This window comes from Embiotoca jacksoni, unplaced genomic scaffold, assembly GCF_022577435.1.
Source record: "Embiotoca jacksoni isolate LCO1_2020_lvr unplaced genomic scaffold, fEmbJac1.0.p SCAF_16, whole genome shotgun sequence".
In the NCBI taxonomy this organism is placed as follows: Eukaryota; Metazoa; Chordata; class Actinopteri; family Embiotocidae; genus Embiotoca; species Embiotoca jacksoni.
In genome coordinates, this window is record NW_027185296.1 from 11709238 (window position 1) to 11852682 (window position 143445).

At 40.0% G+C, this 143445-nt stretch overlaps 8 protein-coding genes across 12 annotated transcripts; 5 read left to right on the plus strand and 3 right to left on the minus strand.

Moving 5' to 3' along the window:
* Nucleotides 1-5494: 5494 nt before the first annotated feature.
* Nucleotides 5495-11961, minus strand: gfi1ab (growth factor independent 1A transcription repressor b). Its single transcript, XM_069150950.1, has 7 exons — nt 11752-11961; nt 9025-9351; nt 8214-8402; nt 7230-7606; nt 6791-6928; nt 6499-6664; nt 5495-6340 (listed from the first exon to the last, which is right to left on the minus strand). Exons 2-7 carry the CDS (start codon nt 9272-9274, stop codon nt 6162-6164), a joined length of 1299 nt encoding a protein of 432 aa, XP_069007051.1. The 5' UTR covers nt 9275-9351; nt 11752-11961; the 3' UTR covers nt 5495-6161.
* A 32-nt stretch (nt 11962-11993) lies between these two features.
* evi5b (ecotropic viral integration site 5b) lies at nt 11994-45693 on the minus strand. Of its 4 annotated transcripts, XM_069150945.1 has the most exons (20): nt 45433-45693; nt 38495-38724; nt 34158-34347; nt 31691-31915; nt 31419-31493; nt 31169-31294; nt 29784-29927; nt 28255-28344; nt 27917-28014; nt 26983-27043; nt 26844-26897; nt 25730-25762; nt 25161-25319; nt 24169-24300; nt 23898-24038; nt 23505-23663; nt 23011-23157; nt 22733-22828; nt 17060-17155; nt 11994-13981 (listed from the first exon to the last, which is right to left on the minus strand). In XM_069150945.1, exons 2-20 carry the CDS (start codon nt 38641-38643, stop codon nt 13715-13717), a joined length of 2442 nt encoding a protein of 813 aa, XP_069007046.1. In that variant the 5' UTR covers nt 38644-38724; nt 45433-45693; the 3' UTR covers nt 11994-13714. The 4 variants fall into 4 exon arrangements, with proteins under 4 accessions (XP_069007046.1, XP_069007047.1, XP_069007049.1 ...); XM_069150946.1 differs by lacking the exon at nt 38495-38724; XM_069150948.1 differs by lacking the exon at nt 25161-25319.
* A 2957-nt stretch (nt 45694-48650) lies between these two features.
* On the plus strand, nt 48651-53316 carry LOC138199047 (large ribosomal subunit protein uL18). Its single transcript, XM_069150953.1, has 8 exons — nt 48651-48735; nt 49229-49298; nt 49391-49506; nt 50062-50196; nt 50394-50596; nt 51971-52148; nt 52674-52762; nt 53158-53316. The coding sequence occupies exons 1-8, from the start codon at nt 48733-48735 to the stop codon at nt 53255-53257; spliced, it is 894 nt and encodes a 297-aa protein (XP_069007054.1). The 5' UTR covers nt 48651-48732; the 3' UTR covers nt 53258-53316.
* Nucleotides 53317-53415: 99 nt separating this feature from the next.
* Nucleotides 53416-70093, minus strand: LOC138199046 (divergent protein kinase domain 1A-like). 2 transcript variants are annotated; one of them, XM_069150951.1, is made up of 5 exons: nt 69825-70093; nt 56241-56375; nt 56034-56141; nt 55781-55957; nt 53416-55685 (listed from the first exon to the last, which is right to left on the minus strand). In XM_069150951.1, exons 1-5 carry the CDS (start codon nt 69876-69878, stop codon nt 54873-54875), a joined length of 1287 nt encoding a protein of 428 aa, XP_069007052.1. In that variant the 5' UTR covers nt 69879-70093; the 3' UTR covers nt 53416-54872. The 2 variants fall into 2 exon arrangements, with proteins under 2 accessions (XP_069007052.1, XP_069007053.1); XM_069150952.1 differs by lacking the exon at nt 69825-70093 and adding an exon at nt 66804-69810.
* Nucleotides 70094-85097: 15004 nt separating this feature from the next.
* Nucleotides 85098-94959, plus strand: scinla (scinderin like a). Its single transcript, XM_069150954.1, has 17 exons — nt 85098-85126; nt 86270-86459; nt 86589-86743; nt 88995-89156; nt 89258-89407; nt 89550-89636; nt 90984-91116; nt 91324-91412; nt 91521-91733; nt 91814-91947; nt 92830-92920; nt 93348-93518; nt 93619-93793; nt 93883-93998; nt 94140-94217; nt 94313-94373; nt 94455-94959. The coding sequence occupies exons 2-17, from the start codon at nt 86282-86284 to the stop codon at nt 94580-94582; spliced, it is 2121 nt and encodes a 706-aa protein (XP_069007055.1). The 5' UTR covers nt 85098-85126; nt 86270-86281; the 3' UTR covers nt 94583-94959.
* A 12274-nt stretch (nt 94960-107233) lies between these two features.
* LOC138198531 (retinol dehydrogenase 8) lies at nt 107234-109267 on the plus strand. Its single transcript, XM_069149973.1, has 6 exons — nt 107234-107330; nt 107597-107758; nt 107908-108087; nt 108168-108261; nt 108692-108875; nt 109031-109267. The coding sequence occupies exons 1-6, from the start codon at nt 107234-107236 to the stop codon at nt 109265-109267; spliced, it is 954 nt and encodes a 317-aa protein (XP_069006074.1).
* Nucleotides 109268-115126: 5859 nt separating this feature from the next.
* Nucleotides 115127-122136, plus strand: dr1 (down-regulator of transcription 1). The gene is made up of 3 exons (XM_069150955.1): nt 115127-115964; nt 116095-116258; nt 120905-122136. Exons 1-3 carry the CDS (start codon nt 115745-115747, stop codon nt 121049-121051), a joined length of 531 nt encoding a protein of 176 aa, XP_069007056.1. The 5' UTR covers nt 115127-115744; the 3' UTR covers nt 121052-122136.
* A 247-nt stretch (nt 122137-122383) lies between these two features.
* Nucleotides 122384-125846, plus strand: LOC138199137 (protein wntless homolog). Its single transcript, XM_069151085.1, has 12 exons — nt 122384-122489; nt 122667-122930; nt 123031-123155; nt 123242-123397; nt 123488-123624; nt 124383-124551; nt 124640-124737; nt 124822-124889; nt 124983-125122; nt 125262-125345; nt 125469-125634; nt 125746-125846. The coding sequence occupies exons 1-12, from the start codon at nt 122384-122386 to the stop codon at nt 125844-125846; spliced, it is 1614 nt and encodes a 537-aa protein (XP_069007186.1).
* Nucleotides 125847-143445: the final 17599 nt, after the last annotated feature.

A 143445-nucleotide genomic window follows, 5' to 3' on the forward strand; every position in this document is an offset into this window, starting at 1 on the left:
GTGACTGCCCCTGCCATGTTGTACATGCCTGCTATGACGTGGACTCTACAGAACCTCTGAAGGTACCTGTGCTATCTGGTGACTAGATGTTAGCCGCAGATCCATTAATTCCTGTAAGTTAAGAGTTAGAGCTTAGACCTGTACGAGCACACCCTCACACTCTGTCACTGGTGCATGTTTTGGCCCTTCGCTGCTGACAGCAAGCACCCCGCAACGCCTTGCTGTTTCAGAAATGCTTCAACTGAGTGGTCTGACTATAATAATGTGCCCTTTATCAAAGTCTCACAGGTCTTTACACCTGTTTATCTTTCCCACATTCAGCATGTTCACTACAACAATCCATCTAACGCATCCCAGACCCTGACGTGTGCCGCTGAAAGGGGAACTTTTTATTCAGGCATTCACATATTTGACACAAACACCACTGTTGAGCTCTATATTCAGAGCGCTTTGAAATATTAGGGCTTAGAAACATGTGTTTTAATATACGTGCAGATACTCATTAGGTACTTTCAGTATCAATAGAACAATAATTCTTCTCTATTTATTTCCTCTGATTTAAATGAACATGTCCAAAAATCTAAAGAATTCAAAAGATGTCAAATGAATCAAATGTCTAATAAATTTTCTGAACGCCAGAGTTTGTAGTTTTCTTAACTGTAATGTAGTCTAAAATGGAAATATCATGCTTTTAATTGAAGCCTCTCAGATCAAAAATCAAGAAAACAAGAGTAAAAATCAGAGCTAGAATTTCTAGGTATTTGACAGGTTAGTGTGTGAAATGCATTTCCATCAGTATAAAAAAAAGTGTTGAGTTTAATTTTGCAGACCTCGGAGTATTTTACTGCAGAATTAAAAGCATTGTGTTATTTTCACCTAAATTGTGTAGCATGGAAGGATTTGTGCTTGTATCTCAGCTTTACATCCTGCACTTCATATCATCTCACATTCTTAACCATGTTGAACCTTTTTCAGTGAACATGAATATCATCTATAAAAGGTTGCACCATTTGTTATCAAGCCTTTTAACCAGACTGAATCCTTTTAATGTCACCTTTAGCATTCATATGTTATTAGATGGGGCTTCAGATAAGAGACAAAACCAGGCCTACAAGGTAAAAGCATGGTGTCGCAGCAGATACAGTTATTTTTGTTACAGGTACAGAATATAAAAAATCAGATGTGTGAAACTGCTCCGAGAGGAGGGGGCTTGTGCCTGAGTGGCAGCAGAGCAGCTTTTTTGTTCCTGAGTGACAGCTCACATCTGAAGAGTCTAGTGATATGTAATGCTAAATGAACCGGATAAACATGTCTTTAAATGAGCAGACAGCTTTGCCAACCCTCTTGCCCTTTCATCAAACCTGTGGGTTCCCATTCCAGCTTGCCCCCCCCCCCCCCCCCCCCCCCCCCCCCCCCCCAATGGAGTCACGCTGTTCAGGGCCCCCGACCCTACAACAGAGTCCGGCTAATGGAAAGCTTTCAAGGCGGCCGCAGAAAAAAAAGTCAGCTCTCATTTGGCCTCCATCATTTTCTGATGTCTCCATGTGTGTGTGTGTGTGTGTGTGTGTGCAAACACCTTGGGACAAGCCATTATTAACTGGCCTGAAAACAACAACACTGTCCACACCCTCCAACCGCCTCCACACACACACGCACACACACCTGCATTCGCCTACATGAATCGTTGGGCATAAAATCAATTTGTAAAAATACTGTATCATAAGATGATTAATTTACATCACTAATATTGTTTTAGCAGTGGTGGTAGTAAAAGTAGTAACTCAATTTATCCAAAAATTAATACAATGGGTAACATAAAAGGAAGCTGGATTGACAGGATCAAAGTGGGATTTGAGCAGTGATTTTAACGGGGTTCCCTGATGATTGAGCTATTAAATATATAATATTATAGTAATGTTATTATTAGCTATATATTTATAAAACAAACAGTTAACCATGTGAAGATAAGCTGAAACAGCTATTATATGATCATATGTGTGAGTAGTTTTGTACAACCTGTAGTCTGTCTCAGGCAGGTGAGATGTGCATTGCAGTGGTTAAGACAATAAAAAAAAAATGAAGGAATATGTTTGTTTCGGTATCTTCAAATCTAAATTTAAGTCAAATATTTGCTTTGTTTCTAAATTGATGAGAACACGACTGGAGTAATTACATTAAATTAGATTAAATGTTGCACAATAGGAGTCCTGCAGTAGTACCTGATTAGAAATATACAATAAGAATTAGCTGTTTTATCCAGATTTGACTTCAGCATATCATCGGAAATTAAGATGTGAGTCGTCAGCACTCACATTCATGGGGGCTGGGACCTTCACAAGGATGCTATAGAGCAACTTGTGATAATTTTTAAAAAAACTGTATTGTGGTGTAAAACTCCCTTTAAAAAAATAAGAAAACCATAACCAAAGATGTCTTTGTGTTCAGTGCCACAGTTTAAAACTCTTCATGGTGAGTAGACGCGGTGGTCTGGTGGTGCAGCTCCGGGAGGAAGAGGGCAGCTCTCCCCACACGTGTTCGGCCTGTCAGCTGCCTAGCTGATGTCTCTTGTTATTATTTTCCTCTCATTCTGCTGCCTTTTCTTTGCACAGTCATGAATAATTTGTGTCTACGCCTTGTTGCTCGATGACAGCTGTGCAGTTGGTTTGCAGTCTGTTTTTCAGATCAGGTGAATAATGAATAAGCCTGTGCAACAAAAGAGCTGTGTCCTATATGAGCCCTCGGCTCTCTTCGTCTGTCGCAGCTTGGCTGGCGTGTCAACCACCGGGGAGGAGACAGGTGAGGAGGAAAAGTCTCTGTGATGCACGAACTTTCCTAAAAATTAAAAGTGTAAACAGAAGAAAGCACTTTAGTTTCAAATCGTTTCATCCGCTGAGAACTTCCCGACATTTCCAGTGCATCCAAACATTTTAATCACTGCTTTTTCTCCTGCTTCTCTATCAGGTATCTCGCTTTGTAACTCGTCAGACCTGTGTGAAATCTGCTGACCACAGCATGAGAGCAAATACCACATTGTTATTATAGTATACACAACAGGTTTGCTCACCCTCAGGGAAATAATCACATTTGCTCTCTCTGTCTTCTCATGAAAAGCACAACACCATGCAGATGTGTTCCAGATATTGACGCTGGTGTTATCTTGATCTTTACTTTTTTAATCTATGAGGTAACTGCACGTGATCATTCTTTCCTTTGTGTCAAGCCACGTATCAGAGTTGTAAATCAGGAGATGGAGTCTGGTTTAAAAGCCGTTGCAGCTTGCTGACCTGTGTGAAAATGTGTTAATTTTTTTTCAAGAGTTTTAGGTCTTTAGAAAGAAATTTTAATAGACTTTATAGAGCTATGTCTACATTCACTTATTAAAAACAATCTGCCTCGTCACAAGGATCTGGCAGTAAACCCCATACTAAATATCTTTGTTTGAATCCAGTTTGCATTTCATGCAGCTCATTTTGATGGAGAAAAACAAATCGACATCAAACTCATAAGTGTGCCTCTAAAATCTCTCTTTTATTATTCATGTTTAATTTTCAATTAATAATAGATCATCCAAAACCACCAAACCCAGACCCTGAACTTTCTAATTGCACAACTGTGTCTGTCAGGAAAAATGAATCCAGTCATACTTCTGCATGCTGTATGTGCTTGTGTGTGTTTCCCGACCGTGTGCACTTATGGGCCATGGATGCAGGCCTAGATTTGAGCCTCAGACTGCAATGCTCTGATTACTCGCCCACTCGAATTGATCGAGCCATATTCTATTCATATTTGATATGCCTCGGGGCAGTGGGGTAATGCTTTAAAAAAATCCACCCGTGCCCTTGGAGGAAATCTGGTCAGCCTAATGGCTCGTTAGAAGATTTTTTTTTGTATGAAAAGCTTGTTTCTGAGATTGAAGGAGCTCCTCTCAGTGGAAATCATTCCGTTCCTTGTGAGATAAAAAAAAAAATTAGTCACAAATGATTCACTTTGTAAACAGCAAACCACCGTTCAGCTGCGTAGACAAAGTTATGAGAGGAGTTTGATGTCAGCAGTTCAGCTGAAGTCACCTGCTCATCATCGGGCTGCTGACTTGAGGCTGCCTCAGAGTATTAAAGGTACTTAATTGGAAACTCAGCTTCATTCCAACAGGAAGAAATTCCCCTGAGACCAGATTCAACATCATTCAGTCTGAACAGAGAGTGTGCCATCAGCACTGCAGCATCAGTCTCAGTAGTCTGACACTTTGTAATTCCCTTAAAATGACCCATACTTAAGTATTTTTCTTAAAAATTAAAACTAGATTTAAATTCGGACTGTGGGGTTGCTGCTCCACGTTTATTCCCCTTTAAAGTGATGCGAGTCATTCTGTGTGACGTACAGCACCAAGGTGCACAGCTCCAGTAAGGCCTGCTTTAAATGAGCATGCCTTTTTCCTGTTCTCTTGTAGTCTGTTCATCTTGGGGTTTAAAATATTCAGTATTTTCGCAGGCCTGGATGTTGTACGATTTTGGGGGGAGTGAGGCATAGAAAATCCTTGTGAGTCAGTGATTTCAATCAATGTTGAGGGAAGACACAAAGTGATTGCCCCCCCACCCTCCCCTTCTCCTTTTGTTGAAATTGGAAGGACAAAAGTGAAAGAATCAGGTCATTTATAAGAGAGTTGTTTCATTCTGTAGATGCAGACTACACTCACCTAGGCAGTTATATCTACATTATTAAAGTATTATTTCTATAGAGTGGAAACATCTAATATGAATATGCCGTGATATTTTTTTTTAATGCGACTGAGTTGGGGATAATGTCAGATTAAATAATTTCTTCTTGTCATTTACTGAGTAATTCAGAAAGTTAAATGTTGCATCTCAGCACCGATCTGTCGCAGGATCACAGCTGCCACATGTGAAAGCCTTTTTCTGCCAAAACTCGTTTTCTTTTCCACAAATAACAGCCATGGGGGTAAAAGGTATTTGGTTAACGGTTAAATCTGCTCCGATTGTTTAAGGTCCAAACATATGAGTGCAGTGGTCAAAACAAACAGCCGCCTCCGGGCAGTCACAATCACAGCAGCAGGATGGTTAATCGCCCTTTTTAGTTGCGTGCGGGTCGGGCGCTTTAATGAAGCTTCGTTAACACTGAAAACCGAAGCTCTTATCAGATTCTAGTCTTGTTTTTGGCGGAGTATCGAAGCAATAATTGACTGCCCAGGAGAAATAACCGATGATAACAATGACATTAAATCTACCACTACTCGGCTTACGTTAATATTATCATTATTAACAATAATAGTCAAAATAGGCAGATTTTTGCTGTATATTTGGATGATGAAACATGACTTAAATCATCGGGAGACACTTTTAAATGCAGGCTACATATCGATCATTCGTTATTTATTATTATTTGTAGATTTCTTTGGGGAAAAAAGTCACCAAAGATCAGTTAACTTTTAGATATTTATTGTATTTTCAATTCAAATAAAATCCACCAGAAACACAAATACAATGAAAAAAGTTCCATTTATTTTGTAAACGACAAAATGATGAAATGTGCAAAATGGAAAAAGAATAGCTTCGTGAGAGATTCAGAACACCTGCTTCTTAAACCCCACAGTGTTGGAGGCTGCTGTGATCCGCTGCCACCTGAAAACAAAACATCGTTCTTTGGAGAAGCGCAGATTTTTCAGCCATTTCTTAGTGGCGTTATTGTCTATCTGGCTTTTGAAATGCAAGTACAAATATTTTGGGTTTAAGACAATCATAAATGTATTTTTGCCGTGCTTCATTATATCGGACTTGCATTTCCGTTCACAGCTTATCTCTGGTTTTCTGGGCTTCTAACAATCTAAAGCGGTGGAATTCGTGCTGCTTGGTGTCCTCACACTGCAAAATAATTGTTTAGTCTCATCCGTAAAATGTATACTTTTTCCATAATAAAATAAATCTGCCGTTGTTAGATATATTTTCAATTTTACAAAAGTAAAAGTGGATCAGAGTGGACTGTGATCCAGGAAACGTTCCACATTGGGACGATCGGGAGGACGCAGATCAGGAGGACGCAGATGCCTCTCGTATTCGTCAGATTTTTCTCACTTGTTTCAAGAATGATCACTTCAAAACTCTGAAGTCAGATTACAGATGAGTAATTGTTCAGTTATTAATTCTGCTTCATTTCAGTCCGTGCTGCGTCTCTTTGTGTCTCCTCAGATCCACCTTTCTCTGGAATCCTTTCCCGCAGAGGTCACAGCCGAAAGGTTTATATCCGGTGTGTTTCCTGCTGTGTGTGATGAGGTTGGAGCTCTGACTGAACGCTTTCCCACACACCTGGCATTTGTGCGGCTTCTCACCTGAAAAATAAATTGTGGATATTTTTTTATTATTATTATTGCACATGAAATAAATTCTGTATAAGAGAAAATTCGGACTTTTACGCACAGGTGACGCAGAGGAGCAACGATAATTTAACTTGTACCATTTATGTTTTTCTGCCTTTTTTCCCACTTGCCTGTGTGGATGAAGGTGTGTTTCTTCATGTCTGACTTCTGGTGGAACCTTTTACCGCAGTACTGGCAGGGGTACGGCCTCGTGTCGGAGTGAATTAGCAAGTGAGTCGACAGAGTTGACGACCGCTTGAAACTTTTACCGCATATTTTGCAGTCGAAACTTCTTTCCTGAAACGTGAGCAGAGGCTTTCGAATCAGCATAACCACCCCGACAAAGTTCAGGTCGTCAAGAAAACGCAAATTTAAAAGAAGGTGTGAAGTGCAGGATGTGGTTTGGAGTGTGTGTAAGGTTACCTGAGAGTGCACAGCTTTATGTTGTTCCAGGCTGACAGCGTGTCCGAAGGTTTTGCCGCAGATTTCGCACGCAAACGGCCTGGTGCCGCTGTGCGATCTGCGGACGTGGACTTCCAAACCGTGAGGGGTGGAAAACACCTGATGAACACAGCAGAAAATTAATGTAAAGAAATATTTGGATTTAGCAATGAACTTTTGCAGAACAAATGAATTAGATTGGGTGACTGGAGTTAATTGACTCTCTAATTTGTGGCCCTTTGGGAGGTCAGAGGTGAGGCATCAGCAGTCTGTTTTTGCTGAGGGCCATTTGAGCTGTTGCTTGTCAATCAAATTATGCCAAATCAGGAATTTATTGGTGTTCTCCTTAAATGTTAAAGACTGCAACCTAAACCTTCTATTTATCCCTACAAAGCTGAAGTTGTGTCATTTTCATCCTCACCTTACTGCACTTGACACACTTGTAAGCACCGTTAAGGATGAGACTGGAGCACAGCAGGTCAGACGTGGCCTTCACATCTTGGGTTTTTTCGTGCAGACCTGCCTCAGAAAAGAGCAGAGCTGCAGCGTGTCTCCTGTATTCCCCATAAGTCTCCTCTCCCAGAGCCCGGTCTGCATACAGGGCCGAATGGGCGCTCCTGTCACCATAGAAAGCCATGGCTGCTGGGCATCTGTCTACCTCAATGGTGGGATGGAGGCTCTGCTGCATCAGGGGCCTCAGCCCCGGCCCTGGGTAGCTGCTCCAGGCGTACGGCCGAAAGGGAACGGTGAAGGGCTGCGTTTCATCCACAATTGGAGACAGCGATTTCTCAGAATCAACTGGAGAGGATAACAGATCAAATTTTAATGAAACCAGTGACATGGCTGAAGGGAAGTATTTCCAGGGCCTGGGGGTGGGGAGGCGATTCTTCTATTCTATCAAATTCTTTCAGAGAATTCCCAGATGATGATTGTTGGGGAAAGCAGGAATATCAGATGAAAAAAGAGGAGATATGCTTTATGATCAATCAATGGTGGAAAACTTCCCTTAAAATTTGTCAAGCCTCAAAACACCTTTATACATAAACAAGTCATCTCCTATAAGAATGAAGTGGTGATGAAATGATACAATGTGACAAAAGTTGTAGAATCAGATAAAAAACAATAGATGTACACAGTAATTAAAGGCCCCATGTTTGTGTAATTATTTGGATTTACCAAGCAAGTGTTGTATTTATGGTTTCCAAAATATGCTGAAAAAGTATTTCCTAATATGTCAAGTAGACAAAGCCTCTTATTGATCTACATGGAGACTTGAATGTTTTAGTGTTTCATACATTTTTATCATGACCTCCTTGTGGCCTTCTGAAGCATTAACTGTTTCCTTGGACCTTTCGTGTGTGTGTAAAATGCACAACAGGATCAAAAGTGGTGGATGTGTCTGTACCTGGCGACGCAGAGGGCGACGGAGGTCTCCAGAAGTCCTCGTAGTCCGGGGAGTGGTCACACAAACTGTCGGCGCAGCTCAGCGGAGACTTGGGGGAGTAATCAGAAGCGTTGCCCAGGTGGGAGTCCGGAGAGAGGCCGTACCTGTCCACCGACACGTCGGTGTCTTCTTCTGGGAGCTTATCTGCTTCTGAGAGGACACACAGTTGACAGTCAGCATCTGAAGGAGATAATACTAATGCAATATGCAAATATAATACTAATGATTCTGAAGATCGCTCTTTTGTACCTTGGCTAAATTGTCCAAAAAAAATTAAAAAGAAACGATTTTTAGGTGTACATAATTTCTGAAGGGTAAAGAAAATACCTCGCTAAAATTAATAATCTGTAATGCATTTAATGGTCAAAAAATAGTGTTGCAATAGGGAATTAAAAGTAAAATGTGCCCTACATGATGATATTTACATTTTATAAGTGTGACTTTGCTGAAGCATTTTTGAAGAAAAATGTTTTCAGGCCTTTTTAAACAAACAGTTTTACAGTTTAATTGACTGGAAATACTCGTTGTAACTCTTTCCAGTCATTTAAACTGCAAAATCACGTAACTACAGTTTACTTTAGTGTTTTATAATTTATTAAACCATCAACATCACATTGTCCTATAAAATGTGGACTTTTATTGCGATCAAAAAGGTATTTTACTCCTCGAAAAATAGGCTACTTCTAATAACGTCAAATGGAATGCAATAACATTTGAAAACGCATTTTACACAGAAAAATATAATTTAAAATAAAAAGATGATTTTGCGTACCCGAGCATATGTATGCCAGTATCGTGTCCAGCCTACTGTAGTCATCCTCAAAAGTTCTCGGCTGGTGGTAACTGTGAGCCTTTTTACTCTTCACCAGGAAGGAGCGGGGCATCTCTGAGATGAGAGCGGACAAATCACTGAGAATAATCCAGCTGCAGAGAGAAGTCCTTCCGTGCGCTGCTGCTCGTGGAAAACTGATCTCCAATGATGGGGCGATATGGCTCCCAAGTGTTTTAAGAGATTTCAACATGACCACGGAGCATGCGCGGTATCGTCCGTCCCGCCTGCCAGGTGCCGCGCGGACAGGTGTCCGAGCCGCACACTGCGCTGCAAAAAAAACACACACACACAAAAAAAAAAAAAAATCGGCCTGCGGTGTTTTAGTCAGCGGTGACAGGTAGGGGAACCGTGTGCAGCGGGGGCGGCTTCTTGTCAAGGCTGTTTGGAGCAAATTCACTCATTTCAAGACTTTACTTGACAACATGATGGAGTGTTTTAATCTCCGTCTTACTTTGGTTACGAGAATCACCCACGGAATTAGCAGCCAATAACTGTAGCTGTTTTTGATTCAAAATTAAAACGTAGCCAATAGGACTGGAAGCTTTTAACCCAAGCGGCTATTTATGAATCGACATTTTTTTATGTATTCTTTTCTTTTCTTTTTTAGTGTTTCGCCCACCGCCTGGAGCTGCTGGTCCCGCTCAGATCAGACTGCAGCTCGTGTCTCTTGGTAATCAGTAGAAGTGATACACACTTTATCGGCGTCTCACTGAATGAAAGGGGAGGGGGGGGGGGACGTGGAGACACACCCCAGGGTGTCCTGCTGGGAGCTAAATGTAGCAAGGTTTGTAGTAAAAAAAAAAAAAATTATATATATGTATATATAGGTTGGGTAAACTCGTAACCAAGTAGGTTCTCCTATTTTAGATCACTTCTGAAACCAAACCCTACAGGTTTGTCAGGAGTGTGTTTGGTCTAATTTCGCCTAAATCATGAGAACAAAATTAGATGAAATTTAGTACAAATTCTCCCCTACGATGCACCTCAGTTTCCTTTGTAGCTCGTTGTGGGCTAGGGGCCCCACACAGGACCGTGTTTTGAAGCTTTGTCCCCAGTCCGGGGGTCTGGTGGTCAGTTGAGACCACAGACTGCTATTATGTGACAGACACTCGCCGTCCTCACCCCTCCGGGGACAGTATCACATTACCCTGGGTACTATTCTCTGTAGGAAGAAGCACATAGCAGAGACAATTTGTTTTCTGTTCGCAGGATGCAGATTAAGCGCCTGTTAAGCGTCATTACGCACAGAACAAAAACAGAGTCGCGCGTCCTGGTGCCTTTAATCCACTGCAGGTGCGATAAATCAATGCCGAAACTACATTACAGTGACAGAGAGGGGGCACTTTGATTGTCCACAATTAGTATAAAATCATAAATATTTGCAAGTATGTGTGGATATCAGGCGATTAGTTTGCTTTAAACATGTTATAATAAAATGTACCCACAGACTGGGGTGAGTGAATAATTTTACACTCACATTTATTGAGAGAAATAGCTCTTAATCTGTCAAATCATCTACCGCTGAAAAGATTCCATTAAACAGAAAACCTCAGATTGTTTCAGAAACCGTTTCAAACTGCTCACACGGTTTTAGAAGAAGGACCGTCCGCATGGAAGCAGTATAATGTCATTGAATACATTTGTACTGTCAGCTGCAGGCACACCGTTATCAGTAAATTAAGAAAAGGATATCAAACGGCCACATGTCCCGTGTAGATTAGACGCATCACGGCTGTGGCATCCGGACACCGTTTTTGGTAAAGATATGAAGCTTGAACCGATAAAAGCAGCAGCAGCAGGACGGGCTGCCCGCAGTGGACCGATAGGCTCACAGTTTCCTAACGCTGCCAACTGTAGCATCCTGCCGTCAGAGCTAAATACACAGGCCCAATATCCGGACAGTAACAGGAATAATAGCGAATAACGAATCAATAATGTATTTATGCTACCTGCAGATTTGCAGAGTTAAAAATTTGAAAGCAGGTTACATTTAATTTCTGCAGTGTCACTTGGGTGATTTCTTTAATTTCTGTTGAATTATTTAAGATATTTTTTGCTCACAGGAGAAATTTTACCTTAAAAACTCCTCGTGAAAACCACAAATGATTCATGCACGGCACGGCACCACCGTCTCTGATTTGAATGTACTCTTTTTATAGTTAACATTTCAGGTCACACCTTTAATCTGGTGAAAATGAGCAGTTAAAAAAAATCTACATGCAATTTGTACACCCCGTGTTTTCGACCCCTTTCTATACTGGGTAATTTTTTTTTAATAATAATAAAAAAAATAAAATAAAAAAAAATTTACACGATTTTGTGTCAAATTTGACTGATGTTTATTATAAATCCAAACCATCCTAATTCTAAAATTATCAAAATCGGGTTTATGTGCCAAAATATTTGGGCGCGCCCGCAGCGGCGACACAAATAACTTCAAAATTTCTTCTCTTCTCGTAGTTTAGTCTTACAAGCAGTACATAAAATGTGAATAAACTAACTCTTTCACAGCGACAGGACATGCATGTTGAAAATATCCCTAAGTATCACCAGTCACTACAATAAAAAAAATAAATAAAAAAAAAAACTCAACTTTGGCCATCAATAGATTGCACTTAATGTCTAATAAACATTATTCTTTATCAGCATTTCAAAATAACAACAAACCTGGTTAATCTTTCCAGTGCCCGAAGCGAGATGCTCCTTTAAAATGTGATTTTTTTTTGTGTGTGTGTGTGCACGAAATGATTAACTGAGGCTCAGCTATGAAAACCGCGAGAAATCACTTCCTGAAAGCAATCTTTGCAAGAATCTTCAGCTTGGAGACTGAGCAGCCCACGTGTGAACACACTTCAGTCTCGGAGACTGCGCTTAGAGTTCTGCTGCAACCATTAAAAGAGACATTAGCACACGATTTATCAAACACTTTATTGTGAACTCCTCCTCACACACACGCACGCATAACAATCTCATTTTCGTTTTTTGAGCGTGCTTGACTGCTCCATAGTGTTGCCATGAGTGTCCTTGCTGCACTGCAGACTCAAAAAGTGCCTCTTCCTGGAAGGGACATCATCATCATCATCATCATCAGATCATAGTCAGAATCTTTTCCGTTCCTGAACATGACAGCTGCATTCACTCCCACTTTGTTTTTGCTCTGAATACAGGAGTTAGTGTTCAATTCAGACATTCAGACATATATTGTTTTCCACATCCCATCCTTGCACATGAAATTAAGTGGGATTGGCTTGAGGATGAGCACAATACAAAATATAGTGCTAGCTTTGGTAACAACCTGGCAGCTCCTGATTGGTCTCCAGATGGTGTTGTTAAGGGTACCACATCATGTTATCTCAGCTTTATCTCCATATTCTAATTCCCTCTGACTGTCACCCATTTGCATACAAATTTGTAATACATTATACATATGATAGACATGTTTGACTCATCAGCAAACGTAGTATGTGCTCAATAGACTTTCTGCTTTTTCTCATCGTGAAAGTAAAGTCAGGATGCTTTCAGAGAACTCAGTACTACAGCAACAGTAACTAAGAAATAAATCTGCCCCCCTCTGCACTTATTACTCATGTTTACTGCTCTGGAAACAGCAAACTGAAGGCTTGAACGGAGACTAGTTACATCTTCTAACAGGAACTCTCTTCTTGTCTCTCAAAAGCAGGATTTGTCATGTTTTGACATATTAAACTAACTAATATGTCCCTTTTTTCTCTATATTGTACAATATATTCTAAAACAGATATGCAAAGATACATATTTTCAAGTTCAAAGGGAATTGGAAAAAAAAACACCAACATAATACACATTTACATATCTACATGTATGCAGATGTCACATTGACCTTGTGGTACACCAACCCTGGTGAAAGGCATGCGTCAAATGCTTTAAGGCCGAGAAGTCATCGCTGGCTAATAGAAGTGGCTTTGATACCAGGCTCTGATCAAACTCATCAAGGAAGAAAAAAAGGTTTCATATATAAATATATATATATATATATATATATATATATATATATATTTAGACACACAGCACTCATACAATTCTGCCTCTGCGTGATGGACACTTAGTAACGGCATCAATACATTTCTGATGTTCTTTTATAAAATACCTTAAAAATATAAAAACATTAGCTGATGTGTGTTATGTAGCATGTGTGATGTTTTATTGCACAGTCTCTTTCTCTTTGTTGGATCTACACGAGGGTTCATAGGAGTGACAGACAGACCCCGTCCCCCTCTCCTCTTTAAATCCCTGACACCTCCTCCTCCTCCTCTTCCTCCTTCCTCCTCCTCCTCCTCCCTCCTCTGGACTCTGTGGCCCAGTAGTTTGATAATTCTCAGCTCAGGTCTCGACTGACCTCTGCTCCTGTGAGTGGTGCTCAGACAGACAACTGCTTGAGGCAATACAAAAATTACAAAAAGGGAGGTAAACAAAGAAAACTAAATCCGTAAGTGTGATTTTCACAATATGAAATGATGATGCATTTCCTGTCTGTAGTTTAGAACTCCAGGTTCAGACCTCTCCTCTGAAACGGCTGCTGGAAACACCCCCCTCTCCTCCTCCATTCATGCTGACAGCCTCTGTCTCGACTCTGGCAGCCAGCAAGTGACGGTCACACGGTGGTGGACTTGTGGCTGCTGCTCTGCGGCACAGAGAGTCGCAGCGCCTCCCCGTCCTCCTCCTCCTCCTCACTGCTGCTGTCCCTGAGGTTGGGGTGCAGTTTTATACGGCCACCGCTCCTCTGCCGGGTGTCCCGGAGGGTGGGGTCCTTGCCTCCATCGTCATCTGAAGACTGGTACGACTCATAGTGATTGACGATGTGGATCCCATCAAAAGTGGGCTGACTGGCCAAACCCCTCTGACCTTTTAAACAGCAAATCTGTCAAAAGTAAGCACGGAAAGTTGTTAGCGCTGACACCAACTGTTTCATCCTGCATGCCAAAACAAACCATGTATGTTACGTTTCTACTTAGCTTTATTTAGCTTATTTTCTCTTTCTCCATAAAAAAAAAAAAAAAAAAAAAAAAAAAAAAAAAAAAAAACTGCGATAATGATCACTTTTAATCAGCAACAGTGACTTAATTGAAAGAAACATCCTTTCTATCTGCCAATCCAAAGGTGCAGTTATACAATCTGACAAACCAGCAGCTCCAAAGCTCTGTGCACACATGCCATAGCAGAGAGCAAAAGATGATCTGCTGCCATTCTATCTGATATGAGTGTGAGTGAGTGTGAATGTGTGTGTGTGTGTGTGTGTGTGTGTGTGTGTGTGTGTGTGTGTGTCCACTGGGTCTGCCAGATCTTCATCCCTGTCTGACATCTTTATGCATCAGGTCTACTTTTGCATCACAGGCTTGTGTCTCTGAAGCATGAAGTTTAATACTGACAGGATATAGATGTCTGTAGAAACTGTATTTTGATGCAACTGCATTCACAACATTAGTGTTGTTATTTACGCATATTCAGTTTCTGTTGCAGGATGTCAGGAGGAGTAATCGTAGTAATAGTAGTAAGAGTAGAGTTACTCATGAATACAACCTTAACCAGCAGCATTGCTAAGCTGTAACCTGCAAGTGGAATTATTATATGATGACGATATTGTAAAACTGAACAAAAATGAAAGTTATTGGGAGCAGCTGTTCTGTGAGATTGGCTATGGTGACATTTAAAATGAGCAATGACGGAGAAAGTCAGAAGCTCGATTGGCTCTCGCCCCCCGTATCATTTATCTGTGATTTGGGATGATGACAACGAGACTCTGAAAATACAGACAACTGGTCAAAGCACGGAGAACACAAAGATAGACAAATATGATATGACCAAACTTGTCTGTGGCAATCTGTGATATTTTAGCAACATCACTGGCACAAATATGATGAGATGTCTTTCACAGTTCTAACATGCAGGGAGCAATTCAAGCAAAAAAAAAAAATAAAAAAATAAAAAAAAAAAAAAAATAAAAAAAAAAAAAGGGAACAATGCAATCAGACGTGAACCCATTCCATACAGCACTCCGACAGTATACAGCTGATGAGTATTTTGGATGTACAGTTGGTACACAGAGTCAATATAATTCACCATTCTGTTCAGTACAAACAAGCTTTGACTTTCGAATGAAACCAAAAGAGAAAACAAAATAGCTTTGCCAAGTTTCAATACTATTTTGTTTTCAGAGAGTTATATGAAGTCGTTCCACCACAGTTAGTTCATATTTACATAACTTAGTAGTAGCTCTTCCATCTCAACTGTGGATTCTAAATGAGCTATTTTTGTTTGGTTTACTTTGTGTGAATTTAAACTCAACACTTAAGAGCGAATGTGTAGTATGGATTTGGTACGATGCTACTGTATAACTCTCTCCATGTGTGATGAGTAGCTCCAATTAAATAGACAGTCGCAGTTGCAAAGTTTAGGGGAGTGCCAATTTAACAGAGGTTAATAGAGTAGAATGTTTTTAATGCCACTGCACAATACTGCAACAACAACATTGAAACTGCCACTCTGGGGCAGTGCAATGATAAAAACGAGGTGGGGAATTATTTAATATTTTCTTGACACACATTTAAATCGTCAACTTTTTTTTCCCTTGACCAAAACTCACACCCGGCTTGTCCCCAAAGGTTGACAAGTACTTTGTAGATGAAAACACACCGTAGGAAGTGAGAATCACAGTATGTAAGGGGTGTTTTGTTTCTCCATCTTCCACAAGGGGGAGCAGTGACAGCAATCTGAACTCAAAAATCAAAAACAAATAAGATTTACACTTAATCTAAAGTATTTTCTGACCATATGTTTTAGTTTTACAGATGAAAAAAAAAACACAAAAAACCCCGAAATGGACGAAGACTATGGTTGGTTTGATCAGATAATGTCAGGACAACTTCCCCACCTCTGATTTGGAGCAGAACACAGCTGCTTCCCTAAACTGTCCTACGGTAGCAATCCGGACTGTCATTAATTAAACAGACCCAAATAGGACTTGGATGAGGGCTACAAACATAATGAGATTGGGGTCAACACAAAGTCAGGTTTTACACACTTGAGGTTTACATCTGAAACAACTCACCTGGGTTGGCCTGCCATGCATAAGACAGACATGTAGGAAGAAACGCATTCAGACGGCAGTTCACATCACAGTACGCAATTAACATTATCACAAAAATAGTCTCTGTTTACCAACACCTTTCTAAACTTGGCAGTCTGCCTTCCTGTTGTTGCCATGCAAAAAGGAAATTGTGACCAAATAAAAACATCTGACTGGCTGCAGTCAAAATTTCCAGCATGGTGATGATGCAGGTTTTAATTCAAATTGTGAGGGAGGGGGATGGTGGGACTTGTTATCGAGCCACTCATACTTTCAGGTTTGCTCACTGCAGATATTTAAATTCATGTTAGTAATAGCGGGCCACTCTTAAGGCTTGAAGATGACCACCAAACAAAGAGTGGAAGTGACTGTGACTTGTTACCTGTTTTTTTTTTCCATCACATCACATGACAGGACAGGACAGAACAAAGAACAAAGGTGAAAGTCTGATTGTAGTTAAACTAAGGTCAAATGCTTTCAGTTCCCTCATGTAACTTGAATTCATCACTAGTGGCATTATACTAGTTCTAAACTATCAAATGTTGCTATAACGTTTGGCCCAACACGGTGATACGCTTGGTAAATACCTGGTTTGAACATCTGTAGGCCATGTTTGTGAATGTATCTACAAGAGGTGCAAACCATGTCAACGCCACACAGGAAGTCTCTGGGTGGAGTTAACACTTCAACTAATCTGTTCGCCTCAAAGTAAAACCATATCGGAGGGTACAGAGTGAAATCTTGCGAAAGGCAAGCTCAAAGAGTTGACAACAACAAAATCTGAAACCTCGATAGAACTTTAAAAAAAAAAGGAAAAAAAAGAAGGTAACATGATTAGAAGAAGACCTGGTGCTTGTTTAGAACGGGTCTCACCTCATGTTTTAACTCCGCTATCTGGTCTTTAAGGTCGCGGATGTACTGGCTCGAGTCTGTGTGGTTCAGCTGGCCTTGGACCTTTCCTTCTTCTTTCTGTTGGGAGAAAAGACAACCTTCAAATGGGTACAACACTCAGAGGCACAAGTGGCTTTTCTAAATACTGAGAAAGATTAAGAAGTATTTACCATCACGTAAAGTGCTTAAATCTAAATAAATGGCATAGCATACTCTTAAATGCCAAGAGTGTGTGCAAATAGCAACAACATACATGTCTTCTGTTAATGGTTGTGGACCGACTGTACAGGGCAGGACAAACGGCCGCAGACATGAGAGCACCGCTGCTAAAAAAGCAGCATCACAAAGTGCCCCTGCATGCGTGGCGGGCGACCAAAGTGACAGATGTTTAGTGAAACATAAAACACAGTCATTTGTGCTTGATTTCCTCCTGGGGGCCCTGGGGATGGAGCTGGTTGTTGTCTCTAACAGTTAAAACAGCCAATGTGATGTTTATCTCCCTCAGTGCATCTGCAGCCATCGAAAATAAACACGTACCCTATTTCAAACCTCGATCACACCCTTAAACCTGCCAGTTCTGCAGTGAGTCCGTGAAGGGCGCTGTTCACAACACATGGGGTTGAGGTGAAGAGGTGAGACTGAGGATTTTTTTGATTTCTGTGGTATGGTGGGGTTGAATTTGGAGAGTCCCAGAAGGCTTCTTTTTTTTTTTTTTCAAATGTAGAGGTCTGAACACGAGATTATTGCAAGAATCGTTTATTTTTGAGGTTTTGCTGCTCCAAAACACTGCAACAACAACGGCAGACAGTTAATAAGACTTCCTGGTGTTCAGCTGTGTGAATCACCAGGTGTCAGGCTGTGGCTGTGGCTGGGGACGTCAAACGTCTCGCGGAAATGCCTTCCTGGTGCCCCTTTACTCTCACTCTGCTTTATATAGTTGTAAAAGTGGAGCGATTGAAAAAAAGTAGCCAGGTGTTTTAAAAAGTCGACTAATTCTAAATTAATATACCTGTATGTTAAATATCTTTAGAGTACTGGACGCAGAGAACGTGATAATCTGGCAAAACAATCTTTCATCAGAACAATTGTAATCAACATCATCACATCCTAAGCAAGTGAGAGAAATCACAGCCTAGAAAATAAGCTCATTTGAAATGCATACAAATGTCATTCAACAGTATTTGTCATCTCAGTCAGCATGTTTACAGATTTTTTTTTACACTTTATGTGCATCCCCATTATTGTGGCAATGACGCATAAGTTATTTAGAATCTGAAAAGACATCTGTGAAGGATGTGTGAAACCACACAGCATGAAAATGTCTGATTAAAGTTAAATTTTTAATATGACCTAACTTTCAACTGACTATATATTTTAGCTTCCTAGATATTAGTGTAAAGCGATTCCTCCAAACAGCATGATCACATTTTAAACTGTAATACACATGTTTGTTATAAGAGTTTGCTCTTTTTTTGGGCCAACTGCTCATACAGATTTTTTAATTTTTTTTAAATTAACATGACACGATAGGGAGAATTAGGGAGGATTGTCTTTTTAAAAAAACATTTAGTATAAATCTCTGAGCATGTCATAGAAACCTCAAAACAAACCATGCATATCACCTTTGGTAGAGTCTCTGCTTCAAGATGAGAAACCACTTCCCTTCAGGCTGAGACAGAGCACTGTGGCATTGAACATGACTGACAGTGAAAGAGTCCTACACAGAAACCTTTCTACACATGTTGGTATCAAAGGCCAAGTTTGCCATTATTACTCAGTGATTGTTATCTTTTTTTTCTTTAGATCTGTTCATTAAATCTCTGCAGGATTATCTAGGTTGTTTCATAGCTATATGCTACATGTGACTGGATCTACGACAACATCTGCTACTGCTCTACATGTTGAAAGTCATACTGTTAATCTGATCACACTCTTACCTGAGCAGCAAAGTGTCATCAACATGTGTCACCAACTCTGATCAAAAAGCCACGATTCCTCTGATTGAAACCATTTTCACCAACAAGTTATTGAGGGGTAACCAAACCACAGACCAAGTAGTCAAAACTGGCACAGTGATTTTATACCTTCCGTCTGACAAGACGAAACAAATATTTAAAAAAAACACACAAACCTGCAAATTCTGGAAATTTTTTATACATAAAAAAGGGAAAGGTCGTTGTAATAAAGTGCAAGGTTGCTTTATGTTATTGAGATATTCAACTCATGAGTTCATTACGCAGATTCTAAAAAGCATGAGAGCGGTAGTGGTAAATTTTTGGTGTTGCATGTTTTTGCTCTATCGCTAAGTAACCAAACCTCAGACCACACTGAGCGATTGTCTGTGCCTGCGGAGGGGAAGAGGAGGAGGGGTTTTAGTAGGTGGCATACTTATAAATAGTCTCCAGCTTAGACTATCTGAAACATCCTCAACGAATTAGGAGAATATGTACAACCGTAAATACTAAAAGTACACCAAGCTATAACTGTTTCCAACAGGACTTCCCATATAACCGAAGTTTTAGTTTGACACCGTTAAAGAAACCAATACTTATAATAAATCAACAAAACCTCCCTCTCCAGTTTAGCATTTAGAGGAAATATATAAACAGTAACTAAAAGACTTATAACACAGTATATTACAGTATATAGTATATACTCTGGTTCCTATACAGCAGGGAAAGAAAGAAAATGTTGCTCCCATCTTAAAATTTTCACTGTCTGAAACACAATTAAACTTCTTTGGTTCTGTTTGATCTTTTGAAGGGACTTAACCCTTTTTATGCCAGTCAACAGGGACTTTGTAAACGATAACACAAAGATAGCGGAAAGGCAGAGAATGCAAACCGAACTAGACGGTCAACGGCAGATTTTTAGAAACATTTGACATCTCATGAGCCAGACTACAAGTTCTTAAAGCAATAATCTCAATGATTATCATATAAATATGTCTATTAAATCACTACTGATTGCCAAATGAGGTACGACCATGGAGACTGAGTCTGTGGCCCACTGATGAAATACTTTGCATTTGCAGTGTAATAAACTCAATGAGCTGGGTATCTGTGGCAACAATCCTGGGATACATCCCAAGCAGGACAGCGTTACCGACGCGTTTCCCATCGGTTGTTCTGTCAGAGAGGGTAGGCGGAGCTAACACAACAGGCTCACACTTCCCCTCGCTCTTCAAATGTCAAATTACCGATGTCACACAAGGCAACTCTGTTTGGATCTCTGGGAAGTGAAGTCCAAAAAACACTGCTGCCACTACAGCTTATCACCAAAGAAAAATAAATGGAGAGCTTAGGTGCAAATGTAAATAGAAATGTACAGTCAGAGGTCCAATCACAAGTGGACGGCTCTGATAAGAACCTTTCCATGCGTCTCCACGTGTGCCTTCGAGTGACCACTTGTGATGGGATCACATTTCCCTCCCCTTGATTAAAATGATTATATACACCACATAAATATATACAAGTAAATAAGCACGTGAACATCACGCATTTAACACAATAAGACATCCTCTCTCGCTGTAGCCTTTTTGTTTTTCTTAATACACTAACTTTTATAAATGTATTAGGCATTTTATGTATATAAATGTCTGACCACAGTTAGTGAGTTTGTAATTCACGACCTAAATCTCTGCTTGATGCAATCAGTCCAGCACCAGAGTCGGTCTCTGCAATGCGGTTGATAAATGAACTGTGGAAGGAGGTGGCAGCTCTTCCACACCTGTAGGTCTGATGTGTTCAGAAACTAGACGAGGAAAACTCAAAGAAAAAACTAAGCCCAGAGGAAGCTCTGGTGAAACAAATCGGGGTCGGCATTGAAGCGTCTGATGTGGGGCTCGTGTTATGTATTCTCTATAGATATTGTGTAAGGCAGCAATCTTGCTAGACTCTGGGTGCCTCAAGAAAATCTGCTTAAAGAGCACCTCAAAGTGAAAATAGTTAGACTTCAGCAAATCAAGAAATGAACAAGGCTGAGACATCAACACAACCCTGATGTGACAGCAGCGGATCACTCACTACGATTAAAGAATGGGGGAGGGGGGGGAAACGCAGCACCCAGTCGTGCAAAGCAGATGCAGACTGTTGAAACAGACTCACAACATATAACTCAGGGATGTGCTACTGACTGAAAGGTAGGTACTACTACTGTACACGCAACTTCTGGAAGTTCTATTTATGGATAATCAGTTTGCAGCGATTTTTTTTTTTTTCCCCACTGATTAGTGCTGATGAGTCAATAAGCTTTCTGAGTTTTCTGTGTTACAAGTAATAACAAATCATGAACAATTTCCAAAAAGATTTATACATTATAAGAATATGTGTGGGCTCAATACAGAGTAAGACTGTGTGTAACTACTACAAAATCAATGATTAACCTTATATCCAGTTTATGATCATGATTTTACCACAATTTACAACCAACAAATAAAAATACCACGACTGCAAAATTTCAAATAAACCACAACAGACTTGTATCTTTGAAATACATAAATGGATGTCTGTGCATACAAGTCATGTGTTTAAAATTATAATCCTGAGTTCATCATGACTGAAAGCATCTTCAGACCCATTCCACTGCATTTAAAGCGTATAAAAAAAAAAATCCCCATCCTTCCTCTATGGCAACAGGCAACATTACCTGCCTGTTTCCACACTCACTATTCATCAAGTAGCTTGCGTTTACAAAAAAGTGTGCTGTGAAAAGGTTGAGCCCACAAACAAGCCTTAACTGAGTTTTAGATCACTGTCTCCATTCAGTACTATGACTGTTGACTTTTTAAGAAAAGGCCTGTATTTGATTTGGTCACCCTTGTTGTTGTAGCGTTACATTTGTTTGGGGATAAACACTGGTCCCTTCACTCCTGCTTGTTGAAACTAATTCATACAGGGAGTACACATTCAGATTCAGGTTTGTCCAGCTTCATTAAGCTGCTTTTATATTTAGTGTTTGCACAAAAATACAAGTGTCATACATTATTTCCAGCTTTCAAATGAAATAATCAAATGAAAATTATAAAAATGTTGGGTTTTTTTTAGGACATCGCAGAATTACATTTACTTTTGGCTCATGTGCTGAAAACAATTTGACATATCCATGATTTAAAAGGCAAACTTCAGACAAAAATAAACACGTCAGCTCATGTGCTTCATCAGGACAAAAGGAGGACGTGTCCAGATTTGATTGACATTGGAGTGTCCTTGGCAACGGAAGTAAACAACACATCAACTATGATCAGATCAGATTATTATACTTGTGAAATACAGATTGGTGGATAGAAATTCATGACATCATCTTGTCCAATCAGAGCCCTGCCCATTTCCAGCAATAAAAAGAGCGGACAGCAAAAAAACACAAATACAGAAATCTGCCATGTCAATGAACAACCATTGGTCTAACTCTGGCAGATAATAATGTGTCCATATAGGAGCCCGTAGCTCATAGTAAGTACATACTAGCCGACTAGATCCTCCGATCAATGGAAATAAGAATATTACTCAGCTTTGTCACAACTATATGATACATTCCTGTGTGGGACGCCTACCGCTATGGCTGAAAGAAGTTTAAATAACTATAATGTGGTTTGTGAGGGAGTTGAGGAAACCAAACAGCTTGATGCAGAGGAAGTAAAGTGAGATGGGACTTCACCTGAATCTCAAGCTCTGATATCTGTTGCTGGAGTTCAGCCATAGCAGCAATGTTGTCAGCTTCCCTCAGCCTCACTGCCATCACCTGTTCTTTACTCTGCAGAAAACAAACCAGAGAACAACTCTCAGGTGGCAGCAAACGTAGTTCAACTCTACAACTTTATATATTCTTTTTTTCATTTTTAAGTTCATGGGTTGTACTTCACAGCTTGTGCCACAACAGAGCTGTGGTGGTTTGCCCCAGCAGTCGCAGTGCTGTAGATCGACGGCAGTTTGTACCTTGCATTCAATCTCAGCTTGTCTCCGCTTGATCTCTTGCAGTTGCACATGCAGATCTCTATTTTGCACCATCACTGTTTGCATGCGCTCATTGAGACAGCGACTCTCCTGCTCCGCCCGTCGCAGCTGGTTACTGTGGATCTGATTCTGAAAGAGCATGAGATACATTAGCAACAGTAATTATTTTGGTTTTAATGAATGATCGAGTCAATCTGGATAAAAAGCTGACAAAAGCCCAGTGGTGAGGCTGCCGACATAACTTCCCACAAGTTTTTGAATTATACAGAACAGACGACTACTGCCCTCTGAAGGCCACTGTTTGACAATACAGGTGGAGAATTCCCTTCTTTTTAAGCCAATATACTTATTTGTTCTAGATCCAACTCACTTCCAGATGTGTCTACAATTCAGTTTGTATGATTAACTGCATTTGAAAATACATGACAAAAAAGCAAAAGAATGAATTGGCAGGTTAGAATGATGTGACCTCTGACCTGCGTCTCCAGCTCCAGCATTCTTTGTCGTGTCTCTCGGAGCTCTGCCTGGGCCTCGGCCTCACGCAGCCTCACGCTCATCAGCTCGTCTTGTAGCTCACTCAAGGCGTTCTTCTTTGGGCTGTCCTTCCAGCGACCAGCGGTGCGTGCCAAGTGACGCTGGGGGAGAAGGGTTGCAGGCAGTCGGTAACAAACTCTAGACTTTATCCATTTATCTGTCATAAATGTTTGCACTGTAACCAACATGGTATAAGATGTGCAGCTTAGTGTCCACAAGCAGCACCTGCATTTTGAGTCAGAATTTGTATTTTTATTTTGGTTGTTTGATCAATAATTTGATCTCTGTATGATATTTTCTTGCACTGTCCTGTGTGCTGAAATGTTGATGCTCACCTGCCAGTGCTCCTCCAGATCTCTGACCTGCTGTCTCAGCTCTTTCAGTCCAGTCAGAGCCTCTGCTTCCCTCAGCTTCACTCCGATCAGCTCCTCTTGTAGTCGTGCCACATTGGTGTCATCTGGTAATGACGTGTTTCTCTAAATAAGTTACGTAACAAATATATGTTTTTTTAAAGCTGGTTTAGAGGAATGAGAGTGTAGTTAGCTCACATAATGATATACTGTGCTAGCTAAGATTAAGGCAGTGCAGTGCAGTGAGGCAACTCGCCTTCTCTATATCGAGGATCTTGTCTTGCATTTCTTTGAGAGCACACTGGGACTCTGCCTCCTTCAGTCGGGCCTGCACCAGCTCTCTCTCCAGCTGCAGGACGGACTCCTCAGAGAACCGAGGGGCTCCCTTCTACAACCAATCGGATGTGTGAGTGAGCAGAGACAGAAAACCATGGCAGCACATATACCTGCGTGTACCACTGCAAACAAAATATTCAACCTCCAGTAAGCCATATTCCTTAAAATGATTATTGTCTGCTAAAAAAGTCGAAGATAATGCTACAGATAGTCTGGTGAAAATAGACCTCAGTGCCTTTTCACACTCCAGCAAAGAATTTAATTTTAGCTGACATCAGCTATTTTTCCCTTTCACTTCCACATAAATAATGAATGGGAACTCATTGTGAAACAAGACAGCAAAATATGTAAAACATGGTAATGCCTGCACATTATCATCCTGAATCCAACCATCAATAATTAAGAATGTTAGGTCACCAGATATGCGAGAAGAGGATTTGGTGGGCCATATGTTCAATCTACCAGCCTGCAAGACAACTGCTTACGAATTCATGAATACATTTCTGAGATAGCACAAGACTCTAAATGGTGGCAGAAATATGTAGTAATCCATGTCTCAATTTGAATTCATGCATGCCAAAACAGATCATTACCCAAAGGTGATGTGCAAAGTGAGAAAAGTCTTTCATCTGCCACTGCTTGAATTTGTTGCTCGGCAATAATATGCCGACTGAGCATAAGGAGACAGATGACACATTCAAACACCAGTGAAAACACATTTCTTCCTGGACAAAGTTGACAATTGTAGCAAACCACAACATCTTAAAATGTTCAGCCTGAGGTTTTAAGCACTGCACATCACAAACAGATCTGGAAAATATTCCAGTCTCAAGTGTCACAGCTCGTGTCGCAGGCTCGGCAGGATGTGAGCCGGTGCAACCTGCCAGCTGGGGACTCTGCGGCCCTCCTTACCGCTTGTGGCTGCTGCTGCTGCTGGAGCTGGAGCTGCCTGATGGTTTTCGTGGCCTGCTCCAGCTGAGCACTGGCCTCCTCGCTTTGCTGTTTGACTGTGGCCAGCTCCCGCTTGACCAGGTAGTTTTCCTCTGCCTCTTGAGCGCGAGTCACTTGTCCCTTTGGACATAACCAACCGAGGAGGGGTGGAGTGAGCACGACAAGAAAATAAACGAAAGGGGCGAAATGGGATGGCAAAGCCGAGAGAATGAGGGGATTGGGTTTTCTAAGGACATGCTTGTTTTTTTTTTACTGTAGTTAGATGAGATTTGTATTTGAATTTTTTCCTCAGCATTATTGGTAATTCTCTTACTTTGTCTAAGATACCAGAATGTGCATGCACTTATTAAACAACATGATCAGTTGATTATCTGGTTTATTTCTTCATTCATTGGAGTTCTTTAGATTCTGCATTATTACTGTCCTTCACAGTGCTAATCACAAGCATGCAATGCTAAAGAGAGACAAAGAGTAGGAAGAAGGATGGTGCCACAGAAGTCATAAGGATAAAGAGAAAATGAGGAATATACCTGGATCAATCTATCTGCCAAGGAAGCACTTTCCTACAAAACAGAAATATCAACAAGAGACAGCGGAGAGAGAGAGAGAGACAATCCAGAGGACAGTTTAAAGCACACAAGAGAACAATTGATTGATTTAAAGAAGAAATGCAATGTTCATTTTCCCCTCCAGAAATAGTCATTTGTGGCATGTACGATGATGTTCACGTTCAGAGACAGAAAAGGAACATTGCATGCAGCTATGGTGAAAAAGGTGCAAAAATTGTAAGCTGGTGACAAAGTGAAGAATTAGGTGATACTGATAACGCAGACAGGTTTCAAACAGGGGAAAAAAGCACAGGACAGCCCTGGTTAATGCCGAGAGTGAACTACAAGAACAGCACATTAACAGTGTAAAGGAGGACGTGTTTAACTGAGCAGAAGCTCTGGGCTGATGTGGTTTAGGTATTTCAATGGTTTCAGTTAGTGAAAAGTTAAAAAGGCCATGGGAGTGAAGTGATAGAGACGTGTCAGAGAGCAGCAGCCTCGAGCTGGTTTTAAATAACGGACTTGTGATGACTACAGTCTTCCTCCCTGCAGGCAAACGCAGCGTAGCGGACACCCTTACTATGAACAGCAGACCCCATGCATGGCGCTTTTTACCTGGCAACAGGAGTGCCCGTTCAGAGACACATGGTGCAAAGTGATACAAACAGTGTGACCTGGCATGCAGAGCTTTGTATCAACTTCAAGCATCAAGCAGCCTCGTTCACATTCAACACAGGCTTGTCCCAGTCTCTGCTTCAGTTAGTCGTGTCTTGTGATTGTCATTTCTTGACATCAAAGCATTGGAGCCACAGAGACAGCCCCAATGACAACCTGAAGTCTAAATCCAGCAGCTTCAGACTTCATCTACATTCAGAACAGTCACTGTATCAGTCAGTAATGGTTTCTCATGTAAAAATGGCGACTTTCAATTAATACAGTCCAGTTAGTGAAAGACAAGGCCCCCATCATTAGTTAGATGTATGATGTATGGATATACACAGCTGGATGGGTTAAAGTAAAGTTGATGAGCAAGGGGGCAGTAACTGATTGGTCGACCTGGTGACAGACCACCTGTAACAAACACTTATGCACTCACTTTCTCTAGTGTGTCTATCCTCTGCTTCAGGAGTCTGTTCTCTGTCCGCAACCTCTGCAGAAAAACAAATGAGAAAATCATGAGACAAAATATGTATATTGGAGTCTTTGGGACATTTCTTTAAGCTATGTCTACGCACCTTTATCTCCACTTGCTCCTCCATCTCTTTTGTTTTGATCGTAGTATATTCTTTCTCCAACCTGAAATGTTACAGAGAATCCGTGAAGACAAAAATATTAGTGACCCTCACTAAATGCAGATGCAACAAAAATTTGTCAGCGGGGCTGATGTACAAAATAAAAAAATAAAAAAATAAAGAAATACAAAGGACAAAATGCCATACCTGCCAATATTTTGGAGATGTTTTAAAATGTGTGCATATTGCATTGTAATTTACAAAAGATTCCCAAGGAATTTCTTTAAAAATAAAACTCATTCCCCTTTGTACTAATCATAGGAAAATAAAAACTGTTAATGCGATATTCTCTAAATGAATTTATTTGTTCAATTTAAGCTTAAAAAAAACAAAATCTGAAATTTGGTCAACAGGCAGTCAAAAAAATTTAACACAAGAAAAATAAAGTTTAAAATAATGTTTACTTCAGTTTAAATGAAGTTTTATTTTCCTCATAATTAAAATCAAACTACAGTCTTTCTGGTGAACCCTAGAGGAAATTACAGATCCAGAAAATAAAGCCTTATGACAAAAATATTATGCACATTACAAGTCAAAAATAATAACGGTAAGATAACAATAGAAGGCTGAATTAAAAATTTCTGTCCCTGAAAATCTGCTAAAATCTTATGCGTAGCAAATTCATTTCAAGTCATAAATTATCAGCAATATACAATCAGTAAAAGCTGCCATACAATGAATTGCAGTAGCAGCTGAATAATAATAATAAGTACTGAAAGGTTTGGTAGTTCAATAGTAAACTAGGGAAGCTGAATAACAAATAATATAGAATCGGAATGAGATGTCCATTTCTACTGTCTCGTTTGAAAAAAAAGAAGAAAAAAAAGCATAACCAAAGAAGGAGGTCGGAAGTTTATGATTTAACCGTTGTGCTTACTTTTTCATCTTCTTGGCGTTGTATTTAACTTGATAAGCAGCCTGGATGACCTTATCTGGTCCACTGTCAAACTGGTGTGGGATGACCTTCTGAAAGTGCTGAGGCACGGTGAAGAACAGAGGCAGGGATAAGTGCCACACAACTATGCACCCTGCTATTTTAGTCAGCTGTTGCTGTGACCTCAAAGCACTACATCCAACATGAGCATGTCCACAGGTATGAGCTGGGAGGACATATGCAACAATTAACAGGGTGTGGCGGAAAATCCTCTCTTCACGACGCTGCAGAAATCTGATCTGCCTGAAAGACAAGTTATGTGGAGGTTATGGGTGATATACCTGTAACATTCCCTCCATGTCGAGCTGGATGAGTTCAGTCTGGTTCATCTGGAGGATGGCCAGCCCCACGCGGAACACAATCTCCAGACCCTGAAGAGATTATCAGACGGAAGGTTTAGTGTGCTGTGACATGTGTTTTTAAGTGTTAGCAATATTCGCAAATTAGCTGGGGTCTTAAGAGAGTGATGAACCCACTCACAGTCAGTATTAAATATGGATTAGAGTGCTTGTTTTCTCCAACAAGTGGCACCAATGGATAACCTTTCCTTGACAGTCACCTTTATTTAGCAGTTGGGGAAATGTTTACCCTAAATCTTAAGTACTCTACTATTTTTATTTCACATTGACATTTAAAGATACTTTGCCAAATATTAGCAAGGGTGACATTCAGTAAATGCAATGGCAGGATAAGGTTTAACCCATGTCACAGTAGGGAAAGCATGGGTGGAATCAATGATTACGTGTCTAGAATGCAGAAATAATCGCCTGCGCACACGACTGTGCGTTTGTGAAACAGGTTCATTACATCACAAGCATTAGAAACAAGCAAATGTTTTATAGCTGTATACATGTCTATTTATGTCTTATATGTCTGTTTTTTGTGTTTGTACATTGAGAGAGCACATTACAACCGGAGTCAAATTCCTTGTATGTATAAATAAAGCAGATTCTGATTCTGAAGAGTCAAAGCCAGAGCTTGGACTTGCACCAATTGTTTACTATTTCCTAGAGGCGGGCCTTGCTATGCTTGAAAGCTGTCCATTTCAAAAACAACTGACAGATTCCCTCACAGAGATGTTGGCGTTATTATTTGGACAGGATGCCCCCACAGAAATATTGTAAATATAAATGATCTCGTCAGTGAATATTTCTTTACACTTATGTAAAATGACACTGTTTGATAATTCAATGGTGTGGCGATCCAAGATAATTCTGGAAAAAAGAATGAAGGAGGAATGAAAAGAATAAAGAACTGAATGAAGGTTGCTGCTAGCTAACACCACGTGGATGTAAACGGTTACCACAGTGATAAAGGTCAAACAGAAAACAAATTAATTGTTTGCTAAATCACATGCTGGAATTTTCAGATGAGTCAAAAAGACTGGCTGATCAAAAACAGAATGAAAAGTGTTGCCTGGGGTAGTATTTGTAGTTGTAGTATTTCTTATGCAATTTAAGGTCTATGGTTGTTGATAAAATAATATTTTTTGCTCAATAAATGTCAATAATTGTTGTAAAGATTATACTTTTATTATGTTCAATAAAAGTGTATTTTCCTAAATCTTGAGACACCTCCTATGTAGGCTAGATAGACATTTCTCCTGCTCAACATTGCCCATAATGTACAGTATGCACTGAGGCCTCTGGTGTTGGCAAATAGACAGAAACTTCCCTGAAGGGCGAGCTTTGCTATTTTTGTGAACGACATGCTACAACTCCATCCATGGGGAAACACTGGGTTGATACATATAAGTTGATAAAGTTTCTCATTTAAAGCAGGTGATAGCTTCCAATTCCTTTTAACTGACCTCACACATGAAGATATCGAAGATCCTTGTGGCGACAGGCAAAGGGTAAGAGGTGAGGAAGATGGTGAGGAACCAAGAAGAGGCATACATGGAGGTATGAAAGCTCTGAGCTTGGAAATGCATATGCAGCTCCGGGAGGTGCTCCTGGGAGGGAAGAAGATCGTACAGATTCACACCATTACTACTGTACAAGACCAGGGGCCTCATTTATAAAACAGGATCCATGCTAAAAGTGTATGTGTGCTGAAAAGTTGAAAATCCCGTTCGACAAAAGAAATTCCGATTTATAAAACTGCACGCGATGTTCCTTTTATAGATTGCAGTCTAGCTAGACATGATCAGCATCATATCCTGTCTTCAACACGCCCACATTGAACCATAAATAGTTAATGCAAGGCACGTCTAAATTAAGCCAGAGGATCAGTAGTTCTTTATGGTTAATTGTAGGAAAAACAGAGAGGAATACCAGGAAAAGCACATTTTTCTGACGCAGAAAGTGCTTGTGGGTGAGGTGGAGGATAGAGAGCACATATTGTTTTCTGGCTACAGTCGTGAGGGTCACAAACAAAAGGAAATGCAACAAGTGGCAACATGTTGCTGCTGCAGTAAAAGCAGAGAGTTCATATAACAGGACAGCACATGAAAAAGGGGTCCGATTGAAACAAAGGTGCAAAAAAAGGAATTGCATGCCACCATTAGAGCGTGTCTGCCACTGGTGGGGGCAAAAGCACACTGGAAACCCGAATGGCTTCCACACTCAGGGAAACGAGTGCGTGTGGAGCCACCGTGGCGTCTCCAGTGTGCTTCACTCTGCGTGCCTGTCAGCACAGTCGTGCTCACTGCAGCACTTTTATACACAAAAGCGATATGAGAAGTGTAATAAGTGACATATGGACAGCGATATTATCAAAAACTATTGATGCTCTGTTCTGCAATTCTTTAATAGTATTTGCTTGGATTTCTCCAACCGGTGATGATAATTCATTCAGTTAGTCGAGTCAGTGTGGTTGAGGTCATCGTAATTGATGTGAAATTGATGTGTAAGAGGTTGGCTGTGGCTCAGATGGTAGCGCTGGCTGTCCACTAATTGTAAGGGTTGGCTATTCGATCCCCACATCTTCCTGTCCACAAACCAAAGTGTTCTTGTGGAAGACACTGAACCCAAGTTGCTCCCCATGACAGGGACATGACACCTTGCATGACAGGTCTGTTGCCACTACTGTGTGAGTGTCTGTGTGAATGAGTGCGTGACAGGCAAAAATTTTAACGCACTTTCAATTTTTGCGAGCACATGTGCTCCTTGGAAAGAAAAAAAAAAGAACAGTGTAGAACCCTTTTAGACTAGATTTTGAGAAACATTTTGTATGTTTGGAAGAGGTTTCTACCTGGATCATGGACTCAAACTGGTACATGCAGAGTCCCAGCTCAGCCATACTAGGTTTGAAGAGCTCTCGTAATCTGTAGTCTTGCATCAGCTTTACAAACACGCAGAATGCTTCCTCTTCTGGCATCTGGAAACATAACAGAATGCATCAAACCTCAAGATCTGTGTGTTCAATCATGCGTGTCAAACTATTCCCTGGAAGCTGCTGAATTACAGTGTTTGTGTGCATGTGTTGTGAACACCATTATTACCTGCATGAGTAAAAGTCCTACAATGAATGCACTTCCCTGACAATAGCCAACTTCCCGGTCCACCAGAGAATATGCCTGAGGTAACACAAATCAGCTTTAGATGGGTCTCGCTGACATTCAAGAGAAAAAGTATTCGTTGTGGATTTACTCAACTTCCATTTTTTACCTTGAAACTACTGTGAAAGCCAAAATATCAGTTGTGTTATTTGCACACATGACTATCAGTTTATCTGCACACTTTACAGGTTCGTCAGACACAAAAGGAGACATACCTTCATGACATTGAAGAGCACCTCCTGGCCCAAGCTGTCCTTCTCCTTAAAGAACTCGTGTTCAGGATAAGTGCGAGCGATATCTCTGCGAATCAGCTTCTCGCAGGGTGATGTCATCTTCAGGAGTTCTGAGTACTGATCCTTGATAGGTATATTTTGGGCATTACACAACAGCTGCCACACTATTGCCCGAAAGTGGTGAGGAATCCCTTTTCTAACAAGATCCTGTGAGAAAACAAAAAAAAGAAAAGATCATTTTAAGGTTGTCCCAAGATCTCTGGTGGGCTTTAACCGTGTGTAGGATTTAGTGGCATCTAGAGGTCAGGCGGCACATTGCAACCAATTGAACATTCCTCACCTCCCTTCCAAGCATGTAAAACAATCTACGATGGCTGCGAAATTCGTGAAAGACACCCTCGAGTCAGTGTTTGGTTTGTCACTTATGGGCTACTGTAGAAACATGGCAATGCAACATGGCACATGCAAGAGGACATATGTAGTAGGCATGTGCATTTTAAGCAACAATACTATTCATTATTTGCTAGGAACTATTATACTATTATTTGAAGATCCACACCGACTTTGTAAAACTTATTTTAATCTAGCTTGATCTAAAGACATTAATAACGAATATAAATGCACATTTGATAGCCAATTTTTGTCCCCTTTAAATGTGGACAATAGAAAGTGTAAAAGTGTAAGAAAACACAAAGGCCTGGCTAAACAGGATGAAGCTGTGGGTACACTTCTTGCTCTAATATTTATTGTGCCATTTCAGCACACGGTGCTTCTCATAATATTAGAGTTTTCCACTGCCCAAATATAAGCTTGTCAGTGGGGCACTTATAGAGTGATTTGTTTCCATATATTTCTGCTGATGCAATTTAATTAGGCAATTTCCTGTGCTGACAGGGAACACTGGTCTTTCCTGCCGTGATGAGTGTGTGTGCGACCGTGTGTGTCTGCATGCATCTGGTCAGTGCAGGGTGCATCTGGAGCAGAAGTCCACCCACACAGGCTTTCAGCAGGGGATCCCCCTCCTCTCTAAGAGCTTAGACAAGACAAACTGTGCTTTGTTCTGTAGTGGAACAATGCAAAACATCTCATATCTTGGGAATGAAAGCTGCTCTCTGAGCTCCACCACTAAACCCTTATTTTCTGTTCCCAGCCACATTTAAAAGGCTTCAACACAGATAAAGTGAGCATCTTAAATAGATTTATCTTCATCAGCAGATCTCTTTCAATATTTCATTAGAAATATGAGGTATTGAAAACATGTTTTGCTGACAAGCACAGAAAAATCAACGTTATTTATTTCATGCAAAAGAAGCTGGGTTTCTCTGTAAGGCAACGGGGAAGAAAACATCAATTTTGTGGAAGCCTCAGCAGTTATGATCCCAGGCTGGTTGCACCCATCTAGTCTTTACTACTTCTGTTAAATTACATAATACCACCGTGCATCGTCACAGGTCCTTCGCAACACTTCACCATTTACACACAGTGACAAGAACAACAGAAACCCCAACGCTTCAGAAGAGGCTGGTCTTTCGGTCCCATGTGTTTTAAAAATGTGCTATCATAACTGTACAGCAGGTTGGTCAGTGCTTGAAGATGAATAGCTCAAAAGAATGCTTCTTGTTATAGTGCTATGTCTGAGGAGCATTCAACTGGCATGCCAGTAATGACTTAGTCACAGCAATCATCTGATATGAATCCCACTGAACGTCTTTTCAATAAAGGGAAATGCACCAGCAGAAGAAAGAAAATCCAACCTTCTAATTGTTGCAGATGCACCAACAACATTAGAAAACTGCAAGCTCCCTGCCGAGTCACTGCCATGACTTGTAGCTGTCAAACAGAGTGCTGACACGGTATGAGACTGGTCACTGTGTTTACGTAAAGTTCCATTGCGTGTTCAGTTTAATTTAGACTACCACTGACGGTGACTGGGCATAGGGTTGCCACAAGACTTCAGAGAGTAACAGTAGAAACAAGTAACCTAAAATTAGCTTCAAATGTCAAGAACTAAAATAAAAAGTTCAAGCACAACACCACAGGGTCACCTGGGACAAAGATAGCTAAGTAAATTATTACTGGAGGAAGTAAACATCCAAACAGATAGAGCCATTGTAGCATTCGGGTTAGAATGCCTGTGAAATATATACGTATCAAAATAGAGATCATGTGCATAGACAGCATCACGGGCGCTCCTGTCACTTTCTTTGGGACCCAGAATAATGTGCACACTATTCGTATTGAATTTGTAATTAACAAAAACGGAGACAACAATATATTTCACAACTTCAAATAAAATTAAAGCTTCACAAATGCATTCACCTTGTCTTCTGAAGACAGGTCAAATGGGTCTCTCTAAGCCTGTAATGCAGTCGTGTTTGAGTAAGCTCTTAAGCAGGTCTGCACGAGACCTGACCGTCACTTCACAAGTAGCCATGTGCACTAGTCTCACCTTGACATGCTTCTCCTTCTTCTTGCGAACCTCCTCCCACTCATTGACAATTCGTCCCCACATGATCCATGTGTCCTCCTCCAGGTGGGAGAGGTTGGAGGAGGCCGAGGAGCTGGACACAAGAGAGGAGCCGCTGTTTCGCCGGGAGCCATTCATGGAGCGCAACGACTTGCTGTCTGTCTCCAGAAGCCTGTAGTGATCATAAGAGGTACAATGTACTATTAACATCGCATAAACTTGAAATAAACAATGTTTAAACAACACCAGTTGTTTTGGTCTTTAACTATCATTGTCGCCGTTAGTGTTTTGAAATGTCAGTATGAACATTGGGTAAATTTATCCAGTGCTACGACACGCAGAACGCATATTCTAAAGATCAGCATGTCAAATTAACAGTGGCCATAACGGGCAGGATTTCCCAAAGTACTTTGCAATTTTTATTTTGAGTTAAAGTACCAACAATTTCACTTTTGAAGTCTGAAAGAAAGCCATGCTTATGGATTACTAGTACTTTCAACTTAACAGGTGCAGTGAGCTATATGAGCTGTTTATCTAAAAGTTAAAATTGTTATATGTATATACTTAGGCTACATACAAGGAGTCCAAACAGGTCCGGACTGAAGTCTACAGGAAGACAATGAGTCTTATCGAGCATCAAGGTTGTGTCAGAGATATTTGGCATCCAAAGAAGTGAAAGGATTGGTGCCTTGCATAGCTTTCCCCAAAACAACCATCGCACCTCAACCACACAAAGTAAAAACATACTGCAACATCACCAGACGCTGCACTGGTAAAATTGTTAAACAGTTGGACTAATTATGGAGCATTTGCTGGTCAGTTTTACCAATGCGAGTATAAACAGCCCAGATGTTTTAGCTACGATGTCAATAAGGTTACAACAACCTTAAAATTCCTCTTGTTCAAATTCTTATAAAAGCTATCAGATGAATAGCAATCAGAGCAAACTTTCACAAATGTCTGAAAACAGCCAATCCATTAAAGACCAATAAAATATTTTGTGACTCATTATGTGTCTTTCATCCATGTTCAGCATCCGAAGTGGCACGCCGGGGACAAAAAGCTCGAGCGATGGGTTTTCCAGCGAGTTAATTTTGCATCACTTTTATCAGTTTGTCACTCGAGTTACTGGCAGTGACCTGATTGAGGATCAGCACGCAGAGAAATGAAGCCATGATTCCCGACCTGCGTGTCACCGAGGAGCTCACAGCACACAAACAAAAGGCTCTGACACCTGATCTCGGAAAAAGGCCAGGGCCTCTACTCTGGAGCCTGTGACGTCAGTGAGCATGCTCCCAGAATGGCTAGAGTTACGGCCAAATTTGGGCTGTGTGTGAGGGAGTGAAATGGAAGGCTCGAAAGAACGGTGAGCTTCTTCTCTGGTATTCAGTTTGAAATAAAAATGTGCATCTTGTAAGAACAGAAAACATCTGTTTTTCAGCCCGTCACAAATTGTCAAGTACATTTCAGTAAAAGGCTGTTACACATGTACCTGAACACACTTACAGCTTTGCTAATGATTCACCATTAGTCAAACACAGGTCTGAAGCTTTATGAATACAACATATAAAAGCGCTAAACAACATTAGCTTTGATCAAGCTATATTTACAATGATTGAACTAAAGCAAAACCATTAAAGTGTTCATTTTCTTTAAAGTGTGTCATGACTAAAATTTTCAGTTCTTACAGTACTATAGCAATGAAATACTACCCCCTTACCGAGATAAACTCATGATGTACTCCACATGTGTCCGGTTTCTATGATTTCTGCAGCGTTGGCATGTCTGATTTACAGACTGTAGTGGTCAATGCACGACTTCCTCATCTGTGTGACAACTGAGTGCTCGGGGCTTTTCATTGCTCTTTAGGGTACAAAGGTCTCACCAACACACTTGGTAAGCAACAGCAGGATGTATCTGTAACATGCTGTACACATAAATACCAAAGTCCGTCATCTTGTCGTTTCACCTGTCTGATTATAAAATGATAAGATTTGTTTGTTAGGTGGCTGTCAGTATGTTGCTATGAGGTCGTTTAGAAAGAAGAGGGTCCAGCTGTGTGTCGGGGTAAAGATATGGTCAAAAGGTAGAAAAACATTTGTTGACCAGATGCAGGTGTGGTTGGAGCTTCATAAAAAGACATTTTCAAGAACACTTCTATATATTTTTGGTATATTTAATTGGGAAATGCATCACAACAAGTGTCTCTTAACATTCAGGAGCAGAAGCTGGAGTGGGCGTACCGATGAGTCAATGACCTCCACATTCAACACAGCTTTGCTGTCTTCTTAGCAGGAGTTAAACTGTGACACAATCTCCAACTCTGAACTGCATGCTTGTTTTCTATGCTGACACAGAATCTACTAGCCATGGGTGAGAGTCACAACAGAGAAAGAATTCACAAAGTTGGCAAGAGCCCTTTAATCTGAGGTGAACAATGAGCAGCCCGGGGTCAGCACACTGAATTCTTCTCCATTTACGGCAGACTCTCACTGATCCAATACTCAGATAAATGGAGCCTACAACAACTTCTGGGTCTTGTTGGTTTTCTAAGTTATCTGACCATCTTTGATAATGATCCAGCTTAAGAAAAAGAAAAAGAAAATAAAATAAATAAAACTCCCACCACAAATCCAGTGCTTACTTTAATGTTTAATTGACAACAGTTCAGACATGTGTGCAATGCTGTTCAGCGCTGGATAAGTCAGTCCCAAACAGGGTTATAGTTTATGTGCTGACCATCACACACACAGAGGTGCTTCCACACTTGGAACTCTATATGTGCTTGAGTACATTTGAGCCCAAAGTCTGGTACATTCGGTAAGTGTGAATAGTATGATGTTCTGTGCCGACTCAGGTCGAGATCAGTGTGCTCTTCTACGATACGAATCGTGTGAAAGCTGGCTCTACCAAAAATCTGGAAATGTATTATTGTTTACATCATCAACATTACTTTACTATCTGTCTCGTTTCCAAGCATTGAAAATTCTGGTCCTCTTGTCTCCTAAGAAATCTGTGTAAGAAGGCAGATCTCAACACTTTCAGCTGCTTCTTTGCATGACAGATGAGGTCTGAAGACAGGCGAGTGTGTCGAGTGTCCTTATCTGTATACCCAGAACAGAGCAGGAGTAAAGTAATACTCCATTGTAAAGTCAGCCTTAAGAACATTATGAATTGGACCGCCAAGTGGAGGACAACTCAACCTGACTCTGGTACGTAAAAGTAAATGCAGGGCAAGCTGACTGATTTGGTCATTGGCCATATAAAGTATAAATGTTATTTTCAAGATACGTGACTGATGAAATTCATGGAGATTCTCTGAAATACCAGTGGGGAAGATGAATGCATTACGAGATCATTCTCAGCATCCAAAAAATATGTCTGCTAAAAACAACTGTGAGGCTGCGGAAAGAAAAAAAAGAGCTTTCCTGGTTGGAAAACAGTGATATGTTTTGTAGAGCTGACTCGCAATTCCCTGTGAACATGGGCTCCACTGCTATGAAATGTACCAACACCTTATTACACTTACAACCCAGCTACTTTCTGGCCACACACCAGTCTGAGTTGCACTTCAGTGGTGATGAGATGCCTCTCATCCTTCATGTGAGGTGTTTAGAGAGCATCAGGGAATTGTAGGAACTTGTTGAACATATTGTGTATAATAACTTACCACAACTGTGAAAAATAAGCGTTGTTTGTATTATTTGGCTGCTGGGCCAGTGAAAATAAACAAGGGGCTACTAAAACTGTGGCCATGATTATTGCACAGTTGTGCCTTGGACTGGTCACAATAAAAAGTATAATTCATCCACTAATATGGAACGTGAGATTGGTTTAGACCGCCATAAGAAAGATGAGTTTTACCTTTCGGAACCGTAAATCCGTAGTTCAGTTAAATATGAATTTACATGATTTGCAAAACATTGCATTCTGTTTTTATTCACATTTTACACAAGGTCTCAACTTTATTTGGAAACGGGGTTGTACATTGTGTTTCATTTACAGATTTTGTATGATGGCATTTTAATATCTGCAAGAAGAATTACCCTTAAGGAGCAATTACACAAATATTTAGGAAAAAACATGGCAGTAGAAATGAGGACATATTCTACATTGTCCACATAGTGTGAACTGATTGTACTTGTGTAAGGTTTAAAAAAAACCAGCTCTTCCGATTGTCTGCCAACCAGTCAGACTATGTTCTCAACCCATAACGTATAGCACTGAACCATCCTTGGAGGAAAGTCTTCGCTGTACCTTTCAGCCTTAAATCAAATACTGTTGACTGCAAAGAGAAGCTTCAAGACAAGACCGCTTACCTGTTCTGTTCCTCGAGTTTGGCAAGCAGCTGCACATCATCCGGACTGAGCTGTGCTGGCGTGGAGGGTGAGAGAGGCGAGGACAGAGATGTGGAGGAGGAGGTAGCAGTGGTCTGCAGAGATGTGGGCGTGGCCACCTGACTAGCCATCTGACTGACCGTGTGGGACACGGAGTTCTTCACCCATGAGAAAGTAGAACAGAGCTTACCAGCAACCTTGTCTGTCGCCACCTGCACAGGACGGATGAGTACATATGAGAGTCAGCACTGAATACTTCCTCATCGTCATTACTGTCACGGTTATTCAAGACTCCTTTCACACAGACCTAACATGAATTAGAGAAACTTGTCACCATCTCTCCTGGTCAATTATGTGACGCTCACATTTAGGTTCACAATGAATAGAACATAAATTCAAGCTAGCACCCTTTTAGGGCTACATTATCAGTTTAAGTGACACTCCACATGCGCTTAACAGCGGCAGTATGTCGCTGCTGAAACAGGACCGCCGCTGCTGTTTTCTTTTTGTTTTTTAAATGAGAAAAGGGACTTTAGAAGGCTCCATCTTATCACTTTAGAGACTAACATTATATCATGTGGCTCTGCGGACACTTAATAGCCAGGTCAATTCACACGCCTGTCAGTTAAGAATACAAACAACAAATCCCTTACTTGTTAAAAAAGAGAACACGACAATTGTAACAGCAAGCAACGGGTATATGTCAACAACAAAGCAAGCAAAGGTGATCAGGTTTTCAGAAATATCATTTCCTGAAGGGAAAACTGTCTTGCAACAGTAAGTTGGCGCAGTATCTGGCATACCGGTAAAAATCGCGGTGGGCTGCCGCATCGGTGGACCTGTGGACAAACTGCACGGATAAGCTATCATGGTCTTACTAAAAACCGAGATTAGAATGCTATAACCAAAAATATAGAGATTATCTTGAAAGACAACATAACATTATATTGAGAAAGTTCTATCGAGATAGAAACCACAAAATATTTCCTTATGGATATCAAGACTGCAAGTAAAACACCGGAAAAGTGTAAAATATGGGAACTTTAAATGAACTGCTCGTACTCCAGTAAAAGTATGAACTGAACTATGACAAGGAATATTCTCTAAATTATATACAATCTGCATATTTTTCACTTTTCAACTTTCAACAATGCACTGAAAGGAGTACAGGCCATTGTTTTCTGCCATATCTGATATTTCAGTATAATTGAGGAAGAGACTCTAGTGCACAACGGACCTCAACACCATCTGCAATCACGTTTCATGGGAAACTGCTGTTAATAAGAAGTACTCGGATCAGCGCTGAGAAAGGGACAACCTACTATCACACATATTGATAATAGTAGAGAAGTAATGGTTGAGTGGTTGTTTCTAAATAGGACCACGTGAGACCATGTGAAAAACAACACTCCTGTAACAGCATATAAAGTGATTGCAGGCCATCTTTTATACATTCCTACCTGCTATTCCAAATAATCCAAGCTCAATGATTTTCAACTGCTCTCAATGAGGAAATCCAACATGTATCATGAGAAGGAGAGGTTCAAAAGTCTCTATTAAATTCAACACGTTTTCTGAAAGTATTCCACTCTTCTGAACCTTCGACCGACTTAATGACACACAGCCCTCCAGTCATATGGTGATCATGCTCTCTGGAAGGGTCAAAGTGCTCCACGAAAGATAGGCTTTCTTTAAGCTTCCTGCTGAAATCAGTGCACAGCAGGAAGTGTATCTCTGTACTCAGCAGAAAGAAATTCACCTCAACACCTGAGAAAAAAAGAATTTGTTTTGCCTTTGGTTTCACTCAGACAGGAAGTCTGGATACTGCCACCACACAGGAAACCATTTCATTCACTACACTATATAAAATGATGAGTCATTTCTTGGTGAGTATCAGTTCTACAGCGGACTAAACATATAAAGGAGAGACAAACAAAGGAGGAGGTGGTAAGTTGTGGTAAATTGTGGTAAATGTGGTGCTAGGAATGAGCTTTGGTACAGAATGAAAATAGGTTAACTGAGAGGTTTTTCCTCCTGTGCATGGAGAAAAGCGATGAGTGACATAATTATCTTTAAGTAGAGTATCATCATCAAGAAATAATGTAAAGTTATTGCACTTTGGACATTAATGACTGAAACCAAATATTTGCAGAAATCTGCTCCATATAAAGCAAATCTCCAGAACTGCCTTCTTTCATCTACGTAATATCAATAAAATCAGGAAAATCCTTCCTCAGCGTGATGCAGAAATACAAATTTATGCATTTGTTACATCCAGGCTAGATTATTGTAATTCCTTGTTGTTAGGATGTCCAAATTACTCATTAAAAACTCTGCAGTTGATCCAAAATCCTGCAGCAAGAGTACTGATGGGATTTAGCAAGAGAGATCATATTTCTCCTGTTTTAGCTTCTCTTCATTGGCTTCCTGTTAAATCAAGAATAGAATTTAAAATTATCCTGCTGACTTACAAAGCCCTACATGATAAATGCTGCTGTAGTGAAAAAAAAATTATCTTTGGGGATTGATAAAGTAACTACCTACCTACCTACCTACCTACCTAATAGAACAGGTACATGTGGATTTATTTTTTAAATTATAACACTTTGGCAAATGAATGACATTTTAATGATTGTCTTCATTGATTATCACATGAAAGCTATTGGTATAGCATGCCGAAAGACCTCGTATGCTATGGATAGATGCTGACAAGATGGCTCTTCACAGACAAGTCTCCAGTCCCCAGTTACTGCAGCACACACAACTCTGACAGGTACGTGGCCAAAAACTAGTTTGAAAAGAATGAAATTAGACTTTTTAATGTAAGCTTGAAGTTGATTTTAATCTTCACGTTGAACCTCTCTGTGGGAAATGTTGTGGCTTACTCGGACTGATGCGTCACTCCTGCGCAAACTGAGCATAAATTATACATTTTACTGTTAAAACTAGTTTGTCTGGATGTAACCACATTTTTGGATGGTAAAACGTATTGAAGCAATTCTGTTAAGTGTCACAAGTGTCAAAGTTCAATCCCCAGCCCAAGTTCAGGGATAAATTCTCTTTACCATGCAGACCGCTCACTTAAGCATCAACTACGAGACAATTAAAAGGGTGATTAGTCCTGGACTGTGAAATCCATACAGGAAAGAAAAAAAAAAAAAAAGATTTCCCCATATATCCCAGTACAGTGCTAACAATGATTTGCAGGTTGCATTTACACATTTAGGCTGTCAAACAAATCCACACCAGTAACAAGCAAATGTTTATCCTGCATAGAAGAAGACTATCCAGTGGTGTGTGCAGTGCAAACTCTTTGTCAGATGTTTGCACATTTTTACAGCTTAACAGTCAGCAAAGTAAAGTTTAAAGTTCAAAGAATTAATTCATTAATTTATGCGTATATTACAATTTGTGTACTATTCACCTGAACACTAAATATGAGACATATACAATCTTATAGCCACATTACCCAAATTAAAAAAACACTACAAATGATTAAAATTTCAAAGAGTATTCAACTCAATTAATGGCAGAATGTCACCACCGAGCCAGGCTAGCATAGTAGCCACACTCTTTCCATTGAAAGCAAAAGAAGAAAACATACGGGCGCTTGGTTTCTTCAAAGACTGACTTGCAATGTGGGATGTCGTGCAGAACTAACTGGGGACATAAATTTGAACATGTGCACTAAACGTGTGGATCCAAGTGAAGTTAGCCCTCCCCTATTCTACACCTGCTTTCAATAAATCTGCTTAAATATGAACTTTAGTGATGAATATTATAATTTTTCAAATGATAAAACATTTAAAAAAAACTTGGTGTCTTAGTGTACTACTTTTGGAAAGCTAACTGACCTGCCCACCACATTTATTGAGTAACATATGAGCAAACCTAAAATTGAATCAACTCAACCCAGGATAGAGGAAACCCATGCTTTGACAGATGCCAATGTGCCGGTGGCCTTAGAAGACATTCCTTCTAGCAAGCGGGGCCAACTGAAGCAAGGCTTCCATATAAATCCTGGATACAGAGATCGTTGCTGCTTTTGTTTGCCAAAAGAACTCAAAGGGGCCCTCAGATGCAGTGCGCATAGCCAATGAAGCCCACAGAAAGGCAAGAAAAAAAAGCCTCAGCTTTAAGGCAATTGGGGAACCGAAAAAGACCGAAAGCAGAACTGAGAAGCAAGTCCTTTCTTCTGACTGAAAAATGCACAGCACCTTACAGATACCTCACAGTGCTCTGAAATGGACCATGTAAAAATACTTTCACAAACTCTTAAGTTGATGGCAAACTTCAAGTTACAGTCAAGAAGATTTTTATATTAATCATCTGGGTAATGAGTAATAACTAATAACTAATTTATCCTGTTTTTTGTTGTCCTATTTCACTCATTTTTCATGTTCTATTAATAGGCAGGTAATAAAAAAACAAACTCCAGCAGGAGAGACCATGGTCATTTTCATGGAAACACAATTTCCATGTACAGAATGAGGGTGTTAAAACACAGCCCTGACTTACAATAACACACTCACACTGAGGTGTCACTTCACACACAGAGGCAAGCTCAGATTATTCCAGTATACAATCAGGATTTCAATAATCCTGCAGAAGTCTATTCTTGAACATGCAACCACAATCGTGAGGGATACAAATGATACAATTGGCACGCAAAAACTAACCTTATAAGAATTTTGTAAGAAATTAAATGTGCTGATATCAGCCTTTTCTAAGGAACTAATGACATATCAGCCTTGGCTATAGTTTCCATAAGAAAAACAGCTATAGTTTCTGTGTTAGTCACAGCTATTAGTGACTGACATATGGTCTTCCACAGTCTACCTGTAAATTCTATTTTCCATCATATGCAGCAACTACAACCACAATTAAAACAGATATTCATGTATAATGAGGTAATGTTGACAGAAAGGAAGATATTTACAGTCCTTTTCTATATGCAAGAAAATAACAGGTGAAATAAAAACATTAACGAGGGCTGCCATTTAGGTAGCGGAGTTGTATGCAGGGTCACTGCATGCTTAACAAGAGCACAACTGACTCACTGTCAATATTAGTTACATCTGTGCTTTTCCTGCAAATGACAAGTTTATAATGTCTTCGTTGAGAAAAAAAAAAGTCAATTATTTCTCGTTAGTTTTTGTATTGGTAATGCAATGACAGTCTTTGCTTTGCATTTGCTGGTGACCATTATAGTAACAACAACAATACTGTTATACAATATTACCATATTGCATAACAAAGTCTGTGGGCTTCACTATCACAATATTACAAAAAAATATATTGTTTGTTCGTGCCCAACTAAGAACAGTAAAGCAGGCGAGCACATAAACAAAAGATCTTCTCCCCGTGTTAGTCAGAGAAGATTTATTGGAACTCCTTGATGTATGTTCTGCAGCGTCTCTGGGTCTGTGGGGCCCAGGGCGCGAAAACTTGTGAAGATTTCTGTCCTAATAGCAACAAGTACTGACAAGTGTATTCTCCTGCATGGCCATTTTACGTCTCACAGATAAAACTTACTTTGCTAAAAAACTAAAAAGTTGCTAGGCTTTAACTATAGAGGAATCTAGCTATGACCACCCGATAAACCCATTACATTCAGAGAAGTAGACCCACTATGAAGTGCCACTAAAGCTGCCAATACGGGCAGGTTGGCGGAATTCAGTTAACAGTAATTATTTAAATAGATAGGTTTAAATAGATGTCATTCCTAGACACAACTGTATTTAAACTGTACATTTTGGTTTAATGATGAGAAAACAGAAGCACAAACAATTTACTTGAGTATATCTGTTTGATTACATTTAATATTGAGTTGATTTTACAGTTATGAGCCCATAAAATAATGTGCACTAATTCAAGTGATCAGTCAAGCAGGTTTATGCATTTACATCAGCAACCTTAGAACATAAAATGACTTTTAAAATGCATATGAAAAGCCCCACAGTATCAATGATGGAATACATTTACGGAGTATATCTCAGTTAATGCTGGTGGCGGTTTGTTCCCAGTTTACTGAGTAAACATGCTGCTTGAGCGCTACAGAATCAAGTCATGATCACCAAGTTAACCAAAAAAACGACCCCATAGCAACAAAGGCATTAAGCTTTTCGTTGGCTCTCTTGAAGCCTTATCCTCACAAATATTTATCAAACTAGCCCTTCTTTTCTCCAATGATAATTCCTGTCAGCAGAGTAGGAAGTTATTTTTGCAATTATAAAGGTGTTCATTTTTGGTGGATTCATCGTCGGCTACATCTCCGGTTTACAGAACTGCTGCAAGTCGCTTTTCTGCAGTTTTGAGTTCAAGATATCTCTGGCTTCAACACAGCCGAAGTAGTTTCAATCCTTTGCTTTGGCTGCATACATGCTGTCATCGATCAAAAACATCCTGGCAGTGGACAGAGGACCGATGCATTAGACGCACAACTCCCAATTCCTTGTATGGCTCGCTGGCGTGAGCTGAAATGGAGCTTCTGGCATCAAATGCAACAACATGCAGAGAAAATATCTTCCAGAAAGCTGGAACGTCGACGAACCGGACGAGGCTCCAGTTAAAGGAATATGTCAAATCGACATGACCGCGCAGGAAGAACAAAAAAAGTAGCATTTTCAATGATATGGTGTTTTTGTTCCAGGCGATAGCCGAAGCCCTTTTCCAAACCAATTAGGAGTTCAACAGTAAGCCTTTCACTAAAAAGACAACAGTGATAAATCGTAACAAGCAAACTAATATTGCGACAAACAGTGTGTATGCGTTAAATCTAACCAACCTGTGTTACATAGACGCGATGTCACACTAGTCACTCGATTTGATACAATGATAACTTTTGAGTCGCGTTGTGAGTTACTGTCCTTTCCGATAGATAGACAGAGCCCGAAAAAAACAGCAAGAACATACTTTACCTTGAAGCGTTTTTCGCCAGCTGCAGCACACGTCGCCTGCTGCCCATGCACAAAAGTGTAGTCCGACTATTATGAGGAAAAAAGGCTGGTCTTCAAAGTCTTCACCCGTGGACATATATAACCCAGGAAAGCCCAGCTAAGTTTCCACTTGAAAGCTAGCCAGTGTTAAGTTAGCTTGTTCCCATTGACTCCTCGGTCCTGCCCATACAACCGTATAATACGTGTACACAAATGTCTGCAGTGCTAAGACAGACGGCGGCGGCCTACCAAATGTTTACATCGCACAGAGCATGCGCCAACCTGACCCCACACTACCACCAAGCGTCCCCTGGGAACAACTGCACTTCAGAGGGCGATACCATTGTTTTTCATTCATTCAAAAGAGAAAAGACGATTTCAAATTTAAAGAAAGAGCTGGCATAATATTTTCTTTTCTACTCTATGCCTGGTGAACAGCTCATAGAGGGTTATCAAGCGTAGCATGTGTCACCAAGTCCTACATATGGTTAAAGGCATGGTCACAGCCATTTCACAAGGCTCCAAACAGATCAAATCACAACTCTGATGGACATAATCACCGACTGCAATTACCTCTCTCTTTGTCACTACTCTCAGCAGCAACTCACAGAAAATTACAACAATCCCTATTATGCTTTTAATGACCTTTACAGCAGTTAATTAGGAGACCAAACTCAAGTGACCTCTAACCCTGATCTCTTTCTACCCTGGTAGTTTTAACATTTTTGGAATATATTTTTCAAAGAACAACCACCTGGGTTTAGATTACTAATTTGTTCTATTATATTTTTGAGGTGTCCAATGATATGCAATAAAAAAAACATGAGATGATAGAAGTTGTACCCAATGTAAAAAAAAAAAAGAAGGATTTTAAGGAGCTCAATACTTAACAAAGTCTTTACAGGTAGCCTTTACATTGAATATGTTTTCTAACAATCAGAGTCACTATAATATGTTAATCCTGTAAAGGCCCGTGTAAAGTTATTTTAAATCCAATTTGAATTCTTACTTATTTCTGTTTCATTTATTCTACTCCAAAGTTTGGCAGAAATGGGGGACAAGGAGGATGCAATAAAGGGGAGCATCTTACATACACCAAATTACATTCACTTATTCTTTCAACATTTATATAAGTAGATATAACCTCACTCTATATTAACAGTTTATGCTACTTTCAGCATGTCTTTACAGTCTATAATCTTAAAGTCAAAGAGTCCTTGAGCACACTCATCTGTTTATCGAGTATCTGATCTTCAAAACCCCTTACCTGGAATTCAATGCTGAGAGAAAAAATGCTTCTGTTAGTAGCAGGCCAGAAATTCTAACGCTTGTCTCTGGAAGTTATTTCAGTTCAGCATGTTGTCTTCATTGTAAAGGCAGGAAATAGCAGAAATCATTTTCCAGTAGAAAAACTTTTTTTTGAGCCTTCACAAATTACACCAATAAACTTCTTTCAATAGACACAAAAAGGGAATTGTCCAAAATATCCACATGCTAGCAACTGACTAAAAATAAGCTCCACAAAGCTGACTCTAACTGAGCAAAACATATCATTAAAAACTCAGAATGAAGTCGCCGCATCAGAGCGGGAGTGCTTTGATAAAAATGTGACTATGCACACTGGCCCGATTCACATACCAAACCGTCATAAAACCTACTTTTCAGGTTTTACATGAGAGCAGTGACGCATATCTATTGTTGGCTGGTTAGACACTCCTGTGCTCATAGAAGTAGTTGAAAAGAAGCTGAAGTTGTAGGCTACATTTGGCATCACCATGGTGACTGCCTGCCTTAAAATATAATGAAATATTGTCCGATGTACTGTTAAGACTAACATCTCTGCCCATAAGACACTAATGATTAAATGGCTATGAATGAACAGCCAAATTGTAATATTCAGTATTGAGGTAGTTTATGAAGAAACAGTTGAGTCAGCGCGGCCCTAAAAGAATAAACTAGAATAAGCAAAAATATCACCATTAGAGAGTAAACTGTCTTTTTAGGAATAATTCTTGATGATCGGTGTGTTACATCCACCTTAACGTGGTGGAGGGGTTTGAGTGTCTCAGTGATCCTGGGAGCTATGTTGTCTGGGGCATCAGCCCCTGGTAGGGTCTCCCAAGGCAAACTGGTGTCAGGTGAGAGCCCAGACAAAGAGTGTTTGAAAAAGACCCCCCGATGAATAGCATCTGAGGTCACCTCGCCCGGATCAGGGAAACAGGAGCACCCTCCCGGAGCCAGACCCAGGAGGAGAGCTCGCCGGCGAGGGTCTGGTGGCCGGGCCTTCGTTATTGGACTTCTGTGCTAGCCACGGTTTGGCCATAACAAACACCATGTTCGAGCATAAGGTAGCTCATAAGTGTACCTGGTACCAGAACACCTTAGGCCGGAGATTAATTCACGACTACTGAGGTATAATTTTTTGTTTGACCACATGTCCACAGTTAATTGTCAAAGACCAGGAGATGGTTGATTCTTTGTAATTTAAAGGGTGGCTTTACATAACTACAGAAAAAACAACAACAACAACATACTTAACGCAATATCGTTGCCATGCAGCCAGTTTTCGTTTTTTTTTGTGCGGTTTTGCACACATCTGACACCACCATAAAAGTCTACAATGGACTACTCAAAGGATTGAAATATATCATCTCAACAGCATGTTCACCATCTGCAAACATTACTCAAGACAATCCACTTAACTTACGTTAAAATATTTGCTATTTCCAGTGGGAGATAGTTTCCATTGAAAACTAGTTACAACTAGGTCTATGGATTATTATGCATAACCCGTATTCCTACATTGTTTCTCAATGGGGTCATGTTCTTTAAATATTAAAATCGATTTTAGAATATAAAAGTTATTTTGCACCTCTGCATTGCAGTGACCTCAGATGTGTTGGTGATAGATACTGTTTACATTTATGGTCTCCTCCTAAACTGAACGCAGGTGGGATACATGAAGGGTCTGTTTGCATTAAAGTTAGAACAGATTCCCCACGAAGAGAAATGTGACTTTTGGCGAGAGGCTTTATTCACCACAGAAACTTCGTTTCGTATAACTAAAGTAAAGAGAACTTGTTATATGGGTACGTAGCCGCCCCACCTCGGTAGGGGGCAGAGTGGTAAATCCACTGCAGTGTATGGCGTCTCTGCAGCTCATCCTGTTACACGGTATTTACTGAGCATGCGCACGGGAATCTTCCTTTTTCCAGTGCAGCGGAGTCAAGCCCCAGTCTTTGGCTCCGGGCTCCTTCTTAAGGAGACACAAATACTGCAAAAATGGTTCGTAATTCGTCCAGATATGTGACTACATGCATACCTAAGACATACATGATGTCCTGTGTGGTATCAGGTGTTTGAAAACATGCTTCTGGTGTTCAGATGAAGACGGATTCAGTCCTGCTAATGCCTACCCGGGTCTCCCTAAACGTGGCCTAACGACTACCTCCACAAAGTTACTGCTTCCTGTTGTCTGTTAACAGCGTTTCTGTGGTATTTTTAAAGAGCGTTCAACCAGTTAGTCCTTTAAGTCACATCCCCAGAACGTCCATGTTAAACCAACTTGACTACTGGCCCGTGAGCGTATCGTTAACCCTGCTAAGCAGTTGTGCTAACTTGTTCGTTTCCATTGGCTCAGCTGCTCATGTTAACCGGGTGTAACGTGGACAGTGACAGTTCAGCTACTATGGACACAACAACGCTGTAAACTAACTCAGAGTCGGCTTGTGTTCATTGTTACTTCCCTATTGTTAAATCAGTGCATCTCTTCTTGCAGGGTTTTGTTAAAGTGGTGAAGAACAAGGCCTACTTCAAGAGGTACCAGGTCAAATTCAGGAGGAGGAGAGGTAAAACACCCTGTGATGATCATTCACAAATCCCCCCCTGTTGCTGTGATGAGTGTCATTCTGTAAGTAGTTCATCTTTGTGTCCCTTACAGAGGGTAAGACTGACTTCTTTGCTCGCAAGCGCTTGGTTGTTCAAGATAAGAACAAGTACAACACACCTAAGTACCGGATGATTGTCCGTTTCTCTAACCGGGACATCGTCTGCCAGGTAAGCATTTGTGCAGATCATCCTTTTTATTCTTTTGATTGTGTTTGGCATGCTTACTTGACTAGAAAGGAGCAGCAGAGACAGTCAGGAAATGAGGGGAAAAACAGGGCAGGGAATGATGCCCTGTAAAGGTCCAGCCATGAATTGAACTGGTGATGACATTTGTGTCCATGTGGCATAAACACTAACAACTCAGCAGTCCGGTCCCTGCCTGATGAACCTGTTTTAATCTAAAGAAGTAATGCTTGTTTAATTACTATATTTGATTGTGGATTGGACTTAGTTTTATAAGATCATCAAATTCTATCAATAAAATGGTAAATATATCTTCTTGACTAACTTGAACATGGCTGAAGTAAACTTTCCCAAATTAAGCTGTTGAGTGTTGGGGTCGTAGTTAGATCATCGTAGCATACTCCCAACAAAACATCAATCTGAATCATTTTACCTAATGCATGTAAACAATAGACGTAATGTCAGGAGTCGAGGCTTAAAAGTCCATGTTAACTGATTATGAACGGGCTGTGAATCTGTCTACTTGTGATTGTGTTGCAGATTGCCTATGCCAAGATTGAGGGTGACATGATCGTGTGCGCTGCCTACTCGCACGAGCTGCCAAAATACGGGATCTCCGTGGGCTTGACAAACTACGCAGCAGCCTACTGCACTGGTCTGCTGGTGGCCCGCAGAGTATGTAATAACCCTGCTCATGCATATTGGATCTCTGCCTGGGATATTAACATTTTCAAGATTTGCTAAAATTGGGTTATTGTAAAATCAAATAATTGGGCACAAGTAAACTGAAAAATGTGAATAAAAGTAATGAGCTGCAGACACAGAGATGTCCCACTTTGAATTTGATTGATGTTGGAATTTTCTGTCCCCAGCTTTTGAACAAGTTTGGCCTGGACAAGGTGTACGAAGGCCAGGTGGAGGTGACGGGCGATGAGTTCAACGTGGAGAGTGTTGATGGTCAGCCCGGTGCTTTCACCTGCTACCTGGATGCTGGGCTTGCTAGAACCACCACAGGCAACAAGGTGTTTGGTGCTCTGAAGGGAGCTGTGGATGGAGGCCTGTCTATACCACACAGGTAAATTGTCACACTTCCTGGTCACATACTTGCCTGGATGTGATGAAGAGCTGTGCTTCGTGAGAATGTGTGTGTTAAGAGTAGGAGAGAGTTGTTGTCTGCTACTGTAAAAGTGTTTAAATTAGAGTATGGAGGAAAGGTACCTTGCCATAATCAAAGTTGTTATAGAAATGCCACAGAGACAGTAATGGTTGCCATAGTGAATGCAACAGGTTGTATTCTGTTCATCATCTGTCAAGGTAGTTTGAATGATTTCTTGGTATGTGTCGGGGCTGCTCTGTGAAATACTGAACAATAATTGGTTTAAAACACTCTTTTTACATGGAATATCTAAATATGGATTGAAAAAAAACCCCGCTGACCAGTAGTTATACCTCTGTCAAAAAGACAGGGTCAGACTCAAAGCAGTCCTGTGTAAATGGATAATTGTTTCACTTGACCCTCCTACCGACCAGGGAATGCAAATCAAGACACTGCATACAAGCGTTATCGCTTTTGGGGACCGAAAATAATTAAACTGTAGATTCAAGTTTCTCGTCTTCAGAGAGAAGGTCTGAATAAGGAGGGCGTTGTATGAATGGGTCCAGTGGAGGTTTAGAATGGTTTTAAGCCATATGTTCATTTCATAATTTGTTTGCCACTTGGCCTGTCTACCTGTGGAATGGCTTACCTGCTTGTTAGTGACTATGGCAGCAGTGAATTTGAGATGAATCAGCCATCCTGTCAGATGAGTGTTCCTTGCGGTCGCATTTAGAAGACAAGCTGAAGAAAAGCACCTCTTCCACCTCTGCAAAACTACATTTCTCGTTTTGGACATAAATACTGACCTTGCATGCACAGATGCGAGTTGCCTACAAGCTGTAATCACTTAAAAGTAAATCCATTAAGGATGTGTTATAAATTAAGAAGAGGAAAAGACACTTGAACACATTTTCAACATGGTTGTATTCATGCATACCTCTCGGTGAAATGAACGTCCTTTTGTCTGTTCAGCATTTTCGATTTCCAGTAGTTTGTCTTATATCTGGCGTTACAATGAGATCTTTAGTTGGACACATTGTGCATTTTTATCACATTGTAATGGAGCTGTTTGATGTTTTCTTTTAATTTTCTGAGCCAGTTTCAAATCCAGTTTGCTGTGTGACTCCATTCATGAGAAAGCTAGGTGTAAACAGCAGCTGAGCCCTGAAACGCTGCTTGTTTATTGAGCCATTACCATTTGCCAAAATCCAGTTATGATTAACTAATTAACATACCTGTCTCAGTGAAAATGAAAGTGTTTACAGCATCTGTAGATTTTATGTAATTGCTGTTATCAATGCAGTAAAGATTCATTGTTTCACTGAATCAAAATTTTATTATAATTTTTTTCAGCACCAAACGCTTCCCTGGGTATGATACAGAGAGCAAGGAGTTCAACGCTGAAGTCCACCGCAAGCACATCATGGGCATCAACGTGTCGGAGTACATGAGCTACCTGATGGAGGAGGATGAGGATGCTTACAAGAAGCAATTCTCCCGCTTCATCAAGAATGGAGTCACCCCTGATTCGGCAAGTCCTCTTAATTTTTCCATGACCTCTCCTGTTTATTACGTTAGAGACACTCAAAGGAGGATTGCATGCTTGAGTTTTGTTTGAATCAACCTGGTCAGTGACATTACAAGCTGCAGCAGCTGTTAACACAAGAAAACAGCATGTAGACATCGTCTGGGCAGAAGATAGACAGGCATCGGTCAATATTTACCTTTTAACAGTAGGAAACAGCATCTTGGAATACTTGTTATGAATTGATCTTGCTCTTAAGACCATGCAAAACTGGGGTAGTGCAAAAAGAAAATTACTCAAGGCTGAAAGTAATAGAAACTAAGTGTTAAAGCTTGATTGTGAACTAGATTTAAAAACTATTTTTTTATTATTATATTTGAAGCTGAAAATATAAAAACTCACCACAAACAATACACTGCAATAGAACACATCCAATGTTTTGAACAGCAATTTGAAGAATAAATTGTTGGAGCAGGTGTCTGGTATAAAGTTTGTTTCTAGCTTGAGATTGACCAATTGTCTTTCTTTCAGATCGAGGAAATGTACAAAAAGGCTCATGCTACCATTCGTGAGAACCCAGTTCATGAAAAGAAACCTCCCAAAGACGTCAAGAAGAAGAGGTGAGAAATATACATTTTAATATTTTATTTTTGTTTTGCTCTAAGGTCTCAGACATTCTTTTGTTCAAACTTTGAGGTTTGAGGTCACTCAACCTGAGCTCATCATAATTCCAAGAGTGATAGCTGACTGCTTCTAGATACCACTGAAGAGAATCGCTGAATTGTTAGATTCCTTGCTTTATAGTGTTCTAAGGTTCGGTTGTAAGGACTTAACTGTCAAATGCCTGAGATGACTGGTGTTGTTTGGCGCTGTATGAATTGAATTAAGATGAATATGTTGACTCTTTCAAAAAGAAGGATGTGTCAATAGTTTTCCCACATCGACCCTAAAGCCATTAATTTAAACTTAAAATGCTAATTGTGTGTGTTTTTGTAAAAAAAAAAAAAAAAAAAAGGTGGAACCGTGCCAAGCTCTCTCTGGCCCAGAGGAAAGACCGTGTCGCCCAGAAGAAGGCCAGCTTCCTCCGTGCTCAGGAACAAGAGGCTACAGATTGAGGCGTCCGACTTCAGTGTTCCTCAAACAAAATTTGTTCTATTAAATCTATTGAAAAGGAGTCAATCTCTTGTAGACTTATTCACATTGCACTTTAATGTTTTGAGCTGTCGAGGGCCTCCTGATGCCAATTACAATAATTAACAGTACAAAGACTTTTATTTTTATACACTAATGTGCTCGAGTCCTTGCAGGGAAAAGACTGCAAAAAAAAAAGACATTATAAAGAAAAGTACGTGGAAAAGTTTGTGAAGCCCTTAGAATTCTTTTTTTTTACATAAATATGACTTGGAAAGTTGAGTTTGTTTTTTTTTTGTTTGTTTTTTTCATTAGTCCTCAGCAGAAATACGAGCGGTAGAAGTATGAACTTAAGCTTTACTATCTGGTGTGATCCTTGTTTAACAATAATTTAAACAAATGGTAACTATTTATCAGCCCTGCACATTGGCATAGAGGAATTTTAGCCCATTCCATCTACAGTAAAGCTTAACAAGCTGGTCTGGCCTTGATGCAGCAAAACCAGTCATTCTTATTCCACCTATGAAATGTGGTAGATTCTTGATTTTATGGACACATGATTCTTAATTTTTTTTAACATTCATATGCTAATCTTAGAGGTTCACATAATTTTGCAACTCACAGGTATGTAATATTGGATACATTTTTTTTACAGTATATGACCAAGTATAATATATTCCTTATTTGTGTAAATGGGTTCTCTTCATTTTGGAAAATCTGATGTTCTGGGTCATATTCGTGCAGAAATATGGACATTTCTAAAGGGTTTTGCAAACTTTCAAGCACCACTGTATTTGTCTTTTGAGTCGGTTTGATATTAACAGGCCCAGTGTTTGTCATGAATGGAAGTGAAAATAAATGAGTAGTGCAGGTTCTTAAGTAAAAATTATTAATTTACTTTTCTCCTGGATTCCAAAAATTCTCATTTTACTGCAGTAACAGAATTTAGTTATTACATGAATTTATATTAATGTGTAATTCCTTGCAGCTGTAGAACTAACTCAAAATACACTCACCCACCACTTTATTAGGTACACCTTGCTAGTACCGGGTTGGACCCCCTTTTGCCTTCAGAACTGCCTTTCTATCATCTCGAACCAGTCTGGCCATTCTCCTCTGACCTCTGGCATTGAGGCATTTTCACCCATAGAACTGCAGCTCACTGGATATTTTCTCTCTTTCTGACCATTCTCTGTAAACCCTAGAGATGGTTGTGTGTGAAAATTCCAGTAGAACAGCAGTTTCTGAAATAATCAGACCAGCCTGTCTGGCACCAACAACCATGCCATGTTTAAAGTCACTTAAATCACCTTTCTTCCCCGTTCTGATGCTCAGTTTGAACTTCAGCAGGTCATCTTGACCATGTCTACATGCCTAAATGCATTGAGTTGCTAACATGTGATTGGCTGATTTAGATGTTTGCATTAACGAGCAGTTGAACAGGTGTACCTAATAAAGTGGCCGGTGAGTGTACATATGAGGTTGAATACAAATATTCATTCAATCCCAAAGGAATATATGTTTACACAGTGAAAATGATAGTATATTTTATTGGAAACAGGATTTGGTCTTTGTCACTGTGCAATAATAGCCTATTTATTAGGAATCTTTTGTATGAGAGATTTTCTTCCATAGTAAAGTCTTGAGATTGTTCAGAATGAGTGAATGTTCAATTTCCATCTGCTCTGCTGAACCTTTCAGTGCAATGCAAGCGTACAGCTGCTTCTCGAGCTCCTCATTCACATCAGATGGTGCTCCCCTCAGTATATAGTCCTTAAGTGCTTCACAGGCTTTGGCTAAGTTTGGCCTGGTGACCTCAGGTGTGCAACGATGCTTGGTGAGGTCACAGGAAGTGAGGCAATCAGCCCCGTAGACACAATCCTCGTCCACATCGCAACGCTGCTGCCTGATGCCTTCTTGGAAGATAGCTTCAGGAACGATGTACCGTGCATCCATCACCTTCAAGTCGTGGCGGTCATTGTAGCCAAAACTGGTGGCGCTCACGTCGCACATGAGGAAGCTGCCAAAAGCGCCGTGGAAAACGTCTTCAACTAGCTCCAGCAGTCCGATGGAGATCTTGGCCTTGTGTGGCCAGGAGGGGGTGAACCACTGGTCCATGCTGCGGCGCAGACCAGCAGGAATCCATACTTCGATGATCCAGGGTACGCTAATCCCATACAGGGGAGAGTGGGGCACCTTCTCCATCACATACAGGTCTCCACAAAAGCCCAGTAACTTGGGTGTGTGCTCCCTGTCTTGCAGGACTAATGCTAGTAGGAACTCATTAAGCTGCAGCAGAGCCCATGTGGAGCGAGCCTCTGGCAGAGAGATATGGCCGTCCTTATTGGCATCTGCAATGGACAATACTTGGGTGGCCAGTTCTGCGAGGTTCGCCTGATCCCCCACTTTGGCCTGTAAAGAAATTAAAGGTGTCAATATGAACAAAGGCTGTAAATTCAGACTTAGTGGGGTTGAGTTTATCTCGTGTTTAATGATGTCTCGCTGACCTTTAGGTGGTTGAAGATCATCTCTCTGAACTTTTCCACTGAGGTCCCCTTGGTAGGTTTGTTGAAAGCTGTGGTCTCCTTCCTGGGCTCCATCTCACTCCCCAAATCATAATGAGGAGCCTCCTCCATCTGGCACTTAATGAGCCCCTCTAGGTCTCCCCAGCTCCCAGAGTAAACCTATAATAAACAAGTTAGGCCTGAGCTGGAGTAATAACAAGCAGAATGGAAAGGAGTGTTATATTTAAGGACTGACCTGGCTGTTAGGCTTGGCAGTGAAGCACTTAACCAGGTAAAGGGTGTCTTTCTCACACAAGCTACTGCAGGCGGAGCCATCAATGACTCCTTTTCTGTATTTTTCACACTTAAAAATATTATATTAGTAAATTAATACAAAAACAAAAAATACAGTACAATCAAGAACATGCATTTTATACACATTTGCCAGAAATAAAATACTCACGATGGAATTTTTGCAGTCGTCCCCCCGACACAGCTCTGTGTAGGATGAATACTCCACATACACTATCCAGCTCCCAACAAACACAGCCAGCCAGGAAAAGAACAAGTACTTCATGTGTAAGTAGGAGAATCTGGCCTGTTGGCAACATAAACTTGTGGTCAGAAGTTTATATACACAACTCATATACACTCACCGGCCACTTTATTAGGTACACCTTGCTAGTACCGGGCCCCCCGGACCTCCTTTTGTCTTCAGAACAGCCTTAATTCTTCAGATTCAACGAGGTGCTAGAAACATTCCTCAGAGATTTTGGTCCATATTGACATGATAGCATCATGCAGTTGCTGCAGATTTTTTGGCTGCACATCCATGATGCGAATCTCCCGTTCCATCACATCCCAAAGGTGCTCTATTAGATTGAGATCTGGTGACTGTGTTGGAGTACAGTGAACTCATTGTCATGTTCAAGAAACCAGTTTGAGATGATTTGAGCTTTGTGACATGGCACGTTATCTTGCTGGAAGTAGCCATCAGAAGATGGTCCACTGTGGTCATAAAGGGATGGACACGGTCAGCAACAATACTCAGGTAGGCTGTGGCGTTTAAATGATGCCCAATTGGTACAAAGTGTGGCAAGAAAATATCCCCCCACCATTACACCACCACCACCAGCCTGAACCGTTGATACAAGTCAGGATGGATCCATGCTTTCATGTTGTTTCCGCCAAATTCTGACCCGACCATCTGAATGTTGCATCGGAAATTGAGGCTCATCAGATCAGGCAACGTTTTTCAAATCTTCTATTGTCCAATTTTGGTGAGCCCATTCAAATTGTAGCCTCAGTTTCCTGTTCTTAGCTGACAGGAGTGGCACCCGGTGGTCTTCTGCTGCTGGAGCCCATCTGCTTCAAGGTTCCACATTTTGTGCATTCAGAAATGGTCTTCTGCATACCTTGGTTGTAATGATTGGTTATTTGAATGACTGTTGCCTTTCTATATACTTTCACTTTTTCGGACCATTCTCTGTAAACCCTAGAGATGGTTGGCCGTGAAAATCCCAGTAGATCATCAGTTTGTGAAATACTCAGACCAGCCCGTCTGGCACCAACAACCATGTCACGTTCAAAATCACTTAAATCACCTTTCTTCCCCATTCTGATGCTCGGTTTGAACTTCAGCAGGTCGCCTTGACCGTCTGCATCCCTAAATACATTGAGTTGCTGCCATGTGATTGGCTGATTAGATATTTGTGTTGAACAGGTGTACCTAATAAAGTGGCTGGTGAGTAGACAAGGATATCTTGGCAATTGAATTTTCAATGATTTGAACTTTTCTTTTTCTGGAGCAGAATTTGAGTATAGTACAACATACATTTTTAGAGAAAGCAAATTATTTGGTGCGCGGCCTCTTAACTCCCCGTTGGTGATCATGATTGACAAGTGGTGTTAGCTTCTTTGTGCCCACATAAAAAGTATTTGTTTGACAGCACTTGTTGGATTGACCTACACAAAGTACAATATAAGAGAATTGCTGATTTACTCAACTCAGGAATGGCTCTTGGAGTCATTGCAAGTCAACAAATGGAGATTCCAGGATTATCACTTCAAACAACCCTAAGTACAAGTTATTGGGAGGTGTTGCCACTCTGCCAAGGTCTGGAAGAAGACCCAAATTGTCACCCTTAGTTGAGAGGAAAGTGGTTCAGATGGTCAGAAACAACCCGAGAACAGCCCGAGAACAAGACACAGGTCTGCCATGAACTGGAAGCTGCTGGTACAAAACAAAGAGCCTTCAGGGGTCAAGTTTTATGGTCAGATGAGAAAAATATTGAGTTGTTTGGCCACAATGATCAGAGGTGTTTTTGTGGGAGCAAAGGTCAGGCCTTTAACCCCAAGAACAATCTACCAACTCTTAAGCATGGTGGTGTTAGAATTTTGCTTTGGGGCTGTTTTGCTGCCAACGGAACATTGTGTGGCGCAGAACCGATCTGGTGCTACACATTTATTGAAGTTGTTTCTGAAAATTGTAAAAATATCTTTCAGTGGATCATCGAGACACTGCGTTTTTCTGCTCGTGTCTCACAAAGAATCTCATCTAACTTTCTCATGCCAGCCTTCCCTGTGAATCTCACAATGACACTGACACATGCTGGCTGTTTACTGACACTACTGTGTAATACTGTGATGAATAACACTGTACCCTAAATTTTGCCTAACTAAAATAACTCTTCCTTCTCCTAAAAACACATAGAACAGCTTCAGAACATGTAAAACTCCTTCTGTACTTGCATTTTGCTCAAAACATTACTTATTCAATAAGTAACTTATAGTGCCACAATTCCACAAAGTAGATGGGATAGTGAAGAAGGAGGACTACCTCAGCATTCTTCAGCATAATCCCAAACCAGTAGGTAGACGGTTTAAACTTAGATGCAACTAGGTATTCTAAGAGATCAATGACCCCAAACACACATCAAAGCTGATTGTAAAATAGCGAAAGCAGGCTAACATTTAGCTTAAATATGGGGCCTGTGCTTAAAAGTTGAGTCTGTGCCAGGAAATCACCAAATTTGATTGAAGTTTATCAATCAGATAGATGGATGGGAGTGACATAAGGTCACAGTGACCCTTGACCACAAAAACTTAAACAGTTAATCTTTTGGACCAGCTGAACGCTTGCGCCAAGCTTGAAGAAATTCCCTCGAGGCCTTCCTGAGATATCGTATTCATGAGTACTTGATGGACGGACGGACAAACTGAATTAAGAAATAAGAAGTCACGGGACTGCAAACGTGGCTAAAAATTAAACTCTTAGCCTCAACAATGCAAATGTGTTCAGAGTTTGGACCAAATCAATAAAAGCAGAAAAGTGAAGGCCATCTGAAGTAAGAACAGTTTTGATAAACAGCTGTAGAGGAAATGTGAGAGGAAATGTGGCTAAAACTACTGAAGTTGACGTGTCTTTAAACAGACAAACGACGGGTTGTTGCTAGGAAGTGTGTGTGTGAGGGAAAGTTTTTTCATAAGTTATGATAAAATCAGATATATAGATTATGACTTAAACATGAATCTTGGACACCAACCTGCAGAGCGTTTACGCTTCTCTTATTGACTAATATTGACACAACAATTACTGTGATGTGTTTCTAACGCTAATTTCTTGGTGGGTAAAATTCTGTGGGAACCAAAGTGGGCTACAGTTTCTCTTTGAATAATTTTATTTGGTCAACACTCAGCTTTACTCTTTACTCCCAGCACACTCTCCCCTTAACACTACAGCTGCACTTGTTACTCTCTCTGTTATACATACAACTGTCTCGTTGTAAATGACGGCAGGTAGGAAACAAAATTACTCTCAAACTAGAGGGTTGTAAATAAACCACTCAATCACTACAATATAAAACAAATTTGGCTGTAAGTCAAAACCCAGACATCTGACTACCAAAGTTGAACAGGCTAAACTTCAGCTTGTGCGGGTCCTTGTGGTCCTGATGTTGACCAAAACACTCTTGAAACTCAGTTTTAGGGTGTTCGACATTGGACCTGCAGTTGAGCTCTTCCTGGCCTTCCTCAGCTTCAGACCTTAACATATCAACGAACTGGACTCTTGCGAAGAAGTCATTTAGGGCTTTTGTTGTCCCTGACAGTAGAAAGATGCTGTCGTTCCTCTCTCCGTGGAGAACACTGATATGGACGGTAAAACCTTACATCAACAGATTTTAAGGTGAGGTAATTCAACTCAATAGCAAGAGGGCCAGATAAAAAGATCACTCTGGGCTTGAGGGCAGCACAGAGTGTTTTGTTGATTAATAGCTACTCTTAATGTTAATAGATATATTACTACATGGAATAAACTGATCATGTGCATTCCTTTTCTAGTATCCATTTCAGACAGCAAAATAAAAGATGAACATAGTAAAGTTTTCCAAAGTTACTGTCTTTTTATTATGAAATCTATTTTGTGCTTCTACAGACAGCTCATTTTCTCATCTGATGGGAAATTTGTAGTGGGAATTTGTACTAAAATATTCAGAAATATATTCACTTGATTATTCCAACTCAAACTACTGAGGCCTAACATTAGCCTCAGGTCAACTTTTAAGTTAATTTTACATGAAAAAAGTTCCATTAATCTACATCATTCATTCAAATTACCTTTAAAAAGGGATTTTTATTTTTTTTATTTTTTATTTTTATTTTTTTTTTGGGGGGGGGGGGGTGCAATCATGGCCTGAAGGTAAAACATGACTTGCCTGCCCACTGCTCTATCTGTGTGCTCACTGCTCACGGACGGGTTAAATGCATTCGTCCAATTGTGTCAAACATACTGTTAACCGTATGGAGCATACTGGCAATGGAGATTAAGATTCTTTTTCGTTTGCAGCCAGTGTGGAAAGGAGAAACATTTACAACAACCACCACCGACCCTTTCAGGGAACATAAGGACACACTGTATGAGAATTGCACCTGACAAATCTGAATGTGTCCTTCAATATTAGGAAGGCACCTCAGAGCTCATCTGTCTCAAAAGAGGCAATCACTTGGAGCGCACTGTGAATGAGTCTCCTGTGGTTGGAGATCAAATTAAATTACACTTTTCCTTCACTTAACCTAAATATTAGGCTTGTGTGTGTGTGGAGTAATAGTGAGTAATAAAATCCAATAAAACACAGTTTATTAAAATTGCAATTTTAAAATGTATAAATGCAAATGAAAATGATTTACAAAAATCAAAGAGCAGTACAATCACAGATTAAAATGGTAGAAATCATTGTTCAAATTATTCGAGTCTTAAACACAAGAACACATTACTTTTTCCATACATTTTATAATTATTAATATTTGAAATAACAATCAACACTGATAAACTGGGAACCAAGTTGTATCATGTATTTTCTAATATGTATCATATAAACAACTGATCAGTGACTGATATAGACCAAAGTGTATCAACATAAATACATTAAACATTAACATCACTGATATATCCAACAATAATATTCTGTATGCATGAAAGAAAACTCAAATTACTTTATATATAACTAACAAAAATCACATAATCATTTGATTTTAAACAAACAAACAAAAAAAGTAAATAAGTCATAAATTAAAGAGAAAAAAGACTTGGGTGAAAACAATATAAAAAAAATTAAATGTTAAAAAATACTATAGACAATATTAAGGGACCAGCCTCCTCTTGTGGGTGCAGGCAGATTCCCCCATCTTTTGATGTCTTCGCTTTTACTTTTCACATTAATAATAATGAATAATAATATTCAGACATTCCTGTCTAAGGGTGTTGCATTCAAGTGAAATTCAGTGGATCAAAAACCAGATAGAATTTTTAATTATATATAATTGATAAACTGTAATTCATTGAGAACACTTCACGTAACAGATATTTTTTTTAAACACAGATACTTAAAAACCTAACATAACCAAGTGATTATTATTATTATTATACTGCAAAAGTTTATGTATTTTTTTGTGTTTTGAAAAAGCAATGAGAAATAAGCATTAAAAATAAAAATTCTTTGAAAAACAATAGGGCCTTTGTGCCACTCAATGCTCGGGCCCTAAAGATGAGTAAGTATGAATGTTTACATATTAAGTCTCTGTCTCAGCTTGAGGCTGCTCTCCTCTCCTGGTCTTCAGGATCACAGCGACCACAGCAACACAAAGCATCACCAGCAGAACAATGAACAGTGAGGACCTCACTACATGAGAGGTGGAGGAAATCCCAAAGGGCTCTCTGTACTTTAGAAGAGTTTTGGATGCTGACAGGCACTGAAGGCCAATGTCCCCAGTCCCAGGATTCAGGAAATGGAATTAGGTTCAAGTAGATGACTTTTGTCAAACTGATGTTCTTCCAGAATAGAGACTGCTCAGCAATGGCATCAGTGACAGGACACTGCAACACAGCTGTCTCTTCCACTGAGTAAAAGACCATCTCTGGTGCCAAATTCAATAGTACATGATGACTGCTGAAACACTGCTGTTGGTTCGTCACCAGACTGGCAAACCACCCATTTTATTTTTATGTCCAATACACGAAGAGCTGAAGTGCTTTCCGCCTTTTGGAATGTTCCTATTACATTGTTCACCACCAATGTCCTATTGCCTTCAAAAACTCTTGTCCACATTACATTTCTTATTTCATACTGTATCCACTGGACCATTAGATTTTCAGCTGCTCCCTCACATGGTAGCTCCGCTGTTCCTCCAGGACTCATAAAAACATCTTTTGTATCAGTAATATTTGTTGTGCCACAAATAATAAAACTGATATTTCTCTCATATGTCACTTTGCCCTCAGTCCAACACTCCCCTTGGTACAGGCCGAAGTCTGAGTAGGTCAGATTGTTGATGGTGTAAGAAGAAACATTCTTCCAGGTGTTAACTGACAGTCGCCGTTTCAAGTATTCAGCTACTGTGGAGTTCTCAGACGAATGGTCAGACGTGTTCCACCGGAAATACTTGTCTTCACCAACAGATTTAGAGAACAGACAGAAGTCAGCCTCCTATGGTGGGCGGAAGGAGTACCTGTCTCCTTCATTTATCACTTCCACAGGTTCTGCGGCTTGAATGCTGTAGATGAGAGCAAACAGCAGGAAGAAAAGCTGTGTGACTGCAGCCAATCTGCTCTGAGGTCTCCTCCTGAGTGTAACACTGACTGTGCTCGCCTCACTCTAAGTACTGTATCCCAAACCTCATCAGCGACTTGTCGTCTGTGGTCAGAGGAGGAACACGACATCTTTATCACATCATCATGTGAAACTATTCGGTTCTGTATTCGCTGGTGCTTCTATGCTACAATATGCAGATCAAAGGGTTAGATAAAATAATGAAGTGCTATAACTGAAATATAAATCATTTTCTAAAATGCAATTCTCCAAAGTCCATAAATAATATTTTACAGATTAATAAACAGCATAAATTAGTAATATAAACTTGCGCAATCAAAATCACACAAAAATTATTTTTTTTAATAACTAAAGTGAAATTTTTGTTGTGAAACAGACATGACACTTGATGTTCTGTTATTGCTTGTATTGGTTTGAGACAGTTCAGCATAAATGAGTACTGAAATGTTTGGTGTTAAGTTACAAAAGTAAAATGAAGATATGACTAATTATACTCATCGTTCTCCGTACATTGTTGCTGTTTATGAATGCAGCCACACGAACTGTACTTTTATTAATCTACTCATATTATTTTATTTATGTCTTTATTGTTATTATAATATACAGCCCCTGTCCAAAAAAAGTTGGGATGCTGTATAAAATGGGAAAAAAAACAGAATCCAATGATTTGTAAATCTGTTCTATTTTTCATTAAATACAGGTTAATTCTGTTTTTATTTACTTTTTACACAGGGTCCCAACTTTTTGGGAAACAGGTTTGTAAATGAAAGTGACTTTACATGACTTAACTGAGCTACATGACTTGGTATTTAATTTGAAAGTAATGTACACATCTTTACATGTCAGATACTGTCCGTTGATATTTTTCACCTCTTGTTGACCGGAAAAAAAATGACGAACGTTCACTGTTCAGCGCAGAATAAACGGTCAGCAAAGGTGACAAGGGTCAATCTGCTGGCGTTCATTAAAACAATTTAAAAATATGCTGCGATCAGGAAAAAATGCTTTGATGGACATGGGCCGTAGGTAGTTGCAGCGGTGGCAGAGTGTTGGCTGGTTTCGGCGCATGCTGATTGGTTCAAAGTAACCCGAGGTCTACGCCCAATAGAATGGAAAAACGGTTCCCTGTGGAGGGTGACAAAACACATATATTCACGGAGCAAAATTGGGTTCTGGTTCACACCAGGTTATATCACAACCGACACCTAGTCCAGATCTAAAAAAACAAAATACATTTATTCTATTCACGGTTTAGATGTGAAAAAAAGCCTTTAAATGTCCCTTTGCTTTCTCTTTCACAAATTGAATAAAAGGCTGAGTGTGTTCACATAAAAGAGGGTTTTGTAGCATCTGACCAATCACAAACATGGGCAATAATGGACAGCAGAGCGACATATTTTACAAATCAGGAGCAAATTATCATTTTTGAAAAATATGAAGTTAAACACATAATCCATGCTGAATGCAGCACAGCTACAGCTGCCAAATGCACAAAGGTTGTGCAAAAAAAATAAATCGCAGACTGTGTGAATGTGTAACCCAAGTCGAAGGACATATAATATCACTTTACCTTAGCACAAGTGAATATCATACTCTAACAATATGTGTATTCCACAAAATTAACTTATCCCAATCAAATGGAATCTATAGCGGCAGGGAAAGCCAGGGAGGTCTGAACACTCCCTGCACCGAGTTCCACCGGATCCTCTGGTGATGACATTTTTCAGAGACAATTAATTGTTCAGTAGGTGCTGCTTTGGTATGGTTTGGTCCGATATCTTAAACATAAACTGCACTGGACCACATTAAGTTTGCAGCGTAAATGACTACGGTGATCTACCCAGGTTAAAAGGGAGCCATCCTAGCTTTAGTCTTAATCACCTCGCTAACCCACTAATCCCGCTTCGTAAAACACCTCTCTGGCATTGAGCCCACCTCACCCAGCTCCTAACCCCATGCTTATCACAGTGAGCTAAAAATACCCCATCATTCTGAAAAAACTCTTAACTTAAGACTTATGTACAATGTATTTAAAAAAAAAACAACAACTAGAGGTACAGTTACACAACATGTTTTATATTGACTTATGAACACATCCTTGACAAGTGTGTCCAATTTCAAGCAATTTGGAGTTTTTCTTGTGAGCTACAATTACTTATTTAAAACTGTCACTTAGATATCAATATTTTAGATTGTGTACCTTGCACCATTTGTGCTTGATCCCCTAATAATAATAAAAGTCAGAGCAAAAACAATATGGTGTGATAATGATAAGTTGTGCATCAAATTCATGATTGTTTTTCCATGATTTATGTTGTACTTTCATTCTGCTCCAAAAAAAGAACAGTTCAAAGAAATCCTCTTTAGCTCAAAATTGCCATGACATTCATGTGAACGATGACTATATGTAATCTTATGACCACAACTTTATTTTAAACATTGACATCACCTTTAGAGTGAATCTCACCTGTACAATGGAAACGACATAGAATTGAATAGAAGTACTAAGACTTTCAGTTGAGTGATACAGCAGTCTTCCAAAAAGAAAATGGCATTGGACTTCATTCATTAAATCATTTTCACCACACTGTGATCTGTGGGTATTTCAGTGTGGATTTGTTTTTCCACTGACATACATTATAATGGAGATTAATGAGAAGATTAGTCATGTTTGTAGGTGGAGGTCAGTTCATCTGTCTCTTCATGTCACAAGCACACAATGTGCTCCTGCCATGAAAGTTTTATTCTATTTTATTTTAAATTAAGGACTACTAGAAGAATAAGCTAGCCAATGCAGTTGAGGTGCACTTGAGAAAGTCACTTAACCCCTTTGTGGAATGCCTTGCTACCTTCCTCAGGACCTGTATTAACAGAAATGGAGCTGTTTTTTAAATGCAAACTATCTATCAATTTCAAAAATTATTATTGAAGTGTGCATTTTCAGAGATCATCGTCTAATAAAGTCAATAAAACAAGCTTTAAATTCATGTTTATGATAGTCAGTGATTGACTATTTCTTTTAAATGAGTGCTGAGTAATTAACTGTAAATGCTGTTTTTAGTCTGGAGTGTGGAACATCTGAGTCCGGACTCATTACCTTGTTTTTTGATTTTCTTTTTAATTCTCCAGCTGACATAATATACAGTCTGTTTAGAGCTATATTGGCATTCATTCAACGGGAGAACATTAGTGAAAAATAACAGACTTTTCTTGCACTCAGGGCTAGACATTGATGGACTCCCCTGCTTCCACACTCTGCCCATTGTGGCAATCATTATTGGCACAAGTCTCTCTATCTCCATTTCCCTTATTCTCTTTCCTCTCTGCGCTCCATCTTCTTCTTTAAAGCCAAAAACAACTGTTTAAAAACAGTTTGACAAAACGTACGACCATTTCACAATGCAAGAAATGGCAAATATGTTAGATTATTTTCAGCATTGATAAGTAAATTATATTGTATTTGTCCTTTGTCTCCCATTTTCTGATTGTAACATGACATGATATAGAAATAAGATTTCAAACAGCCTTGGCGTGTAATCAAACTTTTCTCCATGCAGTGCCTTTCAATGTCATTTCATTCTATATTATCCTCATGTTTTAAGGGACAAGGAGACAGTGTTGTTTTCTCACAATACTAATGCACAGTTTCTGATTAAACCTGAATTAATTGAGTGTTTGGCCAATTGAGGGCAGAGCATCATTGGATATTGAGAAGTTCTTTTTCCAAGACAAAATGTTCCTAAAGCCTTAAAGTGGCTTAGGTTTAAATCTACAGCTTTGCCCTCATTCGCTTTGTGTGAGACTATATATTTACGAATAGTCCCTCGTTCCGAATTGAACAAATAAATAATATAGTTTGCAAAATTAAACTGTACAGTTAATACAGTGAGATTGTAAAGTTTTAAAACTTTGAAACTTACCTTTTGACAGTTGATAGAAATGTTGTTAAAATATGTCCCACTACACCTCACAGAAATAGAAAATTATGTAATTATCAATCACAACCTATTTCACGCTAGCTATTTGAATATGATTCTTGTTGCTTTATCTATCGATTGGTTTACATACAAATCTGAGAATGCAGGCCCACAGCAAATTTAACAGCATTCCCCACACAAGTAAGTGCTGTATAACTTTCATCAATTTTTCCATAGGTGAAATGCATCAATAGCAAAAACCTTATGGAAATAACAATCTGTGGGGGAAACAACTGATAGCTGGCCTTTTCCTAATCGATAGATTGTGGCTTTTATTTCAAGTCTGGACAATGCCTTTCTATCTGTGGGATTATGTATTGACCCTTTGTGAGCAGAGAGTGTTACGCAAACATGGCTAATGAGACGATATTGATTGTGGCTGCTGTTACTGCTATTAATTAGAGACTGACTGGGAACTGTGGCTATATGCTGAGGTTAGTGGAAAGAAACTGTCTTTATCTGTTTGAACTCCTTCTTGTGCACCAAACCACAGCCCTGTCAGAAAGCCTCTGTCTTCACACTGTTTTTACCCTGAAAGATCTGTGAAATTACATGCAAAGAATTGCGGACATACTGTACTGTTACAAATTGCCACCCGATGTTCAACTATACTGAGGCAGAGAGGAGATTGAAGCTGATCACAAGCAGCACATTACTGTTCTGACATTTGTTTTCTACAGCCTGCACACCATTCATCCATTATGTATGATTATAAAGCAATCCCTTGGAGGTTGCTGTTTAATGGGCTGCTGTGCTGCGCCAACAGAGAAACAAAAGATGGATCGGGTTTTAGGACACATTAATAAAGAGTTTACCTAAAATTACTGACAAATATTAAAACATCCCCTACATTATGGTCAGAAAGTGTGATCCAGCTAAAATAATGACGGGAAGGACGACCTCTGAGTGTGCCATTAACATTTCACTATGCTTCCCCACTTTTTCCCCTCAGTCTCTCTAAAGGAAAAAGGATGCCACACTGCACAGACACTACATAGATCTGACTCATCAGTCCAGATAGCAAGCAACCCCTCCTGTCATCCCCTCCCCCCTCCAGACACACACACACTGACGCGCACACACTGACGCACACACACACACACACACACACACACATACACACACACACACACACACACACACACACACACACACACACACACACACACACACACACACACACACACACACACACACAGATACAAGGCAGGCATTTTCATGCTGACTCAACCCTGCAACATTAAAATGTGTGAACATTACTTTAACAGCAGCTATTATGTCTGTCATGCAGCTATTTAGCAACCCTAACGTTAGGTACTCAGTGTTCAACAATGCACACATTAAATGCATGCATGTAATATTCCTGCAAAGACTGCAGCTTCTTGTCAGGGGAAACCTCCTCACATATCTGAATTAACAAGTCTGGGGAGTGATGTGCAAAAAGATTCAAGCAGGACTGCTGAAAAAACAAGTTATTGTTATGGGTAAAAGGATATATTTGTGGTATTCAGACCGTTAAATTATCATTGAAATCTAACTAGATTTCAAACGAAGTTTGAATTTTCCTATTAAAGCAAGAGACTTAATAACACATTTATACTCAGAGATGTGGAGAATTTATGGGAACAATAAAATATTAAATAGAAATTAAGAAAAAAAGTACTGAATTGCTGTCAAAAGAATTTGAGTAAATGAGCAAACCCCATAATTGAAATGGCAGCATTGTGACAAGTTTTTTAAATTGGCACTGTATGTAACCACTTTACCTTGAAAATATATTTGGAGCATCTTTGGAGTGATCTAAAGACATAAATCATCTTTATTAACATATTTAACCAATTGCAAAATCCTAAAATAAAAATAAAATAAAAAATAAACATGAAAAACTAAAAAGACCAAAATTTCCAGCTAGCAGGATTTATCAGTTTTTGTATTTCAGTGGAAATAGCTTCTCTCCAGGGATCATAATTGACACTTCTTAAGTTGTCACGAGAAGGCTGGGGTGGCCTAGAATTTTGAGCGATGCTGGTGGCTGTCCCTTGAGAGTGGCTGTCTTTTCTCACTGCACTTGACAGTTTTTTTTCTCTAAAATGGATACAGACAGGAAGCAAGCAGCCGCTGAGATAAAACTGTTAAACCAAAAGCACGTAGTGGCTTCAGATGAATATCTCAATTAGAAAAAGCGTTCGTCTCCAAGAGCACATATTCAAGTTAACTTTTTTCCAATAATGTAAGTCTGTGGATCCTGCATTTGGGTTCCTGAGACCTCCACTTGTCCTTGAGGGGCTTCCCCAGCAGGTTAATTTTACTCATGAAGAATGCCACTGTGGACTTCACCTAATTTCCCTCACATCAGTTACATAATGTTTCTTCAACAACTTTCCAGATGAGGTTGATCAGGGCGGCATTATATCAAATACAGGTTTATGAGTTAGGCTAACATAATTTTGCATGAAAACAATGTTTGTTGCAATGTATCATCCAAGTGAATGGATAATAAAGCAGAACAGTTCACAAATATTTCTCATTCTGTGCTGACTCCTCCAATATATGTTACTTTCGAACTATGGAAATACAGTATATGAAGTGGTCTTGAACTTTTGCAGCCTCAGAAAACAGCCTCTTATGGATGTATGAATGTACCAGCAGATGCATCATGGAAGTGGTTGCCACAGCAACCAGGATCAAGAGGATGGTTGATTCCTCATTCCTGCCGAGCCGTCGACCATCAAGTCACTTTATGATTCATGAGAAACCCAGAGCCTACAGAATTTTGCAAATGACCAACAATCCATATTCTATATATTAAGGTCAAATGATAAAACAGATGGAATTGTTATCAGTCGAATCGTCGCTATTAACCTGTAGCGAACATCCGCGTACGCAAACATGCACAGACAGAGCCGGAGTAGATTTCCAACTGGACATCACACCACAGAAAAGAGGGATTTCCCAGACCATTACCTGGATGTAGAGAGGCTTTCTAAAGGACCCCCATGGAAACACACCTCTTGCCATGGCAAATGTAGAACATCTCCCAACAGCTGCTGAAGGAATATTTTCGGCGTTCACAGTCGTATCAAGCAACGGCTTTTTTGTCTAATCCTGGAAAATATAAAAAAATAAAACATGACTAATTCTGTCGGCAGCACAGTGGATGTGCGTTCTGACGCAGCGAGGCAGCACACTGAGCTGTGCCGCTGGCTGCAGCGAAGTCAGACTCATACTGGGCCATGCTCACTTCTGTGGGCGTTTGGACCAATTGCAGTGGGAGGATAGCTACCAGTTTGTAACCTTTTTCGTTTCCTCAAAAACGCTTACTGATACGTTTGGGTTTGTTTTTTTGCACATCCTCTAATACATTTTTTGCATATTATGAAAAATGATTTTGGTGTTTCCTGTGACAGATGTATGTGCTTTACAGTTTAGTTTGGGTTAACTACAAATTAAAACATACCACTTTCTCTTCCACAGTTGACAGCATGTGGCCCTGCATGTTCTGATGGTTAATTGATTTTCAACTCCTGCTATTAGTCTTAACTTAACCCTGGTAATGTTTTTAATAGCTGACATGAGTTTTACTGCTTGCAGTGAAAAATTAAATATAGTCATTATTTGAGTAGCAATAGGTCCTCTGTCCTCTTTGAAGTAACAGAATCCTGTGGAGTGGAAAGAAAAAGGGGTTAAACAGAATAAAGAAGTACAACCGCGCTTCATAATGACCGTGAACCATTACCAAAGCATGCTGTAGCTTGTAATTCTTTGTTAATGTGTTTGTCCTGCCTCCTGGGCAGACACTGCTTTCCATTTTATTCTAATAAAGATCAACATGCAGCTTTTTTCTTTATAACCGTCTCTACTTATTAGAACTTTCCTACTGGACAAAGCTTATAGTTAGAGCTGGCTCAGATGACCTTGAGTCATCCCTTAGTTACGCTGCTATATGCATAGGCTGCTGGAGGACCTTCAATGATGCATTGAGATACCCTCCTCTCCACTCTTGTTCTCTCTCCATTTATTTATATACCCACATCGCATCTCATTACCTATATTTTTTTCTCTCCAGTAATTCATTTATTGTTTGTTGTCTCTATGGAGTTCTCCTTGCTCTCGTAGTTCTGTGCTTTGTTTTTTGGTTTGTTTTTTTCTGCAGGTATCCCTCGCCCTGGAACTGCATTTTTCTGGTCTGCACGGTTACTGGCTCCACCAACAATGTATTGTCTTATCTTATTCTTTTCTCTCTTCCTCTCCCCTCAGACCAACCGGTCCAGACAGATAGCGGCCCATCTCTGAGCCTGAATCTGTCAGAGGAAGTTTTTCCCCCTTGCTGTATTTCTCTTTTATTGAATTGTTGGATTCCTCTTGATAATGGTGTAAGGTTCTGTTGTAAGGACTTTCCTGTGCCTTCAGATAACTTGTGATTTGATACTATATAAATTAAAATCGAATTGAATAGGGAGAAGTCTCACATTTCAGTTGGGGCTACTGTCAACAGAGCAGGAGGAAGGAGAATAAGAGACTGTCAGTTTCAATACCAAAGTGGAATCATGAATCACCCCATTCATGGTTATTTCAGATAGTTTGACATATACTGAATTTATTTATTTTCTTCTCACGCTGAACATTTTTTACAAATGGAGCAAAGGGAACAGTTGTAGAGTATCCTTTCATTTATGTCTTCAGATTACATTTGCATATTCTTAAAAAAGCATAAAACATATAAATAGCTACAAATCCAGTCTGTAAGGTTTCTCAAGCTTGTGTCCTATTACATCCAAAGAGTCTTCTGTACTTGTTTTCTTACTGTGGTTTGTGAGTCCTCTTGCTGGTATCCATGAGTGAAGAGATACAGCACAAGCATCTCAAGGGAGCGGAGTAGCAGAAGGTAATGGGCACTCAGTTGTACAGCACATTAGCAAATGCTGCATAGGCATTATTATCCATCAAAACAGACGTCAGTGCTAACTATTTGTGATTTATTTGTAGTATTGCTGAATAGAGCTGTGAATGTTCATAGAGCGAGAGTTAAAGGAGCTTATATAGAAATGGCATGCAGTTCTTGCAATTGCGTAATGTTATTTACCTTGAGGCACTTTGAGTGGGCGGATAAAAAAAAAAAAAAAACGTTTTTCATAAAGGAAAAAACAAACAATAACTTTGTTGAAGAGTCAAAGGCAGTGGCACAACTTGAGTGTTCAGAAAAAAAGGCACAGAAAAACTAGGACCGATGGGCTTTTCCATATAGCTCTGTAGTGCCGGATTATGATAGTATAGATCTTTATGCACAAAATTCAACATAATGGAAGCCTTCTCTGGAAACATAACCTTTCAGATTGAATTCACTCTTTGGAAAGCATCTGCATTTAGCTAATAAATTTGCATTTTATAACAATAAGAATCCCTGTTTCTTCTTACAGGCCGCAGTTTATTACCCAATCATTCCAAAAACATCCATAAAAACCGAATAAGTATCCTGCAGAGGAAGTGCCTGTCCCAACACCCCCAAGAAATAACTTCTACTTTTCTTGATTTTGGAACAGTTTGCCCCTGTGTTGCAATTATCATCAACAGAAATGAAACATCTAAGTGGTTTTAAATTCTTATACGGATGTTAAATTGCAAAAGATGATTCACACAAGTGAAATATTGCATTATAAAGAAATGCATTGATGAGAGACAGTAGACACAGTCACGGAAAATAACTTGTGTGAGTCATCCCCCTCATGGTGAGAGTCCTGTGTCACAGACTTAAAGCCAACTTTTTCATTCTGTCACTTTGAATGCCAACGATGATGTGAAAAGGCGCCCTCTGGTGTCAGTTCTCTTCTCTGACTCCACAATGTTTCACCCCACTCAGACTTAAAACAAAACCCTGGATTTGATCTCTTCATTTGAGCAGCACTTGAGTTCACCATGGTGTAGAAAGACTCCAGTTTATTGAGGACTGTGTCTAGAAAATATCTAACCGAAGGGCTATTCAACTTGAAAAACAAATAAAATACCCTTAAATAACGTTGCACTGTATTTATATTTCATTTCATACGACCTGACACTTTCCATTCATCTCAATTATTAATTTTTATTTAATTTTATTTGTTTTTGTGAATATAGTTTGCTCTTATTTTTTCTAAAATAATTAATTTGATCTATCTTATTTTATGTATACGTATTTGTAATTTTTTTTCATATTGTGTGCACCTTTTTTGTTTCTATGCTACTGTGACGACTACATTTCCCCACTGTGGGATTAATAAAGTCTAAATCTGAGTCTAAATAGGCCAAACACGAAAATCACTGGTGGTTTGAAGGGCACACAAAATATTTTGTCAGTTAATAGTTACAAATACGTGTGGTGGTGGGGCGTGGTTTGAATCAGCTGCAGGTGAGACTGATTAGGGGAGGGGTTAAGGGAACTGTGCCTGGAAGAGGCTTAATTAACCCAGCTGAATTGAATCCCTGATTGTCCACCTCTTCCTCCTTAAAAACCAAGTAGCAGGACACCAGGGGGCTCGCACTCCTGGAGATGAGCAGCAGGCTGGCTGCAGACGTGACGTGTGACGTGCTTGGCAGGAGAGCACGCAGTCATTGAGACATTGTTTGTGTTTGAATAAACACGTCGGAAACTGGACTCTGGCTGGTTGTTGTTCGTTCGTGCTGGAAGAACCCACGGTGACGACAAGATGTCCAAAGTAACTTTTAAGGTGTATTCTTAACTCTTATATTACCAAAAGGAATGAACTAGTCAAATGATCCATTTTCTTTCAGTTTAATCATATCAATTGCAGACAGCAGTCAGTTTATACAAAAAATAGTAAGCTACAATTACAGGTGGAAAACAAGATGTAGGATACCATATAACAGCATACATCAGACTAACAATAAAAAGGCCTGTCCATGACACTACTTAAAAAACAGTTCCAAGTGGACATCAGGTCCAAGGTGAAACCAGTGAAACGGTAACAATAATCTGACTTTGTTTGAATAATCATTTAACAGATCTTCAGTCTTTGATTTTTACTAAGGTAGCATTGCATGTCCAAATCAGGTGATAGAACTAGCATGCTTCTGTCATCCTCCTGTCACTAGGACTTCTGTCATTTGGAGTTTGTTCGAGTCAGTGAGAGAAATTACATTGCCTTAATTTTGCAATCTGAACATAGTTTTAAGAGATTATGTCTTTTACTTTTACACTGAAATCTATCTTAGGTGATGGAAAACAGGTCACGAGCAAAATGCAATACCTTAATGGGAATGCTGAAGCCTTGTGATCTCCCAGTTAATTTCTGTCAAGTTTGTAATGAATTCTGTAGTGATGGACGTTATGCGTGGCAGGAGTTGTCTTCGTGAATGCATGGAGTTGTTCTCTACTTTTGTTCTCCGAGCACTCAGAAAAACAACAATCGCACTTGTTGCAGCCGACAAAACCTGACAATCGATTCGATCTGGAAATGGCCATTTTCATAAACAACAAAAACTTTGTGTTTTTATTTTCATGAGAGACATTTTGAAGCTTGCTGTTAGTTTCACCAATTTAAGTCTCTCTATAGCAGGTGTGGCATACATGTAATCCTGTTGTATTTAATCCCAGGAAATAGGTCGCGAACACACACACACACACACAGGGCTTCTCCTCCAGGCCCCACACTATCCTGTTGCTGAGGTTACCCACATAGATAAATCAATCTATGAATCAGGATGCGTACTCCTACTTGCTAACATGTATGACTTTGGGAAGATGCTGGAGTGCCTAAAGAAAACCCACGCAGGCGCAGGGAGAACGTGCACACTCCACACAGAAAGGTCCCAGTTGACCTGTAGGTTTGAATCCAGAACCTTCCTGCTGTGGGGTGAAAGTGCTTACCACTGCACCACTGTATTGCCCCAACACAAGTTGATTGATTTAAATTCAGTTTTATTCATATAGTGTCAAATCACACTATATGAAGCAGTGTAGAGGGAAACCTCACAATTCAACAATTTCCACAGAGACAAATCCCCTGTTCAAAACTAGATATGCTGTTTCAGCTCCAGATATACCCGTTCACTCATTGCCACTTTCTTTTTTCACTTTGACCAGTTTTGCCATAAATTTCACAGGGTGTAATATGTACGTATATTTGAGTATAATTATTTCTTTCACCGCTGTATCCAAACTCTAAGAAAGATATTTACCTACATGTATTCTGAACTTCAATTGTACAGAACCATAGATTCCCCAGGCAGCTAGAGTTGAAATGTGATTGTGATATTGGCAAATAAACACACTAGATTTGAAACATCTGTGTTCTTCTAATCGATCACTTGCTGTTCATCCAGCACATAACTGCATGAAAGCTTCATATTCCCTCAGATGGGAATATTCAGGTTGTGTGAGAATGGTTGTATTTTGGAAAATGACCGGAGCTGTAAGTGTTTTTAAAAGGTCACACCAAGATGGTGTTGTTGTTTTTTTGTTGTTGTTTTTTTTTTTCAACAATGAATTGATCTTCTGAAAATATCCCCCAATAAATACACCATTTCTTCCTGTTTGATTAACATTTCCTTGAAAATATAGCTTGTGCTGTTTCTGGAAATTGTAGCCTCGTTTTAATCATGTGAAGGTCAATGACTGCATTTATAAAGTGCTTTAGAATTCGTATCTCATTTGCACACATGTACTCACAAATCGATGGCAGTGAGTAATAATGTGAGGTACTGGTCTGACAGTCGGGAGTAACTTGGACTTTAGAGTCTTGCTCAAGGCACCTTGTACATGTGGAGAAGTGGAGTTATGGATTGGACCACCAACCCTGTGATCAGTGGAGGACCCACTCTGCATTTCTTTTAAAAATTAGAGAAATTAAAATGTATATTTTTAAACCAATTTTTGATGATTTGGATCTTTTTTTTTTAACTGGAACTGGGCCTGAGTGATACAGACAGGGTGGGGAACTCAGCAACGTTTGCAAGATGAACATGCTTGTTCTAGTCTTTTCATGAGATTGTTGACATTAAACAAGCATATACAAAAATAGAACATGGGAAAGCTGAAATGAAATGACTGAATATTGGAGCAGAGTGTTTCTCAGAAACCATGTTCATCAGTGGCAAGCAGTCATTGTGTGGGATTGCTGGCCTGGTTACATTTAGTTAGCACCATGAAATCCTGCCCACACATTATGACATTAATAGAGGGAAAGCACCTCATTCTGCGCTGACACAGTGGTGACCCACTAAGAGAGGTCAGCCTAACATTATATGGACTTAACATCTGAGAGGGTCATGTTGTTTCTACAACTAGTTCAATTCATTTAATTAATAATCACTGATAGTTTAGGTCATTCCGTTTTTTCTGGTCTGATGTATTTGACCTTTTACAAGTAGAAGGGAATAAATGGAAACCTATTTATGGAGCACCATTTCTGGAAATATGCTGTTCTAACTTAAAATTACATAACAGATGGTGTACACTGCTTTGAGGGTTTTATGTAAATAGAATGATTCATGTTCTGCGATGGCCCGGTGGAATGAGACAGTAAAACAGAATAACCCATTTATGTCTCGCTGTTCTCCCTCTAATCTAGATTAATGGTGACCTCGGTTTTCGGACAAATAGCCTACAACTGTTGTATGGCAAGTAAGTATGGCATAATTAGCAAAATACAAATAATTAATTCAGTTAACTATCCTTGACCCAAATTCTTTGAAAGTGTGAAGTTTGACAGTTTTTAAACACCACAACAAAATTTAGATCAATCTTCCTTTTTGGGAATAAATGCCTTGTTTAATGTGTGCCAAGCTGATAAGCTTGGTCCTCATCTTCACAGGGTGGCCAGATACATTTACTGTACTGCATGCAGAGATGAGCAACAGCTCCTTTCAGTACCACAGCAAATGACCTCCAGCTGGAGGTCCAGAGACACTAAAGTACTTTAAGACACATCTCATCACAAAAACAAACACTGCAGTAGTCATTACATCAGGGTTGCAGACTGAGCTGCTGGACAGGGGTCAAATATGATCAACATGTGCATTTTTTGTCATGTGCATGTGTGAGGATTTTCAGGAACACAAATGCTTCATTGTTGATCAAATGTATTCACTCCCATTTTAACACAGCAGCCTTTTATGAGTCTCTTGTCTAACTGGTTTGCCCGGAAGGAAGAGATTTTTTTCTTTTCTTTTTTTATACATCTTATTTGATTTATGAAAGTTATATTTATTTATTTTATTTTCTGTCTTAGAATGACATTGGGTTCTTATTCAAATATGTGACTGCAAAGCAAAATGTTAGACTTTCAATATTTAATTATTTTGTAACTGGGCCACATGGGAAGTAAGGTAGAGTTCCCACTGGTGTATGTAAAGAGAGTTATAAAGATGGAACAAACACCTGAAAGTCAGAAGACAATAGTTTTAAAATCAGTCTTACATAGTTTACACTGGTTATAATGTTTCCTGTGTTGCATCTAATCTGTATATTTAATGGAGCTATATCCAGTAAATCCCCCTTTGGCAAGCATGTCTGATCCCAATTCTTCACTGATGCTGGCACTACATTATATATTTCACTGTTTCAAAAGGTTCGGTTTGGGTTTACATTTTTAAAAATGCAACTGATTTGGTTTGTGTTTCTGCATTTGGCCAGCCTGGATGAAGAAGGCGGTGAGAGACAAAGTGTGAGTCACACTGCAGAAAAAGAAAAGAAGCCACAGAGAGCCTGAGAGGCAAGTGAATTCACGTGGCAACGTGATAGCACAAAAATATAAAAACTTGAATCAATCGTTAAACTAGAAAATATTGATTCTGGAGCAGGTAACATTTACTGTATTTCTAATTACTGTAATCAGTAGCAACTGATTAGCTCTGCTTGACAACAGAGATGTAATCTAAGATAACAATGTCTTGACTATGGCCTCACACACTAGGTGGTCCCTCTCGTCTCGCGTCCGCAGGACTCGCTGTCAATGATTTCCAAAAAGAATGTCGCATTTTTATTTATTACACCAAAGTCATTCATTATACCACACTTTTCCTCTTTGTCTCATTCCATCTTAAATGAGTTTGGGCCCAGAGAAGGCAGCAGTTTTTTTGGATTGTGTTTACAGATGGTTTCTTCTTTGCATGGCAGAATTGAACCTGCATTTGAGGATGCAGTGGCAAACAGTATTCACCGACAGTGGTTTTTGTAAGTCTTTATGAGCCCATGTAGTGATTCCCATTACAGAATCGTGTCTATTTTTTAATGCAGCATAGCATAAGGGCCCAAAGATCATGGCAATCCAACAATGATTTTCAGCCTTGTCCCTTGAGTACAGAAATTTCTCCATATTCTCTGAATCTTTGAATATGTTTTGTACTGTAGATGATGAAATCCCCAAATTCCTTTTTAAATTGAGGAACATTATTCTCCATTCAGTCTTTAACAGAGTGGTGAACCCTTCCCCATCTTTCAGACTGTGCCTCTCTGGGACGCTCTTTTTTTAAAATATATATATACTTATATATATCCAATCATATTACTAATCATATTAAACTATTTTACATTAGACAATGCACAATTGTTTTTTATAAATATCTGTTTGAACCACAATCATTTTACCTAGGAGAATTGAATGTTTGCATGGCATGTGGGAATATGCATGACTGTTGTGAAGATCATTCACATGTAGCTCAATATTTCTTGATTTACTAAGTAGGTCATTGAGATACAAGTTGTCTGACTAGTTTTCATGTGTAATGTAATATAAAACAAGATTATATAGACCAATTTGTTATGACACTGCTGAGAATGTACTGTTGTTTCTTGGTACAGGGTCAATAACAGTGAAAGCAGAGCTGTCCTGTGTTGACCAGAAAATAATTTTGTTTTAAAATTCTAAAATGCTCAAAGTATCATGCTTACACTAACATATAACATATCATGAAGTGTTTTTCACTATAGAGACAGATAGTTTAAGTGTTTTACATCCTTCAAAAGAAAAAACTGGCTAAATCATGCTCCTCCTCAGAATTTTGTCCCCAGTGGCTAAAGTCTGAAAATGATCTATTTTTCTCCAGGGCTTTGTGAAGCCAGTCTTATGACTTGCTAATTGTAATGGTGTGTACTGAGAGATGGCTGTTTTCAGATGACTTCTAGGCATGTGCTGAGGTTATGCCTATTAAAAGCCAAATATCACCAGCAGTACATGAATTGCAAACAAACAGATGTTTCATGTGCTACTGCAGCAGAAAGAGAAGTCTTATGCTGGTCGGAGGTTTCAAGTGTGGAGCTTCATTGGACGTTGAAATTAATTTTGCGACATCATCCCGCTGTGTTGTGTTCACTGTGGTTACTCCCTGTTGTGTCGCAAGACATTCAGTGTCCCGATATTCAGTCTTAGGTTGTGCTGTTCAGATTTTTAAGTATCGTCATGAGTAAGGGTCACAGTGAGCTGACTCAGAAGGAGCAGGGGTTGCTGAAAATTCGTAGAGACAGCGATACTAAGGCTGCTGAACTTGTCAAGATGCAGAAGATGCTGCAGCAGACCAAGAACCTGATGGACAAGAAGACAGAAGAGTCTGGTTTGGAAAGCATGCGCTACCAGGATAACATGGGTCTGTATCACAAACAAAACCCTCTAACTTTATATATCAAGTCTTGGTTGTTACGCTGTGTGATTGCATGTTTCTTTGGTTGTTGTTGCTTGCTGCAGTGGAGGACCTGGAGGAAAAGGTGCGCTCCAGCAGACGATACAGGAGAAACTCTCTGCATCACACGCAGATGCTAGAGAGCCAGATGAAAACCGTGAAAGGTGAGCTGGTGGGCACGCTGGACCATCTTCAGGAGTTGAGAAACGTCTTGCGACGTTCACAGCAGAAAGCAGAAGAGCGCAAAGTCGCGATGGAGAAGCTGGCAGCAGGGCTTAGGTAAACAACCTGCCCCACGGCTGCTTTTCATTCGGAACCAGCTTTTGAACTTCCCAATCTTCAATACACCCGACATCCTACATCCTGCTTACAAAGCTGTTAAGAAATTACATTTATACAATACTACACCCATGCGCTGGTGAAATGTTAGAAGAAGAGACTTGAGCTGCTTTCAGTGTTTTCCTTCAGCCTTGTGGTGAGGCTGTATTTCTTCTGTCGGAACCAGTAATTATAATTATGTGTAATTATGATTACAATTGGCCTCTTCTTCTTCTTCTGCATCAATCTCAGTCGTAGTAGTTTTTAAGGCCTTGTGTTGATGTATTGAATTTGACAGAACCTGAAAAATCTGGAAATAATCTAAAGATGATTTTGTATCACTGCTGCTTTCGTCACTGGGGAAACATAGGCTATGGCAATTTTGAAACCTATATTAAGTCATGTGCACAGTTTTGTATTCTGTTATGCTCTTGTACTTTTTGCAGCCTGAAATATGGAGCTTACACTCAAATAGGATGGTTCATCTCAGAAGCAATAATAAATGGTCAGCTTGTAAAAATATTTCCCAACCACCTCTCATAAATATTTCCCTTGGTGACCTTCACCAGTTATATATGCTCTTCTGTTTATGAAAAGAAAATATCTCTATAATATCAACTTTATTTGAACATTTTCAATCTGCAGCCTGTGGGATTAGCTCCATTTTATTGCTTCATGAAACCATTCTTAGTGAACCCATCCCTGCTGATAACAGAATATGTAGCTAGTTCTTTTATAATGCAAATCTATGTGTTCCTTACCTAATTAGTCTTTGTGCTGTTATTAAATTCTTACAAAATAATCATTATGTATTGAATGTTTCTTGAATAGCAATAGCTACTGCATATTTGTATCAGTATATGACCAAACAATATATGTGATAAAAAAAGAGAGATTGTTTTGCCATAATATATTTAAAGCAATGGTATATAGGGAAAAAAAAATTTGTCTTTTGATCATTTGCTTTCAGGAGCGCACAAATACATAATCTTGCAATGTGAATATTTAAAATGGTCCTCCAGATCGATGGAGTTTTAGGAATGGCAAAACACAGTTGTATTTCTTTTGTTGTAATATTTTTCCCAGATGACACAAAAGTATGTCGAGTGCTGTGCAGAAGCTTTCAGCGTTTGGACTCCCTCGGAAATCAATAGCCATGTTGTTTGTTTGCTGTGGTAAGTCATCTGAAGGCTGTATTTGGGCCTCCCTGTGGCTGAGATGTGATCACACCTCATTGAGTACAGCTTGTTTCACACATGCTTTGGAGCTGTGGGGGAACTAACCCTGACCCAGAATTTAACTGTAACACAATTCCAGGACAAAGCCATATAGGCTCATTGTGTAGGTCTGCTGGATTTACTTTTTTTTTTGTCTCTAATTATGATCGATGCTTTCTGTTTGCTTATAACATTCATCATACTTGTGTAAGTGATGATTGTTTTATTAGGAGGCGAATATGAATCTAGGTAGATGCATGTTTAGCTAAAAAAGTGTATTGAAGCTGATTTGTGGTTATGTGGGAAAAAAGCAAGATAAGTTGAAACCATTCATCATCACAGTATTTTTAACAGATCTATTAATACAAATAATAATACAAAAAAAAAAACCAATTGTGTTGTTTTTATTTCTTTTCTTTGTGCATTTTCAAGACAGTTCAACATAGTGCAGAGGGTTATTCTTTAACCAGATATAGAAGGTCAAAATCCTCCAGGGGGCACTAGAGAATTCTTAGGAAGCAGCAAGGAAAAGAAAACAAGCAGCTTTTTCTCATCCTCCTCTTTCATTAGACTGAACATCCATTGGCTTTATTTTCCAATAATGACCAGTACTTGTTATTTGAAAGTTTTCAGAAACACTTTTGTCCATTGTCATTATTTAATATACACTAATGATAAAGATTATTCATGTGGCACAACATACAGTATATGGCTCAGGTGTAGCAGGTTGTCCATTCATGGCAAGATTGATAGTTTGTGGTTACTTATAAATCATTCCTGCAGTCTCTGCTGGTAGCCAGGCAACTTGTCGTCACCTTGAGGTTGGGGCAAACTGATGAAACACCAGTACATTGACTATATTTTCTCAGTTTCTAAGACAGGTGTCTTCAACGGTTTTCAGGCCAGGTACCCCCTAACTGATAGAGAGATGGAGCAGGGACCCCCTATTATATATAAACTGGAGGAGTGCAGGAGGTTTGGAGGGACAGGTCCAGGGTAGTCTCGCGCTGTGAGTGAACCGGTGCCCAGCTTGAGAGCTCCTATGTGTCGCTGAATGTGTGCATTTCTGACTGAAAGATAACATCTTCTGCCTCCATTTATCCATTCGCTACAATATGTTGGATTCATGTTAATGTGTATTTAAAGACATTTAAATTGGTGGAAAAAAAATTGGGGAAAAAAGAATTATGAAAAATTGTCTAATCAACCAAAAATTTCACAGACCCCCTGCAGTACCTCCGCGGACCCCCTGTTGAAGACCTCTGCTCTTAGACATTTGCTGCTTTGTCATAATGTTGGTGAATAAAATGTAACTTATAATATTGTGTATATTTACAAAATACAAGATTTATGCCATGTCTCTCCAGAAACAGTGTCCCTTTTCCTCTGATAATTCACTGAACACCTTGTCAACATTTCTATAAGCACCATTTTTTTGGTAGAAAGAATCTCTTGACTTTGGTTGGTTATTTTCTGATACTGTGACGGCCACAAACTTCTTCTGTGTTGGGCTGGAGGCAGAAATCTTAAAACATTGACAAATACAATAAAACATATACACTGTAAAATACATTTACAGTTATTGTTTTGGCAGAAGTGACTTAAAAGGTAAGGTAAAAGGTATTACTAAAACAATTACAAAAAAAAAAATCTTTTGTTGGTTGAATCAACCAATCCTTTAAAGCAGCAGTTATTCACTTTTGAATTGTCATGAAGTCGGGAGACTGACAATTAAAGACGGAGTATACCTGAGGCTACGTACACCTTCTGCATCTAAAAGTTGGTTGTATGTGATGCATGTAGAAGTCAGGTAGACCAGGTAAAGTAGTCAATATGCCATTCTGCAAGTGCATGTAATACAAATCACTGCTTCTCTGAAGCACTGTGATGTGTTGACATGAATCCTTATCCTTGGGAATTTCATCCTAGACCTCAGAATTGATATCTAATGCCAGCTCCATTTATGTAGTGAGGTGGATAGTAAGAGTAACGTCATGGTGGTGGATGGAGTATGTCAGATCAGTATACAGCAGACTGGGGTTGCTTTCAATTAACATTCATGCCTTTTGCTGGCGTCTTGCCCTTTTGTCCTCATCAGTCAGGGCAAAAACTTTCAACAAGTTCTTCACAAATAGAAAAGGCATTAAGACAGGTATAAAATAAATATTAGACAATATAAAAAGATAGAAATACATAAAAATAAAAAAAAATTTAAACGTAAAACTGAGCAATTCAATAACATTTTTCTTAGAGCGCTAAATCACAGCAGTAATCTCAGGGCACTTAACATAATAAGGATGAGACCTTACAACATTATAGAAAGAAGCCCAACATGAGCAACATTTACAGAACAGGAATAAACCTCAGACAGCATCAGGCTCAGAGGTGGGCAGCCATCTGCCCCGAGCTGTTGGGGTGAGGGGAGAGTGTAAAGGGAAAAGAACAGCATAGAGAGACAACAAACAGTAAAAACTGTGCAAGTTGGTGGGGCCAGTGAGCTCAAATTAGAAACATGTGGCTACAATAGAGGGAGACAGGGCAAGGAAGAAGAAGCACAAACTAGCAATATTCATGTAAATATATATTAACAAGCAAAGCTGCTCCCTTGTTTTATTTCTCTATCAAATAAGCCTAAAGTTGGAATTCAGGGACTGTACTGAAATGTATGTCTCTGTTTTTTTTCTCTTCTGCACGTAGGCTTCATCTGATGGAAAAACATATTGCTTTATAGAAATGTTTTAGGTAAAATGTGTATTTTCATTTTTGCGAAGAGTAAGATGAAAAAAAGTGAGACATGCCTGCAAAAGTTTTACTCATGTATTTGATTCATGTATTTGCATGTATCCCTTGTTCAACCATGCAAGATGTTATCCCTGTTATGAGACATTGCCATACACTTCCCAGCAGTGTGTTAGCAAAATTCTGCTCAGGGCTGCGGTTGTGTCTAATTTTGTGGATCCACCAGTTATGATAGCCAGCCCATATATATCCTTAACAGTGATGCAACATGAAGTGCAAGAACTTTTTAGCTCCACTCAAGTTCGAACAAGTAGCCTGTAGTTGGCAGCCTTTGTGCTCATCGCCTTTGTTTTGGGTGTGTTTTGTCTTGTGGAGGCCCAGATAGGGACTGAGTGAACTGTGTGTACACTGCACAATGAGGCAGAATGTGCTTATGCAGCTCTGAGTGATGGAGCCAGCCCTAACGTAGGCGACCCTAAAAGAGGAGAGATTTGTACCTTTGTTTTTTTGGTACATTGCCACATGGGAGTCGTGGTCACAAACTTATTCTGCTGGCAGGCAGATTAATCACACCAACTCAAAGATTTTTCACAGACCTCACAGATATAGCCAGGTGTTGCCATGACAGATCCACTGCTTTGTACCCAGGTAACAGATGACTCAGCATCCCATATTAGGTCCTGTGGTTTTTTTGCATTTCAGAACTTCTGACTCATTGAAGTGGTAGTTTTTGGTCAGAGTAATGATAAGTGATACAGAGCAGTGTGCGCCAAGACCACCAGAAACAAGAACAGTTTGTATCCACAGGCTGTCACTCTACTCAACACATAACATGTGCAATATCACTGGACCTTTTTGCACTACACCGAACCGCATCAGTACCATTTGCACAAAGTGCAATTGCACCATTGTTTAGGTGTATTTATGTTTCTTAACTGTATAAAAGTCTATTTATGTTTTGTATGTCTATTTATAGCTGTCTATTTTTGTTTTTTGCACAATGAGAGAAAACAATCAGAGTAAAATTCCTTGTATGTGTTAACATACCTGGCCAATAAAGCTGATTCAGATTCTGAGTTCTGGAGTTTCCTTTTTGGTTACTGGCAACCATTCCTTCATTTTTCTAAAATTTGAGCCAAAATCGTTTAAAACATGTTAACTTCTGGACCATGTATTTAGTACTTGACAGGCTTTTCTGGTTGTTCAACCTTTGCTCTGCATGGAAGGAGTTTTTCGGGCCTTTGCAGACTGGGTTTGGTCGGGACGCGACCGGACACGCCTCTCCGCCTGAATGCGGATGTTCCTTCAGCCTATATAACAGGCCTGAGTGCAGGCAGCGGCGCACCTTCTTCACACCCAGCATCTGACTTCAGTCCTCAACAGGTAATACAAAACTTATTTTTCCCTATCTGTAATGACAAATAATTGTGTTAAATGCTTTTGAAAAGTTTCTGTAGTTTTCACATTGCATTCATAAAACTGCAACAAGTCCCTGCAAGGCTCATCCTACATCGAGGAGGTCTGCCTGGTTTTAATATGGCATAATATGTTTGGATGTATTTTAAGTTGTAGGCCATTTAGGACATAAATAATGCATGCATACATTTATTTATTTTCACCTGGTTACTAGCCAATATGACTAGAGGAGAAAAAAAAAGTTGTTTCTTGCATCAAACTATACTGTATATATCTTTATTTCCCACTGTTGGGTGTGAAATTCACAGGGTAAAAATGTCATTAATTAATTTTTGCCAGTGGGGAGTGACTCTTCATTCCTCCAAATATCACATTGGCACTTACTTTGCAGTTTGGCAGTAGGAAGAGAGGACACACCCTTGTAGATCAGGTTATTTTTTTACTGAGCACTACAAGTACCTGTATACAGGTTAAGCAACAGATGCTGCAAAATAAATGCATGATGAATCTTGAGCAAACAGAACTTTTAATGGAAATTGAATAAAGCAAAACAATGCACTATTGAAGAAATAGTATAACTGCTTGATTGAAGTTATTATTTCTTTTTTGACTTGCATATCACGTGACGATAAAAAAGACATAGGGATCAGCAGCTTTTCCTCAGTCAAATTGATGACTGAGGATAACAAGTGGTGATAACTTGACCTCAAGATTATCAGGGCCTGATTTCAAACCTGCATAAAACTAATCAATACATTAATACATTTTTGTCAGAGTGATGGGTTATACTCCAAAATGTCAGAAAATAGTGAGAACTGTCAGTTACAATTCACTTAGGCCCAAGGTGATGTCAACAAATTGCTTGCTTTGTCCAATTAATTGTTCCGAAGACAATCAGTTTCACAAAAAAAGCATTAACTCCTCTCATTCCATAACAGCGACTACAGAGAATTTCCTGCAATTATAATCAAAACATTAACATTCTATCAATCAAGAAGTGGATTAATCAGTTGATTGTATGAAACTGTTAACTCCTGTATTTTAAGGTTAGTTATTTTCCTTGCTGTGACCTGACAGGTTACTTGTTAATGAAAGCGTGTCTCCTCTCAGACCACCAGCACTATGGCATACAAAGAGTTTGAGAGCGCAGGGAAGAAGCCCGGCCTGCAGGTGTGGCGGGTGGAGAAAATGGAACTGAAACTCGTCCCTACTGAACTCCACGGAGACTTCTACAACGGAGACTCTTACATCGTGCTCTGCACCACCCTGGCTCCTTCCTACAACGTTCATTCATGGATTGGTATTGGATTTTTTGCTATCAACCTTAAAGCAAACTTAGAGTTGTAACAAAATTAAATTGCCCGATTCTTTCTCTATAAACTCTGTTTTTGTGCAGGCGCTCACTGTTTTTTTTGCTGTTATCTGTCAGGTGATGAAGCTTCCAAGGATGAGAGTGGGGCTGCTGCCATTTTGATAACACAGCTGGATGACCATCTAGGTGGAGCTGCAATACAGTTCAATGAGTTTCAAAACCGAGAGTCACTCACCTTTCTGAGCTACTTCAAATCTGGCATCAAATACAAGGTGAAATATGCATGCTTTCATGGTGGTATAAATCATATACAACATATATTTTCAACAATACCAAAGAGATATTAATTAATTACTTTGTACCAAACAACAAAAGCAAATCTTGAGCTCACGAATGAAAATATGAATGACCTAACCTGAAGGGGTTGTGTGAGTATTGTGTTTATATAGGAACAGTTTGGAGTTATGGCAGGTTGTCCCCTTGGGTTTCCCATTAAAGGTTTCCATGGAGAGCTTGAATCAGTGAACACGGTGAGCAGTAATACGCTCTCTTAATGCCAAAACATCAAATGGTGTCAGATGTTTTAAGCTAAAGTAGCCATTAGGAAACAGAAAAACAGTCTTGTGTTTCAGTACCACAGGCAGTTTAACTATGAAGTTGAATTACTAATCTTAAAACAGAATTAGATTTATTGCTTATTAGGTTTTCATATAGAAGGACTTGCATGACTATCAAACAATACAAGAGAAAGGACAATTAACTAATGAAGTGAAAAAAATATAACTGCTAATCAGGAGACAAATATAGATAAAATTGTGTGCAAGTGAGTGTCTGCTATAGAGTCGATGTCTGTGAGGTTCCTGCGGCCCTTTTAAAGATTTGTTTTTGGGCATTTTTGCCTTGTATTAACCGTAACAGTGAGAGACATAAAAATAAGGGTGGGCGAGTGACATGCAGAAAAAGAACAGCTGGACAAGTTAAAACCACACTTAACAGAAAAACAAACATCTGAACAAACATTAGCATAATAAAAAGCATACTGCAACCAGCCAACAGGATGAGATCGAGATGTTTTGGAGTTGTTATATCGTCCATCTTTATAAACAGTCTGTTGTGGCCCAAAGTTGCACAAGTGTGATGAGCATCTCGGTACCTCATGGAGGAAACTTGGAATTTATTTTTTGGAATATGCTCATTCAGGCCAACTTTCATTTGACTGAAAGAGGTGCCATCTTGTAATCTGGTATCCAGTTCTCCTTAATACACCCATGGATTTACCAGGGTACTTCCTCTCACTGAGCGCTGCATAAAGAACACAGTTCTAATACTGAGTACGATTTGTCATTTGGAAACAATCCTTAGAGGTTGTTCTCCATGTTGACATTATTGCATCACATCATTTCTGCAGATTTGTCAGTTGCAAATTAGTGCTGCATATCTCCTAATTAACCACACCCAAAGGTGTTACACCAAATTGTTAGACCAGTTTGAGATGACCTTTGTTTGTGACATGGTGCATTATCATGCTAGGGGGAGCTATTAGAAGATGGGCCGCAGCATCCATACTGGATAGCTGTGTCATTCGACTAAGAAGATTCCCCACACCATTACTCCATGAAGGTGACTCTGTGTGAGCACAGCTCAGCTCAACTGGGCAGAGGAATATGGCTCCTAACCAGGTTTTAGAGCCCTCCATGAGGGAGGCACGGTGGTGCAGTGGTTAGCATTGTCGCCTCACAGCAAAAAGGTTCCGGGTTTGAATCCGGTCCTGGGCCTTTCTGTGTGGAGTTTGCATGTTCTCCCTGTGCTTGCGTGGGTTCTCTCCGGGTTCTCCGGCTTCCTCCCATCATCCAAAAACATGCACCTCAGGTCAGGTTACCTGGCGCCTCGCTAGTGGCAGCCTGTTGCAGCAGCTCCCCCCTGAGAGCCCCCCTGCTATAGCGAAGAAATTTCCCCTCGGGGATTAATAAAGTGAAATAAAATAAAAAATAAAAAAAATGAGCAGGGATCCCAAGTTCAGAACCACAGGCGAAGCATAGAGTCCAGAAACAGGTGAAATTGTAAAAAAAAAAAAACACGTGCTCTTAATGACATTAAAACTTATGGTTTTACAGGTATTATGTGCTAGATCATTTTGTGGACAAGGGCATTTACTTCCTAGAATAGCTGGTTGCAGAGAATCTAAAACCAATATAAAATAATGTTTAAATCAGTGCAAGGAGCCACAAGCAAGGTTTTAAATAGTCTTTTGTAGTCTTTTAATTGTTGCTCAAACAAACAAGTCAGCATGAGCTTTAGATGTAAAAGGATTTTGTCAAGTCAGAACTGAATTGTCAGAAAGATATGTGGGAAGATAATTAGAGCATACAGACATCAGAGTGGTGTCAGTCTTCTCATCTAACCCATTACAAGAAAGCAAATAAGCAGTTTTCTAACATGTATTCCTTTAATAGTTGGCTTTTCTTTAAAAATCTAAATACCATGCAGCTGTTGTTTATGGAATAGTTTGACTTTTTTTTACAGAAAGGTGGAGTAGCCTCAGGCTTCCAGCATGTGCTGACCAACGACACCTCTGCCAAGCGCCTGCTGCATGTTAAAGGTCGTCGGGCGATCCGAGCCACAGAAGTGGACATGTCGTGGCATAGCTTCAACAAAGGAGACTGCTTCATCATTGACCTCGGAGAGGTGATCTAGAATAGGAACTATGTACCCAAAAAAGTGTTGCAGTGTTTAACTAAAATTAATTTTCATCTTCTTTTCCTCGACCACTCTCTGTGGAATGATAGGACATCTACCACTGGTCTGGCAGTGAGTGCAATCGCTATGAGCGCCTCAAAACAACTCAGATGGCCAAGGATATCCGTGACAATGAGAGAAATGGCCGTGCTACCATACACATGATTGATGAAGGTTCTGAGCCAGAGGCTGTCATTAAAGTGAGCTTTGACTTATTTTCTTTCTTTTTTTACAATTTTGAATATGAAAAAAATTCTGGGAATGATTGTGACTGTGATAAAGAATTTATCAGAGTCCTTTGAAAGCTAGGAATTATCTTAAATACAGAGTGTTTATTTTTAGGAACTCGGACCCATGCCCACTCTCCAACCAGGAAGCTGTGATATAACTGCTGAAAGGACCAAGAAGAACCAGGCGTCTCTTTATTTGGTAGATACACACATATAGTGTGGTCCTAAAGTCTGAGACTTCGAGTCAGGAGACTTTTATTTTACATTCATTTTGAACTTGATGCAATTGTTTTTATTACAAATGATGACGTAGGCTTAACAGTTTGAGTACTTTTTTTTTAAAGATGCACGTGAGTTTCAGAATATCTTAGTACTTGTTTGCCCCCCTTTTGCTTTAATCGCAGCAGCACTCCAGCTACATGGAATTCACAAGTTGTTGTGGCGTTCCAATGTGTCAAAGACCTTGTTGTGATGTCAGGAATACCTGACTTTCTCAGTATTCATGTTCTCCATAAGTGGGTTTGAGGTCAGATGACTGGAGGAAAGTCCATGACAGTCAGTCCTCCTTGGTCTTCTTTGGTTTTCAACTTTGAGCGTGTTTGGCCTCATTATCCTGCTGAATATTTCTCCACTCTCTCTGTGGAGAAATATAATATATCTCTGAAGAATGAAGTGCTACTTCTCATTGGTCAGGGTGTTGTCAATTCAGGGGAGATGTTCAATACCAGAGTAGGAAAAACCCATAGACTTGAATATTTCCTCAACCACTCCATTTCACTGTGGGTTTGATACACTTCAGTACCATCTTTACTGACTGTTTATCATCCTCTATAAAATGCTAGTATGTCTTAACCACCCCCAGCGTTTATTCTTGTTTCCCCTCCTGAGACATAATTAAGAGACACTACTCCACCCCTGAGACCACTATTAAACAGCCTTCTTTTGACAGGACGTTGGCTGATTGAAGGCAAACTTTTTATCTGTAAAGAAGTTACTTTACTACCTCTCAGTGAACGAAGCTTGATGTATTGACCTTCTGATGTCGTGGTTACATTCTGCCTCATCATGCTTTGGATATAGCTGCTCCCATTTCTACAAGGTGTTTTTGAGTGGCATGCAGTGGCCCCTCAGATACCTTCAGACTAGCCATAATTTGATGCTAAGAAAGCCTTTCTTTGCTTAAAATAACAATCTGATTTATGACACTTTCATTAGTTCTGATGCCATGTTTCCCACTATTACAATGCAATAATAGTAACTTGAGCTATTTTTTTTTTTATAACAGGTGAACAATGACTACAAGTTGATTCACTTGAACATGCCTCTGATGAGTTGATCACATCAAATCAGACCTTTTGCACAAAGGAGTTAAAATTGGCATTCCCACAAATTTGCTTCTGTTTGATTGCTGACCTGTAGATAGTTTGAATCTGAAATATTTCTTCTTCATATTACATGTCAGAACTTCTTTTGTTTTTAAATGTTGAAATATCTACAGATTCAGATGATAAATGTAGATGTTTTGGATCATCCCTCTTCATTATAGATTTCTGATGCTGCTGGCTCCATGAAGACAACTCTCGTGGCTGATAAAAACCCCTTCAAACAAGACCTGCTCTCCATGAGTGAATGCTACATCTTGGATAACGGAGGAGATAATACGATTTTTGTCTGGAAAGGTAGTAGACTTTTGGACATTTCATTTCTGCGATCTTTGTTCTTTGCATACTCTCTTTTTAGCATATTTATTAATGTTGAGTTTGTTCATAGCAACAAGTTGTCAGCACTCTGACTCTGATTCCTCTTTATTTAAAAATAAATGAGTAATTCATAGATCTTACCAGAATTGGACATTTTTAACCACTGCACCACACCCCAAACTGCAGGGCCGAATGCAAATACAGATGAGCGCAAAGCAGCACTGTCTGCCGCAAACAAGTTCATCAAGGACAAGAATTACCCCACAAAAACTCAGGTAATGTCATCAAGTCTGCCAGCAGAACTTCATCCTTCCTGTCATGTTTTCCTATTAACAGTATAAATATACTTGCTCTCCTATGTACTGTCTTCCTGCCCTGGACAGGTCCAGGTAATACCAGCAAAGAGTGAGCCTCCCCTGTTTAAGCAGTTCTTTTTTAATTGGTTGGACAAGTTTTCCACATGCTCTGGTCAAACCTATACCGTCGGTCGCATTGCCAAGGTGGAACAGACTCCCTTCGACTCCTCCAAACTCCACAGCAACAACCTCATGGCTGCCCAGCATGGCATGGTGGATGATGGCTCTGGAAAAGTCCAGGTATGGTCACAAACTTATCTACTGTTATGCTTTATCTTCAAATATCAATGTGTACATGTGACAATGGTGGGTGTCTGTAGATTTGGCGTGTGGAAGGAAGTGATAAAGCACCTGTGGACCCATCCACCTATGGACAGTTCTTTGGAGGTGACTGTTACCTGGTGCTGTACTCCTACAACGATGGAGGCAGACAGAAGCGTATCATCTACACTTGGTGCGTGCATCCTTTTTTAGCACAGTCTGTACTCCACTGCCCTTTATTTAGGAAAATTAGTCAAGTGAGCATAATACAAGCTTAATAAATAAAGGTTTTAGAAATAGATTGTGACAGAGCAAAGTGCAGAGCATACTACTTTTATTGTGCCATGATTTTTAATACAACATCATGCAATAGCAGCACAAACAGCAGCAAAATATGCAGTAATGTGAAAGAGTACATCTCATGGAAATCTTTTACTTTTTTTGACAGAAGTGGACAAGCAAACCTTTGAACTCGTTGATACAGTGCCTACAGATAAAGATGGGACATTTGAACAATACCACAAAATAAAATGATGTTTTTCATTCATTCATTAAGTTAAAGGATCAACATGTTTTATATTCTTCTGTGGAAAAAGAAAGCACACCCATGACCCCAGACCCGAATACTGCCCCCTTTAGCTATTTGTAGGCATTTTGCATTTTTCACCAGTCTCTGACATCAGCTTGCAGATGTTTTTGACCACTCTTCCATTCAAAATTCCTTCAGGTCCAAGATGTTTGAAGCTATTCTTGAATGCATGCTGGTCTGACAGACTGATGGGCACAGCATGGCTAAAATGTATCACCATCTGAACACTCAAAAAACATGTGGAAATACTGTTTGCCTTGATTTACTTTTTTATTACATGGAGAGCATTTTGAACCTCTCGTACAAATTCCAAAATTTAAAACCAACTGCCCATTGAGCATTGAGTATTGGACATTGAGCTTTGGGCGTCATCAGGTCAAGGACTTTTGTAAATCAGCATTGCTTTTTAGACTTAACAGTGAGTATCGCCATTCATTTTGTTGGAAGTTTAAAGGAATTCTGATAATAACTGCAGCTTTGCTGTAGGCAAGGGCAGAAGTGCACTCAGGATGAACTGGCGGCTTCAGCCTTTCTCACTGTCAACCTGGATGATTCCATGGGTGGAGCAGCTACACAGGTAAAATATTTACTGTAAAAAAATGTTTTAACTACAGTAGGCTATTACCCAGGTTTGTCAACATCTTAGGAAATATGTTTACTCCACAATAGTATGTGAAAAGAATGATGGCACTCATTCATCTATTAATATATGAAATATGGAGCTAGTTTGTGGTAGGTGGATTTTAGAGCCTTCAGACAGCACCAGACTAGTTGTTTTCCCCTGTTTCCAGTCTGTAGCATAGGTAAGCTAATCAGCTGCCAAATGGACAAATGTAAGAGTGGTATCCATCTTCTCGTCTAACTCTAAGCAAGACATTTGAAGAACCCCCTAAGTATCTAACTATTCCGTTTATAACTTATTCAATTCAAGCATAGCAGGGACAACTTTGATCACCCAGGACTTCATTCAACATGAAGGCTGAGCTACTGCTGTGTCTCTGCAGGTTCGGGTTACTCAGGGCCAAGAACCCCCTCATCTTGTGAGCTTGTTTAAGGACAAGCCTTTGGTCATTCACCAGGGCGGGACATCCCGTAAGTCTGGTGACAGCCAGCCTGGCAGTACACGTCTCTTCCATATCCGCCAGAGCTCCACCAAAGCCACACGAGCTGTTGAGGTCAGTCTCATTCATTACATTATAACACATGTAAATAAAATGATGCTCTCTAATTAACAGTTGAGACCATTTCTCTCTTTCTTTGTGTCTCATGATCCAGGTGGAGCCAACTGCTGCCTCTCTGAACACTAATGATATGTTTGTGCTGAAGTCACCTGATTCCCTGCTGCTGTGGAAGGGACAAGGAGCAAGTCCTGAGGAGATGACTGCCGCTAAGTATGTTGCCAGCCTGCTTGGAGGAACTGCCACTGAGGTGGAAGAGACCAAGGAGCCAGGTGAGTGCTAAAAACAGAGCTCTGATCTCTGTAAGACAGTGGTGTAGAATATTTCCTGTGAAAAAATGTGGTTCTCTCCCTGTTGCTAGCGGGTTTTTGGGCACCACTGGGTGGGAAGAAGGACTACCAGACCTCCAAAACCCTGCAGAAAATGGTCAGACCTCCACGACTGTTTGGCTGTTCAAACAAGACTGGCAGGCTGATTGTGAGTATTCAAGTTTAATGTATTAAGGTGAAGTAGCTACTTATTAAATTTTGACATCATGTTTCTTTTTTTTTTTTTTTTTACCAAAAATTTGTACTATATAAAAATAAACACTATGTATGTGTGCTTCTCAATATTTAGGCAGAGGAGGTACCTGGTGACATCACACAGATCGATCTGGCAACCGATGATGTCATGATTCTGGACACCTGGGATCAGGTGTGACACCACTCTTCAATGTCTTCGTTTATGCTTGTGTATATCTCTTTTTATTCCTCTCTTGCTCTAATTCACTCAGTTATTTCTTTCACCAGATCTTTGTTTGGAAGGGAAATGATGCTAATGAGGCAGAGAAAACTGGATCATCTAAGATCGGTAAGTCAAACAAAAGCATTTGAGATGTGCAGAAGTTACATATGATCTCAGTTCACAAATATGTCCTTGTTTTCCTTTCAGCCCAAGACTACATCAATTCAGACCCCTCTGGCCGCCGTGGTATCCCCATCACCACCATTAAGCAGGGAGAGGAGCCACCTTCCTTCACCGGCTGGTTCCATGCTTGGGACCCCAAGATGTGGGACTAAGATCTTCTGAAGTGCGTGCAAGCCCGTACCTAAAAAAACAAGTAGAAAAAACACAAATAAGTTTCATCTGCCAAACCTTAAAAGTCTGAATGCTTAACAACTATTTTGGATTTAAAAGCATTATCGACATGTAGGACATCGTGAGTTTAGAATTTTAAACTTCTCTATAGATGGACGGCAGCTTGTAGGTGCACTGAGCAATAAAGACTTGACATTTTGCAACACTGTTTTTAGAATAACACAACAAAGATTAAAATAATTACATAAGAACAAAAAGACAGAATCTTACTGTTCAGAATCTCATATTGAACTTTTGTTGTAAAAGTTTTGTCATTCTCTTCTTTGCTCATCAATAAACGGACAAGTTTTTAATTCAATTCAATTCAATTCAATTCAATTCAATTCTATTCTATTCTATTCTATTCTATTCTATTCTATTCTATTCTATTCTATTCTATTTATTTAGCACCAAATCACAACACAGGTTATTTCATGGCACGTAACACCTTAAAGTCCTTACAGCAGAATTTTACAATATTATACAGAGTAACCCAACAATTCAACAATTCCCACATAAGCTAGGAGTGAAAAAATACTCTTTCAGGGAGAAAAAACCAACAAAGGGAAGGAAAAACTCCCTTTTCACAGGAATAAACCTCAGACAGAACCAGGCTCAGAGGTCGGCAGCTATCTGCCTTTACCGGTTGGGGTGAGAGGAGAGCAGAGAGAGAAAAGAACAGCATAGAGATACAAAACATGAACTGTTGGTGGGGCTGGCAATCACAGAGCAGAGACATGCAACTCCATGGCTGGGTGCATCTGCAAAAGAAAGAAGAGAAACTACGCGAGCGAAGGAACTGAATGGAAAGGCAACAGACAATAAGCAAAAACTATGGGAGAGAAAAAGCATGAAGTTAATGGAATGCAATGGTGAGTTTTGAGTTATAGAGAGTGAAAGAGTAAGAGAAAAGAAGCTCAGTGCATAACAAGGTCCCCCAGCAGCTTAGGCCTATAACAGCATAACTAAGGGATGGTTCAGGGCCACCTGAGCCAGCCCTAACTATAAGCTTAATCAAAAAGAAATGTTTTGAGTCTAACCTTAAAGCTAGAGAGGGTTTCTGCTCCTCGAACACAAACTGGGAGCTGGTTCCACAGGAGACAAGCCTGAAAACTGAAGGCTCTGCCTCCCATTCTACTTCTGGAAACTCTAGGAACCACAAGTAGACCAGCGTACTGAGAGAGAAGTGCTCTGCTAGGATTATATGGTTCTATAAAATCCTTAAGATACGATGGAGCCTGGTCATGAAGAGCTTTGTAAGTCAGCAAGAGAATTTTTAATTATATTCTTGATTTAACAGGAAGTCAATGAAGAGAAGCTAAAACAGGAGAAATATGATCTCTCTTGCTAAATCCCATCAGTACTCTTGTTGCAGCATTTTGGATCAGCTGCAGGGTTTTTAATGAGTAATTTGGACATCCTAACAGCAAGGAATTACAATAATCTAGTCTAGAAGTAACAAACACGTGAATGAGTTTTTCTGTGTCACGCTGAAGAAGGATTTTCCTGATTTTACTAATATTACGTAGATGAAAGAAGGCAGTTCTGGAGATTTGCTTTATATGGAGCTAAAGGACAAATCCTCATCAAATATGACTCCAAGGTTCCTCACAGTTTTGCTGGAGGCCAAGACAACGTCATCGAGAGTAACGAAGTGATTACAGAAAGAGTTTCTGAGGTGTTTAGGACCAAGTACAATAACTTCCGTTTTGTCTGAATTTAGAAGCAGGAAGTTTTTGATCATCCAGGCCTTTATGTCTTTTAGACAGGCTTCAAGTTTTACTAACTGATTGGTTTCATCTGGTTTTATAGAAAGATATAGCTGAGTGTCATCTGCATAACAATGGAAGTTGATGCAGTGCTTCCTGATGACATCTCCTAATGGAAGCATGTACAAAGTAAAAAGTATTGGGCCTAACACTGATTTGTCTGGAAGACTCATTGTTTACATGAACAAACTGGAATCTATCTGATCTATCTATCAGATAGATTGGTTGAGGTTAGGGTTGGAGTTTGGCTGTCCACAATACTGAGGCTGATCTTGTCTGATGTCTGACGTGAGCGTATTGCGTCGCTTCCTGTCTACAAACATTGTGACTAGTGTTACTTCTCTCTGCTATTTCAGCTTCTTTTCCTGAATTATATGTATCTTAACTCTCTCCACACTTCTTCTAATCTCAAGTTCAAACTCACGTTTGCTCTTCTTGAGCAATTCTACTGTTAAGTCTTTGACCAACGTTCACTTAACTTGGCGTTTTGGTACTGCTAGCTTAGCAGTCAGCAATGGCTTCCCTCTCTCCCTCCACCTCTTCTGGTTTTTCCTGCTCAGTGTGTGACATGTTTAGTCACAACCCTGTCTCCCTTAATGATAATGGTAGCTGTAATAAATGTAGTGTAGTTAGGGCTCTGGAGGGTCATAGAATTAGAATCGCGGCTGTGCACCATGCTAAATAACCAGCTAGCTATAGGAGCTCCTCAGGGAGCTGCCCAGGATACAGGCCGAGTCAGCCGGTCCCTTTTTGAGTGAATGAGTTGTACCACGGAGACAACTTCCTCTGGTTCATGACTCTCTTCTTCAGAGGGGCGACATCATCTAGAGTTGTAGCAGAGATACTGCAGTGTTTTCTACCAGATGATCCACTTGTGTGGGACTAAGATCAACGTAGATGTCTTCCACTGCTTTAACACACGGCATCGAAGAGGATAAACATGTAACTGCTTCCTTAAACTTGGCCACGGCGTTATCTGACAGACATCTACTGTAGTGGGATTTATTCCCACATGCTGTGTCGTCCATTAATGTAACTTCAGATGTTAATAAGAAGTGGTCCGACAAAACAGGGTTTGGAGAGACTGAGACTTCCAGATGACCTCCTCCGATGAGCTCCTCCGATGAACTCCTCCGCCTCCCTGTTGGTCAGCATGAATCCAACCCGGTGAGCCTCCAGAGCCCCGAGGTACGGTACCCCGAGGTACTGAGGTACGGTACCCCGAGGTACTCCATGTACTCCAGGTACCGTTCTCGTTAAAGGAGGCCGGGTTCTAACTGAACATGTCACCGACCATGTTGGACTTGGGCTCCTGCTCGTACAAAGCCAATATGTGTCAGCCCCCAGTCCTGCGTGTTCTTTAATGAGGCAACAGGAGAAGATGTCAGGCTTCAAGGTATTTATTTAACAGCAGAACAATCAGTTTACAGAGCTCTGGGTCCAGATTATGTTTCTCTGACCACAACAGAGTATGTGTCAGTTCATGAAGTCTGACTGACTGTCTCTCCCTGACCGTCTTCTTGTAGTAAAAAACACAGTGCCTTGTGCAGTTGAGCTGTCCTCTGTTGATTTGTTGAGGGGGTCGTCTTCAGCAGCTTGGTCCTGTTTTATGACTCAGAAGAGATCAGAACAATAGGAGGTGAAACTAACGGTGGTAAATCAACCGTACCGTACCGTCGTACCGTAGTACCGTACCCGGTGGTCTTGTTGTTTTTGAACAGCAGTAAACTGACCACATCAGTATCGCTGACCTATATCGGCACAGCCTGTTGCATAGCCTGAGGAGTAATAATTGATTAATACGAGATTGCATATCAGAAATATAATATGGCATACATATATTGTATTGTAAGCAAAGACTAGCATATAATAGCACAGCAGGAACAACATGGGGCAGGGAAGACGTTGCTAACTGCTAAGCTAGCGGTACCGAAACACCAAGTTAGTGAACGTTGGTCAAAGATTTGACAGCAGAACTGCTCAAGTAGAGCGAGCAGAGTTTGAACTTGAAACTAAAAGAAGTGCAGAGAGATTACGGGACGTTTAATTCAGGAAAAGATGATGAAATATCAGAAGTAACGGAGTGACAACTTTTGTAAACACGAAGTGACGTAATTACGCTCGCCGAACGTCGATCAAGGGGCGTGGCTCAGCCGTCATAACTGGAGGGTGAATGGGCGTGGCCTATTCCTTATGACGCGACATCAGGATGTGGCTTTTCTCGTATATTGAGTGATCTCAGTACAGCTTGGTTGGCCAGTTTTAATACATACAAGGAATTTATTCTCAGTGTGCAAAAAAAATAAAAACAGACAGACATCAATAGACATAAACAGAAATAGACATATATACAACATAGAAATAAAGAAACAAATATATACATATCTACACAGCCATGAGTTTACTGAAACAGTATGAAGAAAGGAAAGTTACACGTTGTGTAAAGCAGAATGAGAGGATATACCGTGACTCAGAGAAGGACATTGAACGTTTGGGGAAAAAAGTATTTAATACCAAGAAACATACGGATAAATTAATAGAGGAGTTAGAAAACATTGACGCAGGACAATGTGGCGACGATTATTATGACATAGTGGCTGATTTAGAAAAACAAATTGCAAGTAGCAGTAAGACTCTGGAACAAGTTGGATCAGAGTGTGATAATGATTTCCCTGATTTACCTCAATTCCAGAACAAATTCACAACACTGAGAAAAGATGTTCATGTAAAAGACAATGAGATTAAATTACTGAAGAAAGATCAGACAGAACTAAAACTGAAAATTATTCAGTTACAAAACAAGAATTCCTGTCTCAAAGAAGAGACGACCGATTTGTTTAAACGTTTAGATAAAGAAAAGAAATCATTGCAATTAAAATGCGATCAGGGACAAAAGGATCTCTCCAAAGCTCAAAAACAGATAGAGAAACAAAATGAAATAACAACAAAACAAGCTGTTGCTGTAGACAAATTGATTGAAGCAGTGAAACCACCACCACCACAGGGAGTCCACGTTACACCCATCTCTAAACATCCCCATTTTCAGACCATGATGAAAAAGCATGACAAACACATTTTTACTCTTGAACAGGACAGACGTGTTAATCAGGGAATAGTGGACGATCTCCAGAAGGAGTTAGAGGCTGAAACAGCCAGAGAGAAGACTTTAGAAGGCAAGGACAAAAAGACGAGGAACGCATCCGATACGTTGCTTATCAGAAACCTGAAGATGGAGAATACAAGTCTTCAAGCCCAACTTGAAAACCTCAGGGCACGTTCTCAAAATGTGGCTCATGTGAGAACGCGTATATTGAAATTGTGAGCGAAAGAACAACGTGAATTTGAGTTGTCACCTGAAAAATATAAGCACAAAGAAACTCCCTTAAAATTCCAAACCAAATCCAGATTGATTTCCTCCCCAGCTGCAATGCATTGTGTTGTACCCCCCCCCCCATCACGTTGGATCTTCTCCCCACTTCTCTGACTGGCCACTCCTTCCAGCCGTGTCTTCTCTCAACAGAGTCCCACATCACCTTCTGTGACCACAACAAGGTTTGATCCTGCTGCTCAGCTCCTCTTCAGGGCTTTTATTTCTGTGGCTGTGGGTCCAGATCATCTTCATCTTTCATTTGTTTTCTCCGGGTGCTCCGGTTTCTTAAGAAAAACAACCAGTGATTCAAAATGTAAAAAAAATAAATATTATCTGTAAATATTATTCTTGATTGTTTGTTTGTTTAAATCCTTGCACTATTGTTTAGTTAGTTTTAATTTAATATTATTCTATTTTATTGTATATATATTGTGCATTTTTACTCTTGTTTTATATCTTTTCCTGTACCTACATGCCTATAAAAAGTATTCACCCCCTTGGATGTTTCACCCTTTTGTTGCTTTTATACATGAAATCATGGTCAATATAATTCAGCTTTTTTGACAAGAATTTGCAAAAAAAACAACTCTAATATCAAAGAGAAAATGGATTTTTACAAAATAATGTAAATTAATTAAAAATATATAAGGTAAAGTAAATGATATCATAAATATCCCCCCTTCAGTCAGTATTTAGTAGATGCACCTTTGGCTGCGGTCACAGCAACTGAGTCTGTGTGGATGTGTCTCAATCAGGCTGCCACATCTGGACTCTGACATTTTCCTCCATTCTTCCTTGTAAAACAGCTGAAGCTCCGTCAGGTTGCTCGGGGATCGGCCGTGAACAGCTCTTTTTAAGTCCAGACACAAATTCTTGACTGCATTGAGATCTGGGCTTTGACTTGGCCGCTCCAGAACATTCACCTCGTTGTCTTTGAACCATTTCTGTGTATCTTTTGCTGGATGTTTGGAGTCGTTGTCTCGCTAGAAAATTTAATAAATAAAATAAGTCATCTTTCTGTTGCAGACTGAGTCAGATTATCCTCCAGGATTTGGGGATATTTTTCTCCATTCATGTTCCCCTCTACCTTTACAAGCCTTCCAGGGCCTGCTGCTGAGAAGCCTCCCCAGAGCATGATGCTGCCACCACCATGCTTCACGGTGGAGATGGTGTTTGTGGAGATGTGCAGTGTTTGGTGTTCACCAAACATAGCGTCTAGTCTGAAGGACAAAAAGCTCAGTTTTTGTCTCATCAGACGAAAGAACCTTCTTCAACTGACCTTGGAGTCTCCCACATGCCTTTGGGTGAATTCCAGGCCAGATTTCATGAGCTCTTTTCAACAGTGGCTTCCTCTTTGCCATCTCCCATACAGCTTCGACTGGTGAAGAACCTGGGCAACAGTTGTTGTATGTACAGTCTGTCCCATCTGAGCCACTGAAGCTTTCACCTCCTCCAGAGTGGTCGTAGGTGTCTTGGTGTTCTCCCTCACCGGTCTTCTTCTCGCCCGGTCACTCAGTTTGTGAGGACGGCAGCTCTAGGCAGATTTAAACAAGAGCCATACTCCTTCTATTTCTTAATGATGGATTTAACTCTGTGGGATGTCCAGTGAGTTGGAAATCTTTTTGTAGCCATCTCCTCACTTATACTTTTCAATGATCTTTTCTCTGAGTTGCTTCAAGTGTTCTTTTGTCTTCATGTTGCAGTTGTAGCATGAATACTGATGAACCAGAGACTGGACCTCCCAGACAGGTGTTTTTATACTACAATCACTGGACACACATCATCTGCACTCAGTTGATCTCCATTTCACTAATGTGACACTGCTGGCATCAACTCACTGGACCTCTGTTGGATTAGATCAGTCACTTTAAAGGGGGTGAATATTTATGCAAACACTTATTACACTATATATTTTTAATTAATTGATATTATTTTGTAAAAATCTGTTTTCACTTTGACATGAAAGAAGCTTTTTTTTGCAAATTCTTGTCAGAAAAGCCAAATTATATTGACCATGATTTCATGTATACAAGCAACAAAAGGGTGAAACATCCGAGGGGGTGAATACATTTTATGGGCATGTATAATGCTGCTGTAGTGAAAGAATTTCCCCTTGGGGGATTAATATATATAATCTATCTACCTACCTACCTACCTACCTACCTACCTACCTACCTACCTACCTACCTACCTACCTACCTACCTACCCACCCACCCATCCATCCATCCATCCATCCATCCATCCATCCATCTAAATCCAGATATTTCACAGTACTGTTCCTATACTCTGTGGCATTTCTATAACTATATATATCCGATAAAAAAAGCAGTGTGGAGTCGGGGTCACGTGTCGGTGTCACGGGACCATGGTCCTCCCCAGCAGGCAGGGTCTCCGGTCTCTCTCCCCACCTGGCTCCAGGTTCTGTAGCTCCAGCCGTCGCGGTGGTCACTTTGGGTCCAGCGGTTGTGGTCGGTACGGCTCGGAAGACGGTTTTGTGTTCTCCGGGAGCGAACCGCCGTCCGGTGCGATTCGTAGATCGGCTCGTTAAACGTGCAGCTGCTGTGTTGTGTGTCAAACGGCCTCGTCCGGACCGACAGCGGTTCTTCAGGCTCATTGGACCCAACAACACTGAACAAACTGCTTTGGCTGAAGTCTGGTGGAGCCAAGGGAGCGAGCTGGTGGCCGGCAGTGGGAGAAAGGAGGAGAGCTGGTGCTGCAGCTGCTGGACCTGGGGGGCCGTAAAGAAAGTTATTAAACTTATAAAAGACGTTCTGTACACCGAGATGGTTTTTAATACCGTAAATAAAGTTATTAAACTTATAAAAAAGTGTTCCCGGGCTTCTTTTCCAATGACCGCCCGTTTAGTGGAGTTGATCGGCCTCCCTGTGGGGCCTGAAGTGGCAGCATGCTTCCCAGCCTGTGAAGCGCGCATGCGCAGGAAGATTTAAACCGCGTTTAAAACTTTTTTTGCAACACATTTATTTTATTTACTTTGAATGGCTTCAGTGTTTTACAATCATTAGATACACAAATAATCATTGAATAAAAATGTTGTGTTGATAAATAAAAGAACATGATCATATGTGTGATTATTATATATCCAACCAAACACTTTCCGCTTCAGATACCAAACATGTTTTTCATAAAATAAAATAAAATCCCTGATTTTACCATACACTACCTCAAAAAGGGCAAACTAAAGCAATACTATTTTAAAATCAAAGAATACTTTTATTCATCAGAGCACAAAAATCAGCAGAGGTAGACGCCTAGAAACTGTTTCTGTCCTCTCTCTGTTTTCTGATACCTTCTGTCCATTTTAATATTCCACCCAGTTCACTCGCTAAAGTCAATAAGCCTCATTCACCAACCTTTCTTAAGAAGAAATTTCTTCTTAAAACCCTCTGACCACCACACACACACTGACCACCACTCACACACTGACCACCACACACACACTGACCACCACACACACACACTGACCACCACACACACACACACACACACACACACACACACTGACCACCACTCATACACTGACCACCACTCACACACTGACCACCACACACACACACACACACACACACACACACACACACACACACACACACTGACACACTGCCCAAATAAGATGTTTGATGCAGCAGCTTGTCTGCAGTGACTTCATGGTGTTCCAGAGATGAATACGTGTCCTGCTGTTGAAGCTCCATCTGTGGTGGCTGCTGTCCTCTTTCATGTGTCCGATCTCTTCCTGCATTTTGAACTCTTTTGTTCTCCATCCATCTCTTGTTGTGGAGGTTCAGCTGTGGGCTCGTTAGCTTCTCTGTTGTTGCTTCTTGTGGCTGCAGCTCTGGTCAAACCTGTCCGTCTCTATTTCAACTGGAGCCGTGCGATCAAGGTGATGTGGCTCCGCATTGTTTTGTTGGAAAATCTGAAGTATGAGTCCTCACAGGTTCTTCGTGCTTCGTCAGTCTGTCTCACTGAGTGTGTGCCTTCTGTCCTGTTGTCCTCCGTCAGGTCTCTGTCTCAGGACCGCAGCAGTCTGACCGTGGACAGACCTCCTCACTCAGCTGCACAAACACAAGGAGCTGGCCAACTACTGCAGCCTGCTGCAGGAGCACTACCACCAGAGCTACGTCAGGGGTGAGCTGCTCCCAACACGCACCCTGAATACTGCTGACAGCTGACTCACACAGTTTTTACCCTTTTATATCTTTAGTCTGTAACCCACTTTATTAGAATACAAACCTGAAATCTCTCATTTACAGAAGCATTCGGTCTCCAATCTGCAGTCAGATCCTGTTCTCTTTACCCACCTGTGTGCGGTGCACTCAGACTCTTTTCGTGGTGTTGTGTTGCAGCCTCATGCTAACATTGTTTCTGTAAGTTTTTACTTTGATGCTGTGAGCTGTGAAAACGTACGAAGACAGACGACATCCTCAGCAGTAGTTTATCAATCAGGCCTTCGTGGTGCAGCAGCTAGAGGAGGTTAAAGAGTACCCATACTGATCCAAGGAAACCGTCAGGACACCACAGGAGGGGAACATCTGTAGAGAGGCGTGAAGAAGTCTGATGGAGCTTCACATATGACAGGAGGAGTGGGATTAATTTATCCAGGCTTTTAAAGCTGTAGAGGTTTCTACAGTCTGCTGAATTAATGGTCTGAATACTTTTGTTCTTGAGAGATTTCAGTTTTTGATTTTGAATAAATATGCAAACACTTCTAAAAACATGCTTTTCCTTGACATTATGGGTTATTGAGAGTAAAATCATGACAATATTTTTTTAATTACATCCATTTAAAATCAAATCTACAGCACAATAACGTGTGTAAAACTGAAGGGTTTAAATAAACCTGAAGTTAACTGGACGTTTGCTGAATTATTACAAACAGATTCTTTATTCCCGTCAACCTCAGATTAAAAATGTGTTCATGCTAATTTGTAAATGTCTTCAATGTCAAAATGCTATAACTGCTAAACATGAACATGCTAACATTATCATTGAAAGTCTTTCACTTCACAGAGCTGCTAGCAGGGCTGTGCTCTCTCAGGCTTGTTCAAAATAAGATTCAGTAATTTCCTAAATCCTCTGCTCACCGTGATTTTCCTTCTCCAACATTAAACTCCAACAGCAGGAATAATGAATTTCACTCTGGTTTCCTCCCTGTGCTCCTCAGGTGTGTACCGCAGCCTGCAGCAGTCCTACAGCATCAGCTCCCCGGATGTCCTCATGGCCATGGACTACTGTGAGGAGTCCCTGCAGGAGATTGACGTCACGTTCTTCCTGCAGACCCTCTGTGGACACATCCGGGTTTTCAGGGAGCACGGCAAGGCTCCGGGCTGGGGAGGACATACAAAGCCTGCGAGGAGCACTGCCACCTTCATCATTGGAGAGGCCGAGGAGGAGCAGCCAGAGGACAGGGCTGCCATGGCCTCCTAATGCAGGTGAGAACAGGATTCAATAGTACAGCCTGTCTGCTCCCTACAATTCCTACTGGTGTCAGTCTGCCTTTCTTTCCTATCCATACAACCATGAACACTGAGTTCAGACTCCAGGCTGACTGATGTCTGCTGCCAGTGTCCTGTGACCTAACACAGCTGTTAATGATGTGATATTTCTGCTGTTAGTGTTGACATGGAGGACGTCAGTGAAGCTGAATCTAGAGGGAAGTCCTCTGCTCCTCCATCTCCACTGATCCCACAGTTCCCTCTGAACCTGCTCCAGTCACAGCCCAGGTGTGAGGTGTATCCAGACCTGCACAAAATAATCCAGGTAATGTCTGAAGTCCTCCAGTCAAATGATTTATACCTGTTCCAGACTTTGTTATTCCTTTCTTCTTCGACTTGTCTCCTAATAACCAGTGAGTTCATGAGCGAATAAACTAACAAGGTTTAAGTGATGTCATTTATATTTTCTAATAATCATCTGACAGGATAAATTCATGGAGATCCTGTCTCAGTATTTCAAAAGTGTGCCCTCCAATCCACACTACTTCTTCTACTGCCCACCGTCCACCAAGAAGGAGGTGAGCTCGTTTTACATGTCTTACTGTTCACGTGTCTCCTCTCCTCTCCTCTCCTCTCCTCTCCTCTCCTCTCCTCTCCTCTCCTCTCCTCTCCTCTCTTCACTGGCTTCCTGTGAAATCAAGAATAGAATTTAAAATTCTCTTGATGACTTACAAAGCTCTACATGACCAGGCTCCATCATATCTTAGAGATCTTATAGAACCATATAATCCTAGCAGAGCACTTTGCTCTCAGAACGCTGGTCTGCTTGTGGTTCCTAGAGTTTCCAGAAGTAGAATGGGAGGCAGAGCCTTCAGTTTTCAGGCTCCTCCCCTGTGGAACCAGCTCCCAGTTTGTGTTGGAGGGGCAGAAACCCTCTCTAGCTTTAAGGTTAGACTCAAAACATTCCTTTTTGATAAAGCCTATAGTTAGGGCTGGCTCAGGTAGACCTGAACCAACCCTTAGTTATGCTGTTATAGGCCGACGCTGCTGGGGGACCTTGTTACATGCTGAGCTTCTTTTCTTTCCTCCTACTCTTTAACTGACTCATACCTCACCATATTTTTCTCTCCCATACCTTTTTCTTATTATCTGTTGTCTCCATTCAGTTCCCTCGCTCGCGTAGTTTCTGTTCTTTCTTTTGCAGATGTCCCGTCATGGAGCTGCATGTCTCTGCCCTGCGCTTGTCGTCTCCACCAACAGTTCTTCTCTTCTATCTCTATGCTGTCCTTTTCTCTCTCTGCTCTCCTCTCACTCCAACCGGTCAAGGCAGATAGCAGTCCACCCCTGAGCCTGGTTCTGTCGGAGGTTTCTTCCTGTTAAGAGGGAGTTTTTCCTTCACTCTGTTGGAGGTTTTTCTCCCTTAAAGAGGAGGGTTTTTTTTCCCACCTAGCTTATGTGGGAACTGTTGAATTGTTGGGTTTCTCTGTATAATATTGTAAAGTCTTGCTGTAAGGACTTTAATGTGTTAAGTGCCATGAAATAACCTCTGTTGTGATTTGGCACTATATAAATAAAGTTGAATTGAATTGAATTGAATTGAAGTACGATTTGAACCAGTCTAATGCAGTTCCTTTGATAAGCATAACATCTTCCAATCTCTGTAATAAAATCATGTGATCAATTGTATCAAAAGCAGCACTGAGGTCTAGAATTAGAATGAAACTCATTATTTTCTAATTGGATTGTTTATTCAAACAAGAGCATGAGCTTTTGCTGTCAAGTCTAATCCACATAATACAATTGATGGCAACAATGACTTTGTTATCATTAGCTTAAATCCAATTAAAGTAATCCGGCCATCTGCGCAAGTACAAGCTGACTTGCAGATCAATGGATTAAGGAGTCTTAAGTTTTAAAACGGCCTTCATGCCCGTGTCCTCCCTTCTATTGTTCTCTTTCATTTCCTTCTGCTGGAGCTGCAGGACTGACATTAACCAGGCACAATGGCAAAGAAGGTGGTTCTAATCACAGGCTGCTCCTCTGGAATTGGCCTCGCTTTGGCTGTGCGCCTTGCAAAAGATGAGAAGAAGAGGTTCAAGGGTAATTTCTTTTTATTGGCTTTGTCTAAACTTGCTGAGGTAGAAAACCTGATTTCTGATAGTGTTAGGTGTAAAAGAAGAACAAGAAATTAAAGAAACATCGCATGTGTCTGTACTGCACAGGTGTCACATTGTTGAAGAAGAAGAGAATAGAGGAGAACAGGAGGTCAAAAAGGATAGGATACATACGTTTTCTTTTTACAAAAATTGGGGAGTTTGAATATTTGGATGAGCAAGAAAAAATGTCATGAATGTCTTTTGTTTTAGTGTATGCCACCATGAGGAACTTGAGTAAGGGTGAGACACTGATTGCGGAAGCAGGTCGAACTCTGGGCAGCACCTTAAAGATCAAGCAGCTTGACGTGTGTGACGAGGACTCCATCAAAGCCTGTGTGGACAGCCTGCCTGACCGCAGGGTGGACGTTCTCAGTAAGTCTGCACTGTTTGGTTCAAAGCAGACAGAAAACAAATTGAATCTTACAAATGCAGCTTTAAGGAGAATTATTGTTGCAGCTATGCATATATTTATACTGTAAATGCCTTGATAACACTTCTTACCATTCTTAAATTCCTCTCAGTAAGTAATGCTGGAATGGGTCTGATTGGACCCATCGAGTGTCATTCTATCGATGAGATGAAGACTGTCATGGACACCAACTTTTTCGGGCTCGTGCGACTACTGAAGGAAGTTCTACCTGACATGAAACGGAGGAAAAAAGGACACATTGTGGTCATCAGCAGTGTCATGGGTATTCAGGGTGAGGCGCCATGGCTTCTTTTCACCATAAGAGCACTGGTTTAAGATAAAGTGTCTTAACAGTGTCTCTCTCTGTTTTAGGAATGTTATTCAATGATGTCTACGCAGCATCCAAATTTGCAGTGGAAGGCTTTTGTGAGAGCTTGGCAGTACAAGCCCTGAGGTTCAGTCTGAAGTAAGATTTTGATTCTCTTACACTGCTGCCCCTGCAGAGCACAAAGACATTCTCCTTCACGGCTAACATGAAAAGACCTGTAAACCAGCCCTTGTCTATAATTGGTACATCAGTGTGGTCATATTGCACAACAACTTGCTTCACTGCTGAGAGGAAAGTATGTGATGAAAACCCCAACCATAGCACACCCTGGTTTTAAGCAAGTTCCAACATAACATCATTCAGTAACTTCTTATTAAAAGGATAGCTATGCAGGGCAGTTTCAAATAGGAGCAGAGAAAGAGGGGCATGCATTAAACACCCAAAAATGCCATTGCAATATATTAAAAGTAATATTTGTTTACCCTTGAAGTTGGTATGCGGCATTTCAGTTTCTTATTTGGAGGTTGGTTACGTTTGTTCTGTGCTTCTTCTCCTGTTCCTTCTTCAGAATCAGCCTGATAGAGCCAGGTCCAGTGATAACAGAGTTTGAACGGAAGGTTTATGAGGAGGGTTTGAAGATTGATCTGAGCAGAGCTGACAAAGTGACAGCCAACATGTTCACAAACATCTACTTGAAGAACTACAAACAGATGTTTGAATCTTTTGGGCAGACTCCACAGGATGTAGCCGAGGTATAGTATTGTTCAACCGCAAACATGCTTCATCTTATTATATGGCATTAATTAACAACATGAACATGAATTAAAACTCTGTAACATTAATTGATGCTCTGCATATAGAGACAAATTGTATGGAAATGTGGTTTATGTTTGCGTTTTCCTTCCAGCATACCCTCAAGATTATCACCATGAACAATCCCCCTTTCCGCCATCAAACAAACACCCTGTACACCCCGATGACCACACTTAAATATACTGACCCCAATGGTGACCTTCCAATTGACGCATTTTACAAGATGGTGTTTGAACATGACAAGGTCTTCAACGCCAGCCTGAACTTCATCAAGCTTTTGCGCTGGAGAAGTCGGAAGAGATTTTCCTTGGACAAGGAAAAGGGCACCTGAGAGATGCATTTGTTTTCAAGCATTTTTCCTTCCTTTTGTAATTAAATGCTAAAACAAATAAAGAGATGAAATAAATGAAAAGTCATTTTGTGGTAACAATTTGCGATCTCTTCACATGTAAAGCGCTCGCTGCAGATTTTAAACCACACCCTGCTGCATTCAACTGACGACCATAACAATCTTAAGTCGTTAAGCCTCTAGGCACTACATTACACAATTAGTAAGTAGTAAACAAAATTATGAAAGCCAGTGGCAAATGCATGCATCGGGTGAAGTAGTTCAGATAGTTCAGATAGTTCTACAGCCTTATTGAGGACTTTTATGTGTGTGTTTTTTTTTTTTTTTAAAGACATCACTTTTGCTCACCATATTCTTGGTGTCGGTGGTGTCCTGCTCACAATGTGGGCTTCATTGACAATTGGAATACTTTCTGGGGAAAATCTGTTCTGATCCGGAGAGATGGATTCATCCTACTTTGGATGGTGCAGTTTTTCTTTCTAGAAACATGGCCATGTCTCTTAATACCCCTTAAAACAAGACATCCCAGGGTTGATGCCAGGACACAGAGTTCCAGTCTTACACGCTCCTCTGCAGCTTCTTCAGAGCTGTCACTCACCGAAAACTCTTAACATCCCATAAAGGTTGTGTCTGTTCCCAAACCACCTATACTTAAAAAATTCAACAAAAGATGTATCAATAGAAATTTGATACAAATTAATCCTACCAACCTAATGGGTCAAAACAATATGACAATTAAATGCGGACTATTAAATATCAGATCTCTCGTCTAAATCTCTGTTAGTAAATGACTTGATAACTGATCATCAGATTGATTTATTCTGTCTCACAGAGACCTGGCTGCAGCGGGAAGAATATGTTTGTATTAATGAAGCAACTCCTCTGAGTCATGTTAATTTATCATATTCCTCGAGATTCTGGCCGAGTAGGAGGAGTGGCAGCAATCTTCCACTCAAGTTTATCAATTAATCTGAGACCTAAATTTAGTCGTAATTTATTTGAAAGTCTGACTCTTAGTCTCTCACACCCAAATTGGAAAGTACAAAGACCGATTCTATTTGTTGTTGTTTATTGCTCACCTGGTCATTATTCAGAGTTTCTAAACTGAATTCTCTGACTTTTTATCTGAATTATGGCTGAGTTCAAATAAAGTGATGATAGTGGGTGACTTTAACATTCATGTTGACATGGACAATGACAGTCTCAGTTCCACTTTCAGCTCATTATTAGACTCTATTGGCTTTTCTCAGCATGTAAATAAACCCTGTCACCGTGGTAACCACACCCTCCATCTGGTTCTGTCGAAGGCATCTACGTTGACTTTAGTCCCACACAAGTGGATCATCTTGTGGAAAACACTGCAGCCTCTCTGCGCACAACCCAAAATAATGTTGCCCCTCTGCAGAAGAGAGTAATGAACCAGAGGAGGCTGTCTCCTTGGTACAATGACAATTGCGCTCTGCTAGGCAGGCGACTAGAAAGTTGGAAAGGAAGTGGTGTTCACTAATTTAGAAGAATTTTACCTAGACTGCAAGGATAGTCTAATATTATATAAGAAAGCTCTTCATAAGGCCAGGACTACATATTATTCATCATTAATAGAGGACAACAAGAACAACCCCAGGTTTCTTTTCAGCACTGTAGCCATGCTGACAAAGAGTCACAGTTCTGTTGAGCAGTCTATTCCTTCAGCTCTCAGCAGCAATGACATTATTAACTTCTTCACCAATAAAGTTCTCACTATGAGGGAGAGAATTGGGCAGACCATTCCAGTCACTGTCACTGATGTGTTGTTAAGCATAGCAGCCCTGAAAGCAACCATGGGACCAGATTTATACTTTGAACATTTCTGTCCCGTTGACCTCTCTGAGCTAACTACAATTATTTCTTCATCTGGATCATATACCTGTCTCTTGGATCCCATCCCAACTAAACTCCTCAAGAAAGTCTTCTCTTTAATTAGTACCTCCATATTAGATCAGATAAACCTATCTATTGTAACCGGCTATGTACTGCAGGCTTTTAAAGTGGCTGTAATTAAACCTTTACTTAAAAAGCCGACTCTTGATCAGCTGTTTTCGGAAACTACAGACCAATTTCCAACCTACCTTATATTTCTAAAATCCTGAAAAAAGTTGTTGCAAATTAACTTTGTAATCATTTACAAAGGAATGGTCTGTTTGAAGATTTTCAGTCAGTCTTTAGAGTACATTATAGCAAAGAAACCGCACTGGTGAAAGTTACTAATGATCTTCTAATAGCCTCAGATAATGGACTTGTCTCTGTACTTGTTCTTCTGGACCTCAGTACTGCTTTTGATACGATTGATCACACAAGTTTATTGCAGAGATTGGAAGATACGAGGATAAAAGGAACTGCATTAGACTGGTTCAAATCATACTTATCAGATAGATTTCAGTTGGTTCTCTTGCTGATTTACAAAGCTTTTCATGACCAGGCTCCATCTCATCCCAGAGATCTTATAGAACCATATCATCCCAGCAGAGCACTTCGCTCTCAGAACACTGGCCTACTTGTGGTTCCCAGAGTTTCCAAGAGTAGAATGGGAGGCAGACCTCTTTTGGAGATTTTTCTCCCTTAAAGGGTAGTTTTTCCCTCTTAGCTTATTTGGGAATTGTTGAATTGTTGGGTTTCTGTGACGACGTGTGTGCCAAACAAAATCTCCTGCACATACAATAACAACAAAACCCTGTGTGGTGGTGGGGTGTGGTTTGGCTCAGCTGCAGGAGGGACTGATTGGGGGAGTGGTTCAGAAAACGGTGCCTGGAAGGGGCTTTATTGGCCCAGCTGAATCAAATCCCTGATTGTCCCTCTCTTCTCTTTAAAAACCAAGTAGCAGGACACCAGAGGGGTTGAACTCCTGAGAAGACTGAGCAGCAGGCTGGCTGCAGCCTGTACGTGTGGTGTGTGCTCAGCTGCTCGGCAGGAGAGCATACAGTCATTTATATTGTTTGTGTTTTGAATAAACACGTCGGAACCTGTACTTTGGCTGGTTGTTGTTCGTTCATGCTGAAAGAACCCACAGTGATGGCAAGATGTTTGTCACACCCTGGTTTACAGTCAAACTCAGGCAGCTCTGTCAAGCCAAGGAGGAGGCCTACAGGAATGGGGACAGAGTCTTGTACAACAGGGCCAGGAACAAGGGACAAAGGAGATCAAGGCAGCTAAGAAGAGCTACTGAAAGGCTTAAAAACAGCTTTTATCCAATCACCCAGCATCAGTGTGGAAGACCTTGATGCACTTCAAGACACCATCCCCTGACACCGTGGAAAATCCCCAACTGGCTGACCACCTGAATTGGTCTTCCTGAAAGCCACTTTCACACCTCTCACCTACCCGGACATCAAGCAACCTCCTACTCCCCCTGTCCCCATGGTCTCTTCACCTGCACTTCAGATCTCTGCAGTTTGCCTACTGGGCAAACAGGTCGGTGGATGATGCAATAAACTTGGAACTGCACTACATACTGCAACAACTTGATTCCCCAGGGACATATGCACGGATCCTGTTTGTGGTCTTCAGCTTGGCGTTCAACACCATCATCCCAGACACCCTCCACTCCAAACTCTCCCAGGTCACCGTGCCAGTGTCCACCTATCAGTAGATCACAAACTTCCTGACTGAGAGGAAGTTTATGATCCACTTTCAATTGTGATTGTAATGAGAATTTGAATTTAATTTTTAATTGTTCAATTTAAAAAAATTTAAGAAAAAAATGCATATACATATTTGTGAAGGAATGTTCAATTCAATTTTTTTTATATAGTGCCAATTCACAACACGTTATTTCATGGCATTTAACACATTAAAGTCCTTACAGCAGAACTTTACAGCATTGTACAGAGAAACCCAACAATTCAACAATTCCCACATAAGCTAGAAGGGAAAAACTCCTCTTTAAGGGAGAAAACCTCCAACAGAGGGAAGGAAATACTCCCTCTTAACAGGAAGAAACCTCCGACAGAACCAGGCTCAGGGGTGGACGGCTATCTGCCTCAACCGGTTGGGGTGAGAGGAGAGCAGAGAGAGAAAAGGACAGCATAGAGATCCAAAAACATGAGCTGATGGTGGAGCCGGCAATCACAGACCAGAGATATGCAGCTCCATGGCCGGGACATCTGCAAAAGAAAGAACAGAAACTAGTTGGGCGACGGAAACCGTGTTGTGTTTGTAATTGGATTATGCAAGCTATTAACACAGCCTGATCTGGGATTGAGCTGTTTGTGAGCGTGCCTCACACCGCAAGGACTTTAACAAAGGTGACACTGCTTTAAAATGTTCTCTGTTATTCGGCAGAGAATGGAACATGATGGGATATACTATAAAACAATACAATAGAAATATTGTTTCTGTTTTGTTCAAACTCTGACAGGATGACAGGATGCAGAGAGATGGCCAATGGAAAAACCAAGGAATTTAGTGACAGTTTATGGAGAGTGCAGGGGGGAAAAAGAGTGGGAAAGAACCGAACCATTTGAAACAAAGGTTCTCCAAAAGATTTATACTTTGGATTCATGATATACAAAGTCAGAGAGTTCATACCAAAGACATTTGGGCATGTGACTAAGGTGTCAAAGGAAAGAAAAGATGTGCTTAGATGTAGTCAGGGACATGTGGGTAGAATGTGAATTCTTGAGGAGTGAGGTGGAAGTGCAACAAATTAGAATGAAGAAAAAAGTCTCGTATGGAGGGAGACAAGAGGAAAACCAGGCTAAGGAACATGGCTACAATAAAGGGTGAATAAACAGAATTTTTTTTTTAAACAGGACAAAACAAATATGTGGGAAGAGAAGAAAAAAAAAAAGGCGTGATGAATGCAACACCTCAATGGGACTCTCCATATAACAGGGAAACATCCAACAGTGCTTAGCAGTGTTGAGAACCACAAACAGTAAAACGTGTTGATTATGAAGGTATTTCTGTGTCTTTATTATGCAAGCAAAAACAACAGTTTTGGAAGCACATTTCTTACTGCAATCAAAAATTTAAGTTTGTCAGTAAAAATATATAAACTGAGCATATAAATATTTGCATTGCAAACAAATTTGCTCTGACAGTTTTGTTAGTTTTGGCTACAGAATTAAGAATTTTGCTTATGAAACTAGACTTTTTGGCTGCAAATTGAAACCTTTGTTTTCAAATCAAAAACCTACGAGTTGGGTTGGATGTAATGGGCGGGACATACAGGAGACTGAGTTTCTATTGGTCGATTGGCTGCCTCCGACAGCAGGGAACTGTGTTAAACTACATCAGAGACTGCTTAAATTATATAACTCTTTCCTGGTGAAATGCATTAAAAGTGATAACTCGGCTTTAACTTTGGTTATATTTCACGTTGTCAGTGCTGACCCCGTTTTTGAAAGCAAAGGTTTTGATTGAAAAAGCAAAGGTTTTAATTCTGTGACCAAAACTGTCAGAGCAAATTTGTTTGCACTGCAAATAAGTATATTCTCTTTATATATTTTTCCTTACGAACTTGATTTTATATTACAGTGAGGAATTTTCTTCCAAAATAACAGTTTTGGAAGAAAATTTCTCTCAGAGACAAAAAATACCTTCACATTGATTGGCTGCAGGACATTTTTTTTTTTTTTTTTTTTTTTTAAAGGCACATGCTTGAGTGAATTTCATGGTTAGGGGGGGAAGTAGCAGGAAATAATGGAGTGTGGTGGAAGTTAACAAGGCAGGAAATGCAGACAAAATTATTTGTTTGAAAACTGAGACTGGACGCTGTAGGATGTAACTAATTCCAGAAGATGGCAGTGCTGTATTTAGTTAGGATCGCTGCCGTTAAACACCAAAGAAGAAGAACACGCACTGTATCCATCCGGGTCTTTGTTTGACGTCGTATCCGGCCAAATATGAGCTAATGCTGGCCCAGAGTACAGCACTGTAAATTCATTTGTACTACCTTAACTTTGTCGAAAATGTCTGGCTTATTTATTGATGCAAAATAGAGCAATACGTTTTGTCGTGGTAATTCTCACTTTGTTCGTCGTCTCTCAAAGGGCCACTACTTAGTTACATCATGCAAGAAGCACTTCATTGTTAGCCTAGCTTTAGCCTTCACGTCCGCGTTGCGACAGGGAACGCAGCTACTAGCTAAGCATTTTTTTCCCCCAGTGTGTTGTGTGCTTTCTTAATTGTGCTTAAATCGTTTCTCGGATCTTTCGTTTTTCGGTCACACTCCGTGTAACAGCACCGGCTTGAAAGAAACGGCATCTCGTTTAGGTGAGCAGGCTCCTTTTTTTGGAGGAAACGTCCCCGTTGCTTCAGACCGTTTTCACTTCGTGTCGACGTACTTTGGGCTCCAGAAGGATCCTTTTCAACTACCGGTAACTATTTTCACCGATCAGTCAGTCAGTCAGGTACCGGACTTTCTGTTTTCTTTTTGTTGGGGGGTGGGGAGGGGGGTTGTGGTCGTTTGACTGCCGCGATATGGCTTCCTCCTCTGGAAACGACGACGACCTCACCATCCCGAGAGCAGCCATCAACAAAATGATCAAAGAAACGCTCCCCAATGTACGAGTGGCCAACGACGCGAGGGAGCTGGTGGTGAACTGCTGCACGGAGTTCATCCACCTCATCTCCTCAGAGGCCAATGAAATATGCAACAAGTCCGACAAGAAGACCATATCTCCCGAGCACGTCATCAATGGTGAGTCCTGGTCCATGTTTGGTTGCTGTCTTTAAATCTGTTGGGGGATACCGGGGGGGGGGGGTCCATCTCAGGTTTAAACTACCGAGAAAATTAATCCCACTTTCGCCTTGTGTTATTTCCATCACAGCCCTCGAGAGCCTCGGTTTTGCGTCCTACATCACAGAAGTGAAAGACGTCCTGCAGGAGTGTAAAACTGTAGCTCTGAAGAGGAGGAAGGCCAGCTCTCGACTGGAGAACCTGGGCATCCCGGAGGAAGAGCTCCTCAGGCAACAGCAGGAATTGTTTGCCAAGGTATGGTGAGAAAGAAAGAAAAACAAAACGCACATCCCTGTCAGTTGGATGTAGAGCCTGGGGTCTGGAAATCGCTGTGTTGGGAAATCAGAATCCGCTTCATTGGCCAGGTATGCAACGTGGAATTGGACTCTGGTTGTAGCTTCTCTCTCTCAGCGTGCAAAAAACAAAAACAGACAGACATAAATAGACATAAAACATAAATAAACATATAATATATAATTCAGTATGATAGTTTCAGCGCCAATAGCTTTGAAATACAGTCAGCTTTGCTACATGTGGCATGTAAGTGTGCAAAGCTTGTATTCATAAAAGACACACCAAGTAGAATATAAATGGCAAGAAATTACAAATGATGTTATAGTATAAGACCTTAAAATGACTGGAATCTTTCAAATTTGCATAGCAAACTCAGCCCAATCAACTTTGCTATATTCTGTATTACACTGGCAAATTACCTGCTGGACCATATTTGCAATAGCAACATGGATAACAAAGCTCCTTTGCGGTGTTCCATATGGTGTACTGATGTCCTAACACTCACTATTTTGGATGCATAAGTGCGTTCACACTTGACAAGGATGGAAACATGCAGTGCACTTACAAGTACCTGGAGGATGTGTGAAATGCTGGACACTTTTTTTTACACTGCAATCACATGCTGTGGTTATTTCCGGCAAGTACAGAACGGCAGTGTAGGGTTTGAGACAACACCACCCTGTAAAAATTCAAATATTACACAAATATGAGTCCTCACATGGAAGAGCACTATTTGTTAGTGTACAAAGGGAACTATGTAAGTATGAGGCTGAAATAAAGTGGGAAAAGATGAGGCTGTTGTTAACATCTACATTTTAATCAGATGTTTTATTAATATTACAAATAAAAGCAGAACTGATGTTACGATATATTAACTTAAAATACAACAACAAAAATTAACCTCCAAGGTCTATGACAACATCAGTAAGTGCATCACAAAAGCAAGGGTGTAGTTAATTAGCAAAAATCCATTGAACACTAGCTTGCTATAGGAAGAGCAGGACACAGTTCAATAGGGCTTTGTTGTAAATAACATACTTAATTTTTTTTTTTTATATTTGTAAGTTTTGCTGCCTCTTTCGGTCTTGATGAACCTGGTTAAACTGGGAATATTTCAGTTTATTTATAGTACCAGCATGATAATCGATAATGTCTTTATGAACCTTGTTCAAAAAAAGAAATCACAAGTATTTGGTAGTACCACCAAAAAAAAAAACAGTGCAGCGTTATTACTCACAACATTAAATTATCTTTTGTCTACTGGATCAAAAATTCAATGAGCCACCTCCAACCACCAAAAAAGACTGTTTACCTGCTAAAGTGGCGAAAATCTCTGGAGAACTTCTCCACTGGGTGTTTCCAACGTTTTTAAATCACACAAATAAGTCAATTTACTCTCAAACAAAATGAATACAGAAAATAAAAGTTTGAGCTGCCGTCGATCTTGAAGGCCAAATTTTGCTTCGTTTTCCAACTTCAATCAAATCTTGAACGTAAAGACATGTTTTTTTTCCTTCTAACTTGTCACTGCGTTTGAGTAACTGCTGCTTTTTTCAGTGTTTCTGTATTATGCCCTCACTGCTTCCCCAATGCAATTATGAAGATAGTTATTCAACTCCCCGCTAAAGACACTTAGGCGCGGTACGTATCTGAAACTGAAGCCGATAACACATTCTAATTATGAACCTTAAATTTGATATTTCCATTGATGATGCAGTCTGAAAGAATTCATGTCATGTCTTAAGAGATGTGTAATTTGATGTCTTCTCTTGTTACGACATTTCTTAGTGTGCAACAATGCACGTGTTAATCTATTTATAATACAATGGAGAGTTGTTACTGGGGATATAACATATCCATTGTTTAATAGATAATAATTTAAATATTTTTAAAATAGAGATGTGAATAGTCGGAATAATGCAAGACTGCCAGTAGTCTAAATACCAAATACAAAAGGTGAAAGTGATGATGAGTAGAATATATATATATGTATATACAGTGGGTACGGAAAGTATTCAGACCCCTTTAAATTTTTCACTCTTTGTTTCATTGCAGCCATTTGCTAAAATCAAAAAAGTTCATTTTATTTCTCATTAATGTACACTCAGCACCCCATCTTGACAGAAAAAAACAGAAATGTAGGAATTTGTGCAAATTTATTAAAAAAGAAAAACTGAAATATCACATGGTCATAAGTATTCAGACCCTTTGCTGTGACACTCATATTTAACTCACATGCTGTCCATTTCTTCTGATCCTCCTTGAGATGGTTCTACTCCTTCATTGGAGTCCAGCTGTGTTTAATTAAACTGATTGGACTTGATTAGGAAAGGCACACACCTGTCTATATAAGACCTTACAGCTCACAGTGCATGTCAGAGCAAATGAGAATCATGAGGTCGAAGGAACTGTCCAAGGAGCTCAGAGACAGAATTGTGGCAAGGCACAGATCTGGCCAAGGTTACAAAATAATTTCTGCAGCACTCAAGGTTCCTAAGAGCACAGTGGCCTCCATAATCCTTAAATGGAAGAAGTTTGGGACGACCAGAACTCTTCCTAGACCTGGCCGTCCAGCCAAATTGAGCAATCGTGGGAGAAGAGCCTTGGTGAGAGAGGTAAAGAAGAACCCAAAGATCACTGTGGCTGAGCTCCAGAGATGCAGTAGGGAGATGGGAGAAAGTTCCACAAAGTCAACTATCACTGCAGCCCTCCACCAGTCGGGGCTTTATGGCAGAGTGGCCCGACGGAAGCCTCTCCTCAGTGCAAGACATATGAAAGCCCGCATAGAGTTTGCCAAAAAACACATGAAGGACTCCCAGACTATGAGAAATAAGATTCTCTGGTCTGATGAGACCAAGATTGAACTTTTTGGTGTTAATTCTAAGCGGTATGTGTGGAGAAAACCAGGCACTGCTCATCACCTGCCCAATACAATCCCAACAGTGAAACATGGTGGTGACAGCATCATGCTATGGGGGTGTTTTTCAGCTGCAGGGACAGGACGACTGGTTGCAATTGAAGGAAAGATGAATGCGGCCAAGTACAGAGATATCCTGGAAGAAAACCTCTTCCAGAGTGCTCTGGACCTCAGACTGGGCCGAAGGTTCACCTTCCAACAAGACAATGACCCTAAGCACACAGCTAAAATAACAAAGGAGTGGCTTCGGAACAACTCTGTGACCATTCTTGACTGGCCCAGCCAGAGCCCTGACCTAAACCCAATTGAGCATCTCTGGAGAGACCTGAAAATGGCTGTCCACCAACGTTCACCATCCAACCTGACGGAACTGGAGAGGATCTGCAAGGAAGAATGGCAGAGGATCCCCAAATCCAGGTGTGAAAAGCTTGTTGCATCATTCCCAAGAAGACTCATGGCTGTTCTCGCTCAAAAGGGTGCTTCTACTCAATACTGAGCAAAGGGTCTGAATACTTATGACCATGTGATATTTCAGTTTTTCTTTTTTAATAAATTTGCACAAATTTCTACATTTCTGTTTTTTTCTGTCAAGATGGGGTGCTGAGTGTACATTAATGAGAAATAAAATGAACTTTTTTGATTTTAGCAAATGGCTGCAATGAAATAAAGAGTGAAAAATTTAAAGGGGTCTGAATACTTTCCGTACCCACTGTACATATGTATGTATATATATATATATATATATATATATATATATATATATATATATATATATATATATGTGTCTATACTGGGTAGTCGCAGGAAGTGACATACATAGCACCATAATAAAGTGCTTATTTACTTCCAGTAAGATGGATGGATACTACTCTGCAGGAAGTCACTATTTTTGGCTTGAAAAACTTAATGATGTAATCTTTACAATGTGATGGTATTGTAAAAGTGAAATTACAAATAAAATCATTTGAATGACTATACCTTTTTACAATATCAATAACACTAACATCTATCTATCTATATAGTTGTATGTTGAAATATGTGAAGTGTGTGTGTGTATGTATATTTATATTTATGTATATATGTGTATGTATATATATATATATACATATATACATATATATAAACATATATGTGTGTGTATATATATATTTATTTATTTATATATATATATATATAAAAATTATTTATATATAGATATTTATGTATATATGTAAATATATATACATAAATTATTTATATATATATTTATTCATATATATATTTATTTATATGTATAGATATATATATATTTATATATATATACATTTTCATTAGGTCGAGGCTTGATTAGTGTGATAAATTCCTCTTCTTTACTGATTGGGTGTTAAAAGAACAAAGTTACTGGCAGTGAAAACCAGCGGGTGGTGTTCATTACCAAACCATCTGGTGCCATTTATAAACTATAAACGGCCAGTGACATAAATTGGGACCCTTTGGTCCTTCGTAAGCTAGAGTGACCGGGTGACCGTTTGAAAGAAGCACAGCCCTGAGCAGAATCCCACGACTTGCCACTGAATGAGCTCCGCAGGCTCACGTGAAGCGTACAAGAGTGGATGCAAGCACTCAAAACGGGTTATATAACGCAACCTCAAGGAATATCGATACAAACGATGTCGTTTTGTCTTCATGTCCCTCTCATCTGTCCCTGCAGGCACGGCAGCAGCAGGCAGAGCTCGCCCAGCAGGAATGGTTGCAGATGCAGCAGGCTGCTCAGCAGGCACAGATGGCAGCAGCATCTGCCAGTGCTGCCCAACAGGCTGGTTCCTCTCAAGATGAAGATGAAGAGGATGACATGTGATCCCAGGACACTGTTCAACTTGTCCAAATCCCTTTTCCTGGGATAGCGTTGGCACGCAAATCTTCCAGTGCTGTCATCGGCAGAGACATGAGACGTGTTTGACTGCCAGTGTACATCAAGTGAAACATGGAAGATGCACATTTGGAACAGACAATGAAGAGAAAGAATGAAGGGGGATTTCAGGAAAGCCACATGTTCAGATACCAGTACCTGAAAATGATTTTGAATAAAAAAAGGCTGTTAATGACGTTTTTTATTAATCTCATCTGCCCCCCTTTCTTTTTAGTTGCTTCTTATGTCTTGATATTATGTTGCAATTTGTAGTTTTCTCGATGCGTTGTGGACACACTGAAGGCAGATGCTGTCTGGCATATGTTGGTGTATTTTGCAGCAAGTGTTTGCTCCTTCAGTACCAGTTTATGTCACCCATACTGCTCGATCGCATTCAGTGGTTTAGGAGAACTGCTCGTGAACGATTCCAGGGCATCCGATTCCTCCTTTCTTGGTGTTTGACAGTGATTTTTTTTTTTTACAGAAAGGGTTTTCTCCACCCCCTCTTTGGTATATTTGTTCAACCGTGTTTGATCGTTCAAGGGGTTGTGAATATAGTTGTTTTTTTTCTTTTTCTGTTAAATAGAAAAATAAATGGACATTGTTTAATTTTAGCTCATTCAGATACTTTATGTTGCATTTTTTGTTCTACCTTGAACCACCCACAGTATTGGTGATTAGCTACACCTTTGAGAAACTGAATATTTTTGTCTCATAGAACCAAAGATAGAAGACAGATTAACAGCCCAGAGTTTGTGGTTTTTTTTAAAAGGTGTAGGTGCTACTGTGATTCTAATCACTGACTCAAGATCAGTGGAAACAATGTTAAGGATTATTAACCTATAACTTTGTAAAATGCTTTGATATCCAGGCTGAATTTGTTATTTCCCCTCTACTGAGGTGCAGTATCAAACATTTGCATTGTGACTGGTCAATTCTCAGTGTAAAGACAAGTAACCTAGTTGTAATACACATTCACTTGCCTATGCTACAAAGTTGTATTCTTTAAGCAATAAAGGAATCATGTTTTATAAGACCGTTGTTCTGTTCTCTTTAACCAACTAAATGTGTAATGGTTACACACACATACACATTCACATACACTCGTACACATTCACACACACACACACACACACACACACCCTTGTGTGCTTGTGCTGTTTGACAGTGATGTCTGATGTATCCCAAAGGACAGTCAGATGTGAGCAGGTAGACCAGCTAGACTGGAAGACTTACTGTAGCTTGTCAGGACCACATATTTGCCCCAAATTATCTCTGGACATGGCAGGAGCAATCATCGAGACCATGAGCACTAAAAAGTTGCTTTTATTTGGTTTCTTTGTTCTTCTTTTCCAAGTTTTTTCCATCATGGTTGGAGCATTAATTGGTAAGTGGGCATATTTTATTAATACTTGTTAGTTCAATTGCAGTAATGTAGGCAAGTCTAAGATGTTTTTTTGTTGTGTTGAAAGCGCATTAAACCAACTGCAACAAAACAAGCTTTTTCTACACTTAAAAAATAAAAATAGCCTAAACAACATGTCTTTGATCTGCTTTGCCATAGCTCCCAGTCCCACCAGTGCCATCCGCTACTTGGCCACCAAATGCATTAATCGCCACAGGACACGTATCTGGCTCATGCCGTGGGGTTCAAATCGATGCCAGCAGGTCCATAGTTTTGACGAACCTTTAGCAAAAACTCTGGATCCCAATGACATTGTCTTTGCTGTGCACGTACCTCTTCCCAACAGGGAGATGAGCCCCTGGTTTCAGTACATCCTGGCTGTTCTGCAGTTTGACATTGCATTCAAAGTGATAAATCAGATGGGTAAGATGATGGCTAGTCTATGTCAGAAAGGTAAATAATGTATTTCTCGGGTGCTGTTGTTTCCACTCTAATAAACTGATTCATGTCCCTGTCTGTGTAGAAGATGATGTTATCATCACTATTGATGCTCGCCTGGCATACAGGGATGATATGATGTCTGACTGGACCACCAAATTTCACTCAGTGGAACAAAGACTGCTCCGCTGCATATTTGCAATCCCTAAGGTTAAACCTGCGTGACAGCATTTAATACATGCAAATAAATAATATTTACATCTCTGTCTGCTTAGTAATCTCCATGTTTTTTGCAGACATATGAAAACGAAGGTCGCTTTTATCACTGTGATTCCATACCATTCGTGGAAATGGGAAGTGTGGCCCATAAATACTTTTTAATTAACCTACGCTTGCCAGTGAATGACACGGTGAATGTTGGCATTGGAGAAATAAAGGACATCCATTTGGTGGTGAGTTATGTTTTAATTTCCATTATATGTTTTATTTGAATGACATTCCAGAAGCAAATGTCACACTCAAATATTCGGCCTCATCATAAGGGCATCCACCAGAATGGAGGCTTCACTAAAGTGTGGATCAGCATGAAGACTGTGTTCAGTCCCTGGATATTTGTGGCAACAGCTTGGTACTGGCACCGGATCAGCCTCATGGCGAGACCTCCAGTTCTTTTGGAAAAGTATGTCCCAGTAAGGAAAAACGGCTCAATGTATTTACAAAACCAACTGCTTTGTCTTCGAGACATGAGTAACATGTAGAAACATAAAGAATAGTGATCAATTTCAGCATTAAAGGTACAAACATCTTGAACCCCAAAGGTTTTTAAACATGTGATTAACATTGGAATGTATAATATCTATACATAATCATTTATAAGACTAGTTGGTTGATATCTATCTATCCTGCTGTTGGTAAACCTGCTGTGTGGCCAGGGTAAAACAAGTTGAATCTGCACTCCTAACAGTTAAGAACCTTTATTTTATCATAACATTATTATTATTATTTTTATTTTTTTTAGTTAATATGGAACATTTTGTGACTCCAAAGAGTTCTTGCCTGTGGCTTTAGATACTTCATTGTTGACTGAACACACCATGTTTTTTTTTTAAAAGGCAGCATAGTTATACAACACAGCTCCATCATTTTTAAGCTGTAGTGCATTTCAGGCGTTTTTAGTCTCTCAATGAGAACTTAAAACTGCAGGCAAGCCTTCTGGCATACTTTTAAAAGGTATATAATGCTTCAGTGGCATGTGGCTGAGCAGTGGAATTAAAACCGCTCGATCTTAAGTGCATAACTGCCTAGAACTAGGTCAATATTCTGCCTGCAGCCTAGGAGCATAGGGTTATTTGTCTTTTAGAGCAGATATAAATCAGGTGTCTTCTTTCTGTTGAGTAGTAGTTTGGCTGTTTATGAAATGCGTTTTTCCGTGTTTAGGGTGATTTTTGCTCTGGGCATTGCGATGACCTTCCTGAACCTGCCGGTGGAGTGGCTGTCTTTGGGCTTTGAGTGGCCCTGGATGCTGCTGTTTGAAGATGCCCAACAGGGAGCATTCTACTCTGCACTCTTCTGTTTCTGGATCATCTTTTGTGGTGAACACCTCATGGTTAGCATTTCATTCTTGCTCTTAACGGTACTTTTCTTTACACTTTTCTTCTAGTTAATGCTCTTTCTTTCAACAACAAACCCCTTAGGACCAAAGTCAGAGGAATCATCTCTCAGCGTACTGGTGGCAGGTTGGGCTTGTGTTGTTTGGCTCGTCTATCCTACTTATATTTGACCTGAGTGAAAGGTAAACACTTATTTTTTTTTATGTCTGGTGTATTACTGTTGTATCTTTATTTAAAGAAGTAATCCGCTTTCTCTCTTACTGTAGGGGGGTTCATTTAAGCAATCCTTTCTACACTGTATGGGCATCAGAATTTGGCTCAAAGGTTGCAGTATCCTTCAAATGTTTATACTGTACTATAAACATTCACATAGACAAGGATCTGTCAGTGCCATTCATGTTTAATCCTTAACTATCATCACATATTACCTTTATTATTGTGGCTGGGATTTCCGTTTGTCTGTACTTCGTCTCCCTGTGTCACATGGTGTGTTGTGTGTTCAGGAACATTGGTGGAAAAATACAACAGCTTCCTTCAATGCCAGAGGCTCGGCGACTGCGCTATAAGGTTTGATTTGTTTAACATAATATAATTTAACATTTGACTCACGAAAGATATGTATAAAACTATTGGCCGGTTAACAACCTTTATGAAACATATGAAATAATAGTCTGGCTACTATTTCTTCTCTTTCTTGTTTTGGCAGGGTATAATCTTCAGGTTTAAGTTTTTGATGCTGGTAACTCTAGCATGTGCAGCTATGACTGTCATCTTTGTCCTCTTAAATCAAGTAAGCATCATTAAGCCTTAATGAACAAACCTTAACCACTGGGTTTATCATAATTATTTTATTATTTACTGTTTTGACAATTTTGTGTTTAAAAATCATTCCGATTGTTTTTATTTTTACTAGGTCAGTGAAGGTCACTGGCACTTGGCAGGCTACATTCTTCAAGTCCACAGTGCCTTTATCACCGGAATCTATGGCATGTGGAACCTTTACGTCTTCACCATCATCTTCCTCTATGCTCCTTCACACAAGTACAACAGCAACAAGTCAGGAGACTTTCAGCATACAGGTGTGAAACAGTTCTACTGGTTAGTTCCAATCTCTCTGAATAAATGAAAAGAGACATAATATGCCAAACATGTTCCATCACAAGAGCTGTTTGTTTAACATTGTGTTATAGATATGACAAAGAAGCCAGAAAATCAAGAGACACAGTTGACATATGGACAGCAGGGCCCAACAGAGGCCTACAGGATCACTGGGAAGGTGGCTGAGAAGTAACTGCCAGGCTTTGTGTAGTTGATCAGACCTGTATGTGTGTATTGTTTTCACTATAAGCTGTAAATTTAGCTAATGCTGTAACTTTTAAAGTTGTAAAAAATAAAATAAAAACCACAGGAAGATATAATATGAGGAACTAAAACTTTATTACACAAAAGCAGATTATCTGGCAGTTCACCACTCAGAGACTCCAAAGCCGTTAATTGAAACTTTGCTCAGGAATATGAGAAAATGTATTGATAATTAAAACACGACATTAGTTAGATGACACACCAACAGGAACCGACAGCATTTTCTTTTTACCTTAGGCACCCCCTGAATATCACAATATCAATAAAGCCTCCCAGAGTATTATAATGCAAGTTTGTTGCTTTAAGCATGTGCTAAAACACAGCAGTTGGCATGACATCAATACAATAGTCTATGTATTTGCTTGGTATTTTATATAAGTGGATAGTTTTTTTCTGAGGTTATTTTTCTTCTTTTTTTGTATTTACAGTCCAGAAAAGTACTTGCACAGTCACAGAATATCATTATTTATGCTCTATGCTTCAGCACATTTAGTCTGAAACTAAATAGGGGGAGAACTGGGTAAATTGGGCCAAATTGTATATGAGGCACCCTAAAAGTGAGACAATGACAGCAGTGCCTCCAACTAAAATATGTTCAGAAATGTCAAGGTGTGATGCATCCCTGGGAAAAATTGCTTTGGATCTAAAATTAACATTCAAAATATGATGAAAAATATATATATATATATAAAAAAAGTGGTTCTTAGCTCAACTTGCCCTTTGTGAGGTGTGAGTTGAGTCTAGGCAGAAGATAAGTTGGGCCACATGGGAGTAAATTGTGCTACTGATTATGTTGAAGTAATACTGAACATTTCCATCTCCAAAAATGCTGTATCAAAGCAAAATAAATTCAATAGAGGTTGCCACATTTGTGAAAACTGAAATAGCTTGTAATGTAGAGCTGAAAAGAGAATTGATGGTTATACTTGGACACAATTGTACCTGTGGAATAATGTAATCATTTACTTCAATAGTACTTTGATAATAATAGTAATCATAACTGTGGGAACTGGCTCTACTTCCTCTAGGCCTATTGGCTCAAATTACCCTCCTGCCCAATGCCATTTTAACAAAACTGTGTGGAAACCATAAGCCCTTATAACACAGTGCCCAAATTGCAAGGATTTAAAAGTATCTTGTGACTTGCCCTCTAAATGTTTCTACGGCGACATAGGTGGAGAGTTGCCTGCATATCAGAGAGATATAAAAGGTAGCTGGTTTGGGTACCACTCCATCTGTCAAACATATCAGTGTTATGTCTTGTGGAACTGACACAAAGCCAATATAGCCACAAGCAGCAATGATCGGGGTCCACGCAAATTGCACACAGTAGAAGACAAGAAGCACATGAATGCAAATCACATAATACACACATGCAGAAGATGTCCTGAAAAAAAAAATCAGCTCTGTCGGCTGTAGGAGTAATTTAGTGTAATTTTTTGAAGTTTGGATTGTGAAACTGCTCGACATTTAGAATTGTGAAAATAGCTTTGAGGGGAAATAATTGAGGTCCAAGCTGATTGGTGGAGTAGTGGTTAGCACACAGCCTGACAGCACAAACAGGGTTCGAGTTTTTTTTTTACTTTTTCCATTCTTACAAAAGCATATACTTTACATAATTATATATTGTCTTCTGCTGCCACCCTCAAAATGTATTCATGGCATTTGTTGTTCAGACAGAAATCCAAGAAATTGGTAAATATCAAATAAAATGTGAATAATTTACAAATGGTAAAAAAAAAGAAAAGTTGAATCTTTCAAGTAAAGTAACAATAAAGCTGATTTTAAAAAGCATTTTTACAGAGCGGGATATGAACCTCTGACATTTCACCATTGGCCTTGCTGACTGTGCCTTGAGGATCAATGAAGTTATTTCATTTTTGGTTGTTATTTTATATAAATTTTGTACCTGTTTGTGTCATAGCTAAAAATCTAAATGCTAACATCAACCAATAACAAAAATCTCTCAATCTGACTAGCTATGTGCAAACTAGGTTCTCAACAAACTTGCACTTACATGCTGTCTGTCTCTGATAGATGCAAAAAAAATAAAATTTTTGGTTTAGTGTTTGTACCATTCATTTTTGAGTTTATGCTTCTGGTTTTGTATATCATTTGTTTGTGTTGGTTTATCAGTTTGTGATTTGTTGTTGGGTTTTGGTTGAGTATCAGTGTGTGGGCATTTTGTGTTTGATTTTGAATTCACACCTTCTACCTTTAGCGTGACTCAAACTCCCAACCTTGTGAAGTCATTTCTTGCTCTGAAGCGGCGTTCGTAGATCACTGGACTATCTTCAGTGCTGAAGAGTGACCAGCAGCAGAGAAATTGGAACATGAAACAGAGTTCACACAGAGATCAGCACTGCAGTAGTGCAGAGGAGGTGGAGGCAGACAGAGGTTTGTTATGACGAGGAGTCACTTCACCTACAGTTGCAGGTAGATATACGTTTGTTTTCTGCTGGAAAAGGTTTATCACACCTGAGTGCAGGTGCAGCTTCCCAATGACTTTGTGGACAGGTGGGTTAGCTCAACAGGTTAAGATGCTACTTTGAAAAGTGGGGATTGATGGTTAAAATTCTACCTTAACAAATTAATGGTGAGTGAACTTTTTGTGAAGTTTAATCAAATGTTTGGGGAAATAAATGTTTTTGCCCATATAGTACATATTGGACAAGTACAAAAAGGAATATGTTGAATATCACTGCAGACTCACCATTTGACCAAACTGAACCCCTTTGAAAATGATATCTCCTATCGAAAAAATGTCTGTGTCGGTTTTGGTAGCATTTGAATAAAGATTTGTGGAGGTATACATGTTCATTGATTTTGCATATTTAACAAATACAATGACGGACTTCTAAATTGATCAAATGTTGCAGTGAGCCAAAGTTTTGACAATTTATCTTTCAGCAGGACAACAATCGAAAACATACGGTCAAAGATATCAGAGAGCTTTTCAGAGAAAAGAAGTGGAATAGTCTCATCTGTCCTAAACAGTCAGCCGATCTATATTCGTTGCAGTCAACCTGCTAAAGACAAGACTAAAGCAGAGTAAAGCAAGTTGAGAGCATTCACAAAGAGGCAACATGGCAGCACCCAGAACATATTCCTGCTGTCAGAATACAGAAGAGTTATTTGCTAAATCAATAAAAAGATTTGAGAAAGAAAGAATATAGAAGAGTAACAAACAACCTCTTCATCATAAACCAAAACCAGAACAAAATGGATCAATATTTTTGTACACAAATGAAATAATTAATTGCTGAATAACCATTTATTATTTATCATTATAAAGAATTTCTTTCAGTTTTTACCTTCTTTTCAGGCCTCATTATTCATTTCAGGCTTCGTACAGCCACAGTCTCATTCACCTATAAGATAAGTCCAGCCTTTAAGTAAACTGAGAGACAAAGATGGTAAAAAGTCTAAAAATACTTAGAGCCTAATTTATTCAGATTTCAGTCAGAAAATTAATGTTGAAAAAAAATTAGGTACAGAATTAGGATTTTACTGTAAAAGGCAGAGGGGTAGAAGCATATGTAACAATTTCCTCCACATAGTGGCAGTACTGGACAGTCTATCATTTTGTCTCTCTTAAATTTGACATAACCCTTCATTACTGTAGTCCAATAAATGGTTGATCAAATTACTAACTTTGATATAGTATTCAAAATCCTTTTCTTTGTTCTTATTTGGTCATACAATTGAATCAGAGTCCGTCCCATGACTTTTACTGTACATGTGCTCCTTTTGCAATTGTGTTGGTGTTTTAATGCAACAATCCTTCATGTGTCCTGTCAGTGACCCATCGCTCTGGTACATTATCTCAAAGAACTGTCTATTTGTTAATTATCAGCATACAGTTCTGCATGCAAAGTTATATTTTCCACATTCACGTATAGTATGAATACAACACAATAAACCTCATGCTTCTTTTCCATAAATTGGAAAAGAATGGGGGCAGGATAATCAAATTAAGAGATCTGAATAAAGTAAAATACAATTTGGAGGGAAACCCCTCAATCGAATAGTAGGCACAACAAATAAAAACCTTTTTAAACCGTTTTAGGTCAAAACAAGAGTTTAGTGCATACAACTGACTTTTAGTTGAATACAGAATGCAAGTAAAATAGTGACCCTACTGATGTAAAACAGAAACAGAAACTTGCAGGCCATTTTGCATTTGGTGGAAATGATTAACTGTCCAATCAACTGCATATTTATAACACCAGTTTGTAGTCATAACTACGTAACAGAAAAGTTTCAGGTATAGGATTATTACTGGAAACAGAAGACCTGGGCGTAAGTGTCGGGAGGAATGAAAGTTCCAAGTGTCACAGTGTGTGTTTCGATGATTAGGTTGCAGTTTACACATTTACAACCTTATTGTTACACCCAAGGGAGATCTCCGGCCTCTTCAGGAATGTACTCCATCCCGTGTCATAGGCATCTGCTCATATATGGGTATCTTCCTTCTTTCCCTTTTTTCTGTCATGCAACACATACTACGCTTTGATAGAAGCAGAGGTTAAATTTTTTTAATGCATTAAGACCTTTTGTTTTCGTCCACTGCTGTGTTCTTCAGTTCCCTGCAACTACAGTGTAATCTGTGCTGTTTGTAAAAATAAACCTTAGACTAACAGAGGTTTACGTTCTAAATTTAATTTATGTACCTTCTGGGAATTTAAACCAAGATTGGTGTGCACCGGATGGCCTTCAGATGCCCTGGATGCATACAGATACCACTTTAGATTAGCTGTCCTATCTACACTGCAATAAACACATGATGGCTTTGAAATAGGACCAACAGCTTCATCAAGTTTTTGCAACACGGCAAACCAAGTATTACAGAAAGTGCTGGGGCTCCTCCAGCCACTGGATTCTAGTTTTGTTGTTGTTGTTGTTGTTCACCTGGAGAAATATTTACAATGGGATCCACATGCATTGGATTAATACTATAAACGTATTAAGCAGTTTATTCGCAAAGGAGCATTTCTAATGTTAACATTAGCCAACCTCATGCCTACATGAAACCATTTTCCTGCATGAATTATTACTGCAGTTTCTCCTATATAATCACTATAGCCCTCTGGCACCCAATAACACTCATAATCCTGAGAGGATATATCCTCTGACTTTCCTCTTCTGCTAGCACAAGATTAAAATTTTTGTTTGTTAATAAAATGTGTGCAATAACTTTGACCATCAAAAAGAAAGTTGAACAATTCAGTTTTATGTTTTACAGGGAGCTGCACAAAGTCTGATAAAAGTTGTGCCTGAAAGTACAAGTTTGAAAATGAAAACAGTCGAGAGGTTTTTGCGCTCCCCACAAGGAGCCAGGCTACACTCAACATTAATGTCAAATTTGGAACAGATTCATGTCCTTTAGAGGATGAATTCTAGAGATTTATCAATCCCCTGGTATTTCCTCTTGCGCCACTACAAGGCAAAGGTTTCCTTGACAGATTTGAAAACATTAAACATTTTTGTGCATTATGCTATGACTTTAGTGAATCCCAGACCCTCCTCTTTACCCTGAGGTTGGCATCGTTTTGACTCAAAAACTATTTTCACAACTTTTGAATGAAATTAACATGAGATTTGGACTCAGCTTCAGGATAAATTTTTACCAACTTGGGTGACTTTCTGACTTTTCCTGCAGTGCCATCATCAGGTCAGAATTGTCAAATGAGCCTAACACAGATTAATAACCAAATTCTTTCAAACTTATTTATAACTGAATCGCAGATGATCGCAGTAAACATTATAACTGCAAAACATCAGCATGTTAGCATTGTTCCTTATGGGTATGTTAGCATAATGTTAGTAATTACCCAAGCTCCTCTGTGTCTAAGTACAGCCTCACAGAGGTGCTACCACGGCTGTAAACGCACACGCTACTGTATGTCTGAACAGGGCATTGTGTACCTGTGTATTTCAGTTGTCCGTCTCACGTGGGTCTGACAGAACAGAAACTTCAACATTAATCAATCAGCCAGGGTTTTATCCTTATACCCATCCATAAACCCCTTCAGACCTATTTTCTTGCTTTTTTTTCACATGCATAACCAAATTCATTGCATGGCCTGAGTGCTTCCAAAATGTGGGTGACCTAAAGCTCAATCGTATGCCCATACGCTACCTGTGTAAACACACATGCTGGAGCAGCTTTTTGTTTTAGTATGTTTCTGTAATTGTGCAAGCTGGTGTTTAGAAGGTATTAAAAAAAGGGTTTCTGAAGAGCAACCAGATGTCTGCTGCTTGAAACTCTCTAATCGTGGTTACAAAGCTTTGACAATAAACAGTACACACAGCACTATCTGTCCATGTGCTGCTTTGTCCACTTTGAGACACTCCTGTGCCACATGTCTGTCAGACAAGAATTCCTGCTACTGTGATCTTTGCTGCGGGAGCTGTTAAGGGAATGTCGTCCCCCACTTAACAAGCATAAGGGCCTGGCAACTAAAGCAGGAAGTCCATGCAGCAATTCGGATGTCACCCTGCCCAGAAAATTTGCCACCAGTTTACATGCCTGGGATTTTTTTCTGCAAGCTTCTCTTTCCTGCTTTTTTTTTTCTTCCAAAAACATTTTCCTCCACCAGACAGTAGCAAACGAAATATTTTCCAGTCTAGAAATAAGTTTCTTTTAATTGCATTGCCTTTCGAGGAAACACTTGGTGGTTCTGTGGTTCTGTAAAAAAATGTGCCTTTGATAGATGTTCATTAGGGGTGAAGTAGGGTGGTATGCTGCTTAGGATTGCAGTCGCGTTCCATTGGAGTTACACTGTTCTGAAAACAAACCGCTCCGCCCGGCCTGCACATACTTTCCCTGTGAGATTCTGGTTGGTGTTTTGAATGAATACAGCATTATAATGCTCCAAAATGCATGACTGAAAAGGCCTCAGAAATCAGTTGAACTCTCTGCACGAGACTAAGTTTGATTATTATCATGTAGGGCATGTAGGTTGACAGAGGTAATGTAGAGTTTTGTTTGCCATGAATAGTTTCTTATTTTGGATAATAAGCAGTTTACTATTGCATTAAACAATTCTTTTCTTTAGAAAGAGCAGACTTATTTAGGTCTTTGTGACCTCATGGTGGCATAAATGTTTACACTAGTGTAAATGATTTACAATAATTTACTGCTATGTGTCAATGTGTATTCAAATGCTCTGTTTAACTTTCACTGTCAAACCATGTTCTACCTGCGTTCTCAGGAGAAAAGCTGTTGGGTCTTTATCTCTAGACATTTACACAGCAGGTCAGAACATGTGACACTTTAGAATTGGAGACATACCAATAAAATAGAGAAAGACATTATGACGTTATGCGGTTTTGCAAGTCCTGTGACTGGATTTCAAAGACTGTGGCAGCTACTATTCATGCAGACAGGTCTTTTAGATTATGATAAATGCAAATATAATATGCAACATCTCTTTTAACATGTTATGTACCACAGACTTTTAAAGTGGCTGTAATTAAACCTTTACCTAAAAAGTCTACTCTTGATCCAGCTGTTTTAGGAAACTACAGACCAATTTCCAACCTGACGTTTATTTCTAAAATCCTTGAAAAAAGTGTTACAAATCAACTTTGTGATCATTTACAAAGGAATGATCTGTTTGAAGATGTTCAGTCAGGCTTTAGAGTTCATCATAGCACAGAAACAGTACTGGTGAAAGTCACAAACGATCTTCTAATAGCAACAAGGGACTTGTGTCTTTTCTTGTTCTTCTGGACCTCAGTGTTGCTTTTGATACAATTGATCACATGATTTTATTACAGAGATTGGAAGATGTTACGAAGATCAAAGGAACTGCATTAGACTGGTTCAAATCGTACTTATCAAATAGATTTTAGTTTGTTCATGTAAACAATGAGTCTTCCAGACAAACAAGAGTTAGCTATGGAGTTCCACAAGGCTCAGTGTTAGGCCAATACTTTTCACTTTTGTACATGCTTTGTACATAAAGGCCTGGATGAAGGCCTTTATGTACCATAAAGGTTAGGATGTCCAAATTACTCATTAAAAACCCTGCAGTTGATCAAAAATCCTGCAGCAAGAGTACTGATGGGATTTATCAAGATAGATCATATTTCTCCTGTTTTAGCTTCTCTTCATTGGCTTCCTGTTAAATCAAGAACAGAATTAAAAAGCGCTTCGCTCTCAGTACGCTGGTCTGCTTGTGGTTCTCAGAGTTTCCAAAAGTAGAATGGGAGGCAGAGCCTTCAGTTTTCAGGCTCCTCTCCTGTGGAACCAGCTCCCAGTTTGTGTTCAAGGGGCAGAAAACCTCTCTAGCTTTAAGATTAGACTCAAAACTTTTCTTTTTGATAAAGCCTATAGTTAGGGCTGGTTCAGATGGACCTGAACCAACCCTTAGTTATGTTGTTATAGGCCGAGGCTGCTGGGGGACCTTGTTACATGCTGAGCTTCTTTTCTCTTACTCTTTCACTCTCTATAACTCATATGTCACCATTACATCTCATTAACTTCATGCCTTTTCTCTCCCATGATTTTTGCTTATTGACTGTTGCCTCTCCATTCAGATCCCTCACTTGTGTAGTTTCTCTTCTTTCTTTTGCAGATGTCCTGGCGATGGAGTTGCATGTCTCTGCTCTGTGATTGCCAGCCCCACCAACAGTTCATGTTTTGGATCTCTGTGCTGTCCTTTTCTCTCTCTGCTCTCCTCTCACCCCAACCGGTCGAGGCAGATGGCTGCCGACCTCTGAGTCTGGTTCTGTTGGAAGTTTCTTCCTGTTAAGAGGGAGTTTTTCTTCCCTCTGTTGGAGGTTTTTCTCCCTTAAAGAGGAGTTTTTCCCTCCTAGCTTATGTGGGAATTGTTGAATTGTTGGGTTTCCCTGTATAATATTGTAAAGTTCTGCTGTAAGGACTTTAAATGTGTTAAGTGCTATGAAAGAAGCTGTATTGTGATTTGGCGCTATATAAATAAAATTTAATTGAATTGAACATTCCTTCACAAATATGTATGTTCATTTTTTTCTTTGCTATTTTAACTGTCATGACAACTGTCAATACAAGAGTTGTCACTCATCAGCTGCTGTGCATTCTGCAGACATTAGCAAAACGTGTGTATATGCCTGACTGACTACACCACAGAAGACATACAGTCTTGGCTTTTGCACCACAGTGTCACGCCCAGTTAATTGTGGAGTCAGTCCCTGCACAATGGTCTAGACTGAGACTACACACACAGTTCCCCTCAAGAAAGTCAGATTGGCAGTCTGTGCCTTTCTTATTTTGAAGAGCTCCACCTTGTTGAATTGAGCACAGATGCCACAAATTTAAGTTTGAACTGAAAGTTGTCTGGTGGAGTCTGAGTGGCGAGGGTTGCATGCAGCATAGTAGCCAGACCATATACTGTATATAAATGAACATGGTGAAGTTGGTGCTGGATGACCTAAAAGTGCAATACCTCTGGGGGCCGCTAAGGGTTGGCTCCAATAGACACCCATTCGCCAAAAAAAATTCTAATTCACTTCTTCTGCTCAGTGTTATGGTGGTTTCTCTGAAATTCCACAATTAAGATATTATCCATTCAAATATAGAACTGGTGAGCTTATGGTTAATGACATGGGAAGTTGAGGGCATGGCATGACTAATGTTCAAGTGGTTAAGTTGTACGAATACATGGACAGCGATTCGAAGAACAATTTAGTATGCTAAGCAGGTGAGTAACGTAAGGCAGGAAATGCAAAACCATAGGCTAATGAGAGCAGAAGACTATGATGTCATTGGGAACAACACATTTTTCCTCAAATGGGTTATACATGACAAATTAAACTAAAACACCAAAATTTCAACATAGTATATTACCATCCAATGAGAAATTAACTTCCATAGCCTCCATATAAATGTCAGCAGACACACTACAACTCAGAGTAGGCTATTCAGAAGATTTCCAGGGTAGAGGTAGTGAATACAAGAGGGGGGCGTATATATGGAATATTCTTGTGATCATGGTAAATATGACCCCATTTGAAGGCCGCATGAGGCCTCAAAGAGAGGTATGTTTGGGGGTTGGCCTGTTGGCCTTGGGTGCAGTTAGGTTGCCAATATAGGTGGAAAGGCACACTATCATCGGATTCTCAGTCAGATCTATAAGTCAGATCCACCCCTCTCTCCCCATCTCATCCAAATATTGTCAATTCTGACTCTGAACGAAGATGGCGATGGCCGAAATACCAGACTCAGACCTTTAAACTGTCAATTCATAAACCAATGGATGACGTCACAGTGGTTTGCTACTTGTTGCTAACACTATTTAGCACTCAACACAAAGTATAGCTGAGGTTAAAGGTAAGCTGCTAGCCTCGCTACAATCTTTTAAAGCTCTCATCTGAGGCATTGAGTAAATTAGCTTATTTACTTTCAATGCCCATAGATTTCTCTGGAACCCAGAAATGTATTCATATAATTTTCCCAGACTATAGCTTTACAGTAACGCTGAAAGCATTAAGATGCACAGTAGGTTATTTAAAAATCTAAAGCCCTTGTGATATTTGATATTTTCCAGTGAGATTACAGTTGTTATTGAGACCACTGAATTTGCATTTCCAGCAAAAGACAGGACAACTACTGTAAGTATGCAATGATTTGCCGCAGAAGTGCCTGCAATTTTTAAATCCATTCACTTCCCAAATATCATTCTGAAATATTGATTGCATTCCAGGGAAAACACATGAAACGTTCCTGTGTTGCTCAGAAAATGTGCACTTTGCCTGTGACGCTTATGCAGAGCTGAGTAAGATGTATGTTTTGGGATTCTTTCTCAGTTAATAAGACTGAATCTCTCTGCTAACGGTGTATGCAAACTCTGGTTATAATGTGTAAGGCATGTGTCAAAACTTCAGCTTTACAATCAGGTGGCTTCCAGACGGGGAGATGTCCTGAGACAAAAGCTGCAACCACTTGTGGAGCCTCCCTATAAGGACTCTCTGGCATTGTGTCCTCACCAGCTCCTCTTACACCCACAGCCTTCTCTTCTGCCTCCCACACAGCTGCTCATTATGTGCAGTTGAGTGCTAAGTCAGCTCTGGGGTGCTCTAAAGTTCACAGGAAGGTGAAGGGGAGGTTGGAGGGAGGGATGGGAGAGTCATTCCTGTTACTGAGGTCGGAAGGCTGTTTTTATCCCATTCCTCTCCCTTTTTTCTGTCTCTCTCTATCTCTAGACAATTTTTGATCCATTTACTTTGAGTTTTTAAAAAATTGTTTAATACATTAGAATCTTGCACGCATCCATCTTCTCTAAATACATTATACAATACAATACAATACATTTTGACCAGCTTGTTCAGTCTCCTCCTGTCCCTCTCTGTTCCTGCACAGCAGTGATGGCTGAATGGTGTTGAACGCACTGGAGAAATCAAAGAACATGACCCTCACCATGCTGCCAGTGTTCTCCAGGTAAGCAAGGGATCTGTAGATCATTGAGTCCTCCACACCACCGCCTGCTCTGTAGGCGAACTGCAGGGGGTCCAGTAAAGTGCTCACCAGGGGTCTGAGGTAGGCGAGAGTGATCCTCTCCATCATCTTCATCAGGTGAGAGGTTAAGGGTACAGGTCTGAAGTGATTTAACTCCTTGGGGTGTGCAGTCTTTGGGACTGGAACCACACAGGAGGTTTTCCAGAGGACCGGAACTCTCTCCAGGCTGAGGCTGCTGGAGAGGTTGGGACTCTTCATACTTCAATTTATGCCTAGGATATGTGCAGCGTGTGCGTGGTGGCAACCTCGCTTTTGCCTCGTATTGCTTCAGCCGACTCGCATGTGTCCATAGCCAGTTCTATATTTTTCTATGTTAAGTTTCCCTTGGATAATGGCCGTCAATAATTAAACAGTTAATGTTTAATGTTTGATTATGAATTCATTTCTGATTTATTTTTGGGGGTGTTCTGGAAACCTCTTCTACAGGTTCACAATTTAAGGCTTCTGAGTTGACCTCAGTTTCCAGACCTGGAAGAAACATCCACTTTTATACACAGTCAATGGGCTCCAAACTTTCCCAGGGTGAACAACAACATGATTGAAGAAGGAGAAGGAGGAGGAGGGCAATTATGCCTTCAGACACAACAGTGAAATAAAGAATAGGCAGAGGCAAAAACATCTGTTTATTGCCTCTATGTGTGCGGATTTTTAAAGACAAAAAAGAGATGTCTTCGCTCAAACATTATCAAAGTCACTTCTGTTAAGTGGCAGATTACATGTTTACGGAGAAGGGGGACAAATGGGTCTTGGTAATGGAAAAAAAAACATAATTTACTGTCCGCATCGACTGCTGTGGAAACTCCTTCCCAGGCCTTTTTTTTTTTTTTTTTTTTTTTAATTGTCGTTGGGATCATAGATCTCTTTGTGATTTTCTATCTCCACACTACATTGGGTTTCTGCTATGACTACATGATTGGGGCCCAACATTTTGTGCTACAACACTGGTAACATCAGAACATGCAGGGGGCGGTAAAACAGGAAAGCTGCCATTTGCTTTTGACCTTATCTAGAATCAATGTTTGATTTGAATTATACTTAGATCAGGTGTAATGCCTTCATTTTAAAACTCATGCATGACAAAGTCATTAATTGAAGATGAATGGATTATTTTTAAAATTTCCTGCCAAACATTGTGAGGGAGTTCAGTTGACTCCTGTAAAGGGGATTGGTTCACCAAAATTTCCAGTCATTTCTGACCTTGTAAACAGTAGCAAGTATCTGTTCTGGAGCTTGGAAGCTTATCACAATTACAAGACAGCAGGATGAACTCCATCTGCTGAGGAAGGTTGTGTAGTATAATCGAATGAAGCTTGTGGTTGTTGGTGTTTCAAAAAAAGAATGTTGGCCTCTCACCCTAAACACGCCATCGTTTGCATCCCATGTTACTGGTTGTAAAGCAAGCAGAATGTGATGAACTGATCAGGAGTGCTGCATGACAGAGGTGGAATGAGGAATTTTCCTCAGCTGCAAAAAGTGGCTGATTTTCATTCACAAAAAGCACTGTTTACCCAAAGGCACCACATTTCTGTTATGCTCCTAATTGACAGGGTGGTTCAGTTAGTTGGGAGTGTCAATGTTTGATTATTGTAACAGTAGGAGCACCTTGTTTAGCCAAATGCACTAATTTCTATTTGACATGGTGGTGCAGCTAGTTGGAAGTGTAAAGGTTATTGTAACAATGAGAGCTGTGACTTAGATGTGGGGTGCCATGTGAGAGTGGCAGGCTAAAGGTGGTGTGAGAATGAGGGACTGTGGGTTTACTAAATTCCTATCCGGTGAGCAGAGCATTGGTTTCTGTCTAGACAAAGCTCAGTTGTCTGGGAGACCCATGCAGATCCAGGACAGCCCCAGGCTGCAGGAAGCTTCGGTGGGAGAGAGTGGGCTTTTTTTTCTATCCTGCTCACTTTTCCCTCCTTGGGGGATTTCAGCGAATGCAATTAATTGCTGCGAGTGTTTTTTCAGGGTTTAGTTTTTTTTGGTGATGGTGGGAGTTTTTCTCCCATGATAGGGCGGAGACATTTCAGTGTAATTGTGCAGTGATATCATAAAAATCCCACTGCTTTTCATGTCTCCCACTCAGCAGGAAACAGTACCCGGGCCCACCTTGTGTGGAGAACATTCACTATCACAGATAACACTGTCACACACATTCATTCACTTTTCTATGGTGTAGTATCCATCACATTAGCAACTTTTGACCCTCTGACATGAAAAAAAGCCACAGAAGCAGGTCTTTAGTTCTCTGCTTCTGGAGACTCTGTGGGGCAGTATTGTCTCTTGGTGACTGTGTGCAGCAAGATAAGGCAAAGATAGGCAGCGTGACAGTTCACACAGCGTCAGAGCAGGGTTCATTAACTGTAACACTCAGCCATGCCCTTCAGCCTCTCCTGGAGCCGTGTGCACAGTTCCATTGAAACCTATACACGGTTAATTTTCTTCAGAAGATTTGTACTGTTGACAGAAGAGTTATTAGTAATTTCTCAGTAAAGTCTGAAAAAAGACAGGAACAACCCTGTCGACCCCTCCATCCCAAAATACATTTCTTCCAAAGTTCTGCATACTCGTTCATCCTGAAGAGATACTGGACTTTACTGATGCCTTTGAAATTTACAAAAGTCAGTAACAGTCTTATAGTATGACAGCAAGGATTTGATTTGTACAATGGCATGTAAATACATATTGTATAGACATGACCGTCTTGTGGGTAGCCACTTGAGTACTTTTAATGAGTGGAGTACATTATTTAAAATATATTATATTGTTGGGGCAAGATGGTCATCCAGATTCCCAAACATTTTAATTCTTTCTTTTTGCAATTTACATGGCACTACATGCTTATTGATGGCTAAGGGGGCATAGCTGAGCCTGTTATCCCCTTAATAAAAACTGGACACAATCTGCTGAAGTGACATAAAGAATTCCTTCCTTTAAATAATTTATGGTTGCAAAGCTTTACTCTGAAAAATAGATATCTCTGGCCTCCAGGATTACAGATTTAAACAAAAACAAAATCCTGCTCAGCACATTTGAGGGAGAAAATACGTATTTACACATTATTTCCATTCATGTGTGCACAGCTAACAGGAAGTCAGCTGGCAGAAATATTAGGTGCATATACTTTGAGCTGGCTAGGTTCGAGAAGGATGGCAATTTGCATGCGATGGGATGTGAAAATGCGGAAGCATGACAAAGTCCCATGGATGTATTAAATGATGCGGATACGGCACTGCGCTACAGCCTTGTAGCCCGTCTGTCAGGCTGCACATAGGTACAACAGTTCTTTGGGCTAAATGCTAACAGGTATACAATTTACCATGTTTATCATCTTAATTTAGTATGTTAGCATGCTAATAATTGCAATTTTGCCCTAAACACAATATGGCTTCACTCCAAGCCACAAACCTCAACTTTACGGTGATTGAAGAAGGACAATCAAGGAATCACCCAAGCCATTGTGGTTCATCTTCTGTGAACTAGGACTGTAGGCTATATACAACATTTTATGGCAATCACTGAAACAGTTGATGAGATATTTCAGCCTGGGTCAAAGTGGTGGACTGAAACATCAACAAAAGCAATTGGAAACAAATGATCACAAAAGAACAATGTTTAGCACAAGAGCTGATTCCAAAGCTCTTTGTTCTCTTGTTCAAAGTGTTTTCTCCATGCAACAGCTCTGCATGATAACCTCCACCCACATTCATCAGTATGGCAGCATTTCTGTATTAATAGATGGCAACTTACACTGAATCTGGCCATACAGATTTACTGTAACTCCAAACATGTTGGAGTTTCTTTGTGTGTGTATGTGTTATATAAAAGCACTGTCTCCTATGAAATATAAACAAAGCAGTGCAGGAAGGAAACTGAGTACATTCATAATGATGTAGTTGAGGAGACCAACACCTGGTTCAGGGCTTTTTAGCTGCATGTCTTCCACTGAATTCCAAGTGCATTAAGGAAAAGTTGCCAAAACTTCAAAGAGAGCTCTAATCCGTGGGTATTTACTATACCTCCCCACTGGGTATATATGACTATAGATCAATTCATTTCTCAGAAACTCATAAGCATAATAAGCTGTGAGCTTTCAAACAGCTGTGTGACTGACACACACACACACACACACACACACACACAAGCACATACCCTCAAAGGAACCTGTTTTTTTGCACACGGGGCCCAGGTGGGAACAAAGGACAGGATGACAGAAACTGGAGTGAGAATCTGTTTAGCAAAGGTGTTGTATGCTACAAAGCTCAGGGGAAAAGTGTACAGTGTGAAGTGTGGAACTCACAGCCTATGACTCAGCAACTTGGAACCCTCATCCTCTGGTTTAGTCTGCAGCACAAACACCAACGCCTTCTGTTTTGTTTTTCTTTTCATACTGGCTGACTTCACATAGCTCTTCAAAGCTTTTTAGACAGCACCCATAATACCTTTAAAAATAATTTACTATCAACGCTTGTAAATCAAAAATGTTGCTGCACAGACCGGTATGTTCCAGCAATAGTGATACTTTTGTCTCTACCAAAACTCCAGAGAGATACTGGGTGTTTGTTTCTCTTTAGGAGGCCTCTGTCTCTTTCCTCTGCACGCCTGACCGGACAGTCTGGCTCCCAGATAGCATCAGGCTGTCTGAGATTAGAGCTCATGAGGGTGCCATTAAACTTGTAAAATCCCTGGTCCTGGCTGCCTCTGTTCTACACAGTGCAGAAATAGCTGTTGTGAGTGTGGCACAATGCTAATAGCCTGTCTGCATTGTCACTGTGCCTCTCAAATGTGCCTAAGCCTCAGAGCTTATTATAGAGGCAGGCACAGATCCTGGCCCAGGAGCTCACTGTGGAGCTTACCAGTGTTGTTGCCAGGTAGTTTAGCAGTGGAATAGACAGATAACTGAGCTGCTCTGTGTCCTATTGTACAACATTTTTTGAACTAGGCAGCTGACAACTAATTTTAGGCTGCAATGCAAAACCTGCCCTCTGTTTGGTCAGACACTGAATAATACCTCAGTAAACGACAGTGATCTGTGGGAGACAGTGAGTCTGTGATTGGCAGAGAGTTAAGGGGGGATGTTGTTGTTGTTTTCTCCGCTAGTTCCAAAAAGGGGATTTAGGGTGTCGTGAGAGATAAACACGAGAGGGTATTTATGAAAGCTACTTGTACAGGGAATGGAATAATGTTTCTGGCATCGGCTATGGTCCACTGTAGCCTGTGTAATATTCACCGATCAATTCCCAGCAAACAGTTCGATGTCTGGCTTCTTTCTAAGGGAGGTGTGCTTATCTATGAACAACATTTACCCTGGCTTCTTGTGTTTTCTTTCATTACTATGAATGACAAAAAAGTAAGGAGTCATAGAAGTTTGTTTACATTGGTGAGAGATCAAATATATAAAAACAATTATATTATAACAGCATAATAATATAATAAGAACACAATGCATTTTGAAGATCCAAATGAACAGTTTTTAGACTTTTGTAATTCAAGTTCATGCAATTTTAGTACAGGAAGCAGGTCAGTATGAGATGTGTTGTGTTCAGGATGCTCTCTGATCCAAACAATTGCCATCAGAAAGCTATTGTCCACACATTTGCATTCCTACATTGAATATTTTAGGGTGTGATGTCCACCTGAAACATTTTGTGTGCACCATCGTAATGGACTGGGTGAGCCTTCCCAAGGTTGTGCAATGAAACAAGGAGGGAGGTGTCCACTTGATACTGCACACTCTCACCTTGTTGCTAAAGCATTGTACCAGTTGGTTTCTTACTTTGGTGTATGAGCATAGCATGCATAGCGTTAGCATAGAATCCAGTGAATTACTGAGACATTTGGCAGATATTAGTATTGAGTTAGTTGACCTTGCGGTGTTATTCTTTATCAATTTGGCACTTTCTGTAAAAGTGGATCTGCCTGGTAAAACAATGTTGCGAACATGAACAAAAAAAACACTAATACTGAGACACTTCGTCCCCTGCGTACTTTCCATATTGTCTCATGCAGCCTGTATAGGCCTAAACATGGA

What these genes read in the sequence shown, in the direction of transcription:
- LOC138199047 (XM_069150953.1), top strand. An exon ending in CAAATTCAGGAGGAGGAGAG is followed by an intron (nt 49,299 to 49,390) that starts GTAAAACACCCT and finishes TGTCCCTTACAG; the next exon opens with AGGGTAAGACTGACTTCTTT. An exon ending in AAAGACGTCAAGAAGAAGAG is followed by an intron (nt 52,763 to 53,157) that starts GTGAGAAATATA and finishes AAAAAAAAAAAG; the next exon opens with GTGGAACCGTGCCAAGCTCT.
- LOC138199046 (XM_069150951.1), bottom strand. Translation starts at nt 69,878, where the DNA reads ATGGCAAGAGGTGTGTTTCCATGGGGGTCCTTTAGAAAGCCTCTCTAC. An exon ending in GAAAGCCTCTCTACATCCAG is followed by an intron (nt 56,376 to 69,824) that starts GTAATGGTCTGG and finishes TGTTGCCAACAG; the next exon opens with GCCAGATTCTCCTACTTACA. An exon ending in CTGCCAAGCCTAACAGCCAG is followed by an intron (nt 55,958 to 56,033) that starts GTCAGTCCTTAA and finishes TGTTTATTATAG; the next exon opens with GTTTACTCTGGGAGCTGGGG.
- LOC138199137 (XM_069151085.1), top strand. Translation starts at nt 122,384, where the DNA reads ATGGCAGGAGCAATCATCGAGACCATGAGCACTAAAAAGTTGCTTTTA. An exon ending in TTTGTGGTGAACACCTCATG is followed by an intron (nt 124,552 to 124,639) that starts GTTAGCATTTCA and finishes CAAACCCCTTAG; the next exon opens with GACCAAAGTCAGAGGAATCA. An exon ending in TCTTTGTCCTCTTAAATCAA is followed by an intron (nt 125,346 to 125,468) that starts GTAAGCATCATT and finishes TATTTTTACTAG; the next exon opens with GTCAGTGAAGGTCACTGGCA.
- dr1 (XM_069150955.1), top strand. Translation starts at nt 115,745, where the DNA reads ATGGCTTCCTCCTCTGGAAACGACGACGACCTCACCATCCCGAGAGCA. An exon ending in TCCCGAGCACGTCATCAATG is followed by an intron (nt 115,965 to 116,094) that starts GTGAGTCCTGGT and finishes TTTCCATCACAG; the next exon opens with CCCTCGAGAGCCTCGGTTTT. An exon ending in AGCAGGAATTGTTTGCCAAG is followed by an intron (nt 116,259 to 120,904) that starts GTATGGTGAGAA and finishes CTGTCCCTGCAG; the next exon opens with GCACGGCAGCAGCAGGCAGA.
- LOC138198531 (XM_069149973.1), top strand. Translation starts at nt 107,234, where the DNA reads ATGGCAAAGAAGGTGGTTCTAATCACAGGCTGCTCCTCTGGAATTGGC. An exon ending in TGAGAAGAAGAGGTTCAAGG is followed by an intron (nt 107,331 to 107,596) that starts GTAATTTCTTTT and finishes CTTTTGTTTTAG; the next exon opens with TGTATGCCACCATGAGGAAC. An exon ending in CCGCAGGGTGGACGTTCTCA is followed by an intron (nt 107,759 to 107,907) that starts GTAAGTCTGCAC and finishes AATTCCTCTCAG; the next exon opens with TAAGTAATGCTGGAATGGGT.
- gfi1ab (XM_069150950.1), bottom strand. Translation starts at nt 9,274, where the DNA reads ATGTTGAAATCTCTTAAAACACTTGGGAGCCATATCGCCCCATCATTG. An exon ending in GTCGCCCTCTGCGTCGCCAG is followed by an intron (nt 7,607 to 8,213) that starts GTACAGACACAT and finishes TATCCTCTCCAG; the next exon opens with TTGATTCTGAGAAATCGCTG. An exon ending in ACACACCTTCATCCACACAG is followed by an intron (nt 6,341 to 6,498) that starts GCAAGTGGGAAA and finishes TTTATTTTTCAG; the next exon opens with GTGAGAAGCCGCACAAATGC.
- evi5b (XM_069150945.1), bottom strand. Translation starts at nt 38,643, where the DNA reads ATGGCTAGTCAGGTGGCCACGCCCACATCTCTGCAGACCACTGCTACC. An exon ending in AGTTTGAGTCCATGATCCAG is followed by an intron (nt 29,928 to 31,168) that starts GTAGAAACCTCT and finishes CTTCCCTCCCAG; the next exon opens with GAGCACCTCCCGGAGCTGCA. An exon ending in TGCTGGAGCTGGAGACGCAG is followed by an intron (nt 23,158 to 23,504) that starts GTCAGAGGTCAC and finishes ATGCTCTTTCAG; the next exon opens with AATCAGATCCACAGTAACCA.
- scinla (XM_069150954.1), top strand. Translation starts at nt 86,282, where the DNA reads ATGGCATACAAAGAGTTTGAGAGCGCAGGGAAGAAGCCCGGCCTGCAG. An exon ending in TCATCATTGACCTCGGAGAG is followed by an intron (nt 89,157 to 89,257) that starts GTGATCTAGAAT and finishes GTGGAATGATAG; the next exon opens with GACATCTACCACTGGTCTGG. An exon ending in AGCCAGAGGCTGTCATTAAA is followed by an intron (nt 89,408 to 89,549) that starts GTGAGCTTTGAC and finishes GTTTATTTTTAG; the next exon opens with GAACTCGGACCCATGCCCAC.